Genomic DNA, 141,873 nt, shown 5'->3' with positions numbered 1-141,873 from the left:
TTCCCCTCACTTTGCAAGGTCTTTAGTGGCTTTGTTCTGGGGGCCACTCCCGGGGGCCTCGCAGGGGCCAAGAGATGAGTGTGAGGACTAGTGCTGTCCATCTCTCGTCTGCCTCTGTCCCCACCATTTCTCTGGCACTGAGGGTTGGCTTTTTTCCTAGCAGTAAAAGCTTCTTCCTCGGTCCGCTCTGGGCAGTCTGGCTTTGTGGTGCCCACAGAGCTTGTCCACTGCCTGACGGTAGGTGAAGTTTCTACTTTTAAAGTTCCTTGCTTCTCTCCACCATGTTGTTAGCCCCAAACTTCCAGAGGTCGACTGGAGGACATTTGAAAGGTACTACTGAGGACCAGGGCAATGGCTGTTTAAGTCACAGTCAAATGCCTGGGCAGTGCAGAGAAAGAGTGTTCCGAGGAGGGCAGCACCTTGTGCTGATCTCCAGACACAGTGAGGGTCTGGGGCCTCGGGCCCAAGGGCCAGTAAGTCCTCAAGGCTCCTCTACCACTTCCCCTGAGGCCCTCATGCGTCTTCTGCAAACGTGGATATTGACCACCTGCTCTGGCAACTCCTGGTCCCTGAGATGGACCCAACAGAGGCCCTCAGTGCCAGTCTCTTAGGGCATCATGGGCCGTATTTCACAAAGAAGAAGGTCAAAGCAGCACGATTTTAGAAAGACTTTTATCAATAACAGATTTTTTTTCCCTAGAAAATAATTCTATTATTGAAGTGAAATTCACGTAGAATAAAATTAGTCATTTTAAAGGGAACAGCGCAGTGATGTTTGGCGTGATCGCGGTGCCCTGCGACCCCTCCCCTCTCTGGCTCCACTCTGTCATTACCCTCCAGGAGGCTCAGTCCGCACTGGGCGGTCCACCCCTGCCCCCCTTCCTGCAGGCTGGCAATCTGCACGGCCTCTGTGGATTTGCCTACTCCAGATGTTTCATAGAAACACAAGACATTTGAGTCTGGCTTCTTCCCCTCGGGCCTAAAGGTCTGAGCTTTCTTCACACGAAGCTTGTGTTAGTACCTGTTCCTTTTGTCTATTTTCTCGCGGTGCTGAGGACGCGTGCCCGGCAAGCACTCTGCCACTGAGCTACCTTCCCAGCCCGACGTCCTTCCTTTTTATAGCTTAATGATACTCCGGTGTGTGTACACGACACACTTTGTTCATCTACTCCTTGGCCGACAGACCTCCAGGCACCGTTGGTGCCTAACAGGGACGTCCACAGGTGAGCTTTCCATGGAACACCTGTTTCACTCTGTGGTGGATGGTCTCACAGCCTCACGTGGTGATCCTAATTTAACTTGTGGAGGAATAAGCAACTTTTACCCAGCTTTGTTTATCTTTTTTGTTGTTGTGTAGAAAGAGTTCTGCCTGTGTGCTGGAGACTAGATCCATACCAGATCTATAATCTTGTAAATATCTCCTCTAACCCATTCTGTGGGTTTTCTTGTTAATATCCTAATTAATTTTTTTAAAATTGGTTCTTTTTAGTTATACATGACAGCAGAATCCATTTTGACCTAATTACTTTGCCCCCTTGTTAAAAAGCGGGCTTATTGATAAAATTTGTTACAATAAAATGTCCCCTCTCCAAGTGCTTAGTGTCATGACTTTTGGCAAATGTAGACAGCGGTGCAGCCACCGCCTGCAGGTGTAGATTTCCCTCGCGACACAAAGTTCCTCTTGTGCCTTTTAAAGCTACTTCCTGCTTGGTGCCAATCACTTATTAGGCTTCGTCATGAACACTCCAAACTTGAGTGTTTTGTGGAGAACCTGTTACACTCTGATCCATAAGTGACGTGTTGTGGCGTGGCATGTAGTTACGCTACTCAACTTGCAAAGCATCAGTGTTTTATACTTCAAATTTCTCCTTTCTTGGGACCAGCTGCAAGAGGACACTAGCTTCAGGCGTGTACCTGGGAGCACCTGCCAGGAGCTCAGAATCCGCTCCTCTCCCACATCCGTCCATGATCACTCCCTCTGGTAGGCGCACAGAGATATATTCCACTTCAAAATGCCTTCCAGCCACGGTGTTCCATATGCAATTTAAAATGATTTGGATATGGGCTGAAATGTTCTTCAGCAATGTTCTTCTCTCAAAACTAAGTAGGATTAATGATTTTCTATTTTTTTTTTTTTAGAAATTTTCCCAAGGGTGTGTCTTTTTTTGCCACCTTTCTGTGCTTATGGACGCCTGTTCTGTGTTTTTCTGTGGAGTTGTTCAATTTTTTGCTGAAACTGTCCTAGAGATGCTCTTGTGCTGTCTCTGCCCTGCTAAGGGTGCTTCACTCATTATTTGGACCCTTTATTTGATCTCGGTTGAGTAGGTCTAGGCTTTGGAATCTTGAAGAGCCTGCTGTAGGATTGATATGTGGAGATTTCACAGAACAGGCCTGTCTTAGTTGATTTTCTGGTGTGTGCATTTGTTTTCTTTCTTTCTTTCTTTCTTTCTTTCTTTCTTTCTTTCTTTCTTTCTCTCTTTCTCTCTCTTTCTTTCTCTCTTTTTCTTTCTTCTCTTTCTGTCTCTCTTTTTTCTTTCTTTCTTTCTCTCTTTCTCTTTTATCTTTCTCTTTCTCTTTCTTTCTCTCTTTCTCTTTTTTTTCTTTCTCTTTCTTCCTCTTTCTTTCTCTCTCTCTTTCTTTTTTCTTTCTTTTCTTTCTTCTTTCTTTCTCTTTTTCTTCTTTCTCTTCTCTTTTTCTTTCTTCTCTCTTTCTCTCTCTTTCTCTTTCTTCTCTTTCTTCCTTCTCTCTTTCTCTTTCTTTCTCTCTTCTCTTTCTTTCTTCTCTCTTTCTCTCTCTCTTTCTTCTCTCTTTCTTTCTCTTTCTCTTCTCTCTTTCTCTTTCTTTCTTCTCTCTCTCTCCTCTTTCTTCTCTTTCTCTTTCTTTCTTCTCTCTTTCTTTCTCCCTTCCTTCTCTCTTTCTCTCTCTTTCTTTCTCTTTCTCTCTTTCTTCTCTTTCTCTCTCTTTCTTTCTCGCTCTTTCTCGCTCTTTCTCTTTCTTTCTTTCTCTCTTTCTTTCTCCCTCTCTTTCTCTTTTTTCTTTCTTTTCTTTCTTCTCTCTTTCTCTTTCTTTTTTCTTCTCTTTCTCTCTTTCTTCTCTCTTTCTCTCTTTCTCTCTTTCTCTTTCTTCTCTTTCTTCCCCTCTCTCTCTTTCTTTCTTTTTTCTTTCTCTTTCTTCTCTCTTTCTCTTTCTTCTCTCTTTCTCTCCTTTCTTTCTCGCTCTCTTTTTTCTCTTTAACTTCCTCTTTCTTTCTCTCTTCTCTCTTTCTTTCTCTCTTCTCTCTTTCTCTTTCTTTTTCTTCTCTCTCTCTCTTTCTTTCTCTCTTCTCTTTCTTTCTTTCTTCCTTCTCTCTTTCTCTCTTTCTTCTTTCTTTCTCTCTCTCTTTCTTGTTCTTTCTTTCTCTTTCTCTTTCTTTCTTCTCTTTGTCTCTTTCTTTCTCTCTCTCTTTCTTTCTCTCTTTCTTTCTCTTTCTTTTTCCCTCTCTTTCTTTCTCTTTTTTCCTTTCTTTTCTTTCTTCTCTCTTTCTCTTTCTTTTTTCTCTCTTCTCTCTTTATTTCTGTCTCTCTTCTCTCTTTCTCTTTCTCTTTTTTCTTTCTCTTCTCTCTCTCTTTCTTTCTTTCTTTCTTCTCTTTCTCTTTTTTCTTTCTCTCTCTCTCTTTTTTTCTCTTTCTTTCTTTCTCTCTTTCTTTCTTTCTTCTCTCTCTCTCTTTCTCTTTTTCTTGAGACGGGGTCTCACTCTGTTGCTCAGGCTGGCCCTGCACTCATGATCCTCCCCGCTCAGCCTCCCAGGTAGCTGGGATCATAGGTGTGCACGAGGGCACCTGGCTTTGTTTTCTGTTGCTATCATGAAATGCCTGACAGCAGGTAAGAAGTTTATTTGGCTCATGGTTCTGGAGGCTGGGAAGTCTGAGAGCGTGGCACTGGCACCTGCTCGTTAGGCTGAAGGCTTCATGCTGCCTCACTGGCAGAGGAGGGCATCACAAGGCAGGGCAGTGAGTTGCCAGAGAGCTTGCTTTCATGGCAAGGCACTGCTGTGACAACCCACCCACCCATCAGTCCACGAGTGGCTGGATGATCCAGCACCCCACGAGGGCCCCTCCTCTCAAATCCCACTAACATATGGCTTTGGGGATTAAGTTTCCAACGCATGGAATTCAGGGGACACATTGAAACCTCAGCAAGTCCTAAGAAAACGTGAGCTTCATACAGGACAGTGGGCAGATGAGAGGGAGCGTGCCCTCTAGAGGGCAAAACAGTAAGTGTCACTGGGGTGCAAGCCAAGGACTTGCAAGTCTCCAGGGTGTGCAGAGCACCACGCGCAGGCAGCACGCTCAGGCCAGGGCACGCGGGTCTCCATGTTTGTCATTCCCACCTGGTATGAAATGGTCTGCCTGCTCGTTTGTTGTCCCTGCTGGACTTGCCTCTTCTCAGGGCTGGGCCAGCTTCTTCCATGTTTCTGTGATGCTGGAACGGAGGTGCGGCTTGTGCTCAGCATGCGCCTCTGAGCACCCAGGCTGCGTGGACGCCGGCACGCACGTGTTTGCACCTAACAGGTCGTCAGTTGCACCTTTACTGAGCGCTTCCCATCTTCTCAACTCATGAGTATCTGGGCTTCCCTGGAGATGGCCTTAATTTAAATTACATTCCTGCATCTTTGGGTGCAGAATATTGAGTGCTGAAGTCCCAAATATTCAGGTTAATAAAGGAAAAGTTAGTTATTTCTGGACCGCTAAATGCATGTTATGGTATTGGATTGGACACTGGGCTGGAAAAAAATAGCTAAAAGGGACATGTGGGTCAGTTGGCGAAGGAGGCGTCAGGGTGGTGCTGCTTGTGTTGATCACCAAGTTTCTCGTGCCCTATTCCTGCATTCCTTCCTTTTGGTTTTAAGAGAAGATAGGAGGTTTATAGCAATGTGAGATTTCCTGGGTTTGATAACACTATTGTCATTATGTTAGAGACTGTCCTTTTCTTAGGAACTGAGGTAGTTAGGGATAAAGGGACATAATGTATACAATTTAATCTCAAACGGTCAGAGAATTGATGACAAAGTGACTGTGGTAAAATGCCAGCAATTGCTGAATTTGGGTGAAGGGAACTCTGTACTATTCTTTCTACTTTTATATAAGTCGAAAAATGTTTTCCAAGTACAAAGTTAATAAAAGGTTTTCATTTCATTGCTAAACCTCTTCTCAGATGTCCTGTGAATGACGGGCAGAGGCAACGGGCAGCGGGACTCACGAGTTGGAGCGGTATGTCCTTATTCACCCCCTCTGCTTCTTCCTCTCCTCTCCTCTCCTGCTCTGCTCCAGCTTTCTCTTCCTGTTGTGCCAGTGTGGACATGTGCCTGTCTGTTCTGCTGTGCTTTCTTGGTGCTCTTGCTTCTGCTCATGGCTTCTGTGGTCCCTTTCACCCCAGTTATTGGATGCTGCATGTTTGGGGTGCTGGGGCAGGTTGCAGGTATTCGATTGGTGGTTGTGTAGATAAGGCAATGCAGAGGGTGCTTTGGATCTGGGTTTTGAAAAACTTAAGGACTTTAAGTGAAATTGGAGATCTTCACACCCCACTGCCTACTTCATCCCTTGTGGGCTGGTTTTGACTCTCTTTGCCAGTCATATGAAACTGCCCTTGTAGGGTTATCAAGAACTCCTAATTGGAAATTCAGTGGACGGTTTTCACCCTTGACCTCTTAAGAAGCTATGTGATCTGGGATAAGAGTGACCATAAAATTTTTTATCGTACTCTAGGCAGTCTCTGTTCTTGGCACTTTGAGTGTGATCGTACATTTAATTCTCCCAACAATCCCAGCAGTGGATGTTATTATCATTTCCATTCTGCAGCAAGAATCTGGGGCACAGAGATGTTGAGGAACTGGTCTCATTCAGCGAGCACCGGGCCAGGGCTGCGGCCTGGGGATTTGGGCTCCTATCATACTCTGCTCTTCAGAGTGCTCCTCACGGTTGCTGGTGGGGCATCATCACTCAGTGGACAGTTGGCTATTGTTGCTGGCCAGCTGGAATGCGCGTGGGTACAGGCCTGACGGCCCTGGAGCGGGTGGCCCAACTCAGCACCCCTAGCCACGGGCAGCTACTGTGCACTTGATATGTAGTTAGTTCAAGCTAACGTGTGCTTGTGTTTCGAAACACACACAAATCTAAAATTTCACGATAACTCAAAAATATTTTGGATACAGCAGGATAATAAAGTAGATCATTAAAACTCATTTTTGCATTGTATTTTTAACCTTTAAAACATATTTACAATGAGGACTTGGGCTTGTGTTGACCAGGCATGCCTCCTGCAGCTTCCGCGGGCAGGGGACCCGTGGCAGTGCTGCTGCGAGGCCTGCAGGGGGCTGGGGGACAGGGCTTCTGTCTCCCGGCTTCTCCTTGTTTCTTTGAGCTCATTACTCCCCCTTCTCCCCTTCCCTCTTTAAGTCTAGTCATCTGAGTCTTTTGCTTTTCTGCCTGAAATTCGTCAACCCAGCCCTCTGCTAATATGACCTCTGTACGCCCCTCCCTCAACAAGTCTGCCTGGGAAGCTCACTCTTCCTCCAGCCTCGGTGCCGTCACCCCTCACTCTGGGAGACTGTCCCCGTCCCGGTTTTCCTCTGTGAAAGCACTTTGCACCCTCCTTTGTAGATGAACTTGGAGCGTGGATTGCTCCTGATGCCCGTTTATATCTCAAGCACTAGCAAAGTGCCAAGTTCATAGTTCTCCGAAAAGCATTTGTTACATAAAATAGTGGATTCAGTAGAGTTCTCTGATGTCAAAGGACAACTTCCACCAGACGGAGATGTGAGAGGATAGGTAGACGCCGACACTCGGATCTGTCTGATTGTTAACTTCTTATGAAATAGCAAAACCCCTAAGGTCAAGGGCAATAGCTTTTTAAAACCCAAACCGCTTACTTCTTGGCCAGCTCATGCTGGCCCATCGCTTCAAGTCCCACAGTCACTACTTGTCTCCTTTTAACCATTTCTTTGGGTACCGGTGATTGAACCCACGGGCCCCTAACCACTGAGCTACAACCCCAGTTCTTTTAAAAATATTTTATTTAGGGCTGGGGAGATAGCTCAGTTGGTAGAGTGCTTGCCTTGCGAGCACAAAGCCCTGGGTTCAATCCCCAGCACTGCAAAAAAAAAAAAAAAAAAATTAAAAAATAAATAAATAAATAAAATAAAAATTAATAAAAAATTTAAAAAATTTATTTAGAGACAGGATTTTGCTAAGTTGCTTAGGGCCTTGCTAAGTTGTTGAGGCTGACTTTGAACTTGTGCTCCTCCGCCTCAGCCTCCTGAGCAGCTGCGATTATAGGCATGGGCCGCTGTGCCTGGCTTTAAACTTTTTTTTTTTTTTTAAGGTAGTCAGGCTAAAAGTGTATCAATGAAGGTAAGACTGGTGGAAACTGAGTAGAAATGATTTCCGTTTAGCAATAAAGAGTGAAGTTACTTCAAAATTTTTAGCTACTATTGTGATGGGCTGACAGATCTGACTCCATGAGAATGTTACAGGCCAGACTCTAAGGGAAATGACTAAACAGACTCCATTTTGCTCTGAGACTCCATGTTATGTAGGAAATAAGCTTCTCCCATGGGAACACCCCACCTCTGTGCCCATCATCAGTTACTTGGTGTGACATGTTTAATAATATACAATGGCAACTCCTATGTAGTAAAGAATTGCTCTCTTTTGATTCCTGTTGCTCCTAAACAATGTACCATGTGAACAGTGACCGTGTGGATGTTAGCAACCATTCTTTAGTTTGTACCTACGTAAGGGTCATTTTGACCCACTTCCCCCTCTGTTGATGATCTCATGATGTTAGTTTGTAGTTTCAAATCATAGCAACAGACACTAATGATTGATGTGATTTTTGGTATAAGAGCCCCTACAACCTGTGGTTGGGGCTGTTCTCCCAATAGCCATTTTTGGGGCATTGTGTGAGACAGTCAGCTGGTTGGCTTAATAAAGACTCTCAAATTTGAACTTCTCAGTGGTGATCGGTCTGTTCTTAAGTTGCGCCCCATAACACTATGTATTTTTCACCAGCTTACTCTTTTCAAGTATTATTTTCAAATTAAATTTGAGTCATTTTGGGAATCCAAAATATCCTTCTGAGTTATTGGATGTGGCTGTAAAATGTGTTCTCAAGGAGCCCCTTGTAAATTTCCATGAGCTGCTGTTGTTCTAAGTTATACAGAGGCAGTAATCCATCAGAGCTACCCCTGTACACAAGGAAGGACTGTTGAGAATCTAATTTTATCTCTAACTCTATAAACAGCCACGTGGCACCATTTATTATTTTACATAAATCAGTTCTGAGACCAAATTCTCCTTTAAATGTGTCCTTCAGTCTTTTCCAGTGCTGCTTGAAAAACCTCAGGAGCTTGAAACGGTTCTAGGGCCTCTGCCTGTGGGGAGGGAGAGGGGGTCCTGAAAGGGAAAAGGAAACCCCTGTCTGGCACAACTGTCCAACGAGGCTTTGGCCTCATGAACCAGAACATCTGGGTGAAAAGCAAAGGACAGAGTTAATGGGGGGCCTCTTCTCAACTTGGCCAGGTGCCCTTTTGTGTTCTTGTTAAAAATGTCTTTTGGCAAGTTAAAAATTGCAGGTCTGCATTAGTCACTGTTAGGAAAACTCGTACAGGAATTCGCTCTCTAGTGACTTGGCTTGGAGAATGGCTGGTATCCGTGGGTCCACAATAAATGTCAGTGAGAGACGAGGCCTTAAGCGGGCCATATGCTTCCTGAGGCTCCAATGGAAACAACACTGCATTTAGCATAATGGCAATATGGAAAATCCACTTCCTCTCCCAACCATATTTCTACTAATGTGATATTATAATATAATTCTCTCTTGTTTATCCCCTTATTTTTTATAGTTAAAATTTTAATTTGGGATTTAAATGTAATTCGAATACTGCCTAGAGCTCTCCAGAGACAAGGTGTGCCATCAGTTCTGCAGAATGGAATAATTGTAACTTCCACATGGTGTCGGGTGGCAGCTAGGGACATCCATGCCTCATGCCTGGGTATCTAAAAGCTCCCACCGTCAGGTTCAGAAGCACCACCAGGAGCACACGAGGAACCAATAAAAATGAGTGTTTCTCTCTTCCCAAAGTCAGTTACCCGAGTGGAAAATCACCCTGTTATCTTTTCTTGCCATACTTTATAGGATGAAAATCTGGCCTTTAAAAAATACTCAGGAGTACATATCCCAGCTTCTTCTCTATGTTCAGCTCTGGGCTGAATTTCGGGGCAGGTAAGTGAACTGGAAAGCTGAACCCTCTCCTGTCTGAGCCTGGTTGCCGAGCCCGAGGGCAGATGCTACCCTTGTCGCTGTTTTCCCTGTTTGTCATTCTCAGTCCAGTGAACGCTCCTCTCTGACTTCAATCCACATTTAATTTACATTCCCAGCGTTTGACGTCCTTGGATGAGATTAGAAATGGCAAACAACTTTGAGAACTTTATGCTCATATGGTTATAGATGTTTGCCGGCTGGATGTTTGGTTTTGGTTCATTTAAAAGCTGATATTGGTTTTTTAAAAAATGAACTTGCTTTTTCTTTTTTTAGAGCAGTTTTTGGTTCACAGTAAAAAGGAGCAGAAAGTATACTTCCCATATTCCTCTTGCCCCCGCATCTGCACAACCTTCCCTATTATCCGCCAGAGAGGCATGTTTGTGACAGCTGAGGACCCTGGACACATCATTGTCACCCAGTTCCATAACTTGCACTGGGGTTCACTCTTGGTGCACCCCTGTGTGTCTGGATGCAGGACACACGGCCACCACTGTGGTGCCATGCAGGATACCTTCACTGCCCCAAACTTGTGTGCACTCTCTTGTCATCCCTGCCTCCCACCTAGGCCCTGGCAAGCACACCCATCTTTTGCTGTCTCCATAGTCTGCCTTTTCCAGAATGTCGTAGCTTGGAGTTTGATGCTATGTAGCCTTTCCACGCTGGCTTCTTGTGTGTCCTTTCAGGGCTTGACAGCACATTTCCTTTTAGCAATGACTAATATTCCATGATCTGGATATACCAGTTGTCTTATCCATTCACCCACTGAGGGGCATCTTGGATGTGTCCAAGTTTGGGTAATAAAGCTGCTTTTTTGCGTGTGACCGCAAGTTTCTGACTCATGGGTAAACATCGAGGTCTGACTGCTGGAGCGTTCAGCATGTCTAGTTTTGTAAGAAGTTGCCAAACCGTCTTACCAAGATGGTGGGGCCAGTTTGCTTTCCCACCAGTGGTAAGGAGAGGTCCTGTTGCTGCCCATTGGCACCAGCGTGTGGTTTGCCAGTGCCCTGGACTGGCCATGCTGATATGGTGGATTCCACTTGCCTCTCCGGAACCACACGGGGTGGGAGCATCTTTCTGTGTGCTGATTTGCCATCTGTATGTCTTCTTCAGTGAGGCGTCCGTAAAGTCTTGAGCCCATTTTTAAATCAGATCATTTTCTCATTTTGACTTTTAAGAGTTCTTTGTGTATTTCAATGTATACTTCATTGGTATATTTGGTGTAAGCTTTATTAAGGTTTACTTGACAAATGAGAAACTATGCATACAATGTAGCATTTTGTATCGGTAAACATGGCACAATGAATAAATCAACATAATTTGTATGTTTATCAAGATTACGGTTCCAAAGGATCTTAAGATACAGGAAGCCAGAGGCCGTCTTGTCTCATGGGCTGTCAGGGCTCAGTGTGCGATCTTCACAGGGAAACCCTCGGGTTCCTCTCCTGTTTTGCAGAACCCTATACAAGCAGGGCGACCTCTGGCTCTCACAGGGTGTCTGTGGGGCATGAGGCACAAGAAACCAGCACAGTTACTGCTGCAAGTAATAAATTGATCGCTGAGGCTGCTGAAACTCATGTTTTCTTCCAGGATATGAATGAATAGCGGTAGATATTAGAAACTTTCCAGGTAGCAGGTGGTAGAACTCCCATAGCCTCTGTGGACATGGACCTTCAGATGTTTAAAAGCTACGTCCCGTCATGACTGTGTTTGACCTTCTTGAAAGTCCGGAGCCAGCAGGGCAGCTCTGGGGCTCTTTTCCAAATGAGGAGAGTGAGGCTCCGTGAGGTGAAGGAGTTTGTCTGAGGTCAGATGCTGGCGGATGACAGAGCTGGCTTCTAGGCCAGCTCTCTTCCACTGGACAAGTCTGCCCTCCAGGGGACATCTGCCAGTGTCTGGGAGCATCGTCCCCGCTCTGGGGAGGCTGCCATTGCATCTAATGCGTGGAGGTCAGGGGTACTACTCAGTACCCTAGGGTGCCAGGTTGCCCTGTGACACATGTCAATGTCACCGAGGTTGAGGGATGGCGGTGAGGTCCCTTGCTGCTGGAGTCCCATGCCTTTCTGTTAGGGGTACTGCCTGCCTCCTATGACTTCCATCATCTTGAAAACCAACATGCCAATCATCCTACAGAGAGTACCTGCGGCAGTGAATATAACTTTTGTGAAGTTTTTCTTCTCAAATAAATAATCCCAGCCTTTAGTATAATGCTCTGTAGGATAAAGTCTGGCTCAGACCAACTGGGCATATTATGTCTGGGAGTGTTTTCTTCAGGCGTCTACTGTATAAAACTAGAGGCCTGTGACACACACGGGGCAAACAGCAAGCGGGGCTGCCAGCTCCATGGACGTGCTCCCAGGAGGGACGGCTCATCGTCTCCGTGCTCCCCACCGCCATTCCCAGCAACGCTGCCGTGAAGAAAGGATGGTCTCCAGCTCTCTTCCCCAGGCCCCTGGGCTCTGGCCGCCACTGTGGGCCTCCCCTCCTGGGCACTGACAAACTCCTGAGCCCAGAGGGGTGGAGGACGTCCTTCAGCCCCAACACAGGGCAGCCGGGCTGAGGTCCTGCAGAGCTTTTCTCTGTGGAGAGCCTGGAGCTCCGGCCTGTGGCTGGGCAGGGTCTTGGACAGCTGTAAACAGGTGGCATTCTAGGATGCACCAGCAGTTTTTGGCTTCGTCCTGTGGTTATGGTTTCATTTGGGTTGTTTGTTGGCCTCATTTTCTTCTTCCTTTTTGGTGTTTGTATGCTCCTGGGGTTTTGAGGCTCATGGTGAGAGAGGATGGGGGGCCAGGCAATGGCTTGGAACCTCAGAGGCAGTGAAAGGAGACCCCGGGCCTGCTGTGTTTGTGGGCCCCAGATGTCCCTGCCTTTGTGTGTGACTCCTGCCTCCATGTCCCTCAGTGCCGCTGCCTGCTTCGTCTTAGGTCGGGGAGACAGCACACACTTCCGAGGGGACCGCATCCCACACCGCCCCATCTTCTCAAGAGGAGGGTGCTTCCCCTGGTCCATGCCTGGACTGCTTCCCTCCCAGGGGCCACCCAACCCCAGTAACAAGACCTGGGTCAGACTTCACTCTGAAGTTTGCAGGCCTTCTGTTAAGGTCAAAGTGACAATGGACAAGTGTGGAACCTTGTCTGGGCTCTCCCTGCCTCCGGATGAAGAACGCGGGGCTGAGGGCCGGGGTCATCCAGGTGAGGAGAGGGGCCCTCCTGGGGCAGCGGCTGCCTTCTGGGAGCCTGGCCTTGCTGCCTCACTTGGCATCTGGACACTGTGGTTGAGTAGGCCAGGCTCTCCTCTGGACCAGGCCTCAGGCCAGGGCCCATCCTCTTTTCCATCCTGGACCCGATGCTCATGTATCTGCTGGGGGCATGTGGGTTGGGGGTCAAGGTGGTTGTGTGCCACAGAAACACCAGATAGGAGCTGCCCCAGCAAGACAGGCCTTCATCTTCCTGCCCTAAAACCCCAAGCACGGACAGTTCAGGAAAGAGGGACGGCTCAAGGACACCAATCCAAGGTCCTTGCAACACTCACGACCTTTCCCTCCTACTGTGCTGCACAATGGCCGCTGGGGCCCAGTCACTGGGCCTTTGTGAGGGGGTACTGGGGATTGAACCCTGGGTGCCACACTGAGCCACATCCCCAACCTTTCAATTAGTTAATTAATTTACTTTGGTACCAGCAATTGAACCTAGAGGCGCTTAACCACTGAGCCACATTCCCAGTCTTTTAAAAAAACTTTTTATTTTGAGCCAAGGTCTCGCTAAGTTGCTTCGGGCCTCTCTGTTGCAGATCCTGTCCACAGGCTGAAATGCCCCTTCCTCTGACCTTCTCAAAACCAGTTGTCCCTCTTGCATCCTGTCCTTCCTAGCATGGCAACTATATCAGAACTCCCCATTTACTTGTCTGGATTTCTCCCAGATCACAGGACAGAATTTCACTTTGGTCCTAATCCTGACCCTAACCTCTGGGGTTAAATCTCAGTGAATGTTGCTTCCCTGTGATTTTGAAGTGATTTTGACCTTGGGCGAGGAGTAAGATGGCGACCTCAGCTCTAGGTAAGCCTTCCCCAGAGGGGCACTTCCCAGGGATGGGCTGTGTATCACCTAGTCACTGTCAAGGCCTGGCTTGGACTAATCCCTTAGGGGTCTCTGGGTGTTGGGGACTCGACCAAGACCCTTTCTTATGAACAGACGCATTCTGGTTGCTTTGCTATTCCTGGGACAACACCCTGTCCACGCGGCCCCTGGATTGTGTGGTGACCTTGAAAGCTCCCAAGGTTCAGCTGAAAGCTCCAGAGACAGTTCACAGGATCATGAGAACCAGGGGAACACGTTTTCCTCTGGCTGGGGCCAGCTCTCCTCAGGACTGCTCCTTCATGCCAGCGCTCACGGAGGTCAGCTGAGGGGACAACTGGATGCTTGTTCTTGGCAGGAACCCTCTTTCTTTCTTGGAAAGTTACGTGTTCCTGAGCCGGAGCCGCACAGCTGCTCTGAGGTCAGGGTTGTGTGTGAACAGGCTCTGCTGAGGTCTGGATGGAGGTGGCTTGGCCTGGAAGCAAGTCAGGGGACAGAAGCTGCCCTCATTAACCCAGGCATTTGACTGTGGCTGGTCAGCAAAAGAAGGGGTGGAGGACTGGAGGTGACCGGTGACTTCTGTAGGCCAAGAAACCGCAGGACAAGGACAATCATTGTTTGGGCCCAGTGCTGCAGGAATAAAGAATGGGTTGATGGTTCTGCTTCCAAAATAAGAGTAGAAAGGAGAAACGGCGTCTAGGAGCACTTACCATGAGTGGCTTCTCACTTCCCCTCCCGGGCCCGTCCAGCCGGTGCGGTGAGGCTCGGATCCCAACTACCTGGGTGTCTCCACACCCTTGCTCCCTGCATCCTGCTGCGTACCTGTTGCCACCTTGTTTTTCTTCAGTTCAAACATGGGTTTCTAACTCTCCTTGCATAACCACCCCGTGGTATGGTTCCCAGTGGCATGGGGATGTGCATCTGTCCCTCAGCACTGAAGGGTGGGATCCTGGAACTCAGATTTCTGGAGGCCAACTGTCATGTGGTTTGTTCAGAGGCCGCAGTGCTATCAGAGAGTGCATCGCAAGGGAGCAGGCAGAGGGCCAGAGGATGGCGTCGGATAACAAAACCCATGAGAGCAGCGCAGCATCCGTGGGCCCAGAAGAGTCACCTCGGCAAGTCCGTACTGCACCATGCTGTAGCACATTTTCTCAGGCGTAGTGTTTTGACTACAATGCTCAAACCAATAACAACTAATGCATTAACTTTTTTTCTTAATCAGATCAGAAGAATGTTTGCTAAACTGTCACGAAGAAATGTGCGTTGATTTGGACTATTTAATTTTAGCATATATTCACGAGTATTCTGTGCATCCTAATCTTGCACCAAAGACAATTTAGTAGTAAATGATTTTTAAGTAATACTGGTGCGATTTTTATTAAAACTTCACATGGTTGTAGCCACTCAGTTCCTAATAGCCAAGTGATAGAATGAAACTAGGTGCCCTTCAACAGATGAATGGGTAAGGAAAATGTGGTACATATACCCAATGGAATATTACTCAGCCATAAGAAGAATGAAATCATGGCATTTGCTGGCAAATGGATGGATCTGGAAACTATCATGCTACGTGAAATAAGTCAATCCCCAGACACCAAAGACCGAATGTTTTCTGTGATATGTCGATGCTAACAAATAATAAGGGAGTTGATGAGAATAGAAGTTCGTTCAATTAGAGGAAGGGAAATGAAAGTAAGGTGGGGTGGGAATAGGAAAGACTGCAAGAACTTGATCATCACTTTCCTGTGTTCATATGAGGACACACGACCAGTGAAACTCCAGATTGTGCACAACCACAGGAACGGGATCCTGATTAAAACAAGTTATTCTCCATGAATGTAGAAGATGTCAAAATACCATCATGTGTAGCTAAAAAGAACATACAAAATTAAAAAAAAATTAAAAAAGAATAAGGAATGGGGGATCAGAGAAGTTACCAATGCCTGGAAGGCTCGTTAGAGTTTTGAATACTAATGAATCACTTGTGGAGGGTGAAATAAAGCTTCTTTAAACCCAGAAAGAAAAAAAAAAGTTTCACACAGGTTGTGAAAAGCCTTTTTAAAAAAACTTCACATGGGGACGTGGCTCAGTGATGTATCCTTTGACCTGGGTTTTATCCCCAGCACAGGAAAAAAAAGAACAAACAAACAAAACAAAACAAACAAAAACTTCACATAAAAGTTACACCCCATATTTTTGCAAGAAATATATGACAAAATCTGCAATGATTATATGGCTAAATACTATAAAGCAACTTCCTTGTTGGTCTAGAATCTCCTTGTTCTCTGGTGAAAGATCTAAAAATCAGAAAATGCTGACGACAGTAAGAGGTAAATTTGTCAGACACTTCCATGGTAAGGGGTACATGTAGGACGCTTCATTTAACTCAGCAGAAAGTCACCGTGAGGCAGGCGGTCCATAACCCTCCACTGCAGTTGCTGCCCTTGAGGATGAGAGCAGACAGGGCACCTGTTCAGGGTCCTGCACTGGGACATGGTGAGGCTGGGGTCTGAACTCAGGGCTCGTTGATGGCAAAGTCTGAGCTCTCGCCTCTCAGTGCCAATGCCACCCTGCAACACTGCCTTCTTCTGTTACTTCTCTAGTTTGTCCAAATTGTAACATTTTCACAGTAAATATCAGAATAGTTCTTGCCATTGGCCTCCTTCATTTTGACCATAGGCTAAGCAATAAAAAGGTGCACTTTTTTTTGGTGAGGCATAACACAAGTTTTAAAGTATTATTTTGTAAGAGAAGAAGGCTTGAAACGATCAAATGTCTGTCCATAGTGGACCCACTGAGTACGCCATGGTCAATCCAAATAGCAGAGTTCTGTGCACTTGAAAAGATGTGATGAATATCTGTAAGTTTTGCTACATGGGGGTCCCAGTGTGCATGGTTAAGCAGAAAAAGCCCCAAGGTGCAGAACAGTAGAATTCTGTTTGTGAGAGGAAAGTGTATGTGTGTGGCGTATGAGTTTTTTTTTTTTTTTTAAAGAGCAAAAAATAAGAAGATAAGAAAAAAATAAACTGCTTTATATGGCTAGATAGGGAGGGAGGGAGTAGAGTGAAAATGAGATTTGTGAGAATACATCTTATTTTGTAGAATTGACCTCGAAACCTTATATAGATTTTGAATAATTTAAAATAAAAATTAAAAAATAGCAACTGCTAAAAACTGTAATAAATAAATATAAGTAAATATCAAATTGGTGCACACGCAAACACACACACACACACACACACACACACACACACAGTATTTGGATGCTCTACCTGTAGTGAAATAATATGATAAGAATAAAAGGAACTACAAAGAAATATTAACTTGTATTCACAAGTCTTATTTCAATAATAATATTGGTATTGCTACTGCTTGGAAACTCTTATATGGTAATGTAGGTTAAAGGTCATAAAATTATTTTAATATCTTTAGGACCTAAAAAATTCAGTATAAAGACATATGTGTATATATCTTTATGTGTATCTATCAACTATATCTAAAACACAAAGAAGTTAAATTAAATCCTATTGTCTTAAGATTCATATAGAATATCAGTATGAAGTCATATTTTTCCCTGTTCAAAAAGAAAAACAAAACACCTCTCATCTATTTCTTGACTTTGCTGGTGAAGTAGTGGGGATGATGACTAACCCAGTGCCACTGAGCACTACAAGCATCCAGATTGTGGTCTCTAATGACCATTTCTCACAAAAATGATCGACAGTTCCTTGGAGAAATGGTCAACTCCAGGTCTGGGCAGGAAATATACCAGTCGAACATGAGAGGTTTTCCGTTCTGGCAGAAAGCAAGGAAGCTATGAGCGGTGAGTAAGACCACGTCAAAGAACACAGGCGCCGACCGCAGTGGGTGCGTCCACTGGTTGAAGACAGCTCGGATTGCAATAACGATGGCGGCAGATGGAAATGAACAAAACAACTGCCCAGAACAACAAACCGACCAACCAAGCAACCACAGCTCACTGGTCACTCTGAGAAGCACTGACAGGCACCTGCTTCTTCTGGAAGTGGAAAAACAAAGGACGAGAAATGAGCATTTCAACTACCTTTCTGCACCAGCTGCATTTCATGGTGAAAGGCTGACGAGGGAAAGATCTTTACAGAACTTCAGTCAATGGACGAGAAGACAAGCATCACAGTTTCTCCATCCTGGTGAACTAACACCTCTGGGCCAGGGTCCGTGGTGCGGCTGATGCTGTTGAGATCATTAGGTAGGAGGATGATGAGGAGCTGTACGTGGGATGACCCCGGCGACGGGGCTCCAGCCCGCTGGTCAGTTTGAGTATTTCTGAAAGCGAGGTGCCTGGACATGATGTAATGCCGACACAGTGCAATAGCAAGCACCCAGCACCTGTGTCCCTGCCCCTGCAACTGAACTTGACCTAACCTACCCTCTAGAGCTATCAACAGCATCCCGGGACATGTGGGACGGGGGGTAAGTGGAGCGGCACGCTGAGAAAGCCACCAGCCCTTCTGGAGTGCGGGGCTTTCGAAGGACAGATGGACCAGTTTCCTTAACCGATAGATAGCAGGGTTGGGGGACCCATAGACCAACACAAAAGGCGGAGGAGAAGACATCTCCGGGGAAGAGAAATGCAGGAGGCAGACTGAGCAAAAGCAACCTGTGCACAACCTCTGTGTCCCGGCTCAGGAGATTGGAAGGGCCACCTGGAAGGGCCCTGTGCCTGGATGTCAGATGGCACCCTTGCTCATTTTGTTAGGTGTGAAACAGGTCTGTGGTTGTGCATCAAGTGTCTTCAGTTGGTAGAGATGTAATCTAATAGTGCTGATGGAGAGTGGCTTGAACATGGTACAGAAAACATCTGGGCGTTAGACAAAACAGATTGGCAAAATCTTGAAGATCTCTGAAGATGGGCATGCGGGGGGGTGTTTGGGAATTTATCATGTTGTTTTCTGTACCTTAGTGTAGGCTTGATCATTTCTATGATGAAAAGTTGAAAATAATAAAATGGAGTTTTTATAATTTAAAAAATGTGACTCTTTTCTGTGTCCCCTTGATTTGGTGTGTGCTGCTCTTGGGCCTGGCCCTTTGGGGGAAGACTTTCCTGCCAGCCCTCCCAAGAAATGACCTCTGTCTGCTGAGGCTCTGCAGATGTTCTGGGCCCATGTCAACCCAGCACACTTCCGGCTGGGGTTGGTCCTGTCTGGTGCTGTCAAGGCGCTGAAGTTGGGATTTCCAAATCCAGCAGAGTGTCTTGACACCTGCCTCTGCTGCTTGCTGCTTATAAACTTTTGGGGACATTGCTTGGCCTTGGTGATTGCTCTGCAGAAGCACATGGGATGGGGATGGAGATCAGGGTGTAACTTCGTGCCTGGCATGTGGGAAGAGCCCAGCAAATGCTAAAGGCCACATTCTCCTCCAAATGCCAAGAAGGGAGCCACGGGCGGAATTGTGTCCTACAGACCCGTAGGCTGACGTCCTAATTCCAGAACCTTATTTGAAAATAGGTCACTGCAGATGTGTTACGATGAGGCCATACAGCTGGGACAAGCCCCTAATCATCATGATTGCATCCTTATAAAGGGGGACATTTGGATTCAGTCAGCTCTGCGATGAGAATGTGTGTGAACAGCCAAGGACAGAGGCCTGGACCAGACCCCCCTAGAACCTCACAAGAACCAGTCTTGCTCAACTTGACTTCTTCCGACCCACCTCCAGGACCCTGAGATGATAAGTTCCTATTGCTCAAGTCATCCAGTCTTTGGGACTTGGTGGCAGCCATACCAACCAATACTTTGGAGTCCCTGTGTTTGTCTCCCAAGTCCCCTTCTCAGTTCCTTCTTCAGATTTCAAAGACAGAGCTCTGTGGACACAGATGTACACATACACACACACAGGCATGGACATGAACACACATGCCAGCACCCACACACTTCACTTCTACCACTGGAGAGCAGTAGTACTGAACTATTTACCAGGATACTGGTGACAGGGTCAAGCCTCAGTAAGGGCCAATGAGGCCTTACATGCGGTAAGGAAATGATTTATTAGGGAACCCGTGTAACGGAGCCTGCGGCCCATTTGTGAGAATGCCTGGAGGGTTAGGTCCACGTGAGCTGATCCCAAGCTGATCCTGAAGCCAAGAACTCCTGGTCTGTAGACACTGAGGTGGGGGCCTGGGTGCAGTCCTAGAGGGATGTCTCAGGGCCTCTCGGGTGTCTGTCCCCATGTCGTTGTTCAGCCTCTAGAGTAGCTTCCATAACTGGGCTCGTTCTGGTGGTACTGGCAGTGGAGGGACTAGCAGGTCCACCTGGCGAGCTCCATTTCCTGGGTCCTTTCTAACTCTCTAACCTCTCAGGGGCCTGGAATGACCCTAGGAGTAACTAGAGGGTTCTCTGTTGGCTGCAGAGTTCTCAGGGCGGGAGTGGTGTGGAAAACAGCCCTGGGGGGAGCAGGTGTCTTAGGAGCTCGTGGTTGGCTGTGGCCGTCAGCCAGAGTCCCATCCTTGAAAGTTTCAGCAGACCAGTCTGTTACCTTGAAGAACTAGGGATTTTTGTCACTATGGAAACATAAATCTAGGCATTAAGGAGTCAGAGAGAAAACTGCTATTGTTGCCTTGACAACGGATGAAACCCCAGGTCTTTGTTGTTAGGAGTCGAGATACTGCACCTTCGAGCTTCTAAATTAATTTGCTTGTGGGAAGGAGAAGTTGAAGTGGGCTTGGGCACCCTCTGGAAGCAGATGATGGGTGGCAGCCTTGACTGGGGGTGGGTGGGGTCTTTCTGAGGTCTACCCTGCTCAGGAGAGGGGCCCAGTTCTGCAGAGATGCTCCTGAGTGCCCGTACCACGTGACCTGTCCCAGGAAGGCCTGCTTCTTCTGCAGGTCCTTATGGTGAATGGCCGACTCTCCTATTCTGCCACCTTCAAGCTGGCCTTGAGGGAACGTGGCTGTCCAGGAGCCGAGACCTTATTGTTAGGGGACAGGTACTTCAACCGCCTTCCTCCTCCATGTCCCTGCCCCTCAGTGCTTGTGGGAAAGGCTGTGTGAGGTCAAGATGTGCTGGTTCCAGTGAAGCAAACTGCTCTGAACTCACCCCACAGCCTCTGCCAGCAAGGACAGAGCTGCCTCCAGCCTGCGGATCAAGGGTCACAGACAGCCACAGCTCGCAGCCACACAGAGGGTTAACGTCCATGTTCCACGAAGAGTTTGTTTTTCTTCCTTAATATCCTCAGAGGATATTGTTCCCCGGTGTGGCATGAAGCTTTCTGAGTTGATGTCCAGATAAAATCTGCAGGAGCGTGTCCCCAAGCTGACTCCAGGGGACAGCGATAGGCTTCCTGCTCTCACTGGAAACAATGATGTTGTGCCTTTTCAGTGCTGGACGGCCAGCCCTCTTGGTGGGGATGGTGGCATGGAGAGATGAAAGGAAGATGCGAGAACCTGCTTTCAGAACACCGTCGCTTGCCCAGGGTGGGTGTCTGGGCCCCATTCAGAGAGAGGATGAGAGGCGAAGCAGGAGAGAAGCACACCCGGCAGTGCTACTGGGCTGGGGAGCAGAGCAGGGGGAGCCAGGCCTGTATCCAGAGGCCACACAGCTTTGCACGGTGCCTCTGCTGTAACCCGTTGGCCTGTGGAGAACGAGGAATTGAGGAATACAGAGAAAGCACCGAGGGGCCAAACCCTGTGCTCAGGGTTTATCTCCAGACCCCAGGCCTGGACTCCCCCGACTAACTCAGGAAGTGCCTCCCTCTCTGGTGGGTACTTTAGGGTAGCTCAACATGGAGAATGTGGGGTCACCCAAATTTATCAACTCAAATACTACTTGCTATGACACCAAGGGAGCCTTTGAAGATAGGTTTAATTCACTTAGCACCTTCTGGCCACACCTCCTTCATGCCGGGGGGGCGGGGGTGACCTGGACTACAGCAGCCCTTGCCCAGGGACTTCAACCTGGAGAATGAGCCCTGCCAGGAACTCCCCACAGCCATTCATTCATTATCCCCAGAAGTTTCTAGAGCACTGCGGAGTGTGAGGCGCTCCTGGGCCACAGACAAGGGAACCCCAAGCAAAGCAAATGGAGCCCCAGGAGATGCAGAGCTTTAAACTCGGCCAGAAGCGACCCTTCAACAAGCAGCGATCGAGTGCCCCCGGACCATGGGGTGACCTGCCTCCCGCTTTCTTTCTTTTTAAAATTTTTTTATTTTATGTGTTCTAATTAGTTGTACGTGATGGTAGAATGCATTTATACGTTTCGATAGATCTTACATAAATGGAGCGTAATCTCTCACTCTTCTTATTATACATATTGCAGGTTTTATCGGTTCAATTTCTTCATATTAAGTTTTGACAAAAACGGAGCATCATCATGGAAAATCATCAGGCCTGTGAATGAGAAAATGATCCCAGAGTGTTAAAATTGCAGGCAATGAATCAATTTTGACATATTGCTTTTTTGTCAACTTGGTAGCCGTTGAACTTGCTGCTGATCCGAAGTCTATTTCATAAAAAGCTGCTTTATTAACAGGTTGGATGAGTTTTCTCATTATGAAGTCTCTGTGAAGAGTTGAAGCTGTGCAGGGGTTACTCCAGGTGACAGTTTCCAACCCCTGTTTTTTCACAAATGAGTGAGATAACGTAAATCAATCGTCACTGCCCTGGATGCATCTTGCAAGTTGCCTTAAAACTAATCAAAAGGAAGCAGCGGAAGCCTGGTGGGCTGCCTCTGTCCTTGGCGTCCTCCTCCGCAGGCTGCATGACTCCACGTGGGGAGATTCTTTTTTGTCTCAGTTTAAAACATTCACCTTTTAAAGAATAGGGGTTGGGGACTTCATTGTGCAGTACCAAGTGCCTGACATTTCCAGAAGTGGTAGGAGAGCGGGAATTTTAAAGTGGATGAATCATGGGGATTAGCGAGGGAGCCAGAGCAGCGGCAGGTGCAGGGTTCACAGGGATGGCATGGCTTGTTCCGAAACTCGATACTGGGGTTCTACTTTCTGAAGGCCAAACAGTGAAGAATAAGTTACTCCCGGTGACGCACAGGGAGCGGGGAGTCGGGCGGTGGGTGGCAGGTGCAGATGGTGACAGGGCCGGCAGATCCTGCTCTCGGGTGGGTTAACCCTCTCCTCGTCTCCAAGCGGATGGTTAGGCCCTGGCCTGGTCCCTCTCTTTTCCTGCTGGAACCAATGGTGTGCAGGCTGGTTCTCAAGCTCTTCAGTGGAAATGTCGTGCTTCCCCCAAAGCTCTGGCATGTGAGAAACCCATTTGTCACGATCTCTCATTTCCTAGCTCTGTGTACTCCCAGCATGCACCAGGGCCTAGGCACAGCTGTAGACGCTGGGAGGGGGTCTCTGCAGTGGGGCCAGGACATTTCACTAGTGAACTGGTGTTTTGTTCATATTGGAGGGAAAGAGAGATGGGACTGCTGTGCCTGAACCCCTTTTCCGGCCTTATCTGCTCTCACCTACGCAAGCCTCACCTCAGGTCCCTGAGCCCATCAGCTCCTCTTGGAAATAAGCCAGTCTAGACCGGGTCTCTGTCACTTGCCACCAGACCATAACAGGAAGAGGAAGCTAACATGTTAAGTGAGGGTAAAGCCCTGGAGAGGGTGCGGCTGTGACTTCTGCTGCCATTGTTGGGCTACTGGTAGACCCCACTGGGCAGTGGTGCACCATATGGTACCGTGAGGCTCAGCAGCCCTTTCCAGCCTCAGGAAGGCCGTGGTCCTGGGACCAAGAGGACAGATGCTTCTGCTTTCCTGGTCTAGGACTAGGACAGCTGAGATTTCTAGAATTTGTTTTTAAAAAATAGTTTTGTAGAATTCTGAAATTTGCCAGTGCTTCAAAGAAGGAGGAGGTTTGTCTGATAAGAAATCCCCTCATTCCTCTTGCTGGAGGGCCACCTGTTGATCAGCGTGGGCTCCTGCTTCTTGGCTGATGGTGGGTAGGGGAGGGCTGCCATATCATCTGTTGTTTTGGGCTGTCCAGCACACAACGTCCCTTTTCCTGGTGACAGAATCTCTGTTTTTCCATGGAGCGCACTGTGTTCTCAGTCTGTGACTTGAGTGGACTGACCAACAGATGCAGACAGAAGCAGAGCCATGGTTCTGAGTGGTCCTGAGAAAGCAGGAGCGCAGACTACTTCCTGGAGAGGGGCAGGGGAAACCCGAGACTTCTGAAGCCTGGGTTCCACCTCTGCCAAGGCTGCTCTGTGGCCACTGAAGCTCAGGGTCCATGGGCTAGTGCCCAGTAGTTTCCACGGTACATATGGAGGGAGAGTGTGGTGGATTATTTATAAAAATGACTGCAAGCCTCCATCTCCCCATTTTGGTGCTCTTTGCAATGTGACTTTCAGTTCTTCCCATCAAGAGGTGACATCTGTTTCCTGGCTACTAGTTGTGGGCCATGACCTTTGCATGTGGTGGAGGTGATGCCAGCAGAGCTCTAAACCTGGGTCTCAAGAACCAAGTGGGCTTCTGCTTGCCCATAATACTCCTCAGAAACCTACTGCCTCCACGTGGAAAGACTGGGGAAGCGTGCTACAATCTGGGAGCCTTAGAGCGGAACCCTGATCATTCCTCATGGGGCTTCCCTGATCCAGCCCATAGCTCCCAGGCACCTGAGGGCTTGGTCAGGATGGACAGATCAAGCCCTGCTATGACCTGGAGAGCCCAACTGAACTTCAGAGCCAGGTGAACAGCTTACTGTGCAAAGTCACCAAGTTTTGGGGTTGTTTGTTACTCAGCAAAAGCTGACTGTTACAGAAATCACCAGTTAGGCTAATTGGGCACTAAATCAGTCACTGTGGCAAAAAGTTGTCTAAACATAATTTAACTCCACAAGTCCCAAGGCTTTGGGAGGTCACTGACTTTGAAAGCATGAGGTATTCTTGTTGCCATGGATACCCCCATTGAGACATTGGAGTGCAAAGAGAGAAACCTAGTGTTGCCTTGACAACAGCCTTGCAAATCCAAGTCTGGGAAGGCAAAGAACTATAAAAATAAGAAGACTCAGGAGGAGGGGGAAATTAGCTTTAACCCCCCTCCCCAACAACAACAACAACTTGCCTCCATGCAGTTGACAGTCTATTAGAAGCAAGCACTGCCTGAATTGGGAGCTATAAAGTGAGCAACAGGAAGCTCTTCCCTTTCCATGGCTCATCCCCGCAGCAGGAGAAAATCGCACAGCCAGGGAGCAGCGTGAAGCAGAGTCATTAAGTGCTTCCTCTAAGAGTTTGCAATTTGCTCTCCACCAAGTTCCATTCCGAGGATCAGCGCTTGCCCCAGCTGGAGGGGCCGCAGCAGCATCCGGTTCCTGCTCCTTTCCTCTTTCCGCAGGGAGGGAAACCAAGGCCTAGGAGGAAGGGGATTGCTGAAGGTCAGAGAGGATGAGAGGCTTTTGGTCAAGTCTAGCGGGTCCTCACTCAGCCAGACCGAGTACCAGTCCCAGTGACACCTGCTGGGCCTGTGACGTTATGCGAACCCGCCGGCCTCCTAGACTTTCTGGAAGATGGGCTCGTCATCACGTCAGCCCAGAGCTCACCGAGCTGCTGCGTGGCAGGCACACACACAGGCAGGGGTCGGTGCGCGGTGATCTGCAGCAGGTGACTTGCCATGATGTCCACTGTCCTCTGTCATCGCTCTGTAGTCATTGCAGCAATCCTGGAGGCCGCGCCTCCTGAGAGAGGCGTGGTAGTACATTTTAAGACCTATCTATGGTTGGAAGTGGCAGTTTAAAACTTTAAAGAAGTCACAGCTTCCACTTCCTGCTCCCAGCAGCCTCGCTGGGTACGCAGGAGGGTAATACCAGCCTCCTGTTTTTCACTTTGTCGAGGAGGAAACTGAGCCACAGGGAAGACTGACAATTTGCCCAAGTCCCCCGGAAGTTTCCCGGTGGCTGCTGGAGGGCGCCGGCTCGGCTCCTGGACGGCATCTCCCCATCCTTCCCACTCTGCTGCCCTCGGAATGGCCCACCGACCCAGATGGCCAGGTGCTGGGTTTCAGGGAGAGAGTGGGGAGGAAGCCTGGGGCACCTGCTTATGAGAAGGTGGCCAGCCGAGTGTGGCTCTCCCGCGCATGGTGATGGGCAAATGCCTGCTCACATATCCAGAAGCACATTTCAGACATGAGCATCCGTCTCACCACGCAGCTCCAGCTGAGAAGTTTGGGGGATGTGGAGGAGGTTTATCCAAGCCTTCGTGTTGTGGAGTCTGTGCAAGGCCTGGCGATGGTGGGGAGCAGGGCCCTGAGGCCTAAGGAGGCACACACTGAGCCTGCAGCGAGGCGGGGCCGGGGACGTGATCTGGGGAAGGAGAGGAGGCTTGTAGATCCACTCGCAGCACCTGTGTCTAATCGGCACCGCAAGGAGGAAGGTGACTGTGAAGGGCGTGTTGAAATGATTCAAGGTCAACACCGTGAGGGGCGTGGGTTACCCCTGAATTCCGAGGGCAGGGGTCTTCCCAGTATTGACCAGCAGCCGCCAAGAGAGCTGCACTGGCGTGCGCTGAAGAGCAACATTGGTGGGTTCTGATCCAACTTGTAATTCGCAGAGCACGAGGTGACCCCCGTGAAGAGCTCTGTGCAGTGGATCTGAAGTGGGCGCAGGGGAGAGGCCATCAAAACCTCGCCTGGGGGGAGCAGCAGCCCAGGGCGCCCCTGCCAGGGCACACAGGCCTTCGCCATTCCCCTGAAGGTCACCAGTGTTGGTTCAGGTGTGGGGAGTTGGGAGGGAGGGAGAAAGGGCGTCCCGTGCGAAATAATCTGTGTTGGTGGCAACGTCGGGTGACCTTCCAGCAGCTCAAGAAAAATAAACTCTCCTCCTATGGCTGCGTCTTTTAGTGGGATTGAGGGAGACACAGGGCGGCTGTCTGTTCTCTAGCTTCAGCCTCCAGGTTATTCTTTAGCCCCCACTGGCAAAGAAAAATGGTCGCTGGGTTGGTGGCCTTGTCTGGCCTGGCCTCGTGTTAGCACAGGCTGGTTGCAGGCACAGCTGGGTACGGATTCTGATTTTGAATAAAATTGTTGCCTCTTTTGTCCCTTGGCAACACCCCCAGTGCCACGTAGGGTTTGTTTTTGTGTCCCCGACCAGCCATCTGTCTCAGGTTAGCCATCAAGCCTGCAGTAAGCCAGGCTCTGCAGCCACAGCTGGCTGTCGATCTGGCTTTATCGACCCTGAACCCTCAGGTGGGACTACAGCTGCGGTGAAGCAGGCTCTGCAGGGGTCAGCTCCTCTGGGGGGACAGCATGTTCAGGAGCAACCCCTCTGCCCCTGGATGCCCCATCCTAACTAGGAGGGGGCCACACAGGGGACACTGAGCTTGGAGTGAATAAACAAAGCTCACGCTCTGAGAGCCTCACTTCCCCCTTGGGGGGCTCAGTCAGAACACAGCAGCTCTGGCCTGGGGGGCATTTCTGGCCACTCTCGTCCTCCAGCATGCCAGGATGTGATGAGGGTGAAGCCCCCCAGGCAGGGCTCTAGTTAGGCGTAGTCAGTCCGGCCATCTCCCTGCTCTACCCAGGGCCAGGGGCTTCTGGAAAGGCAGTTCTTGAGGAGGGCTCAGGGCAGAGGTGGCTCTTTCCCTTGGATGCAGGCTGTTAGGACTGGATGTGACACTGCGTTGGCTTCAGCCATCTTGTGACTTTGCTGGCCTGGGGCAAAGCTCGCAGGCTGGGGTACAGGCCTGGAAGTTGAAAGGCCAAGGGTCTCTGCTAGGAAATGTGGAGCCCCTGGATTTGCCATCCTACCCCTGCCCCGCTTCCGGACCTCTACGCACATGAGATAATGAGAAGTGCTGGCTTCTGCTGCAGATCCTTCTGTTCCTTTGAGGGACCCTCAGACCTGCGGCACTGGCACCTATAGGTTGCTGGAAACACAGCTCTGAGGCCAGGCACAGGTGGCCCACACTTGTCATCCCAGAGCCTGGGAGGCTGAGGTGGGAGTGGCCCAAGTTCCAGACCATCCCGGGCCAGTTAGCAAGACTCCATCTCAAAATAAAAAATAACAAGGACTTGGGATACAGCTTGGTGGTAGAGTGCCCCTGAATTTAACCCCCCGGTAGTGGAAAAAGGAAAGAACAGAAGAGGAAAGAAAAAGAAATGCATGTCTGGATTTCCATCCCCAGACCTGCAGCCCAGACCGTTCCTGCCCGAGATGATGGGCCTGGTGGTTGAGAAGCCTGGCCTGTGGGATTCTTTTTCTTCGACCCGCCCCATTTAGGAGGCCCTGGTTTTGGCAGTGACAGCCTTGACTTTCCTCAAGATGAGCAGATGCTGGTGTTGAAGGCCCTGGAATCTCTTCTATTGCCAAGGAGTTGGGGAGAAGCTCGGAAGAATGGGGGGCTGGCCAGCCTGGCAGAGGAGAATATGAGAGAGAAGTTCGTTAGTTTCTGCTGTCCCCAGCTATTGTTCATCGACTGGCATTTGGGTACAGCATTGATTTTCATCTAGAGCTGGGAAGGCAGTGAAATCTCATTAATTCAGGCCTCACCAATTTTGAAGTGATAATTGAAACCGAGGCCAGGCTGAGGGCTGGCAGGAGTGAACCCGGGCCGGAGAGCGGGCGGTTTTGAAGGACCTCAGCTCGCCAGGCGAGGCAACCAGACGCTTCCAATCACGGGCGCACCTCGCAGAGCTCGGCGGCAGCGGGAACCACACTTGAAAATCAATCCATCAACAGATATTTATTGAGTGTCCCTTATGCTCACGTCCCTGGCCTGCACAGCACACTTTGTGAGAAGACTTTTAATCACTGTCCATGCTGGAAACGAATGGATTTCTTGAGGAAATGGTTTCTCCCACCGCCCATGTCCCTGTCTTCTGCCAACTTCTCCTCCGCCCTTCCTGCTCCATCTCCAGCATCAGCACTCCCGCCAACGTGTTCGGACCTCGCCGTTCTGTCCATCAGCGTACAAGAGGCTCTTGAACTCTGACCCCATATCTCCTCTGCCCCCGCCCCTCCCTTGATCTCTCCACAGGGTGCACTGTTCCCTTGTGTCCAGTGGTCCTCCATTTCCATCTGCGTCCATGGCCATCCCTCACCTCTGGAGGATGCTCCTCCCTGGGCTGGAAGGTTAAGCCCCGGTCTTCAGCCTGCGCTCCCCAGCAGCAGCACTGGACGCAGTCCATCCCTCTCTTTCTGGACACATGTTTTTGCTTGTCCTTCAGGTCCACCCTCTCAATTTGCTGCCCAGCTCTCTGCCATTCTGGCTGGAGTCTTCTCATCTTCTGCATATCTGGTGGCATGACTTGGGACCCGTTATCCTGACCCTTTCCTGGGTAAGACATGGAGAACAGGGCTCTGCATGCAGGTGTGTGCTGGGGGGTTCCAAGTCCAGGCCTCTGCTTGACCTCTCCCCTTGACTGCCCAGCTCCCCCTAATATCCTCTTGCTTCCTTGCCTGGGACCCCGCCCCCAGCCAGGTGCTTGATGTTTGAGACAATATCACCTCTGTTCTTATTTCTCTGGCAAACACTTGGAGGGTCTCACATAATGCAGCTCCTCTGCAGGAAGTCCTGGTGGCTCTACCTTTGAGCTTCAGTTTGAATATGATCAGTTCTCACCACCACCATCACCATCTCTTGGGCCCAGGTCACCAGCCTTTCTTCTCTGGGTGATGACCACCCAAGTCTCCTGGGCTCTCGGCCTTATCATTTCCTTCTTGCTGGGGTCCTGGGCAAGCCCAGACCATTGCCTCAGTCTAGCATAGAGGGTCTGCCAGAATGTGTGCAGCAGGCGTGTAAGCATGCACACTCACATGCATGTGTGCTTGGGAATAGGCAACCAACAAGTGAACCCATAAAGGAAGGGCAATGAGTAGTCCCACAGGGAGGAGGTCTTCGTTGTGTGACCTCATGGTCAGGGGCAGTCACCCAAGTGCCCAGGTTGGTGGAGACTTCTCTCTGATGAGCTGTGGCCAGTGTAGACGCCCACGTCGCTGCAAGATCCAGAGCACTTCCTTGTCACTAGAGAGCTTCCTGATGCACCCCTTCCATCCTGCAAGGGCCTCCGGTGAGTGGCTGGTAAGGGCTGCCTGGGGAGAAGTCACCTGAGCGGAGCCCTGAGGAGGGGCTGGGAGGGAGTGGTGTCCATGTGGTTTCTCCCACCGCCCAGGGGCAGGGTGGCTGGTCAGGAGTGCGTGAGGGTAGCTGCCGCAGACCCACAGCTCTCACTGGCCGCCACCATGCACCTGCTTACTCTGCCTGAGGCGGTAAGAGATGATGGTTCTCAGATTGCGGAGGGGTAAGAAATGGTCACATCTGGGTGTTCTTCTGAAACTTTTTAGTTTGAAGGAGTTTTCGATTCGTGAGGACGTGGGAAGACGGTACAGAGTTCCCATGATGCTGACCCCGGCCTCCCCAGCGATGCCGCCTTGCTCAGCCACATGACTTACTGAAGGCAGGAAACCCACGGTGAGCCGCGCTGCAGCCCAGTGCAGGTCTCACGGGTGTACCACGCTCGAGCGTGTGCGAGTGTGTGGTTCTGGGCCGTTTCACCACGTGTGGGTTCATGGAACCCTGGTGCTGTTGAGCTGCAGAGCTGTCCCTGGAGCGACTTCCTGGTTCTACCCTCCACCATCCCTGACCCTGCAGCTGTCAGCAGCAACTCCCTCTCTACGATCTGCCACTTTGAGCGAGCCATGGACATCAACTGGCGCCATGTGCAGGGCTGCTTTCCCCACTCTGAGTGAAGTCCTCAAGGTGGCTCGCGTGCCTAAGTGCCACAGCTCGCTGCTCCTTATTGCTGACGGGCACCTGAGGTCTGAATGCAGCCTGTTTAACCATTCCCCTGTGGAGGGACATTTATACCATCGACACTCTTAACTAGACGCAGATCTTATGCAGGTTTCAAGATGTCTGGCGTACAGGGACTTTGAGTTGGTGGCACGTGGGCTGGGAATGTGGATAGAGAGAGAAACGAACGGCACAGCCTCACCTTCCCCGTTGGTCATGTGAGGGCAGGAGAATCCTTTCTACCCAGCACTGTTACTAACAAGGAAGGGCTGCTAGCGTGCGGATGGCAGTGTGGGGAGGGCGGTCTTGGGTTTCCCAAGTGCTGTGGCTTTCCTGCTGGGCCTGGACGCCCGTCCCTGTCTCAACCTTGCTTTCTTCCCTCCTGAGTGCCCTCCAGTGGGCTGTGGGCCATCATAGCCCTGAGAAGACATGGGTCTCCCAAACATGGGGGCCCCGTGTCCAGGGTGTGCCGGCTGGTGCTGGCGTCTGGCCCGGGACTGAGCTAACAGCCCAGGATGCACCTCCTTCCATCCCACACGTCGCTGAGCAAGTGCCAGAAAAACATGTTTGGGGCCTTTGGCTCATTTCCCTCCTAATGAATAAGATGGGCTTTATGGCCGTGCGCGGAGGCTGCTGTGCTTCGGCTCTTCTGTGAAATGAAGTCGCTTCCTCCTGTGCGGGAGCTGTCGTAGGTGAGACGCCTCAACTCTCAGTGGGTGTGAGTCGAAAGGGGATGGTGAATGGCTCTTTGAGGCCCAGGTTTTCTGGGGTGGTTTTCTGGTCTCTGCTCCTTGGACGTTGGTCCCGTGACTTCAGCGGTCACCCACCTCTATGAGCCCCATTTTCTTTTCTGAAGCTGGCAACACCTTCACCACAGATTGTGGTGAGACCCCCAAAACAACAGGCGTGGGCTTGCGTCGTGCACAGCGGGGGCTCAGGACCGTGTGGACTCGTGTGTGGGCAAGGTGGGAGGAAATGCCAGATTCCAGCCCTGACCTTGTCCTCGGGGGTGCGCTTCTTGGCTGGAGTTCAGGACAGACTCCTCTCTCCTCCAGCTGCCCACCCTCCTCCCCTTCCAGATGCAGAGCAGACCCCTGGCCACCAGTGCCCAGGGGCACCATTTCTCTCCTTAGAATTATCCTCCAGAGAGAGTGCTGAGTCTTTGGGGATAGGACTGCAAGTTCAGAGGTGGTGGCGACTCAGGCCAGTGGTCTGCTACGGAGCCCGGGCCCCAGCTCGGCATGTGGACGTTCACATGCACTGACTCAGGGTCCTTGGGAGAGCTGGCAGAGTTGCCATCACCTCTCACCAGACAGAAGGGGGGTGGCACCAGCCTTGGCCTCGAGGGGCTTCAAGCAAACCTATCTGCCCTGCACCCAGTGGTGGCCCAAGGCCCCTCCTCCTCCCTTCACAGGCCTCAGGTCCACATGTGTCCCTCTGGATAGGGCCTAGGCTGGATCAGGGAGCCCCTTCTCTGGCCCAGCAGGAGCTTGCTGGGAAGGTGGGGTAGGAGGTGGGGGCAGCACTGCCCGGGCCTCATGGCCGTACAGAGCCCTCCTCTCCAGCCCGCAGGTGGGCTTACCTCCCAGCCAGGCAGGGGAGGTCTTCATACTGCCGCATTCTTTGTGCCTCATTAAATTCGCTCTCTTCTTAAAATGGAAACCGTTTTTATTGTACTTTTTTTGATTATAAAAATGATACATGATCATTGTAAAGAATTCAAAGCACACAGGAAAGCATAAAGATGAAAATTAGGATCCTTTGGTTCCCTCCACATAGGAGTAACATTCTGGTTACTTCTCCTCCGGGGTCTCGCTGTGGGGGCGCTCACACACCCCATTGTATGGGTGATTTTGCATAAATGGGAACATCATCCTGTGCTGTTCTGTAACTCGCTATTTTTCTGCCCAATAATGTGATGGAAACATCTTTCTAAGTCAAAAAGCGTGCTGTTGTATGGGTATTTAAAATGACTCATTTCTTCTCATTGTGTGGATATCCATCACTTAGCTCCTTTTGTTGGAGATTTGACTTGTTTTTTTGGTCATTGTCTGGCTTCAACAAACGACCCTGTAGGTACATAGTGTGAATTTGTCTGATTATGTTGTCAGGGAAAATTCCTAGGTGATTAATCGCTGTGCCAGTATTGCCAAGTTGTTCTCCACAAAGTTCACTGTCCAACAGGCCTGGCAGCAGGTAGAAGCATCTTACTTCCCATCCACCCCAGGACCTGGGCCTTGGCAACAAGTCTGGTAGGTAGAGGCACCAGTCTGATTTTACCTGTTTTCCTTGTGATCGAAGATGTGAAGCATCTTTTCATTTGCTACTTGGACATTGGTACATCTTCTGGAAACATCTTTGCCCACTTTTTTTCCCAACTGAGTTTTGTCCTTTTCATATTTATTTGAATCCCTGGGGTCCTCTGGAGAGTTGAGTCCTCTGCAAACCTCAATCTGATCTCCAGCGGCCCACATGGAAGGAGGTGCGCTGAGTGGGTCTAACAGGCTGTTTCTCTGGCCTCACTGGCCCCTGAGGGGACTGAGGTCATGCTCTTCTGTTGCTCCCAAGGCCAGACAGAGGCCCCTTATGCTGCTGACCACAGCTGGAAGTGTCTCAAGTGATCTGTTAGGGACTATTCAACCTCTGGTGCCGCATGACTTCCGTGGGTTGCCTCGGGCAGTCGCTATGCTTGTTTTTCCAGTAAGAAAACACACCTCACCTGTCAAACTCTCACCCAAAGTCAATGTTCAAGATGATTTAAGGCCGCACATGTTAATGCTGATCTGTGCATAGGCACCTCCATGCAGCCAGACAGCCCTGCCTCGGGCAGGCCAGGTGGCCCCCGAGGGCCTCGATCTGGCAGTTTCCAGGAAGGGATAGGGAAGAGAAAGGGTCGATTTACAGTTCTGAAGGCAGGCTGGCAAACCGGAGCGGCAGGTGAAGGCTGCCGAGCGGCTGCAGCCAGCCCCCGTCCAAGCGGAGGAACGGTGGGAGGCTCTAGAGCTCAGCTTCCTTCTTCTCACTCCCAAGCCGGGGGAGTGGGGCTCCCGGAGGAGATGGAACCCACCAGAGGACTGGCCACAGCCTGACCGGCTTCCCCCTCCCCACCCTCGACCTCCAGTCTGCCCTGTCTCAGGCCCCGGAGCCATGAGGTGTGGCGCTAGCCACTGCAGGATGGACAGCACCCTGGCATATGGGCAGTTCACATCTCACAGCCTGCTCCTCGGTCCCCAGGAGAGGTCTTGAACACATTCGAAGTGACCTCCCTGCCAGCTTCCCAGTGGCATCAAGACCACCCCAGAGCCACCTAGCAAAGGTGGCAATGCCCAGAATCTTCCCTGACCTCTCCTGACCCAGACCTGAAAGGCCCTGCCATGACTTAGATAGTGAGTGTCCCTCGAGTGGGCATGTTAGGAGCGTTATCCCCAGGGTGGTGGTGCCACCTTCAAGAGGTGGGGCCTAGCGGGAAGAAATGAGATCGATGAGGGAGCTTCCCTGGACATCTTGTGGGACCCTGGTTGGTTCTGAGGCTTGTCATAAAGAACAGCCTGGAGACCTCCTTGGTCTCACCAGCTGATCATGGTTGCAGGTGCTCCTGCCATTGGGATGCCATCCTCCACGAGGTCCTCATCAGAGCCAGGCCAATGCTGGCACAGGTCCCGTGGGTCTTCCAAATTGTGAACTAAGTACATCTCTTTTCTTTATACAGTACCCAGCTTTAGGTGTCTTGTTAGGCAACAGAGAATGGACTGACACAGGCCCCCTCTATCCAGCTGATCTTACTGCTCGTTTGGTTACTTTCGTTCTCCTTGTCCACATCTCCGTACAGGGACCTGACCCATCTTGCTCATCACTGTGACACAGCACCGCGGACGGTGCTGGCATGCAGAGGGCGCCTCAGCTGGTTCCCTGCTCCAACTTGCACAAAGCTGAAATCAAGAAGCCAGCAGGCTGTATTCTCCTCGGAGGCTCTGGGAAAGTCTACTTCCAAGTTCATTCAGGTTGCTGGCAGAATCCACTTCCATGTGACTAGCTGGGACTGGGGTCACACTCCGCTTCTAGAGGCCATAACCCTGACTCACGGCCCCCTTAAGGCCAGCGGTGGTAGTCAGGACCTTATGTGGTGGCTCTTTCTTCCCTCCTGTTCTGGCTTGTCTCCTGCCTCCTCTTCTGTATGGAGGGCTCATGTGGTTACATGGGCTCCTCCTGGATACTCCAGAATAACTTTCTTATCTGAAAGTCAGCTGATTAGTGGCCTCAATTCATCTGCAAGATCCCTTTGCAACAGTACTTAAAGTTTGGGGGTCCAAAATCTTTTGGGGAAATGTTAAGAATCTGTCTTCCACATTGGCCTAGAAAGTAAATTGCAGAGCAGAACCCCAGCTCTGTCCTCTGAACCTGGAGCCCAGGGTGCCCTCTGCTGCCCGGCTCCTTGGGGTGCTTGCAAGCTCACCCTTTAGCCCGGCAGGATGCTTTGTGGTAGATACTGTAGCTCCCCTCTTGCTCTCAGTCCCCAAGCTCTTTTCCTCTGGGCCTCCATGCAGACAGGAGTTCGGATCATTCTAGAATGAACTGTTGAGTTGGGTCATCTTTTTGCCTCACTGGCTTCAGTTTCCTGGAGGTACACCGGGCTTGGGCTATGAGTTATCCGGCAGCACTTCCTTTCAGTCTCACAATGAGCACTCCTGCTTCTAGCTGGACACGTGTCATACAGGACTGGCAGCACTTTTATCTTCTGGTGGTGCTTGGAGGGACCCAGGGCTTGAGCCTGCTAGGCAAGCACTCTACCGCTGGGCTGATCAGGCAGAAAAGAAAACTTCCCAAACTTTCTCACAGCTGCAGTGATCTGATGGCTAAAATCTGGCCAAAGAGCAGTGAAGAGAAATGAATCGTGCTGTTTCATGCCCAGCCTTTGAGGGGCATGCATATTTGCTACCCCTTGTCCATCCTGGGAGGCTGCATGTGCCATCCTTGGCCATGTGGGCCAGGGCATTTGCTAGAGAGGGCGCACAACCAGGCAGAAGCAGCCCGGTGGCTCCACAGCCTCCCTGGACCACCTGTGCTGTGACTGTAGCAGACACCCTTCCTGCTTAAGCACTGTCGCTACAGGTGTCCATTACAGAGCCAGACTCTCATCCCAAGACGGGCAGCCTCCGGGGTTGGCACATCACGTAAGCAGCATGCCTTCCGTACGCTCCCGGACTTGTTTTTTTTTTCCCAGAAGCATTGGCAAAGTATTGTGCACACGATAAAACCGCCGGCTTTCCCTATGTTGTGTGCAACCTGTCTGTCTACTGCATTCACCAAGGACGCCTGGGTGGCACTGTGAGTACTGAGTTTACTGCATGCCCCTAGGTCCCCAAAAGTTGGCCAACCTCAAAGCCCAGCCTTCAAGTTCTCAAGCTTTCCAGGGGTTTCAGAGCTGGGGAAGGAGGGTACCAGGAAAGCCTTTCCTATCCCTCCCTCACAGGGGCTGGGATTCCTGTGCAGAGTGGCAGTGTGTGGCCACCGTCCACCTGCGCTCTCCAAGTGGAGCAGTGTCAACAGAGCATTGATAGCAACGGCACTGGGTGGGGAGCCTGGCAGTGCCCGTGTGTCCTCTGGGCACGGTTGTGTTGTTCTAACCAGGCTAGACCCCCTCTGACAACCCTGGCCCTTCGCTTTAATGCCTATGTCCTCTCTACCCCACTACCAGTGTCACGGTCCTGGCCCCCTTCCCTCTGGTCATCCCAGAGAAAATCCCTAAGGTCCTTTGGACTTCACCCGTTGGTTACTTGTGTTCAGAGATGCATTATTTTCAAAATCCAAATACCAGGTGATAAACGTGTATCAATTACTCAATGTATTTAATTGCAGGATTAATGCTGAGACACAGTCATGTATTTAATGACACATTAAATGTATTATTTTAAAACTGTGATTAACACTGATTTTGGAGCATTTTGGAAGACTAATTAAATGATTGAAAACCACATTCTGGTATTGCAATGTTTGTTCAACAAAAGCATTTGTGGAAATTAGGTGTAATTCAACCACCTCATTATACAATTAGTTGTTTAATTCTGTCTGCAGGCATTTAAGGTCACAGCGAGGATGAAACTGTGGCGTCCAGGGCGCCCCTGGCCTGGAGAAGGGCCTCACTCTAGACTGCTGTCTCCTCCATGGCTTGGCCGTCCCCTGTGCACCTGCCAAGGGCTGACTGGCCTCCCGCTGGGCCTCCTTTGGATCCAGAGGCTCCTGGGGCTGCTCTGCTCTCCGCCCGTGCCGTCCTCATTGCTGCTGTTCTCCAAATATTTTTGGTTCTGCTCATAAGCTTGTGGGGTGCACTCAGCTCCCCACCCGCAAAGAAGTTTGGTGTCCTTAGTAACGAAGGCATCGTAGGCAGAAGGGACAGGTGCTGTTTCTTGGCAGAAGGTTCCAGAACCCCGAGGAATACCCCCCTTTCCTTTTCCTTTGCCATGGTAACTGGAGAGCTTCCAGACAGTGGCTTTTCCATCAACCTTGGGTCTTGACGTGAGGAAGTGCCTCCTCCTACTCACAGGCACGAAGCAGACATTAGAAACAAACTTTTATGGGTTTAAGCCACTGGGACTTGGGGATCATTTGTTCTGAATGACCTAACCAGCACTGGTGGACAGTCAGGATCACCTTCCCTGCCCTTTCTGTGGCTGATGCCTCTGGAAGGCATCCCCTCTTCAGAAGGACCTCTCGATCCCCAGTCCCCGCCACCTGTATACCCTGTCGTATGTTCTCTGAGGCACATGCCACCTTCCAACATTATTTCATTCATTCATCTTACTTGCCTTCGTTAACTCTAGGACAAACGACTTTTCCTGTGTTTGCATTTCTGGGTCAGAATGGATCATAGGGCCCTGGAGTCAGTCAGGCAGGGCGTGATTGGATGGCTGTGTGTGTGGACATACCAGTGGCCAGCATCCAGGCTGTGTCAGCACACAGGAGGAGGCTGTGGGACTGGACAGTGCAGTGTCTCCTCCAGACACCACGGTGTGAACCCCACATTTAGCTGCTTTGCTGGAAGGCGACACAAAGCAGAAACCGTACACCATGGTAAAGTCTGCCTGAGAGCCTGGCACTCACCACCCTTCATCCTTTTTTTGGGTTCTTGGAAGAAATGCCACATGGTCAGCGTGCATGGATGAATGCAGAGGATGACAGAGCGTGGAAAAGCCCAGCCATTGATGAGTCGGAGCTGAGCAAGCAACTCGGAGGAGTCGGCCTGGGTGGAAAGTAGTTTGAGGAATAACAACCAATTTATTTCACTTGTATTTTCATTTTAAAGTATGCACAATAGTGATATGTGATAAAAATCTGTCTAATTAAGTCTCAAAGAACTCTTTCAATAAGTAAAATTAAAAGCTCTAAGTGATAAGAAAGCGTTGTGTCATGGTTTAATTGACTGCATATTTTTCTTTCATAGCGGAACAAAAAATAATGGTTCTTGCAGGTGAGTGTCTTCGGGCTGATGAGACGTGGTGCTCTTGTCTGAGGCTGCCCCGTTGCGAAGACGTCGGCTGTGTTGTTTGACTCAGTCTCAGCTGAGTTTGAACATGGCCTCCGGCAGGCTAGAGTGGGCTCATTTGGACCCAGAGTCTCCTGCGGTTTTAGGTTTGATCTGATCTGCACCGGAGAGGAGCTGGTGTACTGCCTCCAGGACCCATGAGGTGCCTAAGGCCTGGCTGCCCAGAGACTATGCTCCTAACTGCACCAGGTCCCTAGCACCAGAGAAACAGCAATCCCAGACCTCAGGCATATCTGCATCACCTCCACAACTTTTCTCTGTATTCACAAATCACCTATAGTACTATTTAATATTCTTCTTCTTTTATGAAACTTTTATTTTTCAAAAATTATAGACCCACAGGAATTTCCAAAAACAGTACAGAGATTTCCCATGGACCTTCGTCCAGTTTCCCCAATGATAAGGTCTTATGGAACATAGTGCAGTATTGAAAGCAGGAACCTGATATGGGTCGTGAACAGAGCTGCGTGTGTGTGTGTGTGTGTGTGTGTGTGTGTGTGTGTGTGTGTGTGTTTGGTTCCACAGCACTTTATCACATATATGGGGTGGTATCCCAGTCCAATCCCCAACCCTGGAAAACACATTTATTTCTCTCTTTCCAATTCTGTCCTCTTGGGAATGCTGTACATGGACTTGTGCCGTTTGTGTGATGGTTTTTCTCCAATCTGCCCTTGAGATTCACTCAAGTTGTTGGGTTTGTTGTGGCTGGTTGCTTTCTGTTGGTGAACAGTGTCCTGTGGTCTGGGTGTACTGTAGTTCATTTCATCCCCTACCTGTTGAGGGGCATTTGGGTTGTTTTCAGTTTTGGGCACATATAAACTGGAGTATGTGCCCAAGGATGTAGTTGATGGGTTGTCTCGTAAGTACATATTTAATTTTGTAAAAAAACCAACAAACTGTTTTTCAGGTGACTGTTCCATTTTACATTCACACCAGCAGTGTGGGTGATTGGTTCATCCACAACTTAGCCAGCATTGGGTGTTGTTGGCATTTTCAGTTTTAACCAACCTGTTGGGTGTGCTGTGATATTTCAGTATAGTTTCTAGTTTGCATTTTCCTGATGGTTGATGATGTTGAACATCTTTTCATGTGCCTTTTGGCCATCTGTGTGTCCCCTTTGGGGACTATCTGTTCAGGTCTGCTGCCCATTTTCAAATTGGATTGTGTGGGTGTGTTTACCATTGAGTCTTGGGAGTTTTTTATGTATTCTGAATATTAGTTGGGTATGTGGTTTGCAAATATTTTTTTCCAACTTAAATTTTTGTTTTAGTCTTCTTAACAGAATCTTTGCAGAGCAAACTTTTTAATTTTAATGAAGGTTAATTTAATGATTTTTATTTTATGATTGTATTTTTTTGGTATTATATGGAAGATCTTTTTGCCTGAGCTCATCCTAAATTTTAAAGCTTTGCTCCTTTTTCCCTTATACATTTATGGTTTTACATTTAAATCCATGATCCATTTGACTTACATTTTATATAAGGAGAGAGGTTTAGAACAGCTTTTCTCTTTCTTTGTTAACCTTCTGAGTTCAACTGCTTCAGCATCATTTGTTGAAAAGATTACCCTGAAGTGACTTTGCACCTCGGTCACTCAGTCAAGCACATCTATGTGGGTCTATTTCCAGGTTCTTTATTCTGTTCTATTGATACTAGTATTTACGTCCCTCAATACTTCATGCTCTTGATTACTGTTGCTACATAGTAAATCTTAAAATTAGGTAGTTGATTCCTCCAACTTTCTTCTTCTCTTTAAAAATTATTTTAGCTATTCCAGTTTCTTTGTCTTTTTCTGTAAGTTTTAGAATAAAATTAATACTTTAAATTGATACTTAAAATTTTACTTAAAAGGGAAAAACATGAGTTAGATATATTAGATCTGTACTGTCAAAGTCACATTAAAATAAAAATATTTTAATAACATTTTTGTTATAAAATATTATAAAATGTATTTATTTATAAATATATATTTACTATAAATATATATTCATAAATAAAATTATATGATCTAATAACATATTATATAATATATAAAATAAAAATATTTTAATGTGAATTTTAAAATAATGAATTAAAAAAATTCATCTGTGAACTACGTTTAATGAGCTCACAAATCACCAACGGCCTGATCCTCGTCTCCCAGTGCCCTTGGAAAGTCCTGGAGAGCTACCTGTGCCTCTCTGGGGAGGCCCCCAAGGCCCTGCCCCTTGACTAGAGCTGACTCAGGGGTGGCTGGTGGTCCCACAGTAGACATTGGTGGTCTGGGTGCCGCTCATCAGTTGGCTCAGGGAGCCTCTGCCTGACTGTGAGGCTCCATGTGGACTATGGGGACCAGTCAGGTCCTCGCTCAGCTCGGCCAGCTGTTGGGTGGAGAGTCAGTGGTTGGCTCCCAGGGGCACGGGTGGAAACCATGTGAAACAGCACCAAGACGGCGCCAACCTGCAGAAGGCAGGCGATTTGCGTGGAGGGAGTAGCTGACCTGTGGGTGGGCAATGGGCAGGGAGTGGCACACTCCTCTACCCTGGCAGCAGCCTGGGAGAAATGAGGAAGTAGCCTACCAGGCTCCGGAGCTGTCCTAGGTCCTGAACAGTCCCTCTCGGGAGACCTGAAGCCCAGGGTTGAGCTGGCTGTGTCCTCCCTCTTGGACAGGTCCCACATCCTACAGGGAGTCTCACAGAATGGAAGACCTAGCCCTCCAATGACATCAGCCAAGACCAAGAGTAGGTCATCACTATCTGGCCCTTCCAGGCCTTTTAGGAGAGGAGGTGGCCTTGGCCTTCCGGCTCTGGGTGAGCCACACCCTCAAGGCTAGCGCTTAGTAGCACATTGTGGCTTTTGATGGTGATTCACCTACCTATATTTTCCTTCCTCAGATAGCACCTAGTGTGGTAGAGGTTCAAATCACTCACTCACCCAGTGAGTGGCGGAACTGGAATTTTTTTTATTGCTCTTTGGTTTTTGACTTTTTGTCTCGCTTGACTATGATCTCTGTGAAGGCAGGGCTGTGCTGTTGCTTCCTCTTTACTGAGTCGTTCATGGCAATCAACAAAGTGCTGGCCCACGAGGCCTGTTTCTATTTCCTCACCTAGCCCTCTGCCTTCCCTCCCGGGCTGGGCCTTGCCCTCACCCCACCATGTTCCTGTCCACTGGGGACCTCTGCCCACCCAAGAGGGAATCTCCCTGCCTGGACCTGAGCCTGCCTCAGTGGTCCTGCAGGGTGGGAGGCCAGAGTGGAACATGGCCACATTGTCCACTCTGAAGCTGGGTCGTCGCTGCCACCTCGACTTCACTCCAGCTTCACGTTCTCTCTTCATTTCCTTCTGATAGTTTGCTGTGTGCTGAGAGTTGCCATGCAAAGCTGGCTGAGGACTTCCTGAAAAGAAAAAGCCCACCCAGGCTGGCTGCATTAGTGTGGTCAGCATGACCGTCCGCCTCCTTCAGAGAGAAGGTCAACAAATAATTTTCAGCTTTGTTTAAAACCTCTTTAGCGGATTTTATAAAATGCTCTAATTACAAGTGATTACCTGCCCGAGTGCCGGCAAGCTTCTAGAGCTTTCCTACACCCATTCTACTCTGTTCACACAGAGTTCAAGTCATCTGATGTACTTCAACGAGAAGAGGCATTTCTCTTCTTTTTCCTCTTCCTCCTCCTCCTCTTCCTCCCTCCTCTTTCTTCTTCTTTTTCTTCTTCTTCTCCCCCTCTACTTCTTCATTTATTATTATTTCATTTTATTTTTTCACAAAATCCTGCAGCTTGGAGCGTCTATTGGCTAAACCAGTTCCTTTTCTCTTTGGGCTAAAGCAGGAAGTTTTTGCTCTACTTTGATTCACCCAAGAAGAAAGCAAATACCATTTAAAAGATATGGAGGTCTCTTTCACACCAAATAGAAAGCAAATTGGCCTTTTTTGTGCCCAGAATTCTTGCATGCATTGTCTCATCTGGGGTCCATGGGTGGAAAAGGGAGCAGCCACTTAGTCCGGGCTCCTCCATCTCAGCGCTGGGGACATTTGGGCTGGAACCTTCTCTGTGGCAGTGCTGTCTCAGCAGCACTCCGACTCTTCCCATGAGATACCTAGCACCTCCCTGAGTTATGACCACCAAAATGTCTCCAGACACTACCCAGTGTCCCCTGAGGGGCAAAAATTACCTTTGGGTGAGAACAGTTGACTTGAGCCATTTTCAGATGAGACCAGGATCCTGTCAAGAGGTCTTGGCCGAGGCCCCAGAGATGGTGTGTGGCAGAGCTGGGTCTGTCAGTCTCCCACCTTCTTGTGTGGATGGCCGTGGAAGCCCTGGACCCAGGAAAGGGGCCACTCCCTCTTCTCCTCTCCTTGTCCCCTTCCTGCTTTTGTCCTATGGTAGTCATCTCGGCACGGATGCCACCACTCAGCAGTCACCTCTCAGAGTGCAGGGTACTGCATGTCTGCCTAACCCTGGAGGGCATCTCAGTTACCTTTAAGGTGCCAGGGAGGCCCTTCCTGCTCAGCCACAGGATGCCCCACCTCTGGGAGACCTACTAGGGTGGAGAGAAGACAGAGTGACATGGCAATGAGATCATAAACATCCTCGTCTTGGTCCTGTCCACATTCTGCTCATGAACCAGGACCACAGTCTCAAGTTCACTGATAACCCTGTGTGGCACCAGCGTGGAGACCAAACAGAGAGTGCCCGCGGGGTGAAGCTCGCCCATTCCCACTCCTACTATCGAGCTTTGCCTGCCCTCTCTGGCTGTGAGGGTTGGTTTGGGTCACGTCAACACTGGTGGGTGTGAGTGTGTTGTGTCGTAGTCACCGGTAAGAGGGGCTCCTTCAATCTAAGGTCTCGCACATTGTGAGAATGTTGCATTAAACCAAGTAGAACAAGATTCGGTATCGCAGGGCTCCTCCCAGTCTTTCCTTGCCGAGGGCCCTGTGATGACCCAGAGCAGTACGGGATGACACATCTAGCAACTTGACCGCAGGACCCTTTCTGCCATCTGTGGAGGCCTCCTTTCACTTTTCACAGAACATTCTTTGGGGAAAGTGCCACATGCAGACAAGAAAGTGCACTCCCCCTCGTCTCGTTGGCTGTTCCAGGTAGCTTTGACACCAGGGAGCTTGAGAGGACATCAACTACGGACACCCAAACAGCCTTTGGGTTGGATGGCACTCAGAGGCTGGGCTCCGGGAGAGGTCCTGGAAGAAACAGATGACTGGATGTTCTCAAAGCTGTGGGCCCAGGTCTTCAGAACTGACCTACCAGTGCATTTTGGTGGCCACAGGGATGGTGTAGCTGGAAGAGATGGGGCTGGGGGATCCTTGCCGGGGAAGCAACCACCCTCACGCTCCTCCTCAGAAACCCAAGAGGAGAGGTGAACGGAGAGAGTGCAGAGAGGAAGGAAAGCAGAAGTTTCCATTCGTACCCAATGGTTTTGTTTTTTTTATCTGTTTGCAAATGTTCAGTGCAATGGTTTGAAACCCAGCCGTGTAGCTGCTGCCGCCCACACAGAGCTGCCGTGGCGCTCAGCTCCAGCAGGAGAACCATCTCGCCAGCGTCGGCCATTACCCCGAACCCACACCAGGGCAGGCTGCTCACCCACCCCCGGGGTCCCCCTGCCGCCCCCCAGCGCCCCGGCACCCCGACACCCACCACCCTCCACACACACGGTTCTTCTTTTTTTAAACCTCCAGCACTCGGTTTTCTCTAGAGGAGGCATAACGAGGAGGCAGAGACGGGACGAGCAGGGACGGCTCGCCTGCCTCATCGGAGCCACCGGCTGTCGGGAGAGAGCAGCGGCCCCCCCGGCCCGTGGACTGAACACTGAAAGGTGAGAAAGGACTTTGTGATGTCTGTGTGCACCTGGAGGTCGGGGACGCAAGGCCAGGTGCAGGGGTCTTGATCATTGCGCCCGGTCTGCTGCCTCCGAGGGATTCTGTGAGGCGAGCGTGATGGATGCCCCTCCCGACACTCGCTCTTGTCTCTGACACAAGCCCCCATGCAGGGCCTGCAGAGCTCCCAACCCAGGGGCTGCCGATCTCCCCTCCGCCTTCCAGTGCAGCCCCTGCACCTGAGTGGGACTGAGGCGTGACCCCGCCTTCGGTGGGACCTGTTGATTCCCAACCAAGGCTGCCGGCTCTTCCTCCCTGGAGTGTGCAGTGACCCACACCGTGGGGGCCATATGGAATGGCTCTCCATCCAAGGGGCTTTGGGAAACCTGTTTCCCTAGTGGCCCCAAGCCCGGTAATCAGAAGCAATCAGATCCAGCTGTCCAGCTAATCTGTATGAAATAGGCTTCCTTCCTTGTAGAAATCAACAAAGTTTAAAATAGAAGGGACTGTAATCGGAAATGAAGCTATAGAGCTCTCTGTGTGATGCCACAGGCAGAGACATCCGCATGGAAAATATTAAGTACAGATGACATGGCTTACAACCCTGGGAGCCAGGAAAGAAGTGATTTCCTTGCTTATTAAGCATGTTTATGGGTCGGAGGGTAGTGGAGTGGGGACATCACTTCCGGAAGGTTGAAACCTTTCAACAAGAAGGACAGAAAGAAAAGGAAGAACAACAAAGATGGAGAGAAAGAAAAAAGGCCATAACGTAATGTTCATGTAGAAGAGAAGCCGAGAAAAAGGCTCCGAGTTCTGTGCAGTCGGGGGATGAATCAGTTGGCAAAGATCTATTTTTAGTTTCCAAGATCTGCTGCTACATTTTGCCTGGCATTAATTAATGTCACAGGCATGTTCCACACACGGTTCTGAAGGGCCCTAGCATGTCACCAAAGCTGGAGGTGTCCGTCCGCAGCATGGGCGTTCCCCGGCCCTTCAGGGTCTGGTCTCCGACACAAACACGTGTCCAGACTGTTCTGCCCTCTGACCTTGTCCTCTCCGGGTGTATCCGTTAATCTCCTGGCTCCAGCCCTTGGATGTCTGGCCACTGGCCAAGGGAGAATTGCAATTGTTATGCTTTGTTTTTCAAAAAGGAGAGGCTGTATAAGCTGAAATTAAAAAAAAAAAAAAAAAAAAAGACATCAGATCATGTCTTGGAATTAAAAAAAAAAAAATTAAAAAAGAAAAAAAGACTTTGGGGGCAACTCTACCACTGCCAGGAAGAAGAAGGAGGCCCCAATCTCCAACCTCCAACAAGCTGACTGACAAAGTAGATTTCATAACCAGGGAGCCTCTCTTCCAATATAGTTAGACAAAGTGCAATAGGCTGGTAGCAGGGACTAATTATGTGGCTGGGGTTGGTTGAATGTTGGCTGAAATTGTGTGTGGGGCTGACTGCACCCCAAAAACCTTTTCTTATTTGGAGGTAAGGTGGTCACTCTGAAGAGGGACATCCAAGAAGTAGGGACCCTAATGTGGTGCCTTGCTCTCTGAGGTGAGGATAGAGGATAGTGGCCAGCTTGAGCAGAGAAGACTGATGAAGAGCCAAGAGCAAGTCCACCATGGGACAGCTGCTCGTGCGCTTGCACCAGTATCAGGCCAGAGGCACCGATAGAAGAGACCTCCCGCACACTCTCTGGAGTCATTCCGCTGAGGGCTCGTGGTGGTGTGCTGCCCATCCAGGCCTGACCCCAGTCGTCATGGTTTTGTAAGTTGTCTCTGACTGGCCCATCCGAGACAGGGCCCGGATAGGGGCAAGTCCTTCAGAGTGGCCCGGAGCGTTCCCACGGAGTCTTTCACCCTGTGCTGGGTACAGAGGAGCTCCAAAGACCATCGGCAACCTGATTTTCAGGTTCTTGGGAAGGATTATCATCCCCCAATCCTTGTGAAGTTCTTGAGAATAAAGGGCAGAGCAGAGGCTGTGATCTGGGCAGCGCACTGACTTTGGTCTCAGGTCTCAAGGCTTGATTTGAGCCTAGTGCTCAGATAGCTAGATCTGGGGTCTTGAGCCCACCCATCTCAGACCATGGACCCGTGGTGCACTCTGCCCTTCTGACTGCCCCCAAGTGCCTTGGTCACTCTTCACAGGCTTCTTCACTGGGGTGGCTTCAGCTGGTGAACAGGCATAGTGTATGTGTGTGGGGGGATTCTGAAGCAGGGCACTATGTCCATGTAGGGCAGAGTTGGTGGATGGGGGTCTCCGGCCCCTTCCAGGCTAGTCATACCTGTGGCCACGGATGTGCAGGAGGGGCTCCCATCTTGGCAGACCATACAGGCAAAGGGCTTTCAGGCCCCTGTCCTTTGTTGGCAGTCTGATGACTGGAGGCCATGGGAAAATCAACAGAATACCCATCAGATTCCTCTGTGCCCCAGGTCTAGACTCCTTTTGCTGTTTTGTGACCTCCTCATGCACATGGGTGTCTGATAAGCAGGACCAGATGAAGGGATCTTAATCACTGGGCCTGGTCTCCACGGGAATTACTGTCCCCACAGAAGGTCGTACTGGGCCTTCTGTGACGGTGCAGGGTCTTGCCTCAGGTCCCTGCACTGTCTTTGCAAGGCCCTGTGGGACTGCCCTCTCCATCACCATCTTGTAGAGCAGAAAATGGAGCTGCACACACTTTATTTTTGCATTTTATCTTAAAAATACAAGTATGTTGCATTATACTCCACAATACATCCATCGATCTTCCTGTGAGATAAGATCTCCCTCTCAAAAAACTCTCACGGGAAAGCAGTGCCCCCGGCCAGGCACAAGTTCACCGCCGGTGTCACAGGCTGCAGCACATGGCTGTTCAGAAGTGCCCGTTCCCCAGAGTGCAGAGCCCAGCGTGGCAGGGCCCTGGAGTGCCGAGCAGACTCTCCCCTGAAGGCTTCTCACCCCACGCCACCGCACGCCTGTGCCTGGTGCCCTCAATACTGGTTCCAAATTAGTGTCGGAGCTGGGGCTTGAACCCAGGTGCCCAGCTCTGTCCCGCCCCCAGGCCCCCCTGCAGACAGGCCGTCTGGCAAGGCTCATTTGCCCCAGTGCACTCTGGGAAGGGTCCCAGTGGACCAGTGTGGCAGGAAGCTGGGCGATGGCTGGCGCAGGCCAAGGCTCCCCAGGTAGACCCTGGCTCCAGCCCAGGACTGCAGCCGCCCGACCCACAGGCCCCCCTGTGTGCTCGCCTCTTCCTCTGCGACCCACCGAGAGCCTCACATCCTGAGAGGAACCCTAGAAACGGGCTCTGTTGATGAAAACACATGTACCCTTCACCACAGGAAGCGTGGCCTCACGTTCGCAGCGATAACGCTGCTCCTCACAGAGACTGAAGGGGAACAGATTGGAGATCTTTAACTAAGTTAGGAAACACATGTTCTCTCGGGTCTCCCTCTCCCTCTTTCTCCCCTCAGCAATTCTTGATTTACCTCGCAGGGGTCCCCGCCCTCCCTTCCTACCCTGGACTGGGAAGTGGACGCGTAGGTAGCAGAGACGTGCCCTCTGAGCGGAGGTACACGCTGCGAGAAAACAGGATGTGCGTGCTAACAGAAGCCTCTGGGCCTTGGGGTCCAGGTAGGGTGGTCGGACGCAATACGGGACTCCCAGTTAGAAGGGGACTTTCAGGTGAACAGCGGACGCCTTGTCAGTATGAGAGGACTGCACAGAGCACACTCACCCTGAAATGGTATCCACCGTTCCCTCGAAACTCGAATCCAGCCTTGCAATCCTATATTTTTATGTACTTGCTGCCACCAGTAACCAGAGCACAGGGCACCCTCCACGGGAGCCTCGACATTGTCCATGCAGAACTTTAGGCAGAACTTCTCTGTCCAGCCTTGCTTCCTGCCCTCGGATAGGAATAAACAGCCTACTGTGTGCCTGCAACTGCTCAGCTCTGGGCACAGGCTGGCATTTCGGGCGTGCTCAGTAGAGGTGTGTTGTTATTTGTGGCTGAGGGGAGATGCAGGCTGGGGAGGTTGGTGCGAGTCGCCGAAGCTCTACCAGCTCTGGGCCTGTCTCCTGGCATAGTTTTGCTGGCGGTGGGTGGGGATGCAGCGTGAGCTGGAGAAGCAGTAATAACAGGTTAGCTTGGAAGTGCTCGCGCAGAGATGGGAAGGGCGGTGTCAACACATGCAAATTATATGCAAATACACTCGGCCTCCTGGCAGGCTCCCCTACCTGGAGCGAAGCTTGTAGTCCAGCCGTCCGTGGTCTTCTACAGGGGCAGGGGAGCAGGCAGGGGGAGCAGCCGAGGGATGCTGGACCCTGGGAGGCCCACATTTCCCCATGCACGTAGGCTGGGGCAAATGCACACACGTGTGTTCTCTCGGTGTGGATGCGGATGTGAGGGGGAGTATGGAGGTGGATGCATGAGGCTGTGGGGCGTGTCGATGTGTGCGTGACCTGCCACTGTGATCTGTGTATTCCCAGCAAGCCACATGGTTCCTCTCTCCTGGGATAACCTCTCCTGGGGTTCTGGCATCCCTCTCTGAAGAGAAGGAAGCATCCCTTTTTCTGGGTATCTTCCTGCTGAGATGCCCCAGGACTGGAGAACTTTGTGAATAGTCCTCCCACCATGACGCCCCGTCCTTAATTCTTCAAGGGCAGGTTTGCACTGCCAGGACTCCGTGGTCAAATAGGTGTTAGCTCTCACCTTTGATTACCTTTCAGTCCAGTGAACCAAGCTAAACCCATTCTAGTGAGGCAGGTAAAGATTCACCCAAAAACTGTCACAGAGACCAAGCTGCTAGAGTTCAGGACAAGGGGAGACCATGTCTAGCTGGGAAGGGCGACCTGAGGCCTTTGCTGAGGAAGCAGTCTTTGGGATCCACCTTGATGGACGGGTAGGCTTTGGATATATGGACCAAGGGAAGGAAGGGAATTCCAGGGTGAAGGGATGGTACAAGCATAGCAGGAAGGAGAATCTGTGGGCTGTTCAGTTTGACTGGGAGGTCCATTCATCGTCCATCCACCCATCCACCTGTTCATCCATCCACCCATCCATGCCTGCCTGCCTGAGAACAAGATGGACAAGCTGCTGCCCTTATGGGAACTGCATCATTAAGCAACATTAAACAAGCAGTGCTGTATCTGATAGTTTAATCACAATTGTGATGGGCTGGTGGCTTCTGAGCTGGTCAGGGCACAGTATCTGAGAAGCTTCCCTGAGGACATGACCATTGAAGTTTCAGTCGGAGGAAATGAGTGGTGCAAAGAGCATTTGGGGCCATTGTGTGACTCTCTGGGGACCCTGCCATGCACAGGAGTTCAAGGACCTGAAAGGCCAGTGTGTGACTGGGCTGTGTGTGACAAGAAGTGGGGCTGAGAGGTAGACTGAGGTTGGTGCTGTGGGACCACCAGGCCAGTGGACATTCTTTATCCCAAGGGCAGTGGGGCCGCTGGGAGGTCTAACCAGGGCGGGATGTGTGCACATAAGCTTGTTTGAAAATATCCCTCCGGCAACCTCACAGACGGCTCTGCCTGGGGCGTGGGTGAGAGTAGGCGACTGTGGCCTGCAGACTTTGACCCAAGTCCTACTTGGCTCGCAGCACTCTCCTCAGCACAGCGCACTCAGGGCCTCACTGGTGTCTTGTTTAGACCCTGTTCCTGAGGTCAGCATCCCGCTTGGCTTCCCACCACCCTTGCTTCAGAGAACATGTGCACTGGCTCCCGCCCCTGGGCTCCGAGTTCTTTCCATCAGAGCCAAATCCTGAGGAACTGGGCCCAAAGAGCACAGGAAGCAGTCAACAAGATATTAAGCATGCTTAAGACACACTGCCTGACTTTTGAGAAGGTCAGGTCCTGATTTCTGTTTGGCGCTCCTCACTGGGTTGGGCGCATCCTCACGGGGTGGATCCCTGGGGAGCCAAGGGCTTGGCAGGACCAGTGGATTGCTTCACCGAGCAGCCAGTGCCAAGGCACACAAGGTGAAGTGCTTAATTGTGCTGGACTCTGCCCAGGCAGCTTGGGCCTCCTGCAGCCAAGACCTGATTGCAAGGCTGGAGAGCATGCCTGACAGTCCCAAGGGCCACCAGCACCCACCAGGAAGGGCAAGGCAGTTGGGTGGGGGCCTCAGGAGGAACCTCAGAAGGTCAAGGGCAGGGCGGGATGAGGCTTTGGCCTTGGGTCTTCGAGAGAGAACCACTGCTGTGCTACTTCTTACAGTAGTGAACTCTTTCTTTGAAACAATAGTGAACTCTTTCTTTGAAAAAGTCACAAACAATTTTTGCTCTCCCAGCAAAGAAGAGAAGTTTCATTTGACAATTGCTGACCAAGTACTTACTTGGAACCAGGCTAAGAAAGTTAGATTTTTGCCTCCTTTGTCAAAGAGTGCACAGTCTGGTGAGAGAGACTGACATGTAAACCGTCATGACAATACATTGTTCTAAGGGCGCCAGTGTGGAGCCTGGGGCCTTGGGACCCAAGCGGTGGCCGTGGCTCCCAACACCTGGTGGCCGGGTCATACCCTATAGAGGGTGGAACATTGGAGCAAGGTCTGGGTCTGTTTTTCCCACTTCAGGGCTGGGGAAACAGATGCATCCAGAACCTGGCTGGTCTCCAAGGATGCACACATTGTATCTCCATGCAGGGTGGTAAGTCCCTAGAATGCATATGTAGCCCTTTGGGAACTGGGACTCACGTGAGCGGTTTTCTGAACATTAGATTTGGAGCAGTAAACAGAAAGCCACTGGATCACGGGAGTACTTGACTTGCTTGCATTACTCCTGCGTTGTGAAGAAGCGTGATGCACGTCGAGGCTCCGCAGAGTCTCGTAACCCTGATTTCTTCTTTGTTTTTCTGTGCCCTCTTCTCTCTTCTCACGGAACCCCACATCCCTCTTTGTCAAAACGTGGAACGTTCTCCTGTTCTGACCCCTGGATTTCTCTCTCATGCTCTCTCCACCTCCGTGTCAGGTCCCATGCTCCTTGGAATCTGATTTCTCCCTGTCACTTGTCCCTGGCCTCCCCTCTGGCTGCCCTCTCTGTGCTCTCCACGGCCCTTATGCTGGCTTTTGCAACCTGCCAGTAAATGCCTGGGACCTCTGTGCTCACTGCTCCCTCCGCCCGCTCCTGCTGCCCTCAGATGTCCTGAGGCTTGGTCTTGGTGATCTGCCAGGGTGGCGAAGGTGCCCTCTCGGCCCTCTTGCTCAGCACTTGTTGCTGTCTAGTTTTCCTCCTTCTTGTACCATCTCTATCTAACATGGAGTGTCAGCACAGGAGGGCAGTGACCTCGCTGTCCCCTTCTCTCTTGGTCCTGTGGCCTCAAGCAGAGTGTGGTCCTGGGTTGGTAGCCCATCCGTGTTTGTCCAACGAGTAACTGTTGGACGCAGTTTCTCTGACACCTGGGAGGGTTCTTGACTTCTGTCATTGCTTTTTTAAAAAAAAAAAAATGTTAGAATCTGCTGTTTGGTTTTCGTCATTGTTTTTCTCTCCAATTATCTTGATTATGCATTACACAAAAGATGATAGAACAGTCTGTAAAGATAAAACCCTCTCAGAGGCAGGAGGAAGCAAGCAATGGAGCGGACAGAGCTGGGCCCTTGTCAGCAGGCGGGCGAGTGGGCGAGGCCAGGCACGCGGCGCTCTGCATTCTCGTCCACGTGCACCCGTGTGTGTGTCTGCGTTTGCTTGCTGCTGCTCGGGACGCTGTGCCTGAAGAGCAGTAACTGCACTTGGGGTTCTGGTGGTGGCAGGGGCTGCAGTGAGAGGCGGGCAGGTTCCCGTCCTGCTCATGAGCTGGTCAGCTCTCCCTGCTCCGGAATCTTCAGAACCAGCTGGTTTGAGCTCAGCTGCTAGATCTTCGAGGGAATGATGGCCCTGGAGGCCCAGGCGAGGCAGTTCTTAGATGAGCAACTGTGGGAAGAGGACTGTGACCAGGAGCCACGTCGGCCCGAGTGTGGGAGGCGGGAGGGCGCACATGGCCTTGCTCAGCGGGATGATCCCTGAAGCGCCCTTGGCTGGCATTCCAGGAGTGTCTCAGCCTTTGGACACTCTGGACACTGGTAAGAGATCAGCTGGGGACCCCGAGGGCAGGGGAGAATTCTCCCCACTGAGGAGTGTCCATTCAGGGCCAGCCTTGGAGGACGTGGCAGGAAGCCCTCGCCTGGTGGCGTGAGGCGGGCAGAGCTGGAGGGTGCACAGATGAGCCTCATCCTTTTCTTGGTGCCAAAGGCTTAATTTCCAGCACTAAAGATGGAGCCCTGTCAGGAGTCGTACGGATGTAACTGTACAGTCCATCAAGACCACAGGTATACCCATCACCCCGTTAGCCCAGCCTCATTACGAGGTGTGGTAAGAACCCCTAACATAAGATCTTCCCTCATGAAAGACTTGAAGTGGTCACTACCATATGGCCAGCTCCTGGTATTTGTCATGTAGTCGGTCTCTGGAGTTAATTCGTGCTGCGTCCTGAGGCTCTGTGCCTTTGACCACCACCTCCTTGCTCCCCACCCCTCGAACCAGGTCCTCCTGCCACCTTGGCTCCCACAGGAGAGTGAGGCCTTCTGAGCCCAGCTCGCCTCTGGTCAAAGGTGCCCTTGGGCTCCAACTTTGCTGTTGCAAAGGCAGGTTTCCTTCTGTTCTCAGAAAGTTGAATAAATACTTCGATAAAGTGGTTTTCAAAAAGAGGAAGAAAATAATGAAAATAAGAACAAGTGTTCTGGGGAGTGGGAACTGGCGTCCCAGTCAAGGAAGAGTGGACGGAGGTCATGCTGGCTCTCTCCTTCGGGTGTGGGTGGGATTCTGAACTCTGTCCCGGAGGCTTATCATTGGAGCCCCGCTCCTTTCCAGCCGGAGATTGAGGGGCTTCCGGAAGAAAGCACCCAGAGGACCGACAGCTGGAAGTGGAGCTAGGATGCGAGCTGGAGGCCAAGCAGAGCAAAGCCCAGGAAGGGTCAGGGTCTCGGGCCAGCACCTGGATCGAGGAACAGCGTCATTTGGTTCACAAGGACAAAGGCAACCTTGGCTCGGGAGGCAGCTGGCGAAGGCCGATACACAAATCTGTGTTTTAGTTTGTTTATTGAAATGTTTAAACATATTGATTTTTCTGAATACATCCAACAGTCGCTGGCTGATGAGCCAGCCCCCAAGCCATGGGTGTGGCGGGGTCTTTGCACACAGTGCTGTTCCCCATCATGTTTAACACACACACACACACACACACACACAAAGAAAAAAAAAAGAAAGAAAGAAAACGAACTCCTTACCTAGGGAACTTCTCAGAAAGGAGATGGGGACCCAGCCTTTGTCAGTACAATTGCAATGTGACTTTTTCCCTCTGGATAAAAAATGAACCTAGGAAACAGTGGTCTGTGCGACAGGCTCAGGCCAGCGGGTGGCGAGGGCTTTGTTTTAACTCTGGGGTTAAAGGTCGGGTGGCCAAGAGCTCAGGAGCTACATTGTGCTTCCCAAACAGGACCTCGACTTTAGGGAAACAAATTGCCTGGCTTGCCGCTGGCTTTCCTGTGGTCACCTGGGCACTTTAGCACACGGGGTGCCATCACTCAGGATTGAACCGCAGCGGGCAATTCCCAGCGGGGGAAGACTGGTGTCCCGGCATGAGAAACCGTGTCCCTTCCCCCGGAGTGCTACAGCCGGCGGCCAGTTTGATGGAGCCAGCTCTGTGGACCTGACGTGAGAGGAACCGATCCAAAAAGGGCCCAGGGGGCGTTTATTTCCCAAATAGGCTGTGCTGTTTTGGGAGAGGGGGAGGTAGCAGGTCGGAGAAGGTGAGAGGGGTCAGCTGGTCTTGCGGTCGAAAGGACAGTGTCTTGGCAGAGTTCTGCACACTCTGTGCCCACTGAGCCACTGGTAATGGCGACAGGGATCATCCATCGCCCGCTTCCTCACTTAGCTGTCCCCAGAGGGGGTCTGGGCCAGAGAAACCAGCCCAAATGCAGCTCATACAGTTGCTTAATGTATCGGAAAATTCAGAAGTGCAGTCAGGACCCAAGGCTGCGTTCAAACCCCAGGAGAGTTTTTGTGTTATTTTTCCCTTTTCCCTTTTTACCTTATTTCTTAGCTGAGGAGGTGCTGGGGGTTTGTGATCCTTTTAATGAACTTTATTTTGGAATTCCGTTAGATTTGCAGAAAAGCTGAGAAGAGGTGGGTCAGTGGACTTCAGGGCTGGTGCACACGCCCCCCTTCATGCTTGCCCGCGTCTCTCAGAGGCAAGCTGGGGTTGCTGCCGCCCCTTGATACAGCTTTTTAAAAGAAGTGCAATACTTACCGAGTTATTTTAATGGACACTACAAAAGTATGTCATTATCCTATCAGCCAGCACTACAACTTGGGGCACATTAAATGATAAAAGCAAGTCAATTCGAAGGACCGTGTCTTCAATATGAATGGAGACGGCACCGAGCTGGGCATGAGAGCGAGCCTGTGGCCTTCCCTCAGACCCCAGGCAGTCCAGGGCTTGCCCATCATCACCCTGCAAGTTAGTAGCAAGGTCCTGGGGGTGTAGGGATGGGGACCTGCTGCCCAGTGACCCTTCTGCCCCATATGGTGCCCCTCTTCTGGCCTGGGAGCTTGAGAGTAAGGCAGGAGGTGGAGAGGAGAGAAACCCTCAGTGGGAATAAAGTTTCCATTTCAATCATTCAGCTGATCCTTGACCCCCATTACCATGGACAATCAAAAACTGGCGGGAGGCACCACACTTTAAGTAAAAACATCATTTAAGTGGCCCCAAGGACAGGAGGAAGAGACAGATAATTGCAGGGCTCATCCAGTTCCACATGTCCATATGCACAGAAGAAGGACAGCCATCACCAGCAGGCGGTCACACCTCCGTGCCATGCTTATTCCTGAAGGGGCTCAACAGGTGCAGGCCCGCTTTTCCTCATGCAGGGGTAACAGGGATCCCCTTCTTACAGTGAGGGACCTGTGCAGAGGTCCTTAAGGGAACCAGAGCCCACAGGGGACCGGCTGAAAGAAAAGCTGTTGTGAATGTGCAAACGAAGCAGAAGTCCACCTTGGAGTGTTGGCCAGGGTCTGGAGCCTTCCCGGCTGCCCGGTCAGGCGGGTCCCCCCTGGTGGGTAAGTTTCAAGTCTCCCCAGGCCAGGTCCTTAGGGAGGGCCCTGGTACACTCCTTTACAGCAGACGCTGACCAGGGCTGACTTCGTGCCAGGCAGAGTTTCTGGGCTCCTTCAGCAGAATGTGCTGAGTGCACATGGGTACGTGGTGGGCAGAGACAGGTGCCCAGGTTGCCAGTGAGAGGGTCAGACAAACCAGGGAAGGGCGGGGACGCAGAAGCACAGCTGTGTGCTGAGGGTGCGTCTTGGAAGCGTCGGCAGAAGAGAAGCAATGGTTGTGCGTCGTGAGTGGACTTGGGAGGTCTCTTCTCGTTGTGGCCATGGTTCCCAGGAGCATGTTGAGATGGATGAGAACATTCACCCTGTTCATTTACTCAACACATACTTTCAGGGTCAGGAGTCCAGGCTCTGGGGAGACCATGGTCAGCAGCAGGGTGTGGAGACAGGGCTGAACCCTGGAGGAGCCGTGGAGCTATGTTTGACAGTTGTCACTCATGTGGCTGTCCAGGCACCAAGAGGTGATACTCAGTCCCCTGCCTGCTTGTGAGGCTGTGCTGGGCCCCTTGTCTCAGCTGTCCTTTCAGACACGTCAAGTGGCTATGATTGGCAAGGCTCTGCTGGTGACTTTCTGCCGTGTGGCTGCACGTGTGGAACTGGGGAGGGTCCTGGGGACGGAGCTTGAACTCCAAGGCGAGGGAGCATCCTGCGTCTGCGCCTGGCTCCCCGCCAGTATGTGGTGCCAGGGTGTGCGGCCTCTGTGGCCCTGAGTGAGTGTGCATTCTTCACACCCACGTCCCTCGGACATAGCGGCATCCGGGGTCCTCTGGTGGTTGGCTGCTTGTCCATTTAGCCGTGCAGTAGTTTTGTCTCAAAGAACAGACCTACAGACTGCAACTTGCCAAAGAGCCGTGCTCTGGGCAAGGGAGTTATTTATCTCTTTTGTTTGTTTCTTTGGAAAAAGAGGCCAGAGAAAGTGAGCTGATTCTTTGAAAGTCATTTCTCTTTTTCTTTGGTGACTGTGGCCTGGCGCTCTGTTCTCTGGCTACTGTTGCATGCTGTGGACGGTCCAACACCACTGTGGTGCTTAGAAAAGTCAAACGTGGAGGGTGTGTGCTTTACCACTCAGCCATAACTCACAGGAGCAGGCAGTTCACCACTTCAGAGTGCAGACAGGGGGCAGCATGGCCACACAGCCACTGTGGTGGCCGCCTCCAGAGCCCTTTCAATAGCCCAGAGGAAACCTGCGCCCACTAGTACATGCTCCTGCTTGTGCACGAACCCCAGCCTCTGGCAACCACTGACCTACCTTCTGTCGCTATAGATCTGCCTCTTGTGACACTTCATAGAAACGGAATCCACAAGGTGTGGCTTTGGTGTCTGGCTTCTTTTATGTGCCTCCACGGTCTCAAGGTTCCCTGTTCGGTACCGTGGATCAGAACCTCCTCCCCTTTTCTTGCCTCAGGATTGTCCTGCCTCCTGGAGGCCCACATTCTTCTAATGCGGTCCATATCCGATACTTTGTTTTTAATCAAACCAACTCCGAGAGTTTTATTTATAAAGTAGCTTTGTACAGGGAACCTTTCCATTAGTTCATTTCGATAAAGTGCATTCCGACTGGAATTTAGGAGAAGAGAGGCAAACGGAAGTCTTTTAAAGATCTGGAGACAGATTCTTTCCTGAGGATGTCCTTGGTTAAGGCGGGGGGAGCAAGTGGCCAGGGCCCTGGGGGGAGTGGGCATGGCAGCTGCTTGGGAGACCCTGCCACCCTTTCCGGTCTTGTCTCTCCTTCTCATAACTCTCTGACTCCTTCATGTCTTTAGACCTTCCAAGGTCAGAGAGTAGACCCCAGCCTGCAGAAGGAGCAGAGAGGCTGCCCTGGGGAGCAGAAACTCATCACCAAGATCATAACTAGGTCCAATGTTTTAAAAATAGAAATCAATGCAAACAAATCCATAGTGAGCACAGTATCAAAATTATTAATACAGACAGCCTCGCAGTGATCGCGGCTGCTCCCCACCCCTGGCCATGGCCACCTGCAATGGAAATGCTCATTCTGAGCCCTCGGAACCTCCAGGGTCATGGTGGAGGCTCTGCTAACCCCATCTCCAGGGAGACGCACACCCTGGCTCTCATTCCTACCTGTGCAGAACGGCCTCATTTCTAATGCAGTAATTTGCACACCTACCTCTCTGGGCAGCAGCCTCCATTTACGGTTGTTAGATCAATAACCACATCACTGAAGACCTGAGCTGTGTCTGTATTTTTTTTTTTTTTCTTTTTTTTTTTTTTTTTTTTTTTTGGTCTCTGCTTCTCTCTCTTCCTGTTTTCTAAGGGTTGCTACCATCACATTAAGTAACGTATAGACAACAATCGACTTCCTTTTTCTGAACCCCACAAGTTTCATCTCTGCTCGAGTCTCTTCCAGGTCACCCAAAATGGTGCTTCTCTCAGTTCAACATGGAGCTGATCAGAGGCCGAGCAAGGGGAGGCCCTTCTCTGATTTTACTTTCTAAGGTGCGTGGACGTCTCTCTGCTCTGAGATGCTGCCCACAGAGCAGGAACGGGAGAGGACACCAGACGCCTTCTCTGCAGAGGAGCAGGCCCGCTGCAGAGAGTGGCGAGGCTCCCCGCTCAGCGCTCCTCTGTGCAGCTGGCCTGGGGTCCTTTCTGGACCAGTGGATGTTGTCTCAAGGCCAGGCCAGACCATCTGGGTCTGAACTGGTGTGTCTTTGACGGGAAATGCACCTCTCTTCATAAAGGTAGGTGATGGTCCCAGGGCACAGCATACAGAAGGTGCTAGGTCTTTTTTTTTTTTTTTTTTTTTAACCATCAAGTTCTCTCACCCTGTGTTCCTAATGATATATTTGTCTCCAAACCCGCAGTTAAAAAGGAATGCTACGTGAGACTGGGTCTGACCCAGCGCAGCGATTCTCTGGTGTGCCTACCACCGCTGTCTGCTTTGTCAAAATATTTACTGCAATTTATAATGGCTGTCGGAAACCAGCCTCACAAACCCTGTTCTGCTAAACATGAAAAACATTTCTAAGGAAATTTAGTGCTTTATAAGCTGTTTTTCCCCCAATGATGGACCTAATTAAATTGAAGATGTGAATTGGTTAAAAATGTACATTATGTTAGCGCCCGAGTTTTAAACACAGAGTATAATCTGACTATCAAGGTATTTGGTAGACATGCTATTTATAGCAGCTGTGCGGATCAGTCACCCAAGGGTGGCATTTTTCAGTGAGATTTATGGAGGCCAAGGAACCATGTATTTATCCACATATTTAGCTTCCCAGCCTCCAAAATAGCTGAGGCTGGAGGGATCTCATAAGCCGTGGGATCTCATAAGCGTGGGAGCCAGGTTCTGAGTGGTAACATGGCTCTACTTTCCCGCAGCAAATCTTTCTGTAAGAGTGACACCAGAGATCTTATCTGCTGAAATGCAGCGAGGGACAGGATGCGACCTAGAGGGTGATAACCACGGAGAGGGGGGAGTGCAGCGTCAACATCGGGGCCAGTCTGAAAGAATGCGCCTTGAACCACCCACCTTTGCTGCTCCGCGGGGCGTGTGTTCGGGACCACAGGCCAATGCCGATCAGAGACCCCAGAAGCCAGGGCACGGGACCGCTGGGAAGCTGGGGAAGGGGCCGGTCCTGAGGGGGGTGCTCCACATGAACAGGGTAACCTGAAAGGACCTCAGTGACCGCGGTACAGCTGCCTGGGGAAATGAGCTCACGGCCAGGGGCCAGGGGTCACCAGCCAGAGAGACCTTTCTCCTGGCAGGCAGAGCAGCATCATGTCCGCAGAGATCCAGGCTGGGAAAGGGGTGGGGGCTGGTGCCTGATGAGGAGCAGGCTCCTGGGGAGCCCGCTCTGTGCCAACGGTCACATCTGAATCTGTTCTGATCCTCAACAGAGGAGCCAGGGCCCACTGCGAGAAAAGGGAAGCAGCAGGGCCCGTCCCAGTGACTCTTCCTAGGTCACAGGGTTTGTAGGTAGCAAAGGGGCAAAGGTGGGCCTTGTCCCCGAGGCCCGCGGCTCCACAGCTGTGCCGCCCTTGTGAGGGTGGTGTGGCCAAGGGGCCCAACCATTCTGGAAGTTCACACTGAGAAGATTCCACAGCTCTGACTTGGGCACCGGGCAGGAGGCCTCGCCGAGCGCCGGCTGTCCACCGAGGCCGGCCCCTCCCATGTCTGTCTCTGAAGCTGTGCCTCCTGTGCGGTGACTTCTGGTTCACAGCCAGTCTGAAGCTTTTCCATGTATGGTAGCACCGCGAACTTCCTTTGAACGTAAGCGTATGTACACGAAGGAAAAGTGCCCACGGCCCGGCAGAGTTTCAGGTTTTAGGTGCTGTGTGGAGTAACGTTGACTCACACTGGGAACGTCGCTCTTGTTTTGATTCCGTTTGTTTATGATTTAAAAAAATAGGCTTTTTGTAGATTCACAAAGAAGTGGAGGAAGCAAAGCAAAGTCCGTGTGCCTTTTACAGTTTCCCCCAATGGCAGAATCCCCATGTCACAGCTGATAGTGACCGCGATGGAGTCAGGGTAGAGAACATTTCCATCCCTGCCCGGACCCGTGGCCACACTGACTTTCTCCTACCCTTCCTGTCCTCCTAACCTCTGGCAACCACTAATCTGGTCTGTAGTTCTATCATTGGTCATTTCAGGAAAGTGATATAAAAGCATGGTTTCATATGCAGACTTTGGGCACTGACCTTTTTCACTGAGCTTGATTCCTCTGGAAATCCATCCAAAGCTTGTTCCTTTTAATTGCTGAGTAATATTCCGCTGTGGAATGTGCGACAGTTGGTTTAAACATCGATCTGTTGAAGGACATCTGGGCTCACTCCCGCTGTGGGCCATCACAAAGCCAGCACTGTGAGCATTCACAAACAGGTGTTCACATGTCCATGTTTCCTGGGCTCCGGGCAGAACGTCCAGGGGCACCGCTGCTGGGTGGATGGCTGCCTGCGTGTTTAGTTGGGCCTCTTGGGATGGCTGTGCTGCTTTCCTTCACAGCAGCGAATACCCAGCATGACCACGTCCATGTCCTTGCCAGCATTTTTTATTGTTGTGTTCTGACAAGAGTACAGAGACGTGTCCTCGTGGTTTTAAGTGGCATGTCCTTGGTAGATAACCACGGTGAATGTCTTTTCGTGTGTCTTTTGCCGCAGGTTTGTCTTCCCTGGCGATTTGTCTCTGATGTCTTTTGCTCATTTCCTAATGGATTGTCCTTGGATTTTTTTTTTTTTTTTTTTACTTTTAGTTTTTCTAAATTCTAGAAGGGAGTCCTTTGACAGACATGTTGTTGCAAATAGTTTCTTCAGGACTGTGGCTAGCTATTGTCTTATTATAAGAAGAGATTTCTCTATAGTAAAGAGTTTTCATCTTAATGAGGTGAAACTTACCAGTTTTTCTTGTGTGGCTCACGCAAGAGTCTAGAAACTCCTACTCAATGGGTCACTAGCTCCACTGGAGTTTGTTGAAAGACTATGCTTTTTGCTACAAAATTGCTTTGAACGTTTGTCAAAAGTCAGTTGGGCATATTTATGCAGTTCGATTTCTCTTCCGTAACTATTATTCCTATTCTGTTCTGCTGATCTAGTCCTGTGTCTATCCTTCTGACAATACGGTCTTGATTACTGTAGCTCTATAATAAATTTTCAAATCGGCTAGACTGATTCTCCCGCTGTATTATCCTTCTTCAACATTGTTTGAGTTATTCTAGTTCCTTTTCCTTTCTATATAAATTTTAGCTTTTTAGAAAATCTTACTGGGACTTCGATGGGAGTTTCATGAAGTCTGTATATCAATTTGGGGAAAATGGACATTTTTACTATGTTGAATCTTCCAATCTGTGAATACAATCTGCCTTTCTATTATTTAGGAATTTTTTAAAGTCCATTCATGAGTGTTTTATGGGTGTATATATGCATGTCAGTGCATATAAGTCTTGCACATGTTTGGCTAGATTTACGCCTAAGTATTTTATTTATTTTTTTGAGTGAGTGGAAAAGGCGTTGTGTTTTTAGTTTTGGTTTCCTGATTCACAGCTAGCTGCAGACATGAGCTGATCTTGTACCCTGCGGACTTCACTTATTAGTTCCAGGAGGGTTTTGGGGGTGGGATTCCTTAGGACTTTCTACAGAGACAGTCAAGTCGCCACTCTTCCCTGTAGTCTCTTCCCACCTTACTGCCCTGCCTAGAACTGCAGGAACCGCTGGATCCAAGAGGGGAGAAGGGACGTCTCTGTCTTGCTGTCGTCTCGGGGAGAGAACTCCATTTTCACCATTGAGCATAATGTTAGCTCTGCGATCATGTTAGTGCTATTAATTACATTAAGAAGATTCCTGTTGCTATTTGTTGTTGTTGTTCTGGGGATTGAACCCAGGGTCGCTGAGCCACATCCCCAGCCCTTTTTTGGAGACAGGGTCTTGTTAAGTTGCTTGGGGCCTCACTCACTAGATGAGGTTGGCCTCAAACTTGCCATCCTCCTGCCTCAGCCCCTGCTTATTGCTCCTTTTTAGAGCTGTTTCTTCAGGAAATGAGTGTTGTCTGGTATGGGATAGTTTCTCCGTACTCTGCCGGCGGGGTGGATTGTGCCGCGTGCGCCCTTGGAGCCCCTGATCATGGTGTGCAGTTCTTCCCTATCATAGAACTCCATTGCTGATGCTTTCTGAAAGGTTTTGCATCCATATTCTCGAGGGATATCGGCCTGTAGTTTCTTTCCTCATGCTGTGTGGTGTCAGGATGATATCTAGGGTCATATAATCACCTGGGAAGTATGCTCTCCTCTTGTGTTTTCTGGAAGAGATTATATGGAATTGGTGTTGGCTCTTCTTTGAAAGTTGGGTAGAATTATCCACATCAGGGCCTGGGGGCTTCCGATGTGGGAGTTTAAAATCACAGGTTCCATCTGGGCAGTTTCAGTGCTATTCATACTGTCTGCTTCAGATGCGGTGGATTCTGGGTAGCTTGTGCTTCTTGGAGGACGGGTCTGTTTCAGCAGCTTCCTCCTGAGCCTCCTGATGCCCGGGGGTCTGTAGTGATGGCCCCTGGCTTGTTCCTGCTATCGACAGGCTGCGTCTTCTCTAATTTTTCATTTGTCTTTGAAGAGATTCTAAATCAATTTTATCAATCTTGTCTGAGAACAAACTTTTTCTATCATTGATTTTCTCTATTATTTTTGTTTCAATTGCATCGATTTCTCCCCCGTGTCTGTTATTTCTTTCCTTCTGCTTGCTTCAGGCTTTGCTTTGCTTTCACCCGATTGGCATGGGGCTCGGAGCTTTGACTGGAAACGCTGTCTTTTCAAATGTAGGCAAACAGCCCTATGCATTTCCCTCTCAGCCCTGTTTTAACTGTGTTTCACAAATTTTGAGATGTTGTATTTTTGTTTTCATACATGGGTGTATTTTTAAAAATGACTCTTGAGACTTCTTCCTTGAACCATGAATTATTTAGAAACATACTGTTTAGTTTTCAAGTATTTAGAGTTTTCCCGTTGTCTCTCTGTTATGATTTCCAGTTTGATTCCGCTGTGGACTGAGAACACACCTGTATCATTTCCGTTCTCCAACTCTGTTTAAGTTATTTGGTGACCTGGGGGATAGTCTATCTTGGGGTAACTGACTAGATCCAATCAGGAAGTTGAAGTCACACAGAAGCTTAAGCAAGAGTGGTACGATTATAAGAGCGATTAACCATACGAATCGTGACTATAAGAAACAAGGAGGCTCCTTTCAGTACCCCAGGCTGGAGAGGGTACCCAAGGATGAATGAGAAGGAATTCAGATCTCAGGGAAGAAGATGTGATCTGCCGCTGGGGAGCTGAGGACTAGTTCAGTTTGGCCAGATTCACATTGGTTGGAGTCGCTGGGCAGACAGCAGGCAGCAGTCCCGAGGGTAGAGATGGACTTCTTGAGTCTTCGGAGCTTGCGGTCTGCAGGATGGGTAGTGGTGCTGATCTCTGTGGATGCTCCGGCCATGGCAGACTCTCCAGGGTGTCACGGAGGAGTGGCCGGTTCCTGTGGACTCTGCCAGAGCGGAGCAGGACTGGGGCTCCACCCTGCAGAGTTCCTCTGCTATCTTCTGTTGGCAGAACTCAGCACTGTGCTCACTGTCTGAGAGAGAGGTGGTGACCACACGGTCCAGGAAATGAACCGGTTCTTGGACGGTTCACAGAGCACGCATGCAAGCCGCCCCGGTCACCTCAGCAACTGTGTGATTGGGCGTGAGGGGGCAGTTCATATCTCTGACCTTCTTCAAGGGCCATCCCGGTGTCCCTTGCCCTCAGGCAGAGCCTCCGCTGCTCTGGCTTCTTTACCTCTTCGGGCACCTGGTAATCCATGAAGTGCTTGAGCATCTACTTTACCTCCAAGTCAGTCACCCTGGCGTGTGGCCGCAGGTCCCTCAGGGAGGTGTGTCCCAGTGGCCCTGGTTCAGCATCCTCTGTCAAGGGAACCGGGTTTCCTTTCAACCAAGGGCCTGCAGGTCCGTGGACTGACTCTGCTCTGAAAACCGGGCAAACGGCCCTGGTTCTCCATCTGGAGACTCAGCTCGGGTCCTTGTTCCTGTGCTCAGGAACAGGACAAGTGTAGATCCAGTGATGTCCTAGGAGGCTGCCCAGCCGTCCAGTCCTCGGGACAGCATGGTCCTTCAGCCACGGTAATCCAATTGCCGGCATGTCCACATTGCCTGTGGCCAACAGGCCCACCTTACCTCCGACAACCCCTACTCGGGGATCCTTCCCACCTAGAAATGAGGGAGTCCTTCTCCACGGTGACATCCCTGCAGCCCTCCTGAGCCCGAGGCAGGAGCGGCCACAGAGCTGGGGAGGTGGTTGCTCCACAACGTCTCGGTTCTCTGGTGAGGAAGGTGCTCCTGGGTCTTCCTGAGGGGTTGGGAGTCTTGGCATGTCGATCCCATTAAATGTAGGTCACCTCACTTCTGGATTTCTGCCAGCCACCTAGTCCTGTGCAGCTGATGCACGGAACTGAGGCTCTGGCAAGGCGCCCACACCGAGGGACCTGGCGGAACCGCAGGGTTGTTCATAGCCTCCTGGGCAGCCAGCCTCAGAACGCGTCTCACCCGTCCCGGTTGCGGCCGATGTGTGTCCGCAGGGCCCTCCGGCCCCTCTGTGTCCTGGGTGCTGCCCCCGGGCTCATGTGGAAGTCTGGCTCTGGGTGTGGGTCTCGTGGCAATAGGGGCGGTTCGGTGGGTTCCCAGAAGGAGCAGCAACCTCTTTAAAGACGTCTCCCTGCTGAGGAAGGCTGCTCGTCGCGGTCACTGTAGGGACAGCTACTGCTACTTGCAAGGGAGGCTCAGGGTGGCTTGTCGCTGTCCGTTTCTAGGTCCAGTATGACGTCCTCATCCGGCCTAAAGGGTCACCTTCCCTCCTGATTAACACTCTGCTTCCTACGAGAGGAGCGCATGAGACTGTGGATCCAAATGGCCGTTTTACTTACATTTATTTATTGCATTTGTTCTTTTTAGGTATGCATGGCGGCAGAGTGTATTTTGGTATACTGTACAGGCACGGAGTATGACTTATTCTAATTAGAATCCCATTCTTGTGGTTGAACATGAAGTGGAGTTTCACTGGACATGTATTCATTTATGAACATGGGAAAGTGATGTCCAAGTCATTTTACTGCTCTGCTGCTTCCCATCCGCCTCCCTTCCCTCCATTCCCCTTTGTCTAATCCAGCGAACTTCTATTCTCACCCCCCCCACACACACTTACTGTATGTTAGCATCTGCATATCAAATAGAACGTTTGGCCTTTGGTTTTTTGGGATTGGCTTATTTCACTTAGCATGATAATTTCCAGATCCATCTATTTATTGGCAAATGCCATGATTTCATTCTTCTTTATGGCTGACTAATATTCCATTGTGTACATATACTACATTTTCTTTATCTACATCTGTTGAAGGGCACTTAGGTTAGTTCCATAGCTTAGCTATTGTGAATTGAGCAGCTATAAATATTGGTGTGGCTGTTGTCACTGCAGTATGCTGATTGGATGTTCTTTGGGTATAGACTGAGGAGTGGGATAGCTGGGTCAAATGGTGGTTCCATTTGATTTTCTGAGGAATCCTCATACTGCTTTGCAGAGTGGTTGAACCAATTTGCAGTCCCACCAGCAATGTATTAGTATACTTTTCCCCCACAACCTTACCAACATTTATTGTTACTTGTATTCTTGATAATTGCCATTCAAACTGGAGTGAGATGAACTCTCAGTGTACTTTTAATTTTTTCATCTATTTGTTGAACGATTGTATTTCTTCTTCTGTGAAGTATCTATTCAGTTCCTTTGCCCATTTATTAAATGGGTTATTGTTTTTTTGGTGTTAAGTTTTTGAGTTCTTTATATATCCTGGAGACTAATGCTCTATCTGAGGTGAAGGTGCAAAGACTTTCCCATTCTGTAGGCTCTCTTTTCACATTCTTGATTGTTTCCTTTGTTGTGAAGAAGCTTTTTAGCTTGATACCATCCCATTTGTTGATCCTTGGTTTCACTTCTTGTCCTTTGGGAGTCTTGTTGAGGAAGGTGATCCTAAGCCAACATGGTAGAGATTTGAACCTACATTTTCTTCTAGTTGGCACAGGGTCTCTGGCCTAATTCCTAGGTCCTTGATCCACTTTGGGTGGAGTTTTGTGCAGAGCTACCTATGGATTTCCAGCTTTCCCAGCACGATTTGTCAAAGAGGCTGTCTTTTCTTCAGTGTGTGTTTATAGCGTCCTAGTCTAGGATGAGCCAACTGCACGTATGAGGGCTCCTCTCGGTGCCTTCTGTTCTGTACCATTGGTCTACCTGTCTGTTTCGGTGCCAGTACTGAATGGTCATTTTAATTCAGCAACCCGCACCACTTAATTTCGTGTTTGGGCTCCAGCAACGTTGGTCCTGCCGGTGCAGGAAATACGAGCATCTTTCATGCTGCCACAGAAGCTGTCTGATTTTCAGGCTGCTTTGAGGGGGGAGTTGACGGACCCGAGCTTGTCATTTTCTCTCTGTAAGTGCTGAAGGACTCCCCAAGAAATCCATTTCACATGGCAGTCCTTACGGCCATCACCACCGCGGCCCACACCAGCAGGCCTGCGCCCCAGCTGGGGCTCCATCACGAATGTCGGCAGGCAATGCTGAGTAGTTGGGACGTTGTGGCACGCCAAGGTCCTCAGCCGCAGTTCTCACTGGCAAGGACCTCAGCGTCATGCTCAAGTCCAAGGACAAGGACAAGGCAAGCCCCAGGTCCCATGTTTAGGGGTCTGTCTCTTGGGACTGCCCAGGACCGAGCCTGCCCCTGTCTGTGTCCACTTAGGAGATGGAAACTGCCCCGTGAGTTGTGCTGTGGAAGGGCAGTGTCAGAACCATCAGCCATAATGGGGGAGTGACCATAAGACACAGGACACCCGCTCAGAGCCCGGGGTGGAGGAGAGCACTCTGGGAAGGGCACACTTGGGAGGGGTCAGTTCTCGCTGGAGAAGCCAGCCTTCGATCACCTGGGAGTAATGTGAGCTGGTCTGGAGGTGCGGGGTCAGTGGCCTCGGTGGAGGGAAGCTGGAGAGCAGACACTGACCAGCGGCGGGTGTGCCCTGCCAGTCTGGGCACTGGTGGGGTCAGAAGGTCAGAGATCGGGCTGCGTGGAAGGGAACAGGGCTTGCTGAGGGAGCAGTCGCTGGGTGGACTCGCGGCTGCAGGCGGCGGACAGGTTGTCACCATCCCAGGCGGTGAGCTGCAGAGGGACCGCATGAGCAGGTTCCACAGGACCTCCTGCCACCAACTGTAATCTGAGTTTAGTATTTTTCATTCTAACATTTCCATTTGGTTCTTCCTTTGCCTTGGTTTCTTTGGAGGGTTCCTTGGAGCACCCCGTCGAAGGCCGCCTCCAGGCCGGCGGGCAGACAGCTCCTGCACCTTGGCGTGGGCCTCCGTTGGGGCGTCTTCTCTCCGCCCGACTGAGTGGGAGTCTGGGTTTAGCAAGACTTCTGTTTTAGCTTCCTGGGACTCTGCCCGGGCAGGGGAAGGGGCCAGAAGGGGCCACTGGGTCGCTGTTGACCCTGGGCCAGGTCCTCGCTGCTGCCCGGGAAGGGTAGTAGCTCCGGCTTCTGGTTGGCCAGCAGGAGACAGAGAGGAAGGCCCCGTCTGGTGCCCAGCAGGGAGGGCTGTGGGCAGGGGTGGACGGCTGCTGCTCTCTACCACCTGGCTAAGCCAGCTGCCTCGTCCACAGCGCCTGCGTGTGCCCACCGTCTTCCTGCCGTGCCGCCCACACCTCGGATCTGAAGCGGGTGGCGTGGGGGTGATTCGTAGCCTTGGCTCCCACGCTGTGGGGTCCCGTCGGTGTAGGGGATGCTTTCCCACCTTTCTTTGAATTCAGCATCGCGTCCGTCTGCTGTTTTCCTGGGCTCTGGCTGTGATCACATGAAACAATAACCCTCACGATCCATATTCTGAGTCACGTCACTGCACAGCATCCACAAAGCTGTTTACAGTCCGCCACACAGTTGCGAATCGGGGTGACGTGCTGCATTTCATGTTACCTGTTCTGAGCTGCGAGGATCTGTGACAGGCCTTCATCATGGCCAGGCCGCAGTGGGGAGATCTGGCCTCACACAGCCCTCGAGGAGGAAGGGGGAGACCAACGTCCAGCGCATGGTGAAGCCTTCAGCTTCGCTTCCTCTGCTCACCAGGAGAAATCATCGCTCAGTGACTGAGACTGTACCTGACTGGCCATTTGACTAAACATGGTGCTAGTATTTGTGATTTCCGACCACTTCATACTTAGACATCAGTCTCCTCATTTTGCAGATGAGGAAACCAAAGCCCAGGGAAATAAAAGTTGCCTAGAAAGAATCACAAAATATTGTTGAGCAGGTTAGCATCTCTTGAATGCAATTCCTTGAGTCTGAGGGTCAAGCCCCAAACATGCCAGGCACTTCCCCCCTCAGGGCCTTTGCCTGGCCCTTTGCACTTCCTTAGTCTTTATATTGCCTGAAACCTGCAACCCTCTTCCCCAAGTGCCAGCAGGGCTTACCCCATCACAGGGCCCACCCCAGGTAAAGCCATAGCCTTTGCTCCCCTCCTGACGCCTCCACTTTCCTTCCTCGTACTCGCAGACTCCTTCTCCCTGCTTGGTTTGTTCTAGACATCCATCCTTTTCCAACATATTACAAATTTATTTTTAAAATTGCTTGCCTGTCTCCTTAAGCAGAACATAAATTCTGTAACTGAAGCTTTTTTCCTTACTGGTGTCCTGTACCCTTCGGGAAACCAGCTCATCCTAATTTCCCCTGGACTTGCCTGGTTTAAAAATGTAAAGTCTCGCAACCTAGGAAGTCCCTCAGTCCCAGGCAAAATGAGACCCGGTACCCAATAAGTGCTCAATAAACATTAGAATGGATTAACAATACATTTTCAATAGGCATGAACTAAATTGGAATAGTCACCTTGTTTTCATAGAAGTTATATACTCCATTTGACATCATCCTGGAGAGTGCTGATTCACTCTTCCACTTTTCGTTTGAAATAATTTACTAAATCAACATAGTACTTCACCAGAGTGAATTTCTTGAGCATATGTGTGTATTCCCAGCAAATGAGACCCAACATGGTAGGCCATGCAGTCCCCTCCAGGTAACGTAGGTAACTGGGAGCTCTCTGGGTCACTGAGAGCTCTCTGGGCTACCCTGCCACCCAGCATCATGGGGCATCTCTCTCTCTCTCTCTCTCTCTCCTCTCTTCTCTCTCTTTTTCTTGCATTCTGACAAAAAGTTTGACCTAAAATTGTTGTCAAAAAGCAAGCAAGTGCTTAGCTAGGCTAACCCAAGAAACAAAGGAAGATAATTTTGCTATATGTTAAAATAAAACTGTTGTCCAGGCTCCTCAAAGAAATGGCTGAGAAAACAGGAGGTGAAGGCTAGCAGACACAGAGGCTGTCCTGGACAAAGGGGCTGAAACTCTGACCAAAGGTTCAGGGAGGGAAGTTCAAGAACTGGTGGTGGTGTGCGAGGACCCTGGGATAGCCAGAGAGATGGGAGGGGCAGGGCTCCAGAGGGAGTCGAAGATGCGGACAGCAGGTTGGACTCCCAGAGGACACTCGGGCTCAGGATCAGACAAAACGACTGTCGTGGAAAGAAAGAGAAAAGCAGGTTAACAAGCTCAGCAGGCCGCTGCCATTTCGCTGTGGTAGGTGCTGGGGGGCATGCGGCCCAGTCCTCTTGATCCCACTTTGCAAGTGAAAGACCCTGAGGTTAAAGGAGCTTGCTGAGCCACCTGGCAGTGCAAAACCGGGATTTGAACCTGAACCTTCCCATTGTCCTCGTAGGCCTCCTCGCTGGAGCCAGCTGTCCTCCGGCCTGTCCTCCAAACACCTGCAAACTATCGACCAGCTGCAGGGAAGCCTTATAATGAGTGTGTGCAAATAGGCAGGAGCCGCTCTTTTGCTCTGACTTGCTCAGACTGTCTGCACATCACGTCTCTGCCGACTCTCTTCTGGCTGCTCAGTCTTCATTTGTTTGGGCTCAACGTGGCTTTGTCACCAAGCAGAATTAGTTTGGGTGAAGTTTTGGTAAGAACCTGGGACATGGACCCTGCATCGAGAACCAAGCAAGTCCACCCCTCAGAGAGACCCTCTGCCATAGAGACCCCTCTAGGTCCTTCCAGAATCAGAGAGAAGTGAGGGACACTCTTGCCTGGCCAGAAAACCCACCCAAGCACCCCATGTGCATTGTGATTCCATGCTGGGTCCTGGCAGCCCCAAAGGCACCTGGGTTGATAAGGAGGGGTGATGAGAGGGCTTTCCTCAGAGTGGACCCGGTGAGGGCTCTGAGTGCTGGCAGTAGCCCCTCGGCCGGCCTGGGGTGGCTACCAACTATAGTACCCAGCAGCTTGAGATAATTAGGCCTGGAGAGGCTCTCTGGTGGGAGTGTGGCCTTCACAGAGTGAGAGCGGCAATCAGAGCTGGCCTCCCTGCCTTCCCTCCTCCTCGCTTGTGCTGTGCCTTACAGTGGGCAAGCACAGCTGAACGTCAGGCTGGCACAAACTTGGGCTTCCAGGAGGATGAAGAAGACCACCTATCTGGCAAGTCTAGGCCAAGGGTGTCCCAGGTTAAGATCTTAAATTACAGAGGTAAAATATGAGACCATATTAGGTGGCGCCCAGTTGCATATTTAAAAAATTTGCCAGCGTATGCCTGAAATCCCAGCGACTTGGGAGGCTGAGGCAGGAGGATCAAGGTCAGCCTCAGCAACTTAGTGAAGAGACTCTAAGCAACTTAGTGAGACCCTGTATCAAAATAAAATAATAAAAAGGGCTGGGGATGGGACTCAGTGGTTAAGAGTCCCTGGATTTAATCCCCAGTACAAAAAAAAAAAAAACTTGCATTTCTTTGCCGGTGAGCATGAACATGTTCCTCTTTTTTAAAAACTTGTTTGAATTTTAGAAAGCTTTTAACGTTTCCAGACTTAATTCTCTCAGAGCAGCTTTAGGTCTACAGAAAGCGCGGGGCAGGGCAGTGCGTGCCCACCCCGCCCCCAGGCGGCTTCCCTGTGGGCTCGGGCCATTCTTCACAGCTGGTGGCTCCGGGTGCGTGGCTGAAGGCACACTTTGCATTAGGGTCGCCCTCTGCGGTCGGTCCCCTTCCTGCGTGAGGCAGTGACTGGGCCCCCGTGGCCTCGTGCAGGGCTTCACTGCCCTGAAGGGCCTCTGCACCGCCTGCTCGGCCCCTCCGAGCCCCAGGCCCTCTCCCTTCCGCCTGGCCGCCCTTCTCCAGAGGTCGGCCGTGGATCAGCACCACTCTGATGGCCCTCCGCCCTCTCCCTGGCTTGACGGCTCATCCTAAAGGAGGCTCCAATGTCTGGTTGCACCAGAGTTTGTTTTTCCACTCGTCGACCGAAGGATACCTTGGTTGCTTCCGTGGTTTTGCAATTATGAATAAGTTGCTATAAACATCCGTGGGCAAGTTTTTGTGTGAATGTAAATTCTCCACTCCTTCTGTAATGACAGTTCCCTCTTCTGTATTTACTTTAAAAATTTTGGTAAAATACATGTGACATAAATTTACCTCTTTACCCAATTTTTGTTAGCGTCCTGCTCAATGGCACGAGCGCCTTCACGCTACGGTGGCCACAGCCCCCTTTTAAAGTGGTGGTGTGCCAGCAAAAGAGGAGCTTAGGTGAGGGGGCAGGAATCACAGCCTACATGGTGCCCGCCTGGTGAGGCAGCCGGAGACAGAGGCACAGGGTGCACGAGAGCTTGGGAATCGGGTACCTGGAGCTGCGCCTCTGCACCCTGTCCCTTCCAAAGGCTCCCTCTGTCCAGGGAGTTTCTCCACATCCTTCTCTTGCAGGGCTCTGAGGACATATTTGCTGCTCTTCCCTGTTCTCTGCCGGCGCAGGCCCACCTCTGGGTGGGTTTGACAAGAAAGCGTGGGAAGGAAGGTCCTTTCCCGCCTTCACTTTTCTCCCTGCTTTCTGCTTGCCTCGCCCCTACGAAGTGGCACACAAGAGCAGGCCCAGATCGCAGGGGGTGGGGGACAAGTGAGCTGCATGCCTGTTGGGATAAAGGGAGTCTCGGGGGGCAGCAAGGCTAGTGCTCGTCCCTGAGTCTAGGTGACTAGGTGGTTGCCCAGACCCTTCCCTGTCCCTCCACCCTGTCCCTCAGTTCCCCATGATTCCCACAGAGACAATCCGCCTTGCCCTCTCCTCGGTTCAGAGTGAGCAAAATCAGCTCTGGTCTTGGAGTTGTCCTGCCCCACGTACGCCCGGGAGGAGGGTGTTTGCGGGCTCAGCATCTTGCGGAGGGATCGGCTGTTACCAAGGGGCCTCTGTGCTGGGAGCACGGGACAGGCTGCAGAGGTGGCGGGTGGCCAGGGGAGCTGGGGTCTGCATGCAGGCTCCCTCTCTGCAGCCTCCCACCCTGAGCTCTGGCCCTCAGCTCCCCTGGCAGGTCCTGCCTCAGCCCATTTTGGGGCTCTCCCGGGCGCCTGGAGGGTGTTCTGGAATTTGCTCGGGGCAGCACTCTGTGGGTAGCCTCCCCCCGCCGGCAGGGACTGCAGCCTGTCTGTGGTGTGTGCTGGCCCCATTCCTGCAGACTGCGGGGGCAAGGGTCGCAGGGACCCCTCCCTCCGTGCCCCTCGGGGCGCAGGGGGAAGCGCGCCTCCCTTCCCTCTGTGCTCCTCCCTTCACTTCCCCCACCCGGGACTCTCAGAGCCCGAGCCTTAGAAAAACTGGCTCTGGTTCGTCAGGTTTCCTTCCTCAGGATCCTTTACTCTGTTTCTGCCGCAGGGACTCCAGCAGCCCTGCCCATCCGCCCCCTCGCCGGTTTCAGAGCCCCCTGTGGGCCGCCTTTGGGCTCTGGACCTTCTCCGGCCCTCCTCCGGCCCTCCATGGGCTGGTGGGAGTGCCAGGAGGGGCTCCTCCTGGGAGCAGGCAGCTGGCAGACGGAGCCTCCTCTCCCCTGGGGACCAGCCCAACACTCCCGTGGGGACCTGGGCTGCCTTCCCACTCCCCCGCTTCCTGGGATCCCCAAAGAAATGGAATCCCTTTCTCGGGAATCCAACCTGAGCCGCGTCCTCTCCCAGAGGTGATGGAGACTGGCACAGTGATTGACGGGGAAGAGACAGGGGTAGGAGGAAAAGAGGGTGGGGGAGGATCCATTACTTAATAGTTCAAAATATTATGGCGTGTTATTGAGCACTCAAATAAACTGAGAGCGTGCCCCGTGCCGGGCACAGCGCTCCCGGATCTCACACGGATGATTTCATCTGATCTTCCCGGAGGCTCAGCCCTGCTGACATGGTTCTTGGAGCCAAGGAAGCCGTCTCTGTTCCTCCGCAGGTAGAAAGGGTCACATCCCAGGGAAGCCTTTATCCCACTCCATCAGCTCCGCCCGAGTCTGGTGTCCACCTACTAATCTCTAAAGACCTGTGCGTAAATCTTTCCTTCAAAATTTAGGAGCTCTCCCGTCTTCGGAGAGCTTGCAGGTATGGTGTGGGGAGGTCCCTGATGTTGCGCAGAGTCCACGGGAGGGACAGAGGGTGATGCCAGGCCTTCCTCATCCTCTCGTCTTCATCCCGTGCTGGCCAACGCCGGCTTCCAGGGGTTGAAACAACCACAGACCAACGGGTAGCATTTGCCGATCTGTGCAATGTCAATACACCCACCATGGCCAGTTCAAGCAGCAAAGGTGACATTACTGTTCCTGAGGTGGAGAGGTGGGTGTGGAGTTCCATGTGTGGGGCAGTATCCCACCAGTGGACGTGAGCACTGAGAGTGGGGAGGTGGCACTGGACACCGTGTGGGCTGAATGTTTGTGTCCTTCTGAATTTACCTGTTCACATCCTCACTGCCCCATGTGGTGGTCCTTGGGTGGGCCTTGGTGGGAGTCAAGTAGACTCATGATGGGGATCAATGCCGTTGTGGAAGGGAGCCCGAAGAGCATTATTGTCCCTTCTGCCCAGTAAGGAGGAAGTGAGGAGGAAGACGTCTGTGAACCAGGAGATGGGCAGTTGCCAACTGGCTCTGGGACTCCCAGCCTCTGGAACTGTGAGAGATGAACATTGGCTGTTCAAGTCGCCCAGTCTAGGGGGTTTTTGTGACAGAAGCCCAAAGTGCCTGCCTTCCTGACCACTTTTACCTGACGAAGAGAGTACCTTTCAAACTGTTTGTGTTCAGACAGGACCTTTATATATGGAGGCAAAACTCACGTGACTGTAGGTCCCCCACTGAACTATGTCAGGTGGACATTCAGTTGCATTCAGTCACGTGCATCGTAACTACCGCATCTACCTCGCTCCTAGTTTCATCACCCTTAAAGGAAACCCTGATCTCCTGATCCTTCCCACCCTCTGGCCACCACTGTGATTAGTTTCCTGTTTGTACACATTTGCCTGTTCTGGGTTTTTAACTGGAACTCACACAACCGAGGCCTCCCGCCTCCGTCACAGGACGGTTCAAGCTCCCCAGCTGCAGCAGGTGTCACACTTCACTCCTGTGACCAAGTGACCCTCTGCGCTGTGTGCCGGGCTGCGTCGACCTGCCCACTCTCAGCTGCTGGACTCTGTGCCCCCTGCCACTCCGGCTGTTGGGGTGGAGCTACCCTGAGCCCCCACTGGGCCCGAGTTCTGCTCCAGTGCTGCTTGTGGTTCTGGGGGGCGAGCCGCGTGGCAGCCTTTCGCCTCCTCGGGGTGGCCACCCCGTTCCTCAGCAGCAGCGGCCTTTCATTGCCCTTGGCAGTGTTTGGGGCTCCCATTTCCCCAGATCCACACCACCGCTTGGATTTGCACAAGGCCTGCCTTCTATTTTCGGTTTACTGTTATTACTAGTCATGCTAATTGGTGTAAAGTCATGTCTGACTGTGATTTTGTTTTTATTTCCCTGATGACTAATGGTATTCGACACCTTTTCCTGTGCTTTTTGGACAATTGTGCGTCTTTCTTGGAGAAACGTCTGTTCCAATCCTTCGCTCATTTTGCGGTTGGGTCATTTGTCCTCTGGTGGTGCATCGGAGTTGCCAGAGGTCTTTAGACATTCTCACTAGATCTGATAAACCATCTGCGAATATTTTCTCCCACCCCGTGTCTTTTCACTTTGACAGTGTCCTTAATTTTGAATCAAAGTTATCTATGTTTTCTTTTGCTGCTGGTAGTTTTGGTTATATCTTAGAACCTGTTGCTACATCCAAAATTGAGATTTCATCCTGTCTTCTTTTAGGAGTTTCATAGTCTTCGACCGTTCGTTTAGAGCTCTGGTCCCTTCTGAGTGACTCTTTGCCTATGGCCTGGGGTGGAGGCGACCTGGTCTTTGGTGTGGAGACACCCAGTGCGCGTGTCTGTGTTGTTAATATCATTTGCTTAGTTGGAAGCTTATATAATTGGACTTTCAGGGCTGTGTTTTACAACTGGCTTGCAAGAATTTTGAAAAATGAGCCACAATTTCTGTTGAGCCAGTGCTGGTGTTGGCTGGCCCACCCTGTGGCCACCTCCAGCACACCTTGCTCAGACAGTCTGGCTGCGAAGGCTGGAATGGGGAGGTTTTCTTGAGGAGCTGAGCCGGAGGTGGGTAAAGTGTGTTTGTGGGCTCCCAGGGCCTGGACGGCCATGCGAGCATCCTCTAGCCACTAGCCCGTCCGGCCTCACCTTGGTGGGTCTGGCTTTCCCTTGGTGATTTGAAGAGCAGGGTGGGCCCTCTTGCTACCTTTCCCGGTGTTGGCTTAGCTGCTTCTCCTGGCTTAGAGGAGCTGGTTCTGTCCCTTCAGGATCTGGAAGGGCTTTGGAAGCTCCACCTTTGAGCCTTTTCAGGAGGCTGAGGAGAGCTCCGTTTCCCGGCAGCGTCACCAGGTCAAACACGTGGTGCCCGGTTAGGTTTGAATTCCAGGTAAGCCATCCAGTATTTTAGCACAAGCCTGATCTGTGGAAGATTTGGGACATACTTACACTAAGAGTAATTCTCATGCAGTGTTTGGGACACGCTCATTATGCGTGGTTTACCTGAAATTCTAATTTAACTGAGAGTCCTATGGTTTTGTTCGCCAGATCTGACAAACCTCCACTATGGTCCGTCTTCCTCATCTTACATCAAAGACTCAGAACCCAGAGTAGGAAGGGCCTGAGTCCCTGTCCATTTTACAGATCTGGAACTGAGCCCCGGATAAGTCATGCAATGTAATGACTGTGGTCTTCGAGGACTTCAAGGACCTTGATAAGCCATGTGACTTCTCTCTCATGGCACATTTTCCTCTGCGTGGGCACTGTGCTAGTGCCAGCCTCTGATGGTGACCAACCAGACTTGGGCCTGTAGAGGGCAAAAATCAGGGATCCCCTGGGAAACGTTAAGTAAGACTCAGGCTTCAGAGAGACCCGCTCGATGACTCCTGTGCTGTGTGCCGTCGGCGCGGTGGGTCCTGTCTTTCCTACCAGGGGACAAGAGTAGTTGGGACTGTGCTCAGGTTCCAGGGGTAGTGAAACGCCAGTGGGGTTAGGGAAGGGCTCACTGATGGAGAGACGTTCCCGTGGTTAAGTGTGTTTGTCGCCTACAGGTTGCCCAACATCCTGGGCCACTCAGAGATGTGGAATGGAGGCTCCAGAGTCCACCTGTCCCGCCCCGCCTGCCAGGGACCAGCTGGCTCCTGCGCCTGGCCCCCCAGGGCCCCCAGCTGGGCAGGCCTCACCTCGGCTGACTCTGAGTCCTGCCACCCTGCCGCCAGAGCCGGGGCTGCCCTCCGCCCTGCTCCTGAAGGCCCTCCCCATCCCACTGTACCACACGGTGCCTCCGGGCGGCCTCCAGCCCCGCGCCCCTCTCGTGACAGGCAGCCTGGACGGGGGCAGTGTGCCCTTCATCCTCGGCCCCCTGCTCCAGCCTGAAGGACCTGGCCCCACCCAGGCAGGCAAGCCAACGGCCCCGACGCTGACGGTGAACATTGTGGGTGCCCTGCCTGTCCTGTCCCCAGGCCTGGGGCCCGCACTGGGCAGCCCAGGCAAGGCACGGAGTGCCGGCAGGCACCTCTGCCCACACTGTGGCCGGGACTGCCTGAAGCCCAGCGTTTTGGAGAAGCACATCCGGTCCCACACGGGCGAGAGGCCCTTCCCATGTGCCACCTGTCACATCGCCTTTAAGACCCAGAGCAACCTCTACAAGCACAGGCGGACCCAGACTCACCTCAACAACTCCCGTCTGTCCTTGGAGTCCGAGGCGGGTGGGAGCAGCCTCCTGGAGGAGGGGGACAGGGTCGGAGAGCCCTCCCCAGCAGACGGCAGCGGGGAAACCCGGAACCAGAGGACTGGCGAAGGAGCACCAGAGACGCCCCTCTCCCCAGGTGCCCACCTGTCCCTTGTCGCCAAGAACCAAGACACGAAGGCGGAGGTTGCGCCCTGTCCAGGGTCCGCCCTTGCCCACACGGAGGCTCCTTTGGACTCCACCCAGACGGTGTCACCTGGGCTCCTGCTGGCCAGCACACAGCCCGCGCGGAAGCTGCCAGAACCGAAGTCAAGCTCCCTGCCGCGGCAGCAGGAGGCGTCCTCTGAGAAGCCCTGGGAAGCCAAGGCCCCCGAGGGCCGACTCAGGAAGTGTGAGAGCACGGACTCAGGGTACCTGTCGCGCTCAGACAGCGCGGAGCAGCCGCCCGTGCCCTCCAGCCCCCTTCACAGCCTGTCGGAGCTCAGTGCTGAGTCGGAGGGGGAGGGCGGCCTGGGCCCGGGGCCCGGGGCCACCACGGCGGAGCAGGGAGGGCCGGGGGCCAGCCTGGAGCTGGAGAAGAGGCGGCTGGAGGAGCGCATCGCCCAGCTCATCTCCCACAACCAGGCTGTGGTGGACGACCCCCAGCTGGACCACGTGCGGCCCCGCAAGACCGTCCTGTCCAAGCAGGGCAGCATTGACCTGCCCACGCCCTACACCTACAAGGACTCCTTCCACTTTGATATCCGGGCGCGGGACCCCGGGCGCAGGAGGGCGGCCCTCAGCCCCGCCCATTCCACCTTCACCCCGCTGGACAAGGGGCGGCCCCTCTTCTTCCACTCTGTCCCCACTCAGCTGTCCACCACTGTGGAATGTGTCCCCATCACCAGGAGCAATTCACTGCCTTTTGTCGAGGGCTCCAGGACCTGGCCAGAGCCACGGGCCTTGAAGGATGCCTGCCCCAGGACACAGAAGCCCCTGAGCCCCAGGCCCACCCCAGCCCGGCAGGGCTGCCGCTCTGGGCTGACCTTGGCAGATGTCCCCAGTGGCCACCCCCGGGCCCTGGTCAGACAGGCTGCGGTGGAAGACCTGCCATGTGCCCTCGCTGGAGACACCTCTGCCCCCATAGAGGACCCTGGTGGAAAGAGAATTGTCTCGGTGGAGGGGGCAAGCTGGAAGGGCAGAGCGACCAGTAAGAAGTGTGGCCAGCGGAAGCTGAAGATGTTCTCCCAGGAGAAGTGGCAGGTGTATGGGCATGAGACGTTCAGGAGGCTCTACCAGAAAGTGAAAACTAGCCACCAGGGAGGCCAGAGAGCCAGGGAGGTGGGAGCGGGCCAGGGGAAAGACGCGGCCCTCCCTTCCCAGGAGCCGGCAGCGGGGGGCGGGAGCACAGCTCCATCCCAAGACAGCAGGGCCCGCATCCTTGGGGACGTTTCTGTAGAGGCCAAGCCAGGGTCCTGGGGAAGCCTGCCAGCCCCCGAGGGCTCCTTGGAGACTGAGCCTCCTAAGCAGACGAAGACAGAGGCCAGAACAGGAGACAGTGACCCGTCTGGGGCAGCCAGGACTGTGTCCTCCCCGACCCTCAGCAGCAGAGAACCCTCCCATCCAGACAGCAGGAACCCTCCGCTTCCTCCAAAGGAGGGGCTGGAAACAGGATGGCCGCTGCCCCCAGCACCTGGGCCACTCCAAGGAGCTGACCTAGAGGTGCCCAGTCTGACTTTGCCAGCTTCCAAGGTGGGAGGGGGCGTTCCTGGGGGTGGGGGCATGAAGGAGACCGGTCCTTGGGCCCAAGCTGTCTTGAGACGGCCCAGCGGTAGCTCTGGGGAGCCCTGGCCTGCCGAGGACAAGCATCCCTCAGAGAGAAAGAAGCTGAAGGTGGATGAGCGGGACTCCCTGGAGCAGACAGAACCCCTGGGGACAGAGACCCCAGCTGACCCTGTGCAGTCTTCCTCCCTGCCATGTCAGAGGCAGGATGGAGCCCATGGGGAGATGTCAGGGGGCAGTGCCCAGCAGGACTCCGAAGGCCTGGAGTCCTCTGTTGCCTCGTCAGCTGCTCCTGCTGCTGCCCTGAGCTGGGCAGGGCTGGGGGACAAGAAGCCCACACCACTTGCTGCTGATGGGGACCAGGGGCACCGTTGCCAGCTGGCCATGCCACCTCAGGCTCCTGGTGTCCTTGCTGCTCTGGCAGAGGGCACCTTTCTCCCCAAGTACCTCCTTAGGGTACCTCAGGGAAAGACCCCCTCAGCACTGCCTGCCACCCAGAGGCCACGGCAAGGTCAAGACTCTCTCTGCACAACTGGACGACCTGAGGAACGAGCACCCGTTGGACCAGGGCTGGGGACACCCTGGTCTCTCAGCCCCGTCTCAGGCCCAAACTCGGGTGGAGCAGATGGCATCCCGGAGCACCCCAGCTGGTCTGGGCCAAGGGATGGCGGACGAGAGGCTCACGAGGGCAGGGAGAAGGGCGATGGGACAGACAGCAGAGTCCCAGCAGCCAGCGAGTCTCCTGGCTCGACCACAGGGCCCCCCTGGGAATTGACCTCCTTCCCGCCCACCCCCACGGGTGACACCGTGGCCCAGGATGCGGGAGGTGAGGCCCACACCACTCTTCGCCTTTGCACGGGCAGTACGTTGGCAGGGGCCAGCACCTCGGAGGGGGTCCTGAATCTCCCGACTCCCAGCGGGGAGCTGGGGGGGTCTCCTGAGGAAGCTCCAGAAGGCCTTCCTTCAGAGCCACCTGCAGTGCGTGACCCCCGCTGCGCCTGGCAGCCCAGCTCCTTCCTCAGGGCCCTCACCCGGCCCCAGGGCTTGTCTCTGGGCCAGCCACAACAGGCCCTGTCACTTCACTTAGGGACGCCCAGGAGCTGCGGAGCCCAAAGCCCCTTCCCCTCGCTGAGGGCTGAGCCCCGGCTCACGTGGTGCTGCTTGAGCCGCAGCCTGCCTCTGCCCGCGGAGCAGGAGAAGGCCGCCTCGGTGTACGAGGCTCCCCGCGTCCCCCGCGGCAGCCTCCAGCGTGCGAGCCCCTGTGCCCCGCCTGTGAGCAACGGAGGAAGGACCGGGAGGAGCCCTGGAGGAGGAGAGCCGGTGCAGGCACCTCAGGTAAGTCCCGGGCTGGGGGCAACAGCATGCCTGGTAGACAGGGTCTCTAGGAGGACCGCCGCGCACTAGCTCTGTCCATGATAATGTCTTGTCCTGCTCCCAAGGGAGGTTGGGGCTGCCTACGTAGGGTGGGAAGGAATAAAGCCCCAGTGCAAGCAAAAGAGAAGAAAGTCACGAAAAGATAGATTGCAAAGAGAAGAATCACTATACTGGAGATTTTGGGTGAACTATTATTCATGATCCGTCTTTAAACTCAAATTTGAGCTTCTCCGTAACAGAGGTAAAAAGTGAAATGTCCAGAAGAGCCAGGTAATCTGAGATTATAAACTGAGACAGACTCCAGGCAAAAAAACCAAACTCAAACAAAACTCTTAGAGGGAGAGATTCATTCTATCAGGGCTCTGGAGAAATAATCACTATAAGCAGACCCAGACCTACCTCTGAGGTTCCTAGGAGCAAGGGCAAAAAAGGGAACTGGGGGCTCTCAGCTGGTGAGGCCATCTTCGGAGTGAGCCGTGGTGGACTGAAGGCTCAGCCCGGCTCTGGGGTGGGGAGGCCTGGCTGCTGGAGGGTCCGGAGCCTCAGATCTAATTTCACCCTATCTAACAACAAAAGGGCCTGGAGCACAGAGGCTTGCAGCTAGCTGTTCTGCCTTCTGGGTGGAGCCTGGGGTGGGGTGGTGTCTTTGTCACCCTGAGGGGTGACAACTGAGGAGATCCAAAGTCTGGCCTGGCCCTTCTTCCTCCCAAGGGTCTGGAGGAGAAGGATTCAGGAGGGAAATGGGCCCTGGTAGCCCCAGACATCCACATCAAGCTGGACTTTCCTCTGTGGAGCCAGCCCAGATGGGTTCTGGAAGGCGTGTCCAGGTATACTCTGCCATTGCCTGGCTGGGTCCCCTCCTAGGCTCAGGCCATTTGTCCATGCAGCATTTCTGAGCTTCATGTCTGTGGACAGGCATCTATCTGCAGAGAACACCTCAGGGCTGTGCTGGTCATGCCAACATGCCTGGTATTTTCAGCTCTCCCACCCAATGGCCCCAGGGAGGAGGTCCCAGGACCAGCCATCTGATCCAGAATGGAAGAAAGGACTGTTTCGCAGGAGAGTGAAGACATCTCGTGGGACCAACAAGCAGAAAAGACTGAAGATCAATCCTAAAAGGTAGGACTGTGGCCTCCTCTCTGCTTTCCACACATGCCAAGTACAACTTTGCTGATCTCCCAGGGAGAACTTGGCAGGGGACTCTGAGGGCATCTCTGTGCTCCAGAAAGAGCTCCAGCTTCACAGGACCTGGGGCTACTTGGTTGAAGGACTGAGTGGTCTTCCCAGTAGCCCATCCCATACACTCCACCATCTATATGGTTTTCAGGGGTGACTTTCTACAACCGGTAATACAGCTAGTATCTGAGATAACTGGGTTGGACACATTTCCATCCAATTCAAGTCCTGAAGAAAGAGCATGTTAATTATTTACAGCCTTCATTGCTTTCTTAAAAATTATGCAAGCAATGCATGGCCTTTGCAAAAAAATTAGAAAATACAGATGAGCAAAGGGAAGACAATAAAATATCCTAGTTCTCTGCCCTGGGAGCTGATGGCTCCTGGTATCTGGGAGTACGCCCCAGGCTTCTCTGAGTCACGCTGATGCACACACCCACCCAGACAAGCCTGAGGGTGGCAGTTTCTAACACCTCTCTTCCCTCAAGTTATTTGGTTGTCTTGCTCCTTTGCTCAAAACCCCTCAGACTGCCCATTCCATACAAGATAAAAAGCAAGCTCTTCTGCCGACCCCAATCCCCTCTCGGTCTACCCCCTGAAGCTTCCTGGGCTCATTGTCCCATGATCTCCTTCTCTCCCAATCCATGTGACCGGGTCTGCCTCTGTCCTTACTTATTCTCTAAGCCACCATCTGAACCAGGACCCTGACACCTGCATGACAGACCCCTCCCTCAAGTGCCTGAGCCTTCTCTGCTCTATCCAGACTCAACGCCCAGTCTGCATGTCCTGCAGCAGTTGACACCAGCTTCCAACTCTTCCTCACACTGCTGGAATCCTCAGGGGCTGGTGACCTCTCTTCCCAGTCATTAGTTGGCAGCAGGACCCAGTGCCCAAGCCAATCTCGGCACAGCGGCATTGCACATCACACTTTCTCCCTAGACCTCCCCACCACCTCTCGGACTCCAGGAGGCAGGCTCAGGATTAGCCTCACTTTCTCAAGAGGAAACCAAGACTCAGAGAGAGGACAGATTTGAGCCAGCAAGTTTCACCCAATAGTCTTGGTAATGATCACTGGCTTGCCACGCTCTGAGCCTTTGCTGGGCTTGCCGAGTTGCCTTTTTTCTGGAGTTTTCTTGCAGTGCTAAGTAGGACCCAGCAGCTTTGGGGAGGGCCTCGGGTTCTGTATTGCTAGTGGGTGACGAAGCTGGTACTGGCCTGGGAGCCTGCTGAGAGGCTGGAATCTCCATGCTGTTCCAAGTCACATCCTGTCCTTCCCAATGTCCATCATTCTTTGGACACATGCTTTATTGCATGGGTCATTCAGACTCTTGTGATCGAAGTCCAAGTCAACGTAGCTCAAACAACAGAAGTCCTACTGCCTTGTGACACAGGCTTCTAGGCCTACCCTTCAGCCCTGACCCACGTGGGTGGGTTGGGGAGGGCAGATTTGGATGCTGTTCTCAGAGGAACTGAGAGGGCAAGCTGATGGACTGGAGCAGCTGCCTGGGGGTCCTGGGAACTCAGGAATGCTGGCACCTTGCTGTTACTCTTCCCAGCTTCTCACTAACCATCTGAGTGACACCTGACAAGCCTAAGTCTCTAGGCAGCAGCAGGGACCCAGAAGATGTGGGGAGAAGGAGTAGAAGGAGGGGTCTCCTGGACAGTTGTACCTTCCCAACATGTGGAGGCTGCAGGGAAACGTTCCCAAGCAAGACTGAGACTTCCCAGACCGGTGTCCTAGAGGCCTGGCGATGCCTCTTCAGGACGCCCGGCAGAGCCAGAAGCAGCTCCTGGGCCAAGCGCGGTGCACGTAAGAACCTCCGTAGGCTGGTGCTCCGTCTAGAAGTCTTGACGCTCATTAGCCACATAATAAAAGTCCAATTTCACACCAAGTTCTGGATTTCTCACACCTCTTGAGCTATTAGAAGCTCTGAAGATACTGGGGCTGCCTCTCTCATGGCCACGGTGGGCTGGGGCTGAGGACGGCCGCCCTTGGTGGGAGGGAGCTGTGCTTTCCCGCTGGCTGTAGTCCCCACTGCGCCCCGTCTTATGGTCGGAGTGCCCCTCTGGGATGTGTTGTCTACCTGGCCCTCGGAGGCATTTGATTTTGCAGATCTTGCTCTCACAGTTGGCCGTGTGGAAGACAAGAGTGCCCCCCCAAGGGAGGTCCTCAGCAAAAACCTGTGGAGGAAACACAAAGGGACAGGGCACAGTGGCACCAGGAGGTCTGAGCGAGGACTTAGGGATCCATCTTGCAGGCCCCAGCTGTGTGGGGTGAGGATGAAGCTATGGAGATTTTTGTGTCTACCAAACATTTATTGGTTGACCTTGATTTGCTCATCTCTGTTCCTTTATTGGCTCATGACTGTCCTTCCACTTAAGTCCAGCTTTGGGGCCATTGTGCTTACCGGTCCCTCTACCTCTTCTGGCTCTGGCTTCTGCCCTGCTGCCCCGCCCCATCTCAGCAGCACAGTGGTGCCTGGGCGGCTCCCCTCTGCTCTCCTCCCACCACCTGGCTGGATTTCCTTCCGCATCCCACGATCTACGTTTGCCTTTTTGGAGACTTACTAGTGACTCCCCGTGGAGTGTGAGCCCCTGTGTCCAGCACTTAGAGCAGTGACCAGCACTAGAGACTGTCAGCTTTTGTTTTGTGATCAATATGCATCAAACTTGGCAACTCTGGATTGAGGGCTACCTGAGTTCTCTATTGCTGTGTAACAAATTACTCTATGACTTGGTGGCTTTGAACAAGAAATACTGTGCTTTCTCAGAATTTCTGTAGGCTAAGGATTCAGGAGTGGCTTAGCTGGTGGTTTTGGTATGGGGTCACTCATGGGGGGTGCAGTCAAGGTAGCCGCTAGGTCTGTAGGCCTCCAAAAGCTTGATGGGAACTGGAGGGCTCATTTCTGACTGGCTCCCCTGTGTGGTGCTGGTTGCTGGCAGGAGGCCTCAGTCTCCCTCTCCACATGTATCCACCTCTCCATGGATGGCTGGGGCATCCTCCTGGCATGATGACCAGTTTCCCCCAGCAAAGATCCCACAAGACATGGCAAAGCCACAGGGCCTTGGAAGTCACATCTGTTGTTTCTGCAGTACCCTATTTGTTACATAGGCCAGCCCTATTCCTCATGAGAGGAAAGGGACAACCAGAAGGAGTTGGGGACCATCTTGGAGTGTGCATGGTAGGATATGGTTCCTTTTCTCAAGGTGCTCCTAGTTCAGGGAGGGAGGGAGGTAGAGGAAAACCAGCCATGAAATAAAGCAGATAACTGTGGGCCCCAAAGTAAGCTGACTGCAGAGACATGAAGTCCAGTCTTGAGCAGATGGTCCTGGGTGCAGGCCAATGACTTACATTCTTCACTGTAATAATAACCCATTTAATTCTGAAAACAGCCTTACTGGGGAGTGAGGGAGGCAAAGTTCTAAGATGGTTTCTAAGCTTACCACCCCCTAGCAGGCATGCCCTCTCCTTGGGTATGGGTAGACCTGAAATAATCAGGGAGGCCTAAAGATCAGACATGGAAGAGATCCGAGAAACTGGAAGTGCAGCTGTCGCTCTCCTGCTGCTTTGAAGGAGCAATGGTCCCTATGGTGGAAATGGCAAGTGGCCTCAAGAAGCCAAGGGCAGCCCCCACTGATGGTCTGCAAGGAGGTGAGGTCTTGTTTCTCACAACTGCAGTGGGGCAGGAGTATGCAAGGGGACCTTGAGCTCTTGGAAGGCGTGTGACCTGGCTGACCTCAGGTTTCAGCCTTGTCATATCCTGAGCAGAGAATGCAACCTAGCTGGGTGTGGACACCTGGACTTCGGGAGCTGTGAGGCAATGGGTGATGCTGTGTGTGGCCGAATCTGTGGTAACATGTCATTCAGCACAGAGAACTAAAACAGGCAGGTGCCATGTACAGATAAGAAAATGGAGACCCAGAAAGTGGAGGTAAGCACGTTGAGGCCACACAGCTAGTCAGGGCAAAGCTAACACGCAGGCCCAGGCCTGGCACAGGAGTTGGATTGCGGAGGCTCCTGGTGAGGATGCCGCCAGGTCAGGTGCAGGGGCCCTTAACTCATGCCTGTCACTCAGTAAGGATTCTGTCCACCACTGTTTATCATTCTTTTTTAAAAGGTAGAACTCTGATGCAGATTGATGCCCTCATTATGCAGGTGGGAAAGTGAGGACCAGAGAGAAGGACAGGCTTGCCAAGGGTCCCACAGTGGAGCCCGCGTCTGGGGCACCTGTCTATACCCGGTGAGTCTGTTGTCTTGCAGCTTCAATACCAGCAAGAAAGGGAGAGCTTTGGGACAGATGGAATGCCCTCTGTGTTCCGCTGGGTAGGGATGACTGTCTGAGGCAGAGGCTGCCAGTCTGGCTCCCAGGGAGGGCCAGAGCCTTTCGATGGGCACGAGATTGCCCAGGCTACTGGGGAAAGCCCAACTTCATGGAAGGGCTGCGTGGCCAGGGCAGCACCCAACAGGTCATCCATCTTGAAGTGGGACCAATTCTGTGGGCTTTCTCCCAACAACTTTGGACATTTGGAGCAGATTACAAGAAGTTTTTCCTTGTTTGTGATCCTTAGAAAGTCTCTCTGGCAGAAAGATTTCCATTATCTATCCCATAGATAAGGAGATGTGGTTCAGAGGGTGAGCTTGTTTCCACCAGTGACAAGTCACACTTTGTGACTTAAAATGGTACCTGTTTATTATCCCAGAAGTCAGGCATTGTTCAGCTGGGTCCTGTGCTGCAGTCCCACAGGCTGGCATCGTGGCGTGGACCAGGCTGTGTTCTCATCTGGAGGCCCAACTGCGAAGGCTCCAATCCAAGCTCCCTCAGGTAGTGGGCAGAGGTCAGGGTTCCGAAGCTTGGGATTCAAAGCAGCTTGCTTCTTGAAAACCAACGGGCAAGACACAAGGTCCCTGCAGGCTCAAGTGTCTGACCTCTAAACCCATCGCTGAAGGGCTCCCCTGAGTACGCAAAGCCCACCCAGGGATTTTAAATACATTAGCAAATTGGTTATGGACTTCCATTATACCAGCAAAGTACCTTCACCGTCTCTTATAGGAATCAAGTCACAGCTTCTCCCACACTCAACGAGAGGGGGGTATACACAGATGTGATGCACTAGGGGTCACCTGGGTGTGTCGGTCACAGTGGCTCCCCCAAGCCCGCACAGCTGGTGGAGATCACGCCCAAGTTTCTGCCCAGGATCTCCACCCTCGCCACTCGGAAGGGCTGCTGGGATGCATGACGTTATGTCTGGGAAGCATGTGGGCATGCTGGAGTGGGTACGGTGCTGGGGGGGCGAGGCTCTTTATGTACTTCTCCCGAGGCCGCTGGTTCTGTCCCACTCAGCCTGCAAACGTGATCGGGGATCTGCCCCTTCTGGACTCACGGACGCCTCAGACGTCATCAGTTTTCTGGTGATGGAATTGCCCAGGTGTCAGAGCTTCTCAGAGAAACGCTCTTCTTCAGAGAGGCCTGGAGTTGGGGTTCCGAGGGGCAGCATTGGAGTGACGTTCAAAGGGCCCCTCGTCTGTAGTGTGCCCACTCTCTGCTCAAGGTCACACAAGGAGCAGCTCAGTTTTTTGGTTTGTTTGTTTGTTTGCTGGGGTCTTTTTGGTTTGTTTTTTAAAAAAAAATTTTTTTTTTTTTTTAGTTGTTGATGGACCTTGATTTTATTTATTTACATGTGGTGCTGAGAATGGAATCCAGTGCCTCACACATGCCGGGTCAGCGCTCGTCATGAGCCACTGAGCCACCGCCCAGCCCCGGAGCAGCTCAGTTTTCCTCTCAAAGGGCTCTGCATGTCGAGACCCCCCTTTTTCTCATAGAAATTTGTGGCTAATTTACAAAGAAGTCAGGAGTGACACAGGATTTGTTCTATATGCATTGACTCTGCAGATAACCAGACAGGAATGCTTTTCTCATGAAGCGAGGGGCCGCTTTGCATACCTGCTGGCTTGTCTGCATTACTTTTCTATTGCTGCTGTAAAAACATGCCAAACATTGGGTGCTGTTTTAAATGACAAACGTGCAGTTATTATTTGGCTGGAATTCCAGCCTGGGGATTGCTGGACTCAAGTCAAGGTGTCACATGCTGCACCCTTCTGGAGTCTCTGGGGCAGAATCATGCCTATTGGCTTGGGTTGGGAGTACCATCCAGTCCTCTGCGGTAGCTGGATCCACTCACTCCACCTAGGTCCTTCCTCCTTCTGCTTCATCCTCTTCTCTCAGACACAATCTTCTGCCTCTTTTGTCATTGCCGAACACTCATGTGATCTTCAGATTGGGCTCTTGGAAAATCCAGGAAAATCACCAGTGTGAGGTCAGTGCCCTTAAGCACACCTGCAGATTCCCTGATGCCATATAAGGTCACATCTTCATAGGTTTGGGGAGTAGGAAATGGACAACTTTGTGGGACATTATTCTGCCCATCACCCCATCTATCTAACTACCACACCCATGTCTGCAGGTATCTATCTATCCATCTCTCTATATCTGTCATCTATCAATTATCTGTCTGTGTATCATCTACGTATCATCCATTTATCAAATATCTATCAATTATCTATCATCTAGGGTTCTGCCTATCATCCATCAATCATCTGTCACCTGTGAATCCAACTATCACCTATCTATCATCTGTCTATCATCTAAGTATCTGCCCATGTCTATCAATCATCTCTCCATCACCTATGAGTCTGCCAATCACCTCTCACTTACGTATTTGACATTTGTGTTCTCTCCTCCTAGAGTGGAAGAAACCTGTGTCTTGGGTCTTACATCTATGTATCAGCCATTTCTGCTTCAGTTGTCTTAATTTCTACGGAAAATGAAATACTGCAGCAGAGATTTCCCAGTGGACCAGAGCTCATGAATGATAAAATTCATGCATCAGAGTATCAGTTCTCTGTCCCCCCCCTTTTTTTTTTGAAAAAAATCTGAAAAATATGGGGAAGTTCAGAAAGAGAAATACCAAACTTCTGGCAAATGATGAAAACAAAATTAATAATTATTAACATCTTTTCAGATTTGCCTCCAAGCCTTAAAAATAAAATAAATAAAACATTACCACATGTATTATATATGATATAATAAGTAAATGAAATATTAAATAAAAATAAATAACTGAAACATCACCATATGCGTTATATATAATATGTAGAGAATAAAAATAAAATTGAAAAACTAATGTTGTAGTTCCATGTACTCCACTCAAATCGTGTCAATCCATGATTTCATACTTCAACTAGAAAGCAATGCATCCATCGCTACCTCTAGTACTGTTTTGAGCCTTTGAAGCACCCATATAAACCTGCAGCAATTATCTGTCATCCATCAGCCTGGTTTTCAAGCTGGTTTTCAAAAGCATTATGCTTTTGAAAATCTCCTGGTACTAGGGTGCTCAGGCCCCTCCACTGGTCTCTGCTGTGGAGTGTGGCCCCAAGGGCCAGGTCCCCCCTTTCCAGTGCTCCCTGGGCTCACTGCTGTGGGGGTTTCTGATGCCAAGCATGCTTCACAGGGTCCTGGTGTGCCCCAGGTCTGTGTGGGCTCTTTGCCTGTTGGAGACACCGAGTATTTTTCCTGTGCGTTTTCTGTGACGAGCTTCTTTGAACTCCACATCTGGCCTTCTCCCTCTGTTCTGAACTTGAGACCTTTCTTCTGGGAATGTTTCTTTCCGCCTAACTTAGGGTTTCTTTCATCTGAAAATACATTTATTTCATCAGGGTTGTCGAAAAATATTTCTGCTGCTCACAGTTCCAGGGTGACTGTTGTTCCTCTGGGCACATCAAAGCCATCGTGGCATGGCCGCTGGTTTCCATTTTGTGGTGGAGAAGTCAGCTATTACTCAGCTCTCAGTCCACGTCTCTGCTTTTCAAAGTCTTTTCTCTCTGGCCACTTTCAAGATCTTCTTTTAATCTTTGGTGTTCCACAGTCTTTCTTTGATGTGGATAGGTGTACATGGCTTTTTATGTATTCCATTAGGAATCCAGGGAGCTTTTACGGTGTGCGAATTCATATCTCACTAGAAAATTCTCGGCTGTCCGTCTTCAAACACTGTCTCCCTCCCATTCTTCTCCCTCTATTTCTGAAGCATTGAAGTGATGTATCTTAGCTTTATCTTTCATCTGTCTCTCTTTAGCTTTTATTAACTTTGTTTCTTTCTGCTATAATTGGGACACTTTTTTCAGATATATCTTTAAAATTTCGCTCGTTTTCTTAATCTACTGAGTTAGTTTTTGTAAAGCTTTGTTGAAACATAATTGAGTTTTAATAAATTGTACATATTTAAAGCTCACAGTTCACTGTTTTGATTCATGGCTACACCTGAGAAACCAACACTACAACCTAGATATTGGACATATCCATCCCTCTCAAAGTCTCCTTTTCCCTGTTGTATTTCCTCCCTCCTGCCCACCCGCTGCCTCCCATCCCCAGTAACAACTCGTGTGCTTTCTGTCATTATAGATGAGTTTGTTCTCCTAGACTTGATAGGAATGGGAAGGTGTATAGATATTATATTATATGTAATCTATCATAGATACTGTATGCTGTTCTGTTTTGGCCTCACGGTTTTCGGCGGCGCGATCATCGTGAGGTCTGTCCACATTGCTGTGTACATCAGTTGTCCATTCCCTTGTATCATCGAACAGTGCGCCATTGGGAGGACAGGCCAGAATTTGTTCATTCCCTGGTTGGCAGACACAGGTTTGTTTCAGTTTGGGATTGTTGCAAAGAAAATGATGCAAACCCATATTCGAATAGCGTAAGTGCACCTGCTTGAACTTCTCTGGAGTGAGCCCCCAACAGTGGACAGCTGGGCCACACAGCAGGACCACCATCCCTTTATAAGCGCTTGCCTGGCACGTGTGAAGCCCTGGGTTCCAGTTCCAGCTCTGGAAAAAAAAAAAAAAAAAAAAAAAAAGAAGAAGAAGTTGCCAAACTGACTTCCGAGGAGGCTGTGTGTGGTCTCCTGTGTGTGCCAGTCTCTCCACATCCTTGGTGACACTCGGCCCGGCCACTCTCTGCAGTTCCAGTCATTGTGACAGGTGTGTAGCAGTACTCCTTGGAATTTGCTGATGATACCCAGAATCTTTTCATGTGCTTATTTGCCATTTGTCTGGCTTCTTTGGTGAAACATCTGTTCAAATCTTTTTTCATTTTAAAAAAAATGAGTCGTTTATTTTCTTATTGTTGATTTCAAGAATCCTTTATATATTCTAAGTCCTTTCTCAGACGTGTGAGTTGAAGCTCTTTTCTTCCAGCACATGGTTTATCTTTTTATAAAGAGCACACATCTTTAATTTGGCTGAAATTCTTTTCTCTTTTTGTTGATTTGCCTTCAGTGTCATAACTAAAAATGTGTGCCTAACCATGGTCACATAGATTTTCTCCTGTCTCCTCCTAATGCTTTGTACTTTTAGGTTTTATATTTAGGCCTATGATCCATTTTCACCTATTTTATATAATTTTTAAGATGTCAGATGGATTTTTCAGTGCCTTTGTTGATCCATTTGTCCATTTTGATGTAAATACCGTGCTGCCTGGATTAAGTCTCCTGACTTTAAGACTTAGTGTAAAGCTAAAGTGTTCGGGACAGCGTGGTATTTGCATCAGAATAGACCAAGATCAGTGGGACAGGACAGAGTGCAGAAAGAGTCCACAAGTGCTTGAGTTTTGGTAGAGGTTTTTCAGAGCTGGAGCTGGAACCCAGGGCTCTTCAAACCTCTATGAAACACATGCTCTTTCCAACAAATGGCGCCAGACCTGGAAATTTCTCCACCGATGAGGGAGCCTCTGAGGCCACCTGGCTGGCTCCTCTCTTTCAGGGACGCTGCTTCCTTGCTGGACATCCGAAGGCTTCAAAGGCACCAGCCCACCCATTTGTGCAGTATTTTACTTGAGGTGGTGATGGGGTTACCATCATGCCTCTTAACCAGAGGTGGCCCTCATTGACCCCCCTGCTTTCGTTGGTCTACTGAGTTTTAAATTCTGTTGTTATGGATATTATACTTTATTTCCAGAAATTTCCATTATTTTTCAAATCTGCTTGATAATTTTCCTGATATCTTAGTCTTTTTAAGTGTGTGTGTGTGTGTGTGTGTGTGTGTGTGTGTGTGTGTGGTGTATGGTGCTGGGGATTGAACCCAGGGCATTGTGCATGCGAGGCAAATGCTCTACCCACCGAGCTATATCCCCAGCCCTCTCTTAGTCTTTGCTTTTACTTTCAATCTCTTTTTTAAACACACTTAATACTTTGCATTTGATAATGCTGGCCAGTGGCATCTTGGCACGCCTGACTTGGCTTTGTGTATTAGCTTTCACTTATGGTTACTTGGTTCCTTGTTTGTGTTGGGGTTTTTGACAGTGAGTTGATGTTTTTGGAACTTTGACACTGGGTTGAAGATGGATTTCTGCAGTAAATATTTGTTTTGTTTCTGCTAGGTGCCTGGGGCCCTGCCAGACACCACTTTAAATGAAATTCCTGGCTTTAGATTTTTCCCAGTCTCCTGTGCTGTGTGAATTCAGTTGCAAACTTGCGTGAGGCTATTTTAGCCTTATGAAATTAACATGAGAGACTTCTCCCCATCTGCACTCAGGATAAGTTTTTAGTTGGGTTAGATTTTGATGTCCCTTGGGCAGGTGGTGGGGGTGGCAGTATTTAGCCCTAGTTTACCCACAAGTTGGTATACGACTTTCAGAGGGCTCAGCTCTAGGGAATGGGGTTTGTCTTCCACTCAGCTCTCACCTGGGCTCATTCTGGGCTGATGATAGACAAACGCCCTCCAAGTGAAGGCAACCTTGCACAGCCAGGTCTCAGTTTTCCCTTTACAGTCTAATAAAGATATTTTTAAAAAAATCAATACATTAGATTTTTGCACAATTTTTACAATTTAATCTGCATTTTCGTTTGTTTTCAATTGAAGGATGAGCATGGTGGTATTCAGTCTGAGTATTTAGCTCACTCTACTGTTTGAAATGAAATTCTTTTAAAAACCTTGCCTATGATTCTTTGTCATTAAGAAGTTGTGTTGTTTGATTTTCTTTTCTTTTCTTTTATTGAGCCGAATCTCCGTTGCCTAGGCTAGCCTCAAACTCCTGGGCTGACTTGGTCTTCTGGTGTCAGGCTCATGTAACGGGGACTGCACTTACGCACCGCCACGCCTGGCAAGAAGTACCTTGTTGTACTCAAAGGATGGACCTTTTCCTTTGTGATTCTTAATTTTGGGTCTTACCTAAGAAATCTTTCCCTACTATCAATCTCCCTAAATCACAAGTATACAAATATATGTTATGTTTTCTTATATGAATATGTATGCATTCACATTATCTATCTATCTATCTATACATATGGAAGGATTTATTTTTATTTTTGTTGTGCAGATAACTACGGACTGTGGGTCAACTATGACTTTTGATCTATTTTCACATGCCTTCATAGGCATAGTTTTATATTTTTAAGAGGATACATATATGCACATATATAGGAACATGAATATGTGCAGAGATTGTGTGTGGCCTGCTCACTGTACAATATCTATCTGGAATTTGCATGAAAAGCTTGCAGACCCTGCATGAGGCTACTTCCCTCATGTCTTTGCCACATTTTGGCTTCCCATTTATACTTGGAGTTTATTTCAAGGCCTTTCATTCAGTTTCATTCATCTCTTTGTCTTTTGCCAACTCCAAATACCACACTGTAATGAAAATGGCTGTTTTCATTAATGAAACTACATGGGTTGAGGAAGAGGGATTAGAAAATGCAGGATACATTTTCGGAGTGGAAATGGAAAGTTCATACTTGGATTCCTAATTGCCCTGACATTAAGTAGAGGCATAGAGATTCAGAGTGCTCACAAAATGCGTCTGCCAAGCCCCAAGCAAGCGCTGGACCATGGAATTGGATTTTATTGATTAATTTGTAACTGTGTACGGTGCTGTACGAAGCATGAACCACTCAGAGACTTGTTCCCGGAAGCTTCCGACAAATGGAACAGTGAGCTGTGGAGCCCCAGGTGAATGGAAATGAGTGCGGGGCAGCTGGGGGTCGCGTGGGAGACGGGCACACTGCAACCTGAACACCCAGGTGTTGCCGGAGGGGATGTGGCGGGGAGAAGCCAGGCCCCGAGCACGGGTCTGTACGGCAGCTTTCCTCCCAGGGCCTGTTCGTTCTTCATCACGGCACCATTTACTTAGAGATGAGCTGGCACTCTCAGCGACGAGAGTCAGCCTCTGAGCTGAGGTCCGTGCAGACCTGCAGACGTGGCCTCAGCTCACGTGGCCCCACCACTCATGGCTGCAGCCTGTGTCCTCCTGGCTGCAGTGCCTGAGCCTCACAGCCCAGATGCTGCTCTGTGGACCCAGGGGCTGGACTGTGCACCCTCCACCTGACCACTTGGCTTTTGTTGACCCTGTGGCATCAAGAGAGGAAGCGAGAGTGTGAGACCACCAGCCCTCCCCGGAGTGCGCACGTGTGAGGCCGGCCTGTGGCCCCACGCCTTCCTCTGGTCCATCTGCCCTCCCTAGGGAGGGAAGGGGTGTGGGGGCAGAGTAGCAGCATGGCAAACAGATTTCAGCCAGGTCCAGGATCACAGAAACCTCACCTGCCTCCTTTCTCCAACTTCCCACTGGACTCCAGTCAAAACGGACGTCCCTGAACTGGTGAACCTGGCTGATCAGCCTTCAGGGCTCTGCTGGGCTGGCCTGGCCAGAAGGTGTGTTCCTGCCTGGTGTCCAGGAGGCCTGTGAGCAAAGGCATCCTGCTGGGCTCTGGAGGGCCTGTAATGTAGGCTCCAAACCCACAAGGCGGGGCAGAGATGAGCAGAGCCGAGGAGTCGGATTTGGAACCTGGACCTTAAGGGGCAGCTTATTAAAGAGATGTAGTTACTAAAGAGCTCAAAGTGGCAAATTAGATGTAAACGTAAAGCTGGATTGATCTTAAAGCAGCGAGAGTAAAGTAAGAAAGGGAAAGGACTTGGTGACAGAGGAGACCCTGCGGCTGTGAGGACTCGCATACCCAGCACTCTCCAGCTGACCAGAGTCGGTCTTTCAGGAGAAGGGAGCTCTCACCTGAGGCTGGGTCCCTGGGACCTAGGCTGGGGGCCTCTGAGGAGGCTGGGAGGTGTGAGGAGGTAGACCTGGGCGAGGGTGGAGGAGCAAAGGCCTGACCTTGTGGGAGCTCTGGCGTGAATTGCACACTGCCAACTGTCCTGCTTGGAGGCAAGGGGCTGACCTGGTGCATCCTGTCACGGTCGATAATGGCGAAGAGTCTCTTCCGTGCAGGTAACACTGGCTCTCACTGGTCAAGACAGTCCTTTGGAGATGGGGGCACATACATCCCCTGCACAATAGGGGGACAGCTGTGCAGCCTGGGGAAGGTGCCTGATGGGCCCCAGCACTTGCCATGCTCGAGGGTCTCACCTGACTGTTGATGGAGGCCAGTGTGCAGAAGCTGCCCAGCCTGGCCAAGGTTCCCAGGGGCTGCCCAGTGAACCCTCTGGGAGAATCCAGAAGAGGAGGAAAGACCCTGTCTGGGGTGAAGCGACATACTGTTTTGAAAACAATGTCAAAGTCCACCTGGGCTCTCCCCAAGGGCAACAGGGACCAAATTGCACCTTGCTGTGATCTGAATTCAGGCTGGGACTCTCCCTGCAATCTCCTAGTTATTTTGATTGAGCTGAGTTCCAGGGGTTCAAACTGTGCCACTCTTAACACCTGCAAGAGCATGGCGGTCCCCCTGACTGGGGCAAAGGTGACTCACAACACAGAACTCTCTGCACATGACCCCCTCCCTTCCTCCCTTTGTCTCTGCACCTTGACCTCACTCTTCACCCAGCCCTGCAGAAGCCCCAACTGGATCAGGCTTTGGGATGAGCCAACAGCAGGCTGTCTTCCCACCCTGGCTCAGAGAGAACTTTCAGGAACCTGTGGTCTTGACCAACAGGGAAGCCTGCTATAAAGAGGGAGCTAGATGCCCTGGGTAGTGACAGGTCCCACACCGGACAGGGGAGACAAGCTTGTCCCCTAGACACCCTGCAAGGCTGGACACAAAGCCACTCTCTCATTTTTGCTGCTAGTATAACACACAAGACGCCACATTCTGCAGATTTTATCTAACGCTCTGCAGGCAGCCCTGGTGACCCGGAGACTGTGGCCACATCCAGGCAGCAGCTCAGACAAGCTGGGAAAGGCGAGTGGCCAAGCAGGTTTCCTCACCTTCTCCCCAGCAGGTTCTGAGAACTGTGGGAGTCAAGTTCTTGTGAACTGAGACTCGGAACCGGAAGCAGGTTCTTGCGCTTGACCAGGTAGCTAGAAGCAGTACAAAGATCTTTCAAACGCGCTTAGTGCACGTGGCAGACGCTCTTCTCAGTTGGTTTCCCTGCAAGATGGGGTGCTTGATTAGATAGTCTGTTATAGGGTTGCACATTGCTTTAAGTAAAATATTGTGAACCTGCATCCTAGTAAATACGTAGTTGTTCGTTTACAAATTTTGCAAACATTCTCCTCTTTAGCACGATGTATGCTGTGCATCACAGAGCTTGTTCCAGTAGGAAAGCTGAGGTCCAGGGTAGGGTAAGTGTGAGTAGGAGCCCTGAATTCTTCTTTCTCCAAACATGTCATGCCCTCCCTCTGGGAGGCGAATACTCTGGTGGACCACGAGATCAGGTAATCAGAAGAGCTCCTCCTCACGGACCTGGAGACTGGTGCTGTCCTTTGTGCTGGTCTCAGCCATTTGTGGCTATTTGAATTTATTAAAATGACAAAATTTAAAACTTGGTTTCTCAGACACGTTGACTACATTTCAAATGCTCAACAGTCACAAGAGTTAGTGGCCGTCACGTTGGTCAATGCGGATTACAGAACATGTTCACAGGGGCATCTGTTCAGCAAGAAGAGAGGCCACACAGCTCAGGGCTTGATCGCAGCAGCTGACCTTCCCAAAGCCTGTCCCAGCAGCCTGGGGAGCTTCGGGAAGCACTACCTCGCTTAGTCCCTCTAGGTCCTGAGGCAGGGCTGAGGGCTGAGGGGGGTGGACCAGCGAGAGTCCAGCCCTGAGTTCTCCCAGGGTCGGTCCTGACTTGCGGGACACGCGCCGTCCAGGCTAGTTCATGCACATGTGCTTCTTTGTCCTGCAGGTATGAAGGGACTTTCTGGCAGAGCCGTGCTCCCTTGAGAGCCAGCAGACTGCGCAAGCCCCTCTGGGTGCCAAGAAGTTGCCCCCGTCTCCGGTTGGAGGGGCCAGAGCCACACGGGACCCTCAGGAACTCAGGTAACACTCCCCTTGGAGGTCAACGCAGCCTGGGCAGATGGCGGGGATGCAGCCGGCCCCACTCCAGTAGGGGTCAGGTGCATGGGGGACGGCAGCAAAGGTGGACACCTGTGAGATGAGGAGAGGGTTGGTGAGCAGTCCCCGCACATCCTGGGGCCAGGCCCTCCACTGGGCAGAGCTCCTCCAGAGCCTGGCGCAATAGGAGCCAGACCGAGTGGTTCTGTGAGAACCACTGGTGCCAGACTTGCCCGGGAGGCAGGAAGGCTGCCCCTTCCAGCTCAGAGGGAAGAGCAGGAGTTCCTGGGGGCTGCCTCCAGAGGGGCCGTTCTAAGCTGCAAAGACCGAGATCCAGGGCAAGTCACTTAACATCTCTGGAACTCTGTGTCCCCTCCCCTCGCCCCTCCCCAGCAGCAGTGAGCCCAGCCTGGGCCTTGCTTGCTGAGGTTGACTGGGAAGAAGGAAGACTGTCTGCGAGAGGCTGCGGCCCCATCTGGCCAGCAGTGACTGAATCACCATCTCTCTGTGGCCCATTGTTGCCTCTTCGGTTCGAGGGCCGACCCTGGACTGTCTGAAGTCCGAGGTTTCTGGTCCTTGGGAATGTGCGTGGGGCACCTTCTGCTCCACCTCTGGACAGCACCGGAGGCCACCACAGACAGAAGGCACTCGCTCCCCTCCTTCCCCCATCCCTCAGCCCCAAGCCCTCATGGTAGGGGAGGACCAAGGCCAATGTTGTTACCCAGAATTGAATCAAGGTGGGTCTTTGCTCTAGCAGTTGGACAGAGAGATGTCAAGGCAAAAGATATATTTTTAAGGAATGTCAAGGATCAAGGTCCTGGGGAGGAGGTGGGGGGAGACGGAGATGCGTTCAGCACCCCAGCGCGGCTCTTTCTTGCCCTCATCTGCGTGGCCTTGCTCCTTGCTCCTTGGAGCTCACACGGGCTGCACTCGGTGAGCCCCATGTCCAACCACGGAGGCATCTCAGGGCCAAATACGTGTACACCAGCAAGACTGCAGGCTCCCAGACCAAGAGCCAAAGAACCAGTGTCACTCTCTGCTTTGTCACTGGGCCTTCCTGTGACGGTGGCAGGTGACATCAATGTCACCTTCTAGACACTCTACATATGCCCTCTTCCCTCCATCCAGAGCTTCCTCCACCTGCAACCTGCCACTGGGCATCCAGGTCAGCCTGGCTCTCTCTGAACGGCAGGACATAGCTCAGTCTCTGGAGGGTGAGTCGGTGTTACTGTTGGGGCACAAGGCCGCCACGCGAGAGGGAGCCCCTGTGGGAGCATGGTCCTTGTGGCTAGCTCCTTGCTCCTTGTTTCCATGGACCCTGGCTTTCCTTCTCCCTGAATCTTCTACTCCTCGGTGTAGAACCACAGTGAGAGCTGCTGTGGGAGCCTCTGGGGTTGGGCAGAGCGGTGGGCACAGCCGTGTCGGCCCAGGTGCTTCCCAGGGGGTCCTCATTGTTCCCCGTGTGGCACTCCCATCTGGAACTCTGCCAGTTGACCCAAGTGGTGGGAGTCTCCCACCAGCTGGCTCCCTTCCCAGCACCTGCAAGACGGGAGGGAAACCCACGGGCCTGTCTCTGTCCTTGGGCGGCACTGTGCCCCTGCAGGGAGGAAGAAGAATCCCTGCTCCGATGACGGACGGAGGGTGACAACGGAGGCTGGCTGACTCCTGGGCTCACGTCTCACTGCGAATGACACAGGTGGCCAGTGAACGTGCACGTGGGGTCTCTGATTAAATGGCATTGAGCCCTGTCCAGTGCCTTGGCCACACAGAGGCCAGTGGCTCCAAGGGCTCACCAGAGACCAGGGGAGCTGCATGACCTCGCCCAGCACCGTGCCCAGTGTGACATGGTAAGGGCTTTTGCTGTTCAGTGGAGGGCCAGGCCACCTCCGTGAGTGTGGGAGGACAGACACACAGGGGCAGTTCTCTGGAAAGTTGGGTGTGGGAGAACAGGACGGAGGCTTTCTGGACAGGGATCGGGCACGTGCAGGCTCCTGACCAGGAGGGAGGGCTCTGGGGAGGCAGGGAACGTGCGGCTGACGTGCAGGTTGGGCCTGGCACAAGTGGTCGCAGGCCCCAGCGTTTCTATTGGGCGTGGGCAACTGTGCCGGTTTCCCATGGCTGCTATAAGCAGCTGCCTCACGTCTGGTGGCTCTGGGCAACCAAACCTTATTCTCTTACAGTTCTGGGGTCCCGGAGCCTCGCCGGCCCTCCAGAGGTTCTGAGGAGGGCACTTTCTTCCTCCCCAAGCTCTGGGGCTCTGGGCGTTCCCTGGTCTGTGACCACATCATCCCAGTCTTTGGCTCCATTTCCACATGGCTTCCTCCTTTGCGTCACTGTGGGTCAGACTGCCCTCCGACTTTCTCTTATGTCGTTAGATTTAGGGCCCACACTAAATCCTGTGTGTCTCATCTTGAGAACCTTGAATTAATTCCTTCTGGAAAGTCAATCGGTCAACCATAAAACTGACCTTTCGCCGAGTAAGAGCGTCTCTGCAGGTTCCTTGGGTTAGGACTTGGGGGGACTATTCAACCTCCTTTGCAGCTTCTCCCCACCCGGGCTCGTGGAGGTGACCTTAAAGCATGTTTCTAAATGAACGCGGAGGCAGCACACACAGACACTGCACGTCCAAGGGTGTGCATCCGGGGCTCCCAATGTGCGTCGGCAGTTTTTGCAGAAAGTGGATTATAAACCTAAACCATAAAAACAGAACCAACCCTCTTGCCAGCAGCAGGACGTGTTCCACACTGGGAAGCAGTCGTCCAGGTGACGAGATAGCTTCAATCTCAACGGCTCTGAGGCCCGTCATTTCCCTCTAGGGAGAAGACGTGAGGCAGGCTGCCTGGGCCTCTGCGTGCTGTGTGCATGGTGCCCACCAGAGCTGAAATCCAGCTGCAGCCCGTGTGTCCAGCCTTTCCCCCGGCCCTGGCCACAGGACTGTGCTGGGCCAAAGCAAGTGATGCCTGCTGGCTCTGCTTCTCCTCAGGGGTACCCTCCTCCCAGCACCATGGCAGGTGCTGACTCTACCTAATAGGAGCACGTCATGCCTGGCTTGCTTGAGGGGACCCAGAAACCCTGAGGGGAGCAGGGAGATGCTTCTTCCTCTTAAAAGCCTATCTCAGCCTCAGGACAGAGTCTTGTGCCCACCCAGCAGGACCAGTGGAGGAGCCCCAGAGATCCTGAGGCTCCTTCCCTTTGGGGGAACCGGTTTCTACACACTTCCTGTCTTGACACCAGCACTTCATGGCTTTGTCACACCATGATCCCAAGAGCAAGGTCCAGCGCCAGTGAAGGACTATGTCCAGACCCAAACAGAAGCAAAACTTTAACACAGAGATAAGAAAGCAGAGGCCAGCCATCACCAATTCCTGTTGGGAGCCTAGGTCCCTCTCCCACTCACGTAGGCGACAATGCCCAGGGAACAGCCCGCAGTGGTGACAAATGTCTGTGCTTTCATGTTTATTATTGGAGCAGTAAGTTGAGCTAGAAGCCCGGTCCCTCGGTCCCTCTTGCCCCTTTTCAAAGGCCTCCAGCCCCAGCAATTATCAAGGATGTGGAGGATGGACCCTGGGGGCAGCAGCAGGAGCCTGCAGATGTGGTGGAAGCAGTGGCACAGGGAGAATTAATCACCTCTGTTCCTTATTGAAGTGTCAGGGAGGGACCAGGGAAGGCCGATCGTGCTGCCTGCAAGCTGGGGTCGACAGCTCGTGATGGACATGGAGTTCGAGAGAGAAAGAGTGCATCAGAATAAACACTGCCCGGAACCAAGGGAGCAAGAGGAGTTGATTATACCACCTGCCAATCTCAATATTTCACAGCAGAGTGACAGGCACCCCTGAGGCCCTGGCCGTTAGTTAAAAGACCAAATGCTGTAACTTCAAAGGCACCTAAAGCTGGGCCTTGGTCGGCCCCATTTATAGACAGCCTGCTTGGAGCTTCCTTGACCTGGCAGGTCCTGGTGGGGAGATCAGAGCCGGATGACCCTCCATCCGTGGCTGGGGAACCCCTTCACTCTGTGCGAGTGTGTGTTGTGGGGAGGGAGGGCGACCTCTTTCCCACGGGAGGACAGTGAGGAGGGGTCTGTCCTAGGTGACCTGTAATGCTGGAACTCTGGGAACCTGATGGACTCCAACAAAGAAATGAGAATGATCTTTGAGGAAGGGGATTGGCCCGTTAAAAGGTAGGACAACCGTCAGTCTTGACGACCATTAAACCTGATACGCCAGCCCATGAGGAGGACGTTCACAACAGTGCTCAGCAGCACCTGTGTCCAGGGGCGGCCATATGTCCTAGCGAATTTTTTTTTTTGTCTTCTTTATATTTTGGAGATTCTTCCTGTCAATAACTTAGGAAGATGAGAGAGAGAGGATGTTTTTTAAAAAATGTTTTTTTCAAAAGATGTTTAATTTCCCTCTTCTCTAGACTATTCCAATAGCTTGGTACTAATCATTTGAATTAACAGATGGCTGTGTGGTGAAGTCATCTGCAAGCAGGACAGAGGAGTTATGAGGGATAAAGACCTAATTTATGAGATTCTACATAGATCAGAGCCGTGGGACACTCCCGAGGACGTTTTCTTTCTTAAACCTAAACCCAGGAGTCCCTCCCAGACAAGTTTCCAGCAAGGGGTCAGATGGGGCAGACCAGAACTTTCTCTTTAGTTATTAAGCACCGTGGGCACATCAGAGACCCCAGCTAACTGTGACCGGGAATGTGCAGGCAAGTCACTGCTTCCAAGAATGTCCTTCCTTGTCCACATTCACTTGAGGGTCAGGCTGTGTGTGCACTGGGTGGGAGCCACCTGGTCTCACTGAAGGGACAGGTGCTTGGACATGAAGTCACTGAGTGTCCCAAGGAAAGGAAGCATCTATCTTATACTCCAAACGGTCTGCAGGGGACACCCCAGTCACGAGATGTGCTGACTAAACCAGGGTGCGTGGGACCCTCCCCTAAATTCAGACGCCTCTCAGTTCTCTCTCTCTGCCTCCATCCAAGCCCTTCCTGTTAATTTTCACAGTCCATGTACAGGGGTCCCCTCTGACTCAAGGCTCTACTTCCCACCTGCCATCAACTCACTGTGGCCTGAAAATGTCAAATGAAAAATTTCAGGAATAAGCAATTCGTAAGTTTGAAATAGCTTTTATTCAGTATATTGCTATCATGGTTCTATATGATCATCAGTCATCATGGTTAATCTCTTTGTATGCCTAATTTACAAATTAAACTTTATGGTAGGCAGGTAGGTATAGGGAAAAGCAGAGTCGATGTGGGGCTGGGTGTGTCTACAGTTCCGGGCAGCCCTGGGGTCCTGCAAGATAGCCCCTGTGGATAAGGGGTTGCTGTAAATTGACCGCCAAATGTTAGAAGTCATGAATTTGATGGAGTGACCGTTGGAAACCTGCATGATTCACACTCGTGGGCGGAGTCAGGCTGGGTGACAAGAGAACACTAGCCAGGGTGATAACTCCAAGAGGGAGGTGGCTGACCCAGGTTCAACGAGAAGCCCCTGGAAAACCAGTGAAATGCTACAATGTGCTTTTGGGGGAAAAAAGCATCCTTCTTGATGTTCTTGCTATGAAAATAAATGGGAAGTGAGGGGTGGCTGCTTGGACCACCCCACAATTTTGTGTAAAAATGTACTCCGTCCTCGTCCCTACAATTAACTCTGTTTTAATTTTTAATTTTATTTGTTTTAATTAGTTGCACATGACATACATTTATCCATTTTGATAGATCATACCTAAATAGAGTGTAATCTCTTATTTTTCTGACTATACATATTGCAGGATACAATGAACTCTTGTTGACTTTAACAACTCAAAGCTTGGCGCTGAGGGTGGATTTTTATTTGATCTTTATAGGCTTGACAGTTTATTTTCACAACATTTGGTCGCACTCATTTTTAGGATAAATTCTCGGATGTTAATTCCTTCCTACATACTGTGGAATTCTGGTCCCCATTGTGAACGGGTTAATTTTGCCTAATGTTCCCCCAGTTGCAATGAGCTGAGTTAATTAGGATGCTCTTTACCAAGTTGAAAGGCATCTCTGCTGCCTTGTACCCAGGTGCCCCGCTGACCTTGTAGCTTAGAGACTCACAGTCCTCCTCCATCTTACGAATCATCTCATGCCACCCCAGTTTTGAAGATGAAAGTTCGGGGGAGATAAAGGTAGCAACTGAGCAGGAGGATGTCACCTCACCGCCACGTCTTTTAGCCCAGAGTCCTGACACTGGAGTGGGACCATTTCCAAGGACAGCCTCCAAGGCAAAAATCACCTGGAGTCTGGTGATTTGAAGATCCTGCACACCCACCACCAGGGTACGATTTGCATGCAGAACAGAACTGTTCACACACAATCTATTCGAGGCCTACTGAGATAAAAGAGGGGGAGTGCAAAGGCCCTCCCTGCATCCGTCGGGTTGTCTGAAGATGAACAAGCCCTCCCACAGAAGGCGGGTGGGAGAGTCCCCAGTGGCCCTGCCTTGCTGTAAGGCGAGAGCCATTTGGTTTTAGCATTAAGCCTCTAAAACTGTGATGACATCTTAATGGATTGGTTTGTTGTGCTGGGGATTGAGCAAGGTAATGAAGTTGTGTCCTCCTGGGCCAGGGGAGGGCCGTGGGGCCCAGGGGGGTTTCTACCCTCACCTGGAACACCTAAGTCTTTGAGCACCTGCCCCGGCATGGGGGTGGTCCCCCCACCCAAGTGATTACTCCATGCCAACCTGGTCCAGCTGGCGCCAGTCGGCCAAAGACCATCCCTTCAGCCTGCCGTGGAATGTTCTCGTCTCCGCCTGTTCCCCAGTCAGGGTCTCCCTGGAGCAGAGCAGCGTGGCTCCCGCGTGTGTGGGCTCACGTGGCTTGTGTTGTTTTTCGTTAGAGAAAGACACTGAAATCCCACAGGTCCACACAGGGCTGACCCGCCTGAGCAAGAGCCCCGTGACTCTCCTTCGCTGTGGGTGCATGACTCGGACGGGGCCGCTGCTCTGAGTGAGAGCTCTTTCCAGACGTGGGCAGTGGGGTGGGCGCCGATGCTGCAGTTCTTTGGGACCTGGAGTGGGATGTTCTCTCTCCAAGAGCCTAAAGCCCCTCGCACAGCTTGTTACCGTTCTCTTGACATCGCGGTTATTGACCCTGGGCTGCAAAAAGAATCTCGTAATTAGGTCTGCCCTGTTTTTGTGTTTGCGTGTACATCTCTTTCTGGCTGATGACATATCAGCTTTTTATTATTATGATGATTATTGAAATCCCTGTGTTAAAAGGACCTGTTCCATTAACTGAGACCAGTTCTATTTACTCCGATGCTGGGATACATTAAAACATTCCGTGGTAGAAAGAGTGCTCTTATATATTTCCTTAGAAACGCATTTTGCGGCACTGAACAGAGAACATTGATGTGGTTGAGGTTAATTATTTGGGCTTTTGCTGGGCACATTGGAAGTCGTGCCGCTTCTCCCGGTACACAGACTAAAATTGGAACGCGGAAGAGGAGCTGAGCATGGCCCTGTGCCCGATGACACATCTGAAGTCATATTGATTGAGGGAGATGTTTTATTGAACGATAAGAACTACATTGAGTTTATGGGTTTGCAATTTCCTGCAGCTGGCATGGCTTATAACAGTCAACACCGCGAGGTTCAGGGCCACATTTCCAAGGGAGGTTTCAGAAAACTCTCTAAAACCTAGGAAGCTTATCCACATTTCATCCCCCAAACAAACTTGTGTAACTTTCATTCTCGTTGTGCAGACAGAGAAACCGAGGCTCAGGGAGGCGTCCAGCACCTGGGAATGCGGTGTTGGCGGTGTGGATTCATGTCGTCCGCGAACCCCCTCCACAGCCATTGTGCCCACAGGTGGCCTGTGAGCTTACTACCCCGTCTCTCCTCCAGGCTCACGGACAGAAAGCTAAAATACATTCATTTTAAAAGAAATGTTTACCACTATTAAACATGGAGAACGTTCACGAAGGGAACGTTAGGAAGATGATGCATTTCGGTGAATAAATTCCAGTGGGAATCTGCTGCGAACAGAAGTCTACCAGCTCTTGGGACATTCCCACTGCTAGAAAGAGATCTGCAAGGCCAGGGAGACCTCACGGCCACGTCGGTGTCCAGTGAGGGCTTCCTTCCTTCTATGATCAGAAGAGTCAACTAAAATAGGAAACAGCGTCATTTAGGTGTGTTTGACTCTGTGCTTGTGACCCACCTAAGATCAGGCCTCTCCCTGGCCTCCAGGGGGTCCCTTCCCTGAGACTCTTGTTCTGCCAGGTCCCCTTTTCTCTGTCCATGGGCTCGTCCTGGGCTTGTGGCCGACCTAGTCCTTCCCTGGCTTTGGTAGGGTTAGGGTTAGGGACTCACACCCAACAGAGCCAACTGCAGAGGCCTCGGGACACCCTGCCACACCCTCCTTCTCGGGCTCACCAAGGTGGGGTCCCCAGCAGCTTTGGAAGTGCAGGTCTAAGTTCTGAGGCACTGCCCGGGGGTCCGCTGCAGGGGAGCTGCCTGTGCCGAGGTGGCAGTATGTGCCCGAAGGTGAGAGGTGACCTGGTCTTTCTTCTGAAACCAAAGAGGCCCCAAGGCAGGATTAGGGCAGGGGCAGAGCATCACATTTGGGTTTTACAAAGATCACCATGAGAACAAGGTACCAGGGCTGAGGAGGACGGAGCAGGAACAAGGAGCCACGGGTGGTGGCCCACCAGGTTCACCCTTAGAAAGAGCTTGGGCAAAGCGGTGCCCACCCAGAGAACAAGAAAGGTCACATTCGTCTTTAGTGACACTTGAAACTGAGGACAGCGCTTCTTCCAACGCATCATCATGCGGTGGTCGAAGCTCTCGCCCGGCGTGGCCCCTCCGCAACCCAACACCCTCCCAGATAGAAATGAAGTGGGGTTTGGGGTGCATCTGCTGCACGTGCAGTTGTGGGACTCAAGCCCCCTGCACATCACGTTGGCTCGAGGACAGTTGTCCCTCCACACTGTTGACTGTCCATCCATCTCAAGCTGGTGACCAGGGATAGGGACTCTGGGTGGGAAGGCTTCTGGATGCCACCCTTCTCTGCTGACCAGGAGACTGGGCATCTCCTGGGCTTCGCTCTGCCTGGGGGTCCATCTGATGCTTCCTGTCGCCTCAGCCCCAGCAGAGGGTCCCTCTGGGGAAGACCCTGGAGGAAGAGTCACTGAGAGGAGGGGTCTCTGGGTGCCATGCTGTGCCCTTCTAATAGGACTCCCAAACTGGTCTCAGGTTCTATTAGAGCAGCTTCCCTTTCCTCCACCTCATGGGGCTTCATCTTCTGAACCCAAGGCGGGCGAGGGGCTGCCTTTGGTGCCGGGCCTGGGGGCTGCCCCGCCCGCCTTGCTTCTCCCAGGGTCTGTTCCCCTTCTGCCCCAGGAAGCAGGGGCACCATTCAGGGAGCAAGAACGTGGAGGTTGATGAGACTATTTTTCTTTTTAGATCACAGAGAAGTTGAGTTTCTCTTGACCAAACTTTAAGTCCACTGGGCGCAATTTGATGTTCTCTCCAAATATTAATAGATTTGTTCCTCAGCAGAGGCACGATGTCTCAGCCTGCTCCGGGAGAGTCTTGTCACTGTAAAGGACACAGAGCCACGCAGGACTTCCTCTGTGCCTAGCCAATTCATTAGACCCGGTTAGCAATTTGCAAAAGAGATTAATTGATTTGCAGGCTGCTGAGGCCCGAGTGTTACTCAGTTGCCTCCCAGCAAGCTCAGAGAAGCCTAGCCTCGGGGGACTCAGAAAGCAAACAGCAGTATGCGAGCTTTCGTCAAAGACTGAGCAGCGTCCTCATTCCTCATGGTAAACAGAAGCCAGAGAGATGAATTTCTCAGTACCTTCTGGCTTAGGTTGGGATTTGGGGTCACAGTCTAGACTCCCTGGATAAAATGAGAAGGCTCACAGAGCTGTGACTGTCAATATGATAGCGTGTTTCTTTTTCAAAGCTTTCATTATTCCCAAACAGATACCCTGGTTATCTTATTTTGAAATGTTGCAGAAGTTTAAATTCTGCATACCTGTGTTATGAAGAACTCTTTGGATTGTGAGAAAAAGAGACTTAATTCAAATTTGCCTGAAAAAGCAAGAAAGAAAGAAGAAAGAAAAGTAAATAAATAATTATCTCATGTAACAGAGTGAGATGGCTTCAGGTCTGGCTGGATCAAGAGTTTCCATTAATGTCAGCAGGACTCAGTTTCTTTCTGTCACTTGGCAACTCTGGACCTGCTCCACCTTTCCATGCTTATGTGAGCTGGTCACTTTTCATAACCCAAGAGCCCAAACTAAATCTCACTGGCCCTTGACTTTGCCCCTGGGATGTTGAGAGACCAGGCCTGAGGTCGGGACCTCAGAGAAGGGGTCGGGACCACCTCCGCTATAGCCATGAAGAGTAAAGGACAGATGATCCCCAGCAGAAGAGGGGACAGGCAGGGAAACACAATGGGTGTTGCTGCTCCTCCATGTAGCCTGAGAACTGTTTCTTTCTCCTGGTTTAATGCAAAGAAGCGAATACTTGGGAGCAGTTGAGTCTCTACAGCCCCCAGAGGAGAGGAACAGAAGATGGCGCGGGCCTCTTCAAGGAGCTCAGGGACTGGCTGGGGACTGAGAGTCACCCAGCCTGAGGTTCACAGGCAATTACTGGGGCCTCTCTGTGCCAGGCGGTGTGTGGGCGCAGGGGACAGGGAAATGGGGACATGACATGGCCCCTGTCCTCTGGGAGAGCGCAGCCTGGCGAGGGGAGCCGCACAGACTGGTAAACAAGTCATTACAGATGCGGTCGGTGAGCTTACTGATATGATTAAGCTTCCCAGCCAAGGATGCTGACAGGACCGGCTGGAGGGAGCAGCAGAGCTGCGTAAACAGGAACAGAGCGCGGGCCGCGCTCCCCGCTCCCAGCCCGAGGCCCCTCGCCCGCCCACGGCAGGGGCCGTGTCACGGCCTGCAGGGACCAAGGCTGGTACTCTCTGTCCTCTTGTCTCCCTCCTTGGAGCGTAAAGAATTTTTGCCATACACACTAAACTGCAGGAAATGGAGGCGCACAGCACTTAACTACTATTTACTTATTTATCTGAAATGCTAAGCGTTCCCCTTGGCAATTACTAATAGATTCCTGTAGAAATGGAGAAACTCATTCAGAATTTTGATTTCTGTGCCCGCAGGGGGAGGGAAAGCAGACCACCTGTGCTCTGCTGACCCTCAGTGGGCAGTGGGTGCTCAAGGCGGGAAGGCCATTTACAGAGAGGTAGATGGGTGCTTTTTGAAAAAGGGACGTGGTGTTTATGTTAAAGAGTCTGTGCTGGTGGTGGGGGGTTAACATCTTCAGTCCCAAACCTGAGACGAGGGTGAGTCTCCCTTTGAAAGACTTTCTGAAAATGATTTTCACCTTTGGGCCGAGAGAGCCCCTTCTTAGCAGAGGGCTACAAATGAAGCCTGAGGTTTGTTCTAGAATTTTCCTCTGTGACTTGCTGAAGCCGGTAGCTGAATTCAATTGGAGGACAAGGCAGGATGAGAAATATGGATCTCAGGCACAGAGCTCAACAGGCCTGGCAAGGGGACACAAATGGGGTGCACTTTCACGAGCTACCCTCAAAAAAGGGAACAGGGCTCATCTTTCTACCCCCCCCCCCCCCCCCGCCATCACCCTCCACCTGCCACCTGTTCCTCCTGAGGGGCAAGACCCTTTGGCTTGGGAGGAAGGGGAGCCTTTAAGGTTAATCTTAAGGTGAGGCGGGATGGGGCCTGGGGGTGGGAAGTAGCCCCAGGTGGTCCACCCTAAGTGACAGAAGGCAATTCGCATCTCAATCCCTTTAAGCCTCTTGATGGCGTCATGGAGAAAGTCTGAGCCTGATGCTAAATATGCATTTGGCACCTGCCTAGCCCTTTCCTAATCTCCCTTTTAATCAGGAGAGGTTAGGTCTCAACCTCTAGCTAGAATTCGAGAACATGATTCTGTTTATTTCATTTGTTTTTACAGGAGCATCTGCTCCTTCTAATGCCAGGCGCCTCCAAGTCTTTGCAATCAATTGGCCCAGCTGACTTTGCAAAGCAAGGACCCCTCTCCGCTTCCTTTGAGGCTGAGGGGGTACAGGGCAGGAGATTTTGTGTGGGGATTTAAAAAAAAAATTCATTTGCGTCCTGACTTTTACTAGTTTCTCAGGTCTTCATCTGTGAAATGGGGGTGCAGCTTCCGAGACCATTTTTCATTTACTGTGACCCTTGGAAACCCCAGAAGCCTGGCTCGTTTGCCCCATGGGTAGTTGAGAGACCCAGTTATAGGATGTGAGCTCCCTGCGTGAGGTGTGACTGGCAGGGCATGGGTCGTGGGGTGCACTCAGTTTTCAGTCTAGAGAAGACAATGAAAGGGTGTCAGTGAGCCCCGGAGTCTCGTCCACCCAGAGGACAGGATATTCAGAAGGCTTGGGTTTGAGCAGTGCTGTCCCTCCTGCAGTCAGACCGGCTGGGGCACCAGAGAACAAGAGTGGCTCCTGAGCTGCAGCCCCAGCTCGGCTCAGCCTCCCTGAAACCTGCTCTGCCTCGGGCCCTCTCTGCCTGCAGACAGATGCACCACCCGGGCGGCCCCAGGCCTGGACGCTGGCGCTGCACGGGCATGGAGAATCTGTTCCAACAACAAGCTTGCTTCCTGCTTCCCCGCTGGAGTTTCCTCCAAATGTTTTTCCTCATCTGATTTTCAATATGGCCCCAGGGGTCAGGAGGTGGATGTCAAGGCCATTCCCCATCCTAATTGGGAGTCACGTCCAAGTTCATACGTTGAAGGGAAGAAATGCAAGTTCAGTTCCAGCATTTTCCCTCTGCTGGAACTCTTAAAATCTTGGCTGCTTATTTAACTTTCAGAGACATGAAAAAGTGATTTTTGTACCACCCTCTGCATAGACATTAGCCATCATTTTCAGTCATTTTCAGCTTTCCGTTTTCGCTATGAGGCACCTGGCGTGCCGGGAATGGACAAAAGCCATTTTTCTAAGTACCAGAGTTTGAAATTATTAAGTGTTCATTAAGCACCCCCGGGTGCAAAGCACTCTCCGAGATGTTTGTTTCTCAATTTTCCATAATTTCCTTATTTTTCTCCCCTAGCTAAAGGCAGATTGAAAAATGAACTCGGTGCGTTTGAGTCTGAATCATAGTTAATGCACGACGCCCCCTCCCTTAACTGCGTTGTTTTCCTCCTGCCTCCTCTTGTCTCTCTTCTTATCAATCTGATAAAAGTTCTTGTTCTTGTTCTTCGTTTTTTTAACCCTTACCTAGGAACTGTAACTTTTGCTCTATTCCAGCCTGCCCACAGCGGGGAAATGGGCAAAACCCCCTTGAACAGCCCTCGCCCCCCGGACGCCGGGCAGAGAGCCATGGAAAGATCGGTAGCCGTGGTGCAGCACTGCTTCTATGCGGCAGCTCGGTGTCCGGGTGCGGTGGGGGCCGTGGGCAACCGCTCGCGTCTCCCCCACCCTGCCGCGACCCCACCCGCCCGCACCCGGGGGGCTGGGGGCCTCGGCGCTGCGTGGACTGTTCTGGAAAAACACAAAGCCCGAGCCCCCCTCCCATCCGCCTTCACGGCTCCGTGACTCCGGCGCTTACATGAGCGGAGAAAAAGGCTGTTTTTCTCTTTTCCTTTCTTTTTATTTTTTTGACAACAACCTCACATAACCTCAAAAAGTTACCCATGAATTTACCAAAACTTTTTATGAAACTATTTTAACCTCTGGTGGGGGTTAAAAAACAAGCTCTGTGAATTTATTACCCGGAAAAAAGCGAAGCATGACTTTGTATTTGATGGGAAATCGTCTTGCAAGCTTCAACGGCGCCCCCTAGCGCCGTTTGCGAGAAGGGCAGCCCGCGCTCGGCCGCCAGCTCCCGCGGCCGGTCGGGGGTCTGCGCCCACCGCCGAGCCCCTCGCCGCCCTCTGGGTTATGCCCTGGGCGGTCGGGTGGCCCGAGGAGAGCAGGCTGAAGCCCGCGCGGGAGGGCCGGGAGTGGACCCCAGCGCCCTGGTGCTTTTTGAAGCGGGCTGGACCCCGATGATCGGGCGACCCTCGCCGGGTCTCAGCACGCAGGCGACCCCCGCCTGTTTATCTCGTTTATTGCCCTCACGTGCATCCCACCCAGATGTGCGGGAGGAAGAACCGGTCCAACCGAGGAGGCGGCGCCCCGCCGGGACCAGGCGCGCCAGGGGCTGGGGGAGGCCGGGACAGAGATGGGGGGCTTCTCTGGCATTCTAGGGTCGAGGCTGAGAGGTGGGGGAAAAAGAAAGAGAGGACATGCGGGTTGCCGAAGGACCCTTGGGGGCCCCGCTGCCCCGAGAGGGCGCGGTGCACGGCGGAACCCGGGTTCCAGCGCAGGACGCGGGCTGGCGGGCTCCGTGCGGGGCGAGATGTTTCCCTGCCTGCCAACATGGAAACGCACTCGTTTTCTCTTTCCGAACTACCATGTTTGTTAAAAGCACACGGAAAAATATTTAAAAAGCAGATGTTCCGGAGCAGACGGGCAGGAAGGAGAGCCCGTGGAGCAGGCTGCCCGGAGAGGCAGCAGCGCGCCGGGCGGAGAGGACGCTGAGCCCGAGAAGCCGGAGCAGCCGGCTCTGGTCCGAGTCCTCCCACCTGTGGTCTCAGAGATGTATCTCAGCTCTTCCGTGCCTTAGTTTCCCCGTCTGTAGAAAGGGGTGATAATTACAGTGCCCCCAGAATATACGATTTGGGAAACAACATTTTGCATCATGTAGATCTCAGCTCCTGGATGCTGACAGGGTGCCGACTCATGCTTACTCACTTCCCTCCAGAGAGGAGCCAGAAACAGAGTTTTGCATTAAGTAAATCTCCTAGTTTTTACATAATGGTGATCCACACACACCTGAGCCCGAGCACAGCTAGTCTGAGAGCTTCCCTTTACCAGCTGCCAGCGGCCCAAGGGGAAATTGGGGGGGCATGCCGAGGGGGCTGCCATCTCTCCCGGCATCCAGTGCCCCACGGGCAGTCCACTTGAGCCAAGTGTTGAAGCTGGTGTGGCCACAACTCTTTGGGGGAGAATGGATTTGGGAAAAACAAGTCCTCTTTCTCTCCCTGGGAGAATACAGAGGGCTCCTGCTTTTCATGGGGTGGGGGGTGTCTTCTAATCCCTGGAGACTCTGCCCCCACCTCAGCTGTGTGTTCTGCTCACCCAGCTGTTCGCCAGCCCAGGCACTCTGCACCCTTGGCTCTCTGTGGGCTTCCCACGGTCCTGAGGTCCCCATGTGGCTGCCTCTGCTCTCCAGCCCTAGCTGATGGCATACCCTGGTGCCCTGAAGCTCTGACTCCCACCTGCTCTAGCTGTCCCGTGGCTTCCACAGATCTGACTGCTCCTTGCCTGGCACAGCCCTGGCTGAGGTTGCTTCCTGCACCCAGGGCAGAGGCTGCCTGTGAGGCCTTGCTTCCTGAGGGTAGACCAAGCGCATCTCCCTGCGTTCCCATCGTGGTCCCAAACCCTGCACCTTTAAAGGACCCCCAAGTTTACAGAGAAAACAGCAGAAACCCCTGGCTGCAGTGATTCCAAAAGGCAGCACCTTAAAGGTCACCGAGGACCAAGGACGTGTGCTCCCACTTCCTTGGGTCAAGGCATTAAATATGATGCTATGGATTTTTAAAAATCCACATGTTAATGGTTCAAAAATGGTTTTGTATGTTTTAATACGAAAGTGATTTGTTTCCCTTTGAAAACGGCTCCCTGTGTCTGTGTGGTTTGTGTTTCTTGGGGTTTTTCTCTTTCTTCACTCGGGAGGACTGCTGCAGACTGCCAAGTGCGAGGGAAATGCTCTTCCTTCCACTCATGAACTCCTGCTTGTTGTGTTCTGTTGTGTCTAATTTTAATTAATTTGGATTCATTTAAGTAACATTTCATTATAGATTCAATGCATAAATATTGTCGATTTTTTTTTTTTTTTTTTTTTTAATTAAGAAGTGGGAGACATTTTTAGTCAGTTGTAAGTTACTCGGCTGGGAGAGCGCCGGGCCTGGCTTGCTCCTCGAGTCTCCTTGAAGAGCCCCGGAGGCTCTCCATTTGTTTGGTTCTGTGTTTGTTTTCCCATCTCTTCTCCAATCTTCTGCAGCCAGTTTAGCAAGACGCACTTCACTCCCGACAGCTTGAGTCTCTCGATGCTTCTGAGGACACAGGACATATTTCTTCTTTGCTTCCTGCTTTGCCACTCAATAAATTCGAGGTGTCACCAAGCAGTCATCTGGGTAGTTAGATAAGGAAGGAAACAATGCTTTCTCCATTAGCTTGCTGGGAAGAATAGGGACTAGATTAATCAACGTGGGCGGGCAGTGCCTCCTTATGGAAAGACTGGCTTCTTCCATCAAAGTCATGACTGCCTTTCCAATGTGGGCACCTTAGATGCCACCCGGGACAAAGGAGAAGATGATCGAGCCTTGAATTTTAAGTCTGTCTTCAGTTGACATTAGGCAAATCTTTAATCCCACCTTGAATATGGTCCGGCAGGTGCCGGGGTCAGCAGATCGCCAGGACATAAGGAACCTGCAATGTCTTAAGAGCAGAGAGGCATCAGTCACAATGCTTAGTAGCAAGGGACTAAAATCCAACTCAAAAAGGTTTAAGCACAATTGATAATTTGTTTGCTCACATGATGAAGAAACCCAGCATAGCTCCAGCTGGATCCAGGACTTCGGCAATACGGCCAGGACCCTGAGTGCCACCCCTCAAATCAGAGTTGATTTCCTTCTGGGTTGTCTTCACCACTGGGCCACTGGTGGCCCCCAGTGGCCTGGGCTTACCCACTACCCTCTCAGCAAAGATTTCTAACCAGTATTCCAGCATCCTCTGGTTTGGGTTTCACAGCTAGCCTTGAATCCACTCCTTGGCCCTGTGGGTAGAATGTATCACCCATTTTATACCGGGAAGGGCTGTTCCCTGAAGGGACACTGAGGAGGGATGCTGAACTCAGAGAAGAGCAGTTGTCGATCTCAAGCTACTGGTGCACATCTAGGCCTATCTATGCCCACTCCTCTTTCTCCCTTCAAGTTCCTCCAGGAGTATACCTGCAAGAGGTGGCTTAGACAGGAACCCAGGAGCCGGTCGCCTGCAAATTACCAATGCAGGTGTTCATCACTGGGGCCCAGTACAGAGCCAGCCCTGTTGGCAGCACAAAGATCAGAAGGAGTTTGGGAGCACATGTTTGGTTCATCAGTCTCGTGGCCTCGGTCCCTTTAAATCACCCATTACATAAACTAGTTCGGTGACACCTTGTATTCTGCTGCTTCTCACGACACAGCTCCAGCTGAACTTGTAACGAGCGTCTTTGATAAGGCCTTTGTCATCGCTGGAACCACTGGTCTGACTCATCTAATGGGTTTCAGAGCGCAGCACTTCACTCTCCCCCCCCGGCACTTTGAGACAGAGCGCTTCTGGGACCCAAGCAGAGGCAGAGCAGCCCTCTTCCCTGACATGGGGCAGTGGCTATCACCCCTCCAGGAGGGGCCCCTTTGCAATTTCCACACACAAGCACGTTCTGCTTTGCTCTTTAAAGCTGCCTTTAGGGATTTGTTTACAACATCCGGGGCTTGTAATTGTTTATCAAATGCCCCAGAACGAGGCCCCCCGGTGTGTTCAAGGTGCTGCCTCCCCTCACCTTTTTTCAAACTAATTTTGTCCGTCTCAGAGTGACCGAAACAGGCACTGATTTTAGGCTAACATGCTCTCCTAAACAGTGTTTTATAATTCAAAAGAAAATGTGGATGCTCCTCAATTTACCATGAGATTTTGTCCTCATAGACCCACCATAAGCTGAAAGCACCTAATGGCCACAGTGCATTGGTCCCCCTGACCTGTGGCACAGCCTGGCTCAACCGTCCACAGCAGAGGATGGGTGGTTCCCTGCTTGGGCTGCTCGTCGCCACCCAGCGTCCTGAGAGTAGGTACCGAGAGGGAGCCCAGGAACAGATCCAGATTCAGACCTGCAAGTTCAGTTTCTAAGGAATGCACTTCAGTTTTCTACCATGGCTGAGTGGAAACCATCGCATGTTTTGACCACTGATGGGCATGCACTGTCCATGCAAAATGGAGGCTTTGTATGAATTTGGTTATAGGGCGGCTCTCTTTTCTGAGGGATAATATTTTTGGGAAATAACCTCTTTACACTAAGACTTTTTTTTTTTTTAATTTAATTGTAGATGGACACAATACCTTTATTTTGTTTATTTATTTTTATGTGGTGCAGAGGATTGAACCCAGTGCCTCACATGTGCCTCACCACTGAGGCCCAGCCCAGCCCTACACTAAGACTTATTTATTTATTTATTTATTGATTATTTTTTATAGACTGCATTTTGATTCACTGTACACAAATGGGATACATCATTTTGTTTTTATGGTTATGCCCAATATAGATTCATACCATTTGTGTAATCATACATGTACACAGGGTGATGATGTCTGTCTCACTCCACCATTTTTCTTACCCCCTCCCTCTCATTTCTCTCTACATAATCTAAAGTTCCTCCATTCTTCTCTCACTCCCCTCCCACCCCCATTATATATCATCATCTACTTATCAGGGAAAACATTCGGTCTTTGGTTTTTTGGGATTGGCTTATTTCACTTAGCATGATATTCTCCAATTCCATCCATTTATTTGCAAATGCCATAATATTCTTCTTCTTTATGGCTGAATAATATTCCATTGTGTATATATGCCACAGTTTTTTTTTTTAAATCCATTCATCTGTTGGAGGGCATCTAGGTTGGTTCCACAATCTAGCTCAATTGTGAATTGAGTCGCTATGAACATTGATGTGGCTGTTACTGTAGTATGCTGATTTTAAGTCCTCTGGGTATAAACCGAGGAGTGGGATAACTGGGTCAAAAAGTGGAATTTAATGTGTGCTCCAAGTGATCAGAAAAGGAACTGAAACGGGAACCCCTAAGTCTTGCTAGGCTGAAGTGCTACATTCTGAAAGGAGAGTGAAATTTGGTTGTATGTAGAGAAGGGATTCTCTGTTTTAATCTAAGCAGAAGGAGAAAAAACACCGAGTTGAAACCCCCAGGAGTGGCATGCTCCGCACTGAAGAACTGTAATTAAAATGTGCAGGCTAAGCATGGGGACTGTGCGCATGTGTGGTCAGCACCAGAGGGGGAGGAGGAAGGAGGGAGGGGGAGGGAGGAGGAGAAGAGTTGGGGGGTGTGCGTGTGGACGCCTTCAGTGTCACCCAGCAAGCTCACAGCTTCCAGCGGACGCCGTCCTAGTTTATTTATTTAAAAAAAATCTCAGCTAAGCAACCAGGAGAAATCACGAACCATTTTAAGGTGGTGACGGTCTAGGCCGGGCTTTGGCAAGGTGTTTCTGTGAGGTGCCATGCAATGACACGCAGAGGCAGCTGTGGCTTTGCTGAGCACGCACTTCCGGTCACAGCGACTCAACCCACTGCTGCGTGCAGAAAGCCTGCGATAGGTAAATGCCATGTGTGGGTGTAAGTCGAAACTTGGTCTGCAAAGCCTGGCGGCGGGTGAGGTTTGCCCTGTGGGTTGTCCTTGGCTGGTCCCTGGTCGTCAGCATTTGCAGATGTAGCAAAATGGTGAGGCAGATGCTTGGTGGTCGGCAGACCTGGACAATTTGCCAAGCTTATGGGGGATAACTAACATTTAGAGACGAGGCTGAAGCTTATGCCCTCACATCACCGTGTCTCATCGCAGCAGGAGTATGTAAAGTTTGGGCTTTTCTCATGAAGGCTGAGAATAGCAACAGGCTTGAAAAGATGCATGAAGTTTCTCTCACAAATAGCCATTGGATAGAAATCGTCTGAGGCTCTCATGGTGGCTCCGTGGTGTGTGGGGACCTGGGTTCCTTCCATTTTGGTCTTCTGCTTTCTTCACCATAGGTTTTTCCTTTTGTATGGTCTAGAATGGCTGCTCCAGCTCCTACCATTAGATCTGCATTCCAACCAGGAGGAAAGAGAAAAGGGAAAGGGAGAGTACCTACTTTCCCTTGATGACATACCTTGGAAATTGTACTTATCACTTCTTCTCACATCTCTGACCAGAACTGAGTTATCTGGTTATGCTTGACAGCAAGGAAAACTGGGAAGTCTCGGTTTTAGCACAGCAGCAATGCATCCTGCTAGAAAGAAGGCTTCATGCTACTAAGAGGAAGGATCAGAAGTAGGTCTGAGTTAAGACACAAGCAGGACTGGTACGAAGTCCAAGCTTTTCTTCCTTAGAATAATACCATTAGTGTCCAGGCCAGCAACGCCAAGTCTTCTGTTCGTGTCTTGACCTGCATCCTTCCAGGCAGGAGGCGTCTCATCCCTGTTATTCTCAGCACAGTAAGACGTCAAATTTAAAAAAAATACAGGACTCACACATCCAGTGGAGGAAAGCATGTCCCTGCTGCGTTGAAGAGTGGCTGCGTGCCGGCATGTAGGTGTCCAGGAGTCTAGAAGGTGCGATTGTGCCTCCCAGCCCCTCCACGCCCTGCGTCCCCCTCCTGGTGATAGATGAGCTGCCGTCTGGCCTGGGAGGGGACCCGCAGGCTGCACGTGAGCTGCTTCTCCTCCTGCCTCCTCCGTTGAGTCACTGCCGCCTTCTTAGGTCACCCCTGCAGAAGCCTCACATTCTCTGCTGAACTTATGGTTTACACGAAGGCGTGACCCCACAGAGTTGTGTGAGCCTCCTGGGATCCCGGGGTTCCTACGGTGGCCTCCCAGCAGGGACTGTACATGGCTGTGGAATGGAGTGGAAAGACAGCCTGGAACGTAGCTTTCGAGTCAGGCTGCCTAGTTTTCATGCACTAAGCTGGTGGAGGGGTCTTCAGTGAGCACCTGTTATGTGCTGCCTGCGGTGTTTTAGAGGCTGGACTCTGGCAGCTGGGACAGGCCACTCCTTGTGGAGCTGATGGTCCGGGAGCAGTGGCCCTGGTGTTGGAGGCTCTCCAGATCCTGGGCTGGGTGCGTGGCATCCACGCACTTGATTCCTTCAGCCTGCCCTGCTGGAAGGGCTGGGATTCAGCCCACTGTGTGGATGGGGACCGTGAGGCCCAGCGAGGGCGTAACCTGCCTCGGTGCCATTGTCCACAGGTGGCAGAGACAGAGCTTGAGCCTGGCAGCTGGCTGGGAAGCCGAGTGCTGGGACCACCTCAGGGGTGTGGGACCCCGGCCCCCGATTTGTTGGACCTGGCACTGTGGCCGACTCGAAACTCTAAATCATTTTGAATAAAGGCTGCATGACTTGGTTTGTAGGGGCTCTGCCGGCTGTTTACATGGAGGGCATAATGTCCCCACTACCGTCGAGGAAGGTGGATGGGAGCACTGACAGACAAGGCCTACTGAGGGGGAAGCTCCTCAGGGCAGGGTGCCCTCACCCGAGTCCCAGGAACAGGGCAAAAACGTGAATTTCCAGAAGGCTCTTACCATCAGTCAAGGTTTGGAGACACTCGAAGCAATAGAAGTGAAAGACATGGTCCCCCAAAGTCTGCCCCAGGAGAAAGGAGTTTGCACAGTGCTTCAAGAACACCTAGGGCCTTGGGTGGGTTCTTAAGTTTAGATAGACTCCTAACGTTGCCGCAGTTTTAGATTTACAGAGAAGTCGTGACGGTAAGAGTTCCCACGTACTCCGTGCTCAGTCCCCAATCACGGGGGGCTGATTCCACACGGGGATGCACTCACTGTTGGACACATTATGGCTCAAGAAACTGTGTGGTTTATTCAGTTCTCCCTAATTTCCCCCAGAATCCCACACGACATTCAGTTGACATCCCCTCGGCTCCTCTGGGCTGTGGCTGCTCCTTCGCCATCCTTCTTTCCGACCACACTTGGGGGAGCGCAGCTGAGCATCCTGGTGGCCTCCGATCTGCGTGGTGTTCCTCTCACCCCTTGGCGAGGCCTGTGGGCGTTGAGGAGAAGGACTGCAGAGGACCGGTGCCGCTGGCACGACTCATGGCTGATGGTGCTGACCTTGGTCACCTGGCCGGTCCACTCGGCTTCTCCACAGTCAGCCTCTCACCCACAGAGTTCTGCTTTGTTCTCCCGGAAGCGTCCAGCGTGGCCGCCTCCACAGCGTTCCCTCGGAGGCCAGCTCTGCCCTCTGTCCCAGGGTCTCCCCCTCACCCACGCGCTTTCCCTGTGATGCATGGTTTAATTAGCATTTCTGGAACACAGGCAGGCCGGGTCCTTTCAGGCTGCCACGTGAGCTCAGTCCACCACCGTCTCTGCCCAGCTGAGCCATTATTGGAAAAGTAAATTACTCATATTTTTCTTGAAAATATTTGATAGGAACTGCATTAGAATCCTCACTGAGAAAATATACCCTGAGCCTATCATCAGAGGAGAGATGTTACCTACATATGTATAAAAAAGAACCACAGGGCTTGTTTCTAGATAGAAGCCTATTTTAAATTTTATTGTTTATCCTGTAGTATTTCATCAATCCCATCCGCTCTCGGTATTTATTAGCAGGTGGGCCCCGCTTTCTCCCCCTCAGAGAACCATCGTAATGGAGGAGCGTGTCCCGGGTTGTCTTCCGGCAAGAGGGGCTGCGGAGGCCCCGTGTGGAAGACGGATGGCCTTGGGTCCCCATAGGCAGGAGAAATATTTCTGAGGTAAATAGACTACTAATTTTTTAAGGTAGAATTTGTGAAGGCTGTTTTTGCACAGCGAGGTTAAAAACGTCTCTGCCGGAAGGACACGAGCAGCCAACTCCTCCCGCAGGCCGCCCGTCAGTCCTGGCCTCCACATCGTGTGTCTCGGCCTCCTGAGTCCCTCTGACAGCCTCGTGAATGCTCTCCTCCTTCGGGGCCTGCCTGGGGCCCTCCGCAGGGGCTCCGGCAGTGTGGCCCTACCTCTTCCTGCCCAGGTGCAGCCGCGCAGGGAACAGGACCCAGTGCCCGTCTGCCCGTGGCCCAGCCTGAGCCTGAGCCAGCCTGAGCCCCTCGCCCACCCTGCCCTCTGGGTTCCTTCTCTCTCGTCCTCCAGGTCCAGGAGGAGGGAAGAGGGTGGAAGGCTGTTGCTCCCTCTGTGAGGGTCCCTGCTCTGGCTGGCCCTGGCCCACCAGGGGACTGTGGAGGTGTCCCTGGCGTCCGCGCCCACCTGGCCCCTCACCGAAGTCCGCCTACTGACAAGCTGAACAGTGAGAGCCCGAGTTGCTGCCCTTTTGTTCCCTCCAGCTTAACGAGAGAAGAAAAGGATTTTTTTCCCTTTCTTTTCTCCTCCGCTTTACAGATCTTGAAGGAGAAGTTAGAGCATAACAAAACTCTCATCTGGAAAATGTCCCTGAACCTGCAGTTCTGGGAGCGTTGCGCCCCGCTTGGAGCAGAGGGCGGCTTCGCACGCCGACTCTTCAGAGGCTGTTGTCTGCACACGCCAGCTCTGCCGCTGTGTCCCTTCCTCTCCCGTTCATCCGAGGCCAGCTCAGGTTCTCACCCAGAAAGAACCTTCAAAACAACCAACGATACTTCAAAGTCTTTCCTAGTGGTTAGGGACCATTCGGGGAGAAAAGAGACAGCCTTGGGTTCTGGATAATGGAGAGAATGGGAGAAGTAGTTTTGAGATCAGATGGATGAATAATTTTTCAAAATGGACTTTTCGAAGGTTGTTTCTCGTAGTTGTCTTGAAGGGACAGGATGGAAGGGCTGTGGGAGACAGTTCTCTGTACCTTTCTGCCTCACCTACCGCCTCTGACTTTGTCCCCAGAGTCTCCTGGAATCCTCATAAGTTATCGTCTTCCAGGGTTTCGGGATCAACCCCACGCTTGGGACCACACTTGGGATCCTTGGGAAATGACCCGTCTCCTACATGAAGTTGTCTTTATTGGTCATAATTGCTCATCCTCAATCAAGGCTGTGCCCACAACCAGCCCTGGCCAACGGCCCCCCGGAATACAGTGCCTGCAGCCAGGTGGAGGGGCGGTGCAGTCCTCCCCGGTCCCAGTCAGCCTCCCTGCCCTCTACCCCGAGGCCGGTGGCTAGCTGCAGTAGATGGAAGTGCACACTCCCAGTTAAGTCTGAGTTCCAGATAAACAACGGATGCTACACATTTTAGCACGTCTGACCCAATGTTGCCTAAGACATACTTGTGCTAGAAACGACCCTTTGTTTGAGATTCAAAGGAACTAGGCACCTGCGTCTTTTGCAGGGCAGCCCTTCCCAAGTCCTTGAAGGGGCAGGCCATCATCCTTCCTGTCATGGTCCCCTGGGAGGGGGCTGGGGTGGTTCTGGATGCTTGGACATCTCAAAACCGATTTTCATCCCAAACAGTTTGGGTCTCTGCCCATGCCTGCCCAGCCTGTCCCGGGTCCTTCTCCCACGGGGCTGATTTCTGGGCTGTTATTTCAAGACTGAGCTGGTTGTCCACTGGGGAAGTGAGGCTGGTTCCCACCCACTGGGCATCCTGGCCCTCACCCATGTGCCTTTTGGTCTCTCTCCTTCCCTGCACCGGGTGTGAGGCTCAGGCGAGGCACTTCCTTCTCTGGCTTCCTTCTTCCTTCCCCGTCTCGGTGGAGACGGGGGGCGGCCCTCACTCTCTACTTTGCCAGTCTTGATATGCCACATTTCTACTCCTTCTTTCCAAAGCTGACGTGTGGAAGAAAGGGGGTTAATTTCCTTTTCTCTCTGAGACTGGAGGCAAAGCTTAGAACATAGACGCCAGAGCCGTAATCCAGGCGAGCTTGTGCGCAGGGCGCAGCTCCTTCAAACCCTATGCTAAATTTTATGACCCTCCTCACGCTATTTCATCTCCTCCCGCGCTCCCCTGTATTTGTTGGAGACTGGGTATGGGTTTCCTTCCCCGAGAGGACTTCTGCGGTAATGAAGCACCCTTGACAGCGCTCAGGCGGCTGCAGGGTTGGAGGACGTTCTGCGAGGAAAATGGATCGCCTTGCTTTCCTCTGTGGGAGACGGGATGCGGGGCACAATTGACTCATAATTTCTCAGCACAGAAGTTTGAAGGCTGCGTTTGCATAGAGACATTCAGACTCTGGGGAGAGACGGCGAGTGTGTGGCTGTTCCCCCACATGCTCCTGTCCTGTCCCCACGACATCCACCCTTGTTCATGTCCACGAGGGGGCCGACCAAACAGAATGACTCCCAGGTGGACTGCCCGCGTCCCCTGAGGGGCCACGCCTCTCTCCTTGTTCTCCTGACAGCGTTCCTAAGCACAGTGTGAGGGACGTGTTAAAACCATCAGCCTGGTTTACTCCATGATCATTTAAGTTGGGCTTCCCTTTTCTGATTTGAATTTAGGAATAACATATTTTTAAAGCTAGCTGGGGAAGATTTCTTGAATACACAATAGTCTGAGCTCTGCCGTCCCCTTGAATCTCTCTTTGGGGGACCTCAGTTTTTCACACTTGGTTTAGTATTTTGCTCTTTCTGTGGGTGTTTTAACCAGAGTTTGTGACTTCCATTGAGAGGGGATTCTGGGAAGGTAATCCCCATTTACCCACTTGTCTCTCACCGGAGAAAGTCCTTAAGTCCACAGCGGCAGGTTGGTGGGCCTGCCCAAGACGGTGCCGGGTGGGAGTCTAGGAATTGCCAAGGAAGGACAAACTCCCGAAGTGGCCTTCCTTCCCCTCCAGGAAAGTTTGCACCTTTGTTTTCCTGCTCTCCCCACAACCTTGAGCTTCTGTCTGTCGTGGTCAAGAGATTCCTCCCCTCACCCTCCTGCGGCCTTCCCGGCAGGATTTTCTGGGTGTGCGATGAGTTGGCATTCTTCTGCAGATGGGAGTGGAGGCTGCCAGCCACGGTTCCTCCTAGGCCTCTGCAGGATTGCAGAGCAGTGGGGTAGAGACCATCAGGAAAGGTCTTCTGAGTTTTTGCATGCCTCCAGTGGACATTCCGGGTGGTTCTCCTGTGTCAACTGCTGCTTTTAGAAAATAAGTCTAGAGCTCAGACCTCCTGGCTCATTGCACAGGTTACAGATGACCGCTAAGGCGCCGGTGCCTTTCCGTCCTCTCCTTCCCTCCACTGTGTATGTCGTCTACCTGTGTTTCCAGGTGGGCCTGGGGGCTTGGGACCAGCTGGGTGTCACGTTTCCCGTGCGTTCCCACTCGGCGAGGACACGGGGCTGAAGCATCAAGCCGAGTGCTCCTGCCGTGAGCACGTTCTCTTGTTCCCTGCCACAAAGCACAGCCTCTCCAGAGCTGGGTGAGGAGGAAAGCAGGACTTCGCGGCATTTCCGCATTTCATAGGCGTGGGTCCATCTCCGCCCACCAACTCTCTCCCCTTTGTTCCTCCCACCTCAGCTTCCAAGTCGCATGTGACCCTGGAGTTCAAGTCCCCACGATTTTCTCAGCAGGGCTGAGCCAGCGCCGAGGGCTTTGTTCTCTGCTTCAGTCTGAAAGCACTCATGACCGTCCTCTGTATTTCTTGTTGGAATCCATAGAAACCACGTCCAGGCTTTTGCTGAGAAGACTCCATCCAGGCACCTTGCGGGAGCTTTGCAGGCACCCGAGGACTCTTTCTGTTGAGGTGGAAATCTTGAGGGAAGATAAAGCCGAGGCGAAAGCATTTCAAATATCCCATAGTCCACCCCGTCGAGTGTCTCTCATTATCAGGAGACCCTCACTTACAGAGTAAGTGGAGTAGATGCTGGCGTGGACATTTTCAAAGAGTAATTTGGGACCATGTTTACCTCCCCCTCCATCTGGGTCCCTGGTGTCTAGTCTGCCATTCCTCTACCTTGCTGAAATATTTCCCACCGGCTCTTCCACGAATATTGTTTGGAAGAAATATCTGAATGGATAAAATGTTCAGCTTCCCGAACACTGGCCTTTCCCCTACCAGGTAAAAGCTAGAGAACCCCAGGGCAGGAGTCAACAGTGGGAAAAGCCTCCCCCGGCTCCACTCGGGGTTAGTACCTAAACTCGTTATGGAAATGGAACAGACTCCCCCATCCTCTTGGCTGGTTTTCTTAGCAAATTATGCTTCGTGATCTTAATTCCAGTTTGAGTCTAGGTTCTCTCTCAACATTTTCCTGTCCACAGAGGCTATACCTAGAGGGTTTTCTTTCCCTAAGGTGATCGGAACCCCAGAACTGGCCAGGCTTCCATGTTCTCTTCCTTGAACTATTTCCAGCTTGACAGAATTCAACTTTTCCCTCTCTCAGGATTCATGAGGAAGCAAAGGGAAGCTTATTCTCCCCAGCTATGATCAATAAAATGGACCAATTTCTCTTTTCTAAGGATGCAAAACTTGCAGAGAAATGAACTTTCCCTAATACCTCAATCACATTTGGAGAAAGGGACAGCTGTTTCTGGATTCAGTAATGAGAATCATTGAAAATGATAATTCAAAGATCAGGTCCTCTTGATCTCAGTTTGGGACTTTTAGAGTTCCAAGGGCATGTTCAATAATTGTATTATTTTTCTCTTCAACTCTCTTCTTTTGCTTTCTGGGTTTCAGGTACAGGCAGTGGTTCAGGCACGAACTTGAACTTCAGAATTGGTTTTGAGGGCTGGGGCTGAGGCTCAGTGGAAGAGCACTTGCCTAGCATGTATGAGGCACTGGGTTTGATCCTCAGCACCGCGTATAAATAAATAAATCAATTAATTAATTAATAAAAAGTTATGAAATTTTTAAAAAAAAGAATTGATTTTGAAAGGAACTTTCCACTACCCATCCTTCAGGAGAAGAAAAAAACAACAAAGCAAAACAATGAAACCTCTGACAGGAAATTTTAAATAGGTTGCCTTTCCTCAAAGAAATAGAAAAGAACTGAGGGCCACTAAGAAAAACAGTTTCTGGAGCAACAAGTGTGATCATTGAAGAGGCGACCCTACGAGAACCGCGCTGTGGTCAGACGCCCTGGCAGGAGGCGTTTGGTAGATGTGTTTCTCTACTTCTTCTGTTCCTCTGAGGCTTCGGGTCCTGTCGGTCACCGGGGGTGCGTCTCAGAGATTCCTCAGGCTGTCCACTTGTGACACTCCTGCCAGATTAGGTGTCCTTGTGCTGTGATTCATAGCCCATCTCTCCGTGGCTTCACCACAATACTGATCATTGTATAATTATGCCCTAATTTTCCTCTCTTCAGCTAAGTGTGCACTGCATCAGCTGTGCAGAATCGAGCTCCTTGAGTTATCGGCAATAAACCTGTGCTCAATTCCAGGGCAAAGCCAGGGTGGGGTCTTTGATCCCACCCTCCCCCCGACCCCTGACTCGTTTATTTTCCTTCTTGCTGGAATCGCTTTTAAATTCTGCACACAGTTATGCTTTTAAGTGACTGAGATACTTTAGCTGGACTTCTCCCCCCTCAAACCACTAACATAGTTTAGGGAAAATTCCTCTGAGGCTGAAGTTATCAAAGTAGCTGTCTTTCATTTAAAAAAGAAATTTAAAAAGTAAAAAGAGCCGCTCTGACTGGGCCTTCTGGAGGTGCAAGGCTTCCTCCCTGTGTGGGTGGCCCAGGGCCTCAGCCTGCTGTGGGGTGGTGGCTACTTCCCGGAGAGTGACTCGAGGAGGAGGATTTCTTCTCCCACTTCACACTTGTGTCACTCTGTATGTAGAGATGGGCAGAAGGGGAGGGACTCCCACCATCCCTGTGTCCTGCTCTCTGCCACAAATCACCTCAGAATGTTTTCCCAAGGAGAAACAAAATGGCAGCCCAAATCCAGGCTACCTCTTCACCAGCTCGCTCCCCACTTCTCCAGCTGGAGCTAATGGCTCGGGACCATTATTTTTCCTGTCAGAATTAATAGAAGATATTCTTTTCCCAAAGCCATTAGTTAAGTAATATTGCTTACAGAATTGCTGAAACAGGATAACACCTCCTTCTCCAGGGTGTAAATCTTAAGAAATGATGAGGCAACTGCTCAGACACATCAATTATATCCCAGAGCCTGAACTTTTCTCTTTACAATTTTCATTTAGATTAAGAAAGTTTGAAATTAATGATCCATAAAGTAGATTCTCTTGATTTAATTTTGGCACTAAAGAATTCAAATAATATTAGCTTTCCTCCCTTCATTTAGTTTCCCTTCTTCTCCACAATTTGTCCTCTCTTTAGTTTAGAGCATTCTCTTATTGTTTGGGCATGATTAAACTTTTGACTTACTGAAAGATTTTAAGAACAATTTTCCACTATTTTTTTTTAGAAACTGGTAAATGAAGTGTTCTCAGACTGATTGCCTTTCATCAAAGAAAGAGAACAGAAATGAGAACCATAGAGAAGAGTAGTTTCTGGAAAAGGAGATTCAAATGATTACATAGAAGAGGGAAAGCTAAAAAAAAAAAAAATCAGAATTACAGAAATACTCTAGGTTAAGTTAGATATGTAAAAACATCTTTCTCTTCTTTTTGTGGGCTTCCTAGCTTTTCTCTGCCAAACAAACAGAACTTTAGTTACCAGTGTGGGAGATTTGTCACCTTTGATCAGCAGTTTTGGTAAGAGGACTGACTGAACTTTTAACTTTGCCTGAACACAATGGACACATCCTTCCTTAGTATTTCCAGTCCAAATTTTGGAACCACCATCATAATTTGTCTTTTATTTTTCTGACCCACAAATGGTCTTTAGCAATACCACACTTATTGTGGCACAGACAGCAATGCAGACAGAGCAAGGGAAGGCTGATAACTCTCCATTGCCCCTGAGGTCACCAGAGTTAGGTTGGTGCACATCCTTGTACATCTTTCTCTGCATGCATGTAAATGTGGACAGAGGCTTTTCTTTTCTTTCTTTCTTTCTTTCTTTCTTTCTTTTTTTTTTTTTTAACAGAAAAGAACAATGCCATAGTAGGAATCATCAACCCTTCTTCATGTATCTTGTACAAAACTCTAGGCCAATATATGCAGATTATTTTAATAGCAGCTCAAAATCCCACAGTTTGGATGTACTGTCCTTCGTTTCTCCAGCCTTTCCTCTGCTGATGGATGATCACGTTGGTTCCTGTTGTTTTCTTACTATCGTCACAAGAACATTCTAGCTCAGTTTCCCAAAGAGCAATCGATGGAACAACAGCTTTATTATTATTTAGCTCATCTTGTAAGATATTACCAATTGCTGTTCAGAAACAGATTTGCTCTCCCATAAATGTTTTTTAAACAGCATTTTTTCAAGGAAATTTTGCCTCAGCAAGAGGGGAGAGCTTTGCCCTCAGTGTCACTGGGGCACTTGAGTTTCCTAAATACCAAGGGTCACCTGCTGGTCTCTCATTGGCTGAATTCAGACCATGGAGATGTCGAGTAGCACAGTTGTTGTAGTGGTTTTGAAAATTAGCTATCAATTTTTAAAATCATACCCAAAACCAATGTCTGGTTAGTTCTTGGAAAACAGACAGCTCCGCTGAGCGGGAGCCTGGGTCCTCCGCCAGCTCTCTCAGCTGCCCCTGGGTATGTGGATGCCCCCTGCCTGCCCCCCAGGTCCCCGGGGGTGTGATTCGCCTGGCTGCTGCAGCATCTGAGGCAAGCATCTTGGTGTGAACCGCAGTCTCTCCACGTTGGTGTTGCTGACTTTGGGGCCAGAAAACTCAGTTGTATTACAGGATGTTCAACAGCGCCCTGGGTCTCACCCAGGAGAGGTGTAGACACTCCTGCCCTCACACCCTGAGTCAGGACACCCAAAACGTCCCCAAACATCACCTCAGGTTACTCCAGAACCACTGGTTTGAATGTGCTTTCCTGGGTAAATTCTGAGAAAAAAACTAACTCTGAAATGTTTCTAGTCAGCCCCAGCAGAAAATATTGGAGAGGACAGTGATCCAAACCTGCTCCTTCTGTCTCCGGCGTGGAGATCCAGGACGACTGAATTTGCAGGTGGTTCTGGGTGGTTTATGTGTACCTGATCACACACTCACAAAAGACCCGATTTTCTAAATACTGTGTGAGGCGCTCCAAGTGAGTCCCTGGCACAAAGGTAGACATCACCTTTGTTTGCTGTGGTTTTTCTTCGGTGCTGGTGGCTGGTCACCAGCCTGTTGCCCTGCATCTCCCCAACAGGGGTTTCTGGGGCCAGCAGGGGGCTGCCAGGGGCCCTGGGCTCCCCTCCTCTGTCAGGACATCTCCATCTTTTCTAATGACCTCCCTGTATCTTTCCTCGTTAGAATTAATGGAGAAGTATTAATTCTTTCCCCAAAGCTATTAGTTAAGTCGCAGTGCTTGGAAATTGCTGAAACAGAATAATTTCTCCTTCATTCCAGGGTGTAAATCTTGAGGAGCAATGAGAAGCTGTTTCAGGTGTATCGACTGCATCCTAGCGAAGAGGCCCACACAGACACGTTTTACCCAGCAACAAGAAACTTCTGCCATAATGACGTATAGCGCTGTTGTCTAGGTTCAGTGTGGGCACCTCATGCTTCAAATAGTATTTCTTTCTCGTCTCCAATTTTCTTTCCGTGATTTGAGAACCCTTCTTTGACTCTGTATTTTAAGGCCATGCTCTTATTGTCTGGGCATGATAAAATTTTTAACTTAGAGCAAGATTTAAAATGCCAATTTGCCCTAAACAGTTTAGGTAGAGGATGTCTGAGGGAGAGGACTCATCGTGATTGCCCTTCATCACAGGAAAAGAAAAGAGATGAGAGTCACTGAGAAACGTGGCCGTGAAGTGAAAGATCTGGTCATGATTACTTAGAGGCAAACTTTCCCAAGATCACATTAGGGTGGCGCAGAGTGCTCCAGGCTGCCCGGGTAAACGCGCTCCTCTGGTGCTCTCAGGCTTGCCCCCCCGGGCTCTTGTCTGGAGCCGCCTCTGCTGCCCACCTTGGGGTGCTGATTGCTTTCTGATTGGCATGGACAGAGATTTCACCCTGCTCTCCCGAGAGGAGCAAGCCTCTCTCTGCTGTCCTTCCTGGCCATGTCACTTTTCTTAAATAGGTTTTATAAACAAAAAGTGTAACAGGATTGCAGAAACCCATGAGCTCACAGCCAACCGTATGATAACACCAGGTATGCAGAGGATGCTTTCAGAAAATGGGTTGAATGATGGAATAACACAGGATTCTGGCTCAGGAGGATGGTGGGTGTGGCCGGTGTTGTTTTCCTCCATCCCAGGGGTACAGGTTGGATGGGGACCCTCTGGTGTGGAGCGTCTTCCTGTCTTCCCTTCCTAGTGTTCACTACATTTGTTTGGGGGATTTTCTGTGTGATTCTTTGCTTCCGGAATCTCTTTCCTATTGGAGGGTGGTCTCTGGGAGGGGGATCTGCCTCTTCCGCTGCTGAACATGCCCCGTGTGTGGCTTGTGTCATGGCACCCCATCAACATTCAATCGATATTTAGGCTCAATCATCCGGGTCAAAAATGAGCTCAAAAAGTATGGGCTTAACAAACAAGCCCGATAAATATTTGAACAAATGGGCAAAGACCTGTGGACGGGGCAATTGCTTTTAAAGACCTCTCGGCTCTAAGTAATCGCACAGTTTAATCGCCAGCACGTTGTGCATCTTTTAATGACGGGGATGCTTCTCAACAGGTTAATCTCCAGTTGATTAAGGGCCGAGGAGATGGTGCCCACTTCTGTGACCACGCCGGCAGCTTTCTTAGAAGGCCGACTCTGCGGACTCACTTTTAGCCCTGCAATTCCGTCTGCAGACTCCACAGTAATGGAGTTTTTGGCGTATGGGGACAAACCCAAAGAAATGTTTCAAATGACTTACATTTTCAGATAATGATACTTGAGTAGTACATGGACTATCATCTTAGCAAGGCCTAGAATTCTGGCAGCCGGAAGCAGGTTTGAGCTGGAGATGGGCAGCCACGTCCCGAGCTCTCATCCTGTCTTTCTTTGCCACATTTTCTTTTTAATTATCTTACCATTTCCTATGGCCCTTTCAAGAGGGCTAAATTTACAATTGCTGTAACGGCTGAAGCAGTTGCTTCCTCCTGACGTGGTGTGGCAATTATTTCTGAGAGACATTATTAAAAACGCAGCCTTTAATCAGGGGGAGAGCAGAAGAGCGGCGGCGAGCAGCATGAGAGATGGCTCCTCTAATGAGATTCACGTAATTGTGGAAGAGCAGCCGGCGCCCAAGATCGCAAGGCGACGCGGCATCTGTAATTTCTGAAGATGCAGGAAGTGATTCATGCGGTGTGATGCTGAAGCCGGCACAGGAGCACATTCTGTGCCTTCCAATGTGACCAGGGCATGACTGACTTTTTGAAAAGGCCATTCATTTAAAAGCAAGTTAGCGTCCTGCTTCAATAATCCAAATTAGTTTAACACACTTCGGTGACATTATTTCAGCATTTTTCACAATTATTAGAGATAACTCACTTTTCTCTGTAGACTGTAGGGTCAAAAGCAAATTAAATCAATGGATTTTCTTCCTCTGTGCTCTCAGATGAGCCAGAGTTTTCTGTCCGACTTGCTCTGCCCTTTCTGTTTGAGTTTAAAAACCCAAACAACCTGTTGGGGAGACATGGGCCAATTTGATTACTTTCTCTATGCTAATTAGTTTTACCTTCCTGTTGGATGGAATGAATGGCCCGGTTGCTTTGTCACCGTGGGGGCAGAGCTTAATCCACTTAGTGGAGCAGTTGTCCCGGGAAACTGTGGCCCCAGGAAGGTCCCATCATTATTACTGTCTGGAGATTTGTTGCAGGCGAGAGTGAAAGTCTATCTCGCCCCCGTTGCTTTCTCTTCTACTTCCTTGCCATAATTGAGTCACCTCATGTGGCCCCAGACCCCCTGGGCAACGCTGGGGGGTGCCAGGCACAGCCAGTTCAGCACGAGATGAGGGACCAGCCAAAGGGTAGTCCTGCCATGGAGCCCCACACCTCCTCCCCAGCCCTGACTCCGGGTCCTAGCAGCTTGCCTTACACGTCCCAGGCGGCAGGTGGGAGAACCCTTCCGTGAAGACCACTTCCCCAGGAAGGTGATCGCCTGACACTGGGGCCCCCGTGAAGTGCTAGCACCAAACAGGCTTTTTACAGTCACTTCTTAGATATGGGCCAGTATGAAGATGGCTCCTTCCCTCAGTGAGCCTTTGACACGAAGAGAGACAAAACCCTGAAACAAAAGAACGTGGGAGAGAGACCCTGTAGGGAGTGGCAAGACCCAGTGGTCAGGTTACAGCAACAAGCTGTCACCTAGGTGGCCAGAGGAAAAAGGGGAGGTGATGAAGAACAGGATGCAATTTTGGAAAATGGGAAAGGACCTTAGAAACTGAAAGAATGATGGCAGAAACGGAAGCTGAAGAGCTGGAATAGAAAGTTGGGCACCCACAGAATCAGTTAGGTGTCCACCAGTGGATGGATGGGTGCAGAAGATGTGGTCTGTGCACACAATGAAGTCTTATTTGTCCATAAAGAGGAATGAAATTATGTCATTTGCAGGAAAATGGATGGAACTAGAGACCATCATGTTAAGTGAAATAAGCCAAACTCAGAAGGTCAAGGGTCATGTTTTCTCATATGTGGAGGCCAGAGAGGAAAAGGGAAAAGAAAGATGGGTGGTGGATCTTGTGGAAATCAAAGGGAGGTGAGCAGAGCAGAGGAAAGGGACGAGGGGAGAGAGGAGGAGAGGGAAGAGGGACATGCTGGGACAATATTGGCCAGATTATATCATCCCACTGTGTGCATGTACAAATAGGTAACAAGGAACTCTACCACTGTGCACTGTTATAATGTACCAGTGAAAAAACGTGAAAAAAGATGAGGGAACTCTCCCAAAAGAAAACAGGAAGACAAAGATATAGAAAATGGGAAAGAAAAGAAAGATAAAAGAGTATAGCAGCAGGAGAGCAGTTCAGGAGAGCAGTTCAGGAGAGCAGTTCAGGAAAGAGAGAAAATACGAAACAGAAGAAAATCAAAGAAATGGCACTGAAGTCCAGGAGGCCTATCAAATGTCACAGGATGGTGGTTAATGGAAATGCATTACATTCTTGGAAATTGCTAAGAGAGTAGATTTCAGGTCTTCTCACCTCACCCTCCAACAAGATAAGTATTTGAAACAATGCATATGTTAATTGGTTTTATTTAGCTTCTCCATAATGCATAGATATTCAAAACAAAACAATGTATGCTATTAAAAAAGTAAGATAGAATGAACCATGTTTTTCTAAAATCAAAAGATAAGATTTAGATCAAAAGGCCCCACTGCATGCCAGCAGGTCCCTGCAGACACCCAGAATGGTGGTGACATGAGGCACAGAGGAGCTGCAGAACTTCCAGGAAAGGAAGCACCCAGCGCTGCCCCAGAGGATGGAGAACCACGAATCATCCTGGAGACTTCTCCCCCAGAACCTGACGGCGCTGCAACACGGGTTCTTCCCTCCCTCCCTCCCTCTCTGCCTCCCTCCCTCCCTCTCTGCCTTCCTCCCTCCCTCTGTGCCTCCCTCCCTCCTTCCCTGCCTCCTCCCTCCCTCTCTGCCTCCCTCCCTCCTTCCCTGCCTCCTCCCTCCCTCTCTGCCTCCCTCCCTCCTTCCCTGCCTCCTCCCTCCCTCTCTGCCTCCCTCCCTCCCTCTCTGCCTTCCTCCCTCCCTCTCTGCCTTCCTCCCTCCCTCTCTGCCTCCCTCCCTCCTTCCCTGCCTCCTCCCTCCCTCTCTGCCTCCCTCCCTCCCTACCTTCCTTCCTTCCAAAATTTATTATGGGAGTGTTAGACTCTGAAGAGAGATATTTCTATAGAAATGAAAATAAATCTTAGACTATTGAGGGTGGGCAGGATTGATTTAGTAGGATTGATTTCAGTCCATCGAAGCTAAGCAAAAGAGAAAAAAAGGATCATTTCCCCCAGGGAAGCAGCTTGGGCAGGAGTGCCCCCCGGTCACAGCAGCTGGGCGGCTGGGCAGAGGGCGGGCTCCTGGACCCTGTGGACTGGACGCATCCGCCTGGCTTGGGCTGAAGAAGGGCGGTGACGGGGGTGAGGAGTGTGGTGTGGGGAGAGTGGCCTGGCGCAGGAAGGGCTGCCCTCCGCCCTGATGGGCAGTCACGGCTGCACTGCGGACCGAAAGCACGTGGCGAAGGTGTGTGAGACCTGCTGTTGGGAGTGAAGGAGGGAAGTAGGAAGAGAATCCCCAGCGGGAAAAGATGTGGCAGAAAGCCCGAGCGGCGGCCGGGCCCTCCGTCCAGGGCAGCCACCAACACCATGAGCGCAACGCAGGGTGGGCCAGGCGGCTTCCTGGGTGCGGGACCTGTGGAACAGTTTCCTCAGCTCACCCCCAGGTGTTCGTCACCCTCCCCGCCATTCTGCTGTCCTTTCCACCTGCATCCTGGGTCCCTGGGAGGGACTGGAGGGGTGAGTGAGGGGAACAGGCTGTTTTGTGGACGCTGGGGACGTCCCCGGCCCCCAGCGACAAGCAGCAGCAGTGCAAGGCCGACCTCATCCCCTGCTGCCGGGTGCTCTGACGGAGACCAAGAGGCCGAGTCCCCAGGGTGCTGCCGTCCATGGTCTAGCATGACGCTTCTGCTGGGGCCACCTGCTGTGTGGCAGGAAATTCAAGCTGATCTGAAATGAAGCCGAGCAAACGTGACCAGGAAGATGGCTCTGAGGGGGGAAAATGCCACATGAAATAGCATTTATGAGGAATGGAATTTGGGGGTTTTCCTGTTTGGGGAACTGATGTTGCTACTTCTGTCCTTCACAGAAGTCTTTGCTTCACTTCTTACCTGACCAAGTGTGGACTGGTCAGAGGTAGGGAGCTGGGCAAGGTGATGGAGATGAACCTGGTGGTGGTGAGGAAGACAAGGACCAGCTTTTGGGAAGTTGTTTTTCGCGCCTTTTATAATTCCAGATGTGTCCCCCTCTCTCAGGTCTACATCTGCAAGGACACTCATCTTGTGCGGAATTGTCTCTTGCTTGTGGGAATGAAGAAGAGAAGGAAGATGACTGTGGACACATCTCAGAAACCTCCTCTCCTAGCCCAAGTTCAAGGACCATCAGGGAAAGAGACAAACTGACTGAGAAGGTGGGGATTCTGACTTTGGGCATCTCTGCCTGCCTGTGACTGGGTTTTTGGCTCTCCTTTTTCCTGTTGTCATTGTTGGCTGTAGCAAAACTAGTGGGGACCCCCTATTGGAGTTTCCTGGCACGAAAGCCCACTGGGCAAAAATATTTCCAAAGTTCTGCACTGAAAAATTGGGTAATTTTGCTCGTGAAAGAGTTGGGATTATTTCTGATGGTTTATCACAAATCCTTGGGACATTAGTCATTCATACTTGAAGAAAGATGCTGCGGTGCACCCGAGGGCACGGTGACAAGAGGTCACCCCGGACGATGGTGGGGCCGCATGTTGAAGACCACTAGCATCCTCACCCGGACCACACGTCGAGCAGTGCTGATTGGGAAAGCACCTGAGTACACAGTGCCATAAAATCACCCCACACTGTGTGAGCTGTGGTGACTGCCAGCAGGCAGCTTAGGACCGGGTGGATAATTGAGTGGCTTTGTTTTTGACACAGCCAGATAAAAACACATAGCAATCTCAGCAACCGATTTTGTATCAATAAGGAGCCTGACTTGAGTTAATGCACCAATTAGTTATTAATGGAAACTTATTGAGGGCATCACATTGAAGTTCACGCTCAGTAAAGAATCATTAAAACCTTGAGACCTTGTTTTCATTGAGGACCATGTTTCTGACCACTTTTTCTTTGTACCAATTAACCTTCTCTCCCTCCATTTCTTTTCCTTTGCACTCCGTTGCAGGGTATTTCTCCATCTGCTGGCAGGCACGATGGCTGCTCTCAGCAGCACGACACGGCTGCCGTGTCATGGTTGCCCCTGCAAGTTGACACCTGTGTGGCAGTGGTAAAGGATGACCCTATGCCCCGTGGCAAAGGTCTTGAGGCCAGACAGCCGGAAGCCCAGCTGCCACCTTCCCGGGGTCAAGTCGTGGGAGATCCCAAACCTTGCGTTTCTACAGATGCTCAAGAGCCTCCTTCCTTTGGGTCCAAAGGAACCTTTCCCCACCATGACATTGCCACCTCTGTCGCTGCCATCTGTATTTCTGTGGGGGCAACAGCAGGTCACACAAAGCTGGGAATTCACAGTGCAGAGCCTCAAGAGCACAGCTGGGCTGCAGGGGAGACTCTGGCCCAAAGCTCCCCAGAGAGAAGAGCCATTGCCGAGGGCACATCACAGACGCCCTTGCCAGCAAAACTGACATCTGTACAGAAGATGGTGGGATCAGCTCCCCTGGGCTCAACCAGAGAAGTTCATCTTGAAATACCAGCTTCAGGACTAAGTGCGTCTCCTTCACACCAAGAGGAAGGGAGACACCAGGCACTTTTTCCTCCCAGGGGTCAATATGGGTGTGGGGAAATGGCCATCCCCTGTCCCAAGGCAGGAAGTGACGGTGGGAAATGCCAAGTGTCTGAATTAACTGTTTGGAAGGGTCGTGTGGTTTCCCCCAGCCCAGGGCAGCCCTCAGAAGCCCCTGAAGCCCCTCCCCGGTCCATCAGGAAGAGGAGTTTGGAAGGCATGAGAAAGCAAACCCGGGTGGAGCTCAGTGACTCCAGCAGTGACGACGAAGACCGCCTGGTCATAGAAATATGACGCCTTAGCAGCAAGATCAAGTCCCCGGCTGAAGACTGTTGATGCTTCACAAGTGAAAGTCCTCAAGCTGCAGAAGCACCGAGTCGCTAACAAAACACCTGCAGATCAGGAAAGCCATCTGGCTCTTTCCAAGCCAACTCCAACCAGCCCCAGGCCCCAGTTGGCCGCACCCTTTCCCAGCCCCTCTTGGGCACGCTCCTCTGGTGCCACGAAGCTCGGTCTGAGAAGGCTCGGCCTACACAGAAACGGGGCCTTGCCTGCAGCCTGACCCAGCCTTGGCCCCACCACCCACCTCTGGGAGAAGAGCATTGACCCCGGGAGCCACGGTCGGCACACTGACCGTGGACCCGGCGTCGGGCCACCGACTTCTCCGTGAGTCAGCTGAGGCTTTGCTTTGGTAGTAAGCACACAAGGTTGATTGGGGGCTTGAGAAAACGGGATGCGCCTCGGGCAACATTCTGGAGACAATTCAGATTCATTCAACGACTGGCTTGGTCGGAGTACTTCTCCTCCTTGGTGGAAGCTGTAAATACACTTCAAAGATGCCCATGATCTGGTGAAGAGCCGATGTGTGTCAGTGTTGCACAAATGGTCAATGCTCATCTAGGGTCCAATGACACGCGCACGTGCTGCTCTCGTACCTGGTGCCTTTTCTGTGAGACCCCTTGAGACCATTAGTTTTTCCATCTCTTTGTAAAGGAACGCTGTGTTAAAAGTCAATAGAACAGTCTTTCTGTAATGAGTCATTTTTTGAGGGGGAAAAATTCACTTATTTTCCTCTGATTCTTTTTGTCATATTGTGCTCTGAGCAATTTCAATTAGAGGGTTCCATTTTAGTAATCCGTGCAGCTTGAATTGACGCCTGCTTCTCGTGACGGGAACCTTTCAGACTTCCTCCAGAAGCTTCAAGGATACAAAACTAATTGGAGTTTTGACGCTGTTTTACATCTCAGTAATTTTATTTTGGGGGCTTGGTGTTACTTTGCTGTCAAATTAAATCAGCCTCTGTATTGTGCAAGTCAGAACAGCATAGATAAAATTCCCCAGTATTCCAAGCCAGCGCACCCCTGTGCAGAGGAAAATAGCAAATCTACGTCAGCCAGCCCACTGAGCAGAACCTCAGATTTCCTGCTTCCTCTCCCTCTTCTTAAATGGGAGAGGAAAAACTTAAAGAGGTTTATACTGCTGCATTTCAATAAAATTTTTATACTTGTTTTTGGTATGATTTTGTACAATTTGAAATTTATAGCAGAACTCTTTTGGCTTAACTTTGATGTAATGATGTTCATATGACATCTTGTACTTCAAAGGCGAAGCAACAAAATGCACACATGTGAACACACTTTGCCAAGCCTTGGCCTGTGACTGAGTGTGCTCCCATCTTGAGTCTCTTCGTGTGGATTTTCCAATTTTGATGCTATTCATAGAAAACTTCGATGAAAGGCCAGCTTCCCCTGGTTACTGAGCATATGTCTGTGGTCATTTCATATGCACTCATAAATGGCCAGGTGATCACAGGCACGGAAGGAGGCATCTGCTTCTGGTGAAGGTGGAAGGGATGTTAGAAATCAACAGAGGGTACTTTTTAAACCAAACAGGTGGTGCAGTGGTTATCGACCCATGAGAATGACCTATGCCACTTCCTGATAGAGGCAGCATAGGAAAACCGTCCGAGTCCTGGAAGAACAGAGGTGGATTCCCAACTCTGTCTTTAGCTGGGAATTTTGCTGAAGACACTCTCTGCACCTCCATTTCCCCAAATGAAATTGAAAGAGTTGGACAAGATGAGCTGAATGTGTTTCCAGATTCCAATCCCGAGGAGAGTGAATGACAGAGAAACTGTCCTCTCCTTTACATACCTGGGCTCTATGGTTTGGGGATTTTCCCCAAGGAAACCTTGCCCCAGGTGTTCTGCATGTAAGAGTGTGGGTGGCGGTTACGAGGGACAGAAGCAAACACCTCGGGTGTGCTGCTATTGCAAAGCCTCATCTAATGCTTTCCTGGAGTTCCAGAGTTTGGTGTGATTGTGATATCAGCCATCTTATGAATGTTGGTTTGTAATCCAGATACTGAAAAGCAAAAGCAGAACACTACTGCGTGAGTGGAAGAAAACCTATCTGTCATCCAAATCGGCTACTTAGTCTTGGAAGGTATGGGACAGGGGAAGGGAATGATCTTCCAGAGCCTTCCTTCCTGGGTGGCTGCTGAGATGCCAGTTAGATCTCAGGACCCAGTAAGTCACAAGTTCAAATAGCACTGGCCACAGGATAGCAGTGGAAGCCCTGTTGTTCTATGAGCCACTGTGACTGGCTGCCACTTCCCAACCTAGATCCAATACGGCTGAATGCCGATTCCATCTTTTTAACTTCCTGTGTGTCCCACAGAGGTAGGCAGTTGACCAAGTGGTTCTGTTTCACAGGGTCATTTAGCTAGTTGTGGCAATGTTTCAAAGTATACTTTACTTTATATAAGCATGAATTTGTGAAAAGCTATAGTTCGATGGATTTTTTTAAAAATCAGAAATGTTTTTTTTTAATCACTCTAAGAGAGCTGGCTATTGAAGGCATTCTAAGGTAAAGTTTTGACTATTTTTTAAAAATTCTTTCAGAAAGCAACAAACAATCTCTGATTTTTAGAAACCCAATTTTCCTATGGGTTTTTCTATTTTAAGGGTAACATCAACAACCTCTCTCCCAGTTTGGGTAATTAAAATACAATTTAAGTATTGTCAACTGATAATTACTTTACTTTCATACTGCGCAGGTGTATACTGCATGTTGGTTCTGGAAAGAGAAACTTATTTTATAACAACACAAACTCAAGTTTAAAGATCAGATATTTCCCTTTTCCCCTAGGGCTGTTAATTTATTTTCAAGTGAGGATCTTAATCAACTGGTGCCTCAGCTTCCTCCATGGAGAATAGCCCTAGGGATGTGGTGTGGGCTGTGGTGAAGGGTGTTTGGATTCTTCACCTTGCTCACAGGGCAAGGTAAGCCAGGGCCACAGCTCAGGGTGCTTGAGGTGTCTGCCAGTTTATTTCTTTATTCCTACCCAGCCTCATCTCACTTCTTCAGATGCTTGAAGGAAAGGGGCCTCACTTCCTCCCTTGGCAATATAAATTTTTACCTGACTCCTAAAGGCACACGTTTTTTGGTGGACAAACTGGATCCTCCTAGTCATAAGGTGTGATGAATAACTCATCCTTCCTTGTAGGGCTAAACTTCGGGCTTCTAGATGAAGTGAACTCCCCTTTGATTCACACCTCACAATAACCAGGAGGACATGTGGTTTCTTTGCCAAGAAATCAAAATAAAAGGGGGAAGAGTATTAACTCTGAAATTCGGCCAAAAGGAGGCCAATAGCATGGTGGGGGACCTAGAGCAAGTTAGAACTTCCCTTCCTAAAATCCCCCTTCTGAAATCAAGATCAGAAGAGTAGTCTTGAAAATGCATTTTGACCACAGTCCTTGGCATGAAAGAAACGATCTGCAGTCTCATGCCAAAAAGTGTTCCCTTGCATTTACATTCATGACTTAGAATGATCACATTATTCATTTTTCCCCAGCACAGAAATTTGCATTTTGCACAAAATTTGCCTTGTGCAGCAGATTTTTATAGTTATGGAAACTGTCATCATGATGGGAATGTACTGCTGCTCAACTCCCCAGACATAATTTAATATGGGGAGGAGAAAATGGTCTGCCTGGCCTATGGGTGATCATATTTCTACTACTGCAGCATGAAGGGCTTGTGTAGCCCTTCTCACTGCAGTTGTTATTCCCATAATTCGTGTGCGGGAGACACTCTGGATCTTGAAGCACTACATTTCTTGTCCCTATCTTTCAGAATTCATTAACTACTGATGTCAGGATCTAGAAAATCTCGTGTGCTAGAGTTCTACCCTGTATGGTTTTGTGTACCCATGCTGTGTACTTACGTGGGAATATGCATAATTCAGTCTGAAGAAATACAGGAACATTTGAGCATATTATTTCACCATTGGGAGAAAAGGAGCCAGAGAAAACCAGCAGCTCTTGCTGCATGGAGTCCTGGAGGACGATCACCATCTTACAAGCATAGTCAACTGTCAGGACTTAATATCCTATTGATTGTTCATAATCAGGGAAGCAATTGGCTTCTTAGTTGTTTGTTGACATTTATTTCCTTCTTTATATAGTTAAATTATTTTGTTTTGATAAAAATAAAGCTTAAACTGAAAATGTCTCATCTGTTTTGTTGGTATTTTAACTGGAACCACCACAAGCAATATCCTGTATGACTTGGATAACTGGTTATTTCCAACAAGTTGACTAGACATCCTGTCCGCCATATTGGTATCCCATTCCATTCAACAAAAGGATTAGGTAATGGTGAATTATTACATTCTCTTGTGCTGTTTCTTTCTCCCATGTGTCTCATTTGTCATTATCTGCCATATTTTATAGTTTGTAGCTTAGAAATGTGTTTTTAAACTCTTAATGTAGCTAAACTTTGAAACCACATGAGGGCACTATCCACAGTGCAATAATCCAAAACTTTCCCCCTTGGAATTGGTGTTTCTTGGATATTTAATTTTATTCGTCAACAGAGAAAACATCCTTCCATTAAAATTGTACCTTCTTGCAAATATAATTCATGTATTTTTGCAAGAATAAGTAGACTTATTTTACAGCTTAACACAATATTCTTCTTCTGGGTATATACCATTTGAAACCACTTGAAGTCAACAGGGATAGAAGGCATTGGGGAAAAAAGTGGGAATGGGAACTTGGAAGGAACAGATACACTAATTGAGGACTCTTAATTTCTTTTTTGCTAACCCACAAAATTCTAATAGTAATAAAGTAATCCACAATTTTCAAACTTCAGTTATTTGAGGACAATCTTCATGCTTTTTGCAATACATGTCAACAGGCTATGTGTAGTCATTTACTTAATACTCTTATTCAAATAATCTCTCTTAATGAAAATATATTTGCTGTAAGCAATAATAGCTATAAAATCTCATTTAATTTGCTAGTTAGGTACATTTTCTAGTGTGTTATAATCAATCCATTAAAACTATTAGAGAGAGTTCCTCCATGTACCACGTAAGTATCATCTTCAGACCACCATGGTATACTCACTGCATTTGGGGAAACACTGAGTTCATCTAAAAGGTACATGTGTTGTTAGGTTCTCTAGCAGGTTCTACTTCTTGGTAAGCACAGTTCTGTCCCCATTTTTTCTCCAAGCCAATAGAGTTGGTAACCACAAGGAGAATGGTAGATATACAGAAAACTTTGTTGAGTCAAAATTTACAGTTGACTAACTAACATTCCAAATCAAAGGATCATCTCATTATTTAATTTTGAAAGACCTAAGGTCATTTGCTTTGCTTGTTTTTGTTTCGATGTTTTGTTGGTTGGTTGGTTGGTGAACACAGAGCAACACATAGGAATAACCAGGTTGGGCTCACACACACGCACGGCTATCAATTCCATTGAAAGGTTGTTTCTGTATCTTTAAATGTGAAGCAAATGGATTTCACCACCAGCCATGGAGAGCAAGTTTCAAGTCTCCTGCTTGGTGACAGCTTGTTGATCTTCAGCTGTGAAGACAGATTGACTCGCTCTGTGGCATCTGGGGCCTTTGTCTCCAGCTGTGACAAACATGTTTTTGGTTTCCCTCAGTTTCTGCCAGAGATACATTCAAGGCCCTTCACCACTTAGCATCCTGGGACAAGTTCATGGCTATTTTAGCCTGGAAGTTGGTAAATTATTTTCCTGTGTAAGTTCATGAGTGGATAGATTCCTATAGGAAACTGGAGATTTTATAGGTGCAGCTTCTGGGACAGAGAGACTGAGCCCTGTCCTTGACCACAGAGATCTGACTGCCTTCCATGTGTGCACCATGTGCAATGGGGTGTAACTCAGCAGGACCAAGGCCCCGTGGCTCCCTCGTAAATTAAAGGCCAAATACTCAGGCTTGTTTGTCTATGTGATGTGTGAACCACAAATGTTAGTGTTCTAGTTAGACACATGTGCTTGAAAGTGGCCCCTCAAAATACGCACGCTCACACGCATGTGTGAAGATACATGGGCACTTACTCAGAAAGTCCTCCTCTGGTTAAAATAAAAAACTGGGTGGGCTGGGGCCAGGGAGCTAGGAAATGAAACAACTATGTATGTGGCCAGAAGGGATCTCCTTGGGGACAGGGGCCGTGCTATCTTCATCTTGGTGCTCCTCTCACTGGAACAGGGCTCTGCTCTGAGCAGGCGTTAATTCCTGTTTGCTACATAAACAAGTGAAAATGCCTCACTGGGAGTCAGAGGAAAAGTAATTGAGCCCAATCCCTTTCTTCCTGAGGACCCATCTCATTATCACAGACAGGGCAAAGGCATCTGGAAAAGTCTCCACTTTCACTAATTTTAGAACATAGTGGCAATTTCCCATTAACTACTCCATCTTCTTGTTCTTTGAACCAATAGGCCGAGAGTCTGTCTGCAGTAGGCATGAGGGTGCAGGAGTGAAAGGGCACATGAGGGAGGAAGGATGCTGGGAGGGGCGACCTTTACCCTGCTTCAAACTGTCACTATCCTTATTTACTGATGACATGATTCTACATTTAGAACACCCAAAAAACTCTGCCACAAAGCTTCTAGAACTTATTAACAAATTCAGCAACATAGCAAGATATAAAATTAACACCCATAAATCATGTTCCTATACATCAATGACAAATCAACTGAAAGAGAAATCAGGAAAACCATCCCATTTACAACAGTCTCAATAAAATAAAATAAAATACTTGGGAATCAATCTAACAAAAGAGTTGAAAGGTCTCTACAATGAAAACTACAGAACACTAAAGAAAGAAATTGAAGAAGACCTTAGAAGATGGAAAGATCTATGTTCTTGAAAAGGCAGAATTAATATTGTGAAAATGGTCATATTCATATTAAGAAAATTGTGCACCACAATCAAGTGGGGTTAATCCCTGGAATGCAAGGATGGTTTAACATCCGTAAATCAATAAACATAATCCATCATGTCAATAGACTTAAGGATAAGAATCATATGGTTATTTCAATTGATGCAGAAAAAGCATTCAACAAAATACAACACCCCTTCATGCTCAAAACACTAGAAAAAATAGGGATAGTAGGAACATACCTGAACACTGTAAAGGCTATTTATGCTAAGCCCATGGCCAACATCATTTTTAATGGAGAAAAACTGAAACCATTCCCTTTAAAAACTGGAACAAGACAGGGATGTCCTCTTTCACCACTTCTATTCAACATTGTCCTCGAAACTCTAGCCAGAGCAATTAGGCAGACTAAAGAAATTAAAGGGATACCAATAGGAAAAGAGGAACTTAAGCTGTCACTATTCGCTGATGACACGATTGTATATTTAGAGGATCCAAAAACCTCCTCCAGAAAACTTCTAGACCTCATCAATGAATTCAGGAAAATAGCAGGCTATAAAACCAACATGCATAAATCTAAAGTATTTTTTATACGCAAGCGATGAAACAGCTGAAAAGGAAACGAGGAAAATAACTCCATTTGCAATAGCCTCAAAAAATAAATAAATAAAATACTTGGGAATCAATCTAACCAAAGAGGTAAAAGATCTCTACAATGAAAACTACAAAACATTGAAGAAAGAAATTGAGGAAGACCTTAGAAGATGGAAAGATCTCCCATGTTCTTGGATA

At 50.7% G+C, this 141,873-nt stretch overlaps 1 protein-coding gene across 11 annotated transcripts; it reads left to right on the top strand.

Annotated features, from left to right (window-relative positions):
- Positions 1-56,889: 56,889 nt before the first annotated feature.
- Znf831 (zinc finger protein 831) lies at positions 56,890-138,368 on the top strand. 11 transcript variants are annotated; one of them, XR_007107276.1, is made up of 7 exons: positions 56,890-57,248; positions 75,534-79,267; positions 80,286-80,425; positions 95,610-95,743; positions 122,127-122,316; positions 132,426-132,580; positions 133,321-133,456. XR_007107276.1 is itself a non-coding variant. In XM_047541779.1 (6 exons), the coding sequence occupies exons 2-6, from the start codon at positions 75,569-75,571 to the stop codon at positions 134,167-134,169; spliced, it is 4,977 nt and encodes a 1,658-aa protein (XP_047397735.1). In that variant the 5' UTR covers positions 56,890-57,248; positions 75,534-75,568; the 3' UTR covers positions 134,170-138,368. The 11 variants fall into 11 exon arrangements, 10 of the variants coding, with proteins under 10 accessions (XP_047397735.1, XP_047397737.1, XP_047397742.1 ...); XM_047541779.1 differs by lacking the exon at positions 122,127-122,316 and having other exon boundaries at positions 133,321-138,368; XM_047541781.1 differs by lacking the exon at positions 133,321-133,456 and having other exon boundaries at positions 132,426-132,599.
- Positions 138,369-141,873: the final 3,505 nt, after the last annotated feature.

The sequence above is a fragment of the Sciurus carolinensis genome, chromosome 2 (genome assembly GCF_902686445.1).
Source record: "Sciurus carolinensis chromosome 2, mSciCar1.2, whole genome shotgun sequence".
NCBI classification, from domain to species: Eukaryota; Metazoa; Chordata; class Mammalia; order Rodentia; family Sciuridae; genus Sciurus; species Sciurus carolinensis.
The sequence above is the reverse complement of the archived record's forward strand: the minus strand, read 5'-3'. Positions and strand labels throughout refer to the sequence as shown.

Bases quoted from the DNA above. Each gene is read 5' to 3' on its own strand.
- Znf831 (XM_047541779.1), top strand. From the start codon at position 75,569: ATGGAGGCTCCAGAGTCCACCTGTCCCGCCCCGCCTGCCAGGGACCAG. The intron at 79,268-80,285 runs GTAAGTCCCGGG...TGGTATTTTCAG, and splicing joins AGCCGGTGCAGGCACCTCAG to CTCTCCCACCCAATGGCCCC. The intron at 132,581-133,320 runs GTGGGGATTCTG...ACTCCGTTGCAG, and splicing joins GAGACAAACTGACTGAGAAG to GGTATTTCTCCATCTGCTGG.